This window comes from Schistocerca cancellata, chromosome 4 (genome assembly GCF_023864275.1).
Source record: "Schistocerca cancellata isolate TAMUIC-IGC-003103 chromosome 4, iqSchCanc2.1, whole genome shotgun sequence".
Classification (NCBI taxonomy): domain Eukaryota; kingdom Metazoa; phylum Arthropoda; class Insecta; order Orthoptera; family Acrididae; genus Schistocerca; species Schistocerca cancellata.
Window position 1 is genome coordinate 871,170,399 of NC_064629.1, and position 144,179 is coordinate 871,314,577.

At 40.1% G+C, this 144,179-nt stretch overlaps 1 protein-coding gene and 1 non-coding gene across 2 annotated transcripts; both read right to left on the minus strand.

The window, feature by feature from the left end:
* Positions 1-757: 757 nt before the first annotated feature.
* LOC126185017 (PI-PLC X domain-containing protein 1-like) lies at positions 758-103,324 on the minus strand. Its single transcript, XM_049927740.1, has 8 exons — positions 103,176-103,324; positions 78,686-78,853; positions 73,900-74,131; positions 48,642-48,881; positions 34,115-34,389; positions 30,620-30,657; positions 15,566-15,840; positions 758-1,181 (listed from the first exon to the last, which is right to left on the minus strand). Exons 1-6 carry the CDS (start codon positions 103,234-103,236, stop codon positions 30,635-30,637), a joined length of 999 nt encoding a protein of 332 aa, XP_049783697.1. The 5' UTR covers positions 103,237-103,324; the 3' UTR covers positions 758-1,181; positions 15,566-15,840; positions 30,620-30,634.
* LOC126186555 (U6 spliceosomal RNA) lies at positions 22,526-22,632 on the minus strand. The gene has a single exon (XR_007537627.1). It is a non-coding gene; the product is annotated as a U6 spliceosomal RNA (small nuclear RNA).
* Positions 103,325-144,179: the final 40,855 nt, after the last annotated feature.

The following is a 144,179-nucleotide window of genomic DNA, read 5'->3' on the forward strand; positions in this document are numbered from 1 at the left end:
GTGCGCAGTGAAAGAGTTATACTGCGAACTTCTGATAGGGCCCACCACTGGTGACTTCCTATTTAGCCATGCCCAGTTATGTGATTATTACTTACATACATCTGCCTTTTCTTATTGTGTTCAGTGAAGGTTACGGTATTGGCCTATATGCAACAGTTTAATAAAGGTGTACTAACATACTTGGTTGTGTTGTGTGTCCAGGTAACAACAATATGTAAACACTGTGTTTATATATTACATTAGATATTTGATCTCTTCATGTTTATGTGATGTCCATTTCTTTCATTCTGTCTTGCGTCTTGCTACTGAACCACTGTAGCTCAAAAATTACAACTGAAAAGATGAATAAATGAATATTAATGATTACAGTCTTTATTTGCTACAAGTAGATAGTCATATTTACTCAATATTTTTGTAAGTGATTAAGAATGTGGCTTTGGAGGAACTCTTTGAGGCTATGGAAGCAATGCATTAATATATATTCTTTTAATACTGCTTTAAATTTTTTGTCAGATCATTTATTACTTTAATTTTTTTGCGAATGTTATTGTAAATAATTTTATGATGTGTTATGTTCCTTTTTGGCTCAACAGGTCTTTATTTTGAGCATGTGAAATTCAGTTTTCTGTTTTGTGTTTTGGTGGTGCAGATCTTCATTTTTGAGGAAGATGATAGAATTTGTTATTGCATTGTACTTAATAAACATTGCACTTTCAAAGATGTAAATACATGGAAGAGGAAGAATTAAATAGTGATCTGCAGGGCTTGTTCCTTTTTATTCCAGCCGTTTATTCATTTATTTATTGTGACTTACATTGATCCCAACAGCAAGGAGTATTATCACAATATGTGCAATACGGTAGAGCACAATATGATATCTTCATGATAATAATCATAGCAACTAATGTAACATTGTAATACATCAACAGAAATCATAATTTTTATGCATACACTGTCAGCTATATATATTATGAATAGTCTACATTTATGCTTGCATTAAAAGGCTCACTCATCTATACAATAGAAGCTGTTTAAATATTTGCACATTTGCACTAAAAATTAGCAATTAAACAGAATGAATTTTGTATTAGGCACTCCTTCATTTTGCTCTTGAATTTTGGTGTTTCAAATGGAATGAGCCATGATTCTCTGAAGAGTTCTGGGCAGATTGGTGAGTTACCCTAGAAAGTGATCCCATACTTTAGAATGCAATGTATATTAGCATAATAAACAGTCATTAGACAGTCTTTATGACAACAGTTTTCAAGTACTCTCATTAAAAATAGCACATGGTACTTAGTCTGTTAAAAATGCTATCAATGTAAGTATTCCATCTAATGTTATCTTGAAACCAGATCCCCAAAAATTTTCTATTAGTTACACTTGCAATATCTGTGTCTGGTATCTGAATTTTTGTATCCTCTCCACAGTTTGTCTTGTCGTTATGAAAATTTAACAGTACTGTTTTACTTTTTTTTAATTATTAGTTAATTTTGGCTGAACCAGTTTACGACACTAGTTAATGTCTCAGATAGTGTTACCTGTAACATTTCTGCTGTCTTGCCACTGACAAAAATGCTTGTCATCTGCAAACTGGATAGTGCTATGACATTGTTTCATTAATGCTGGGTCAGTTACATATATCAAAAATAGGATGTGACCCAGTACTGAGCCATATGCTGACAAAAAATGCTTGTCATCTGTAAACTGGATAGTGCTATGACATTGTTTCATTAATGCTGGGTCAGTTACATATATCAAAAATAGGATGTGACCCAGTACTGAGCCATATGGTACATCATACTTTACTTCTCTGTAATCAGAATAGTGTCTGATTGATTTATTATCTTCTTGAAATAGTGTTTCCACTACTTGTTTGCAACCAGTAAGATACAATCTAAGCCAGTTGTTCGGTGTACCTCTGATAACAATGCTATAAAGTTTCTGCAACAATAGGGTAAATGTATGATGTCTAAGTTCTCAGATAGATCAAGGCATATTCCAATTACCTTTTCTGCACTATCAGGTTTTTGCAGCACTTCACTCAGAATTTCTAATATTGCTATTTCTTTTGGGAAAACATGTTGGGCTGTGGATAATATGTTGCACTTTTCTAGAAAATCTTACAACCTCTTATGAAAACTTTTTCTAGTATTTTCCAAAATACAGATAGCAAAGCTACACATCTTCTTTCTTACCCATTTTGTACAGTGGCGTGAGTTTCATTATCTTTAAGCGGGAAGGAAAGATTCCAGTTGTGGATGAACTGTTCAAAAGTGGGACTGATGGTACTTCAATGAGGTGACCTGCATTTTTAATGTGTAATCTGGAATCTCATCTATACATGCTGAAAATTCAGTTCTTAACTTATTAATTGCTAGTATAATTCCTTCAGTATTGGTTGGGAGAAGAAATCGGGAGTTGGTATATATGTCGTATTGAAGAACTCTCTTATAATTCTTGAAATACACCAGATATTCTTCAGAAACATTTTGTGTTTTTGAGATATCATAGTCTCCTTCTTTCATCACAAGATATTTCAATGCCTGTTGTGAGGTATTATAAGTTTCGCTTGATAAAATTTCTGCCTTATCTTGTTATTTCTGGTTCAGTGTTTCTACTGGTGTCAATTGAAAATTCAATAAATTGTTCATAATGATCACTGGAACTTGTATACATAGTTCCTGTTTTGTATCTGTATTTATTAGTACCTGAACTTTTCTACTGCTCGATGATTTCGTGTCTCTGGTAGAGGATTAAATGGTTGTGTGTATGTTGCAAGTGTTTAATAATGACTTTAATCCACCTACTGAGTTCTTGTTGAAGTCACCACACATGATAATTGTTTTTCTAAATGTTTTATACTGTTAGGTGCCTTCTCAAGATTTTCAACGAAAGTAGTTATGTTTCCATCCGAGCTTCACTACTCAAAGTTAACAAACTTCTCTTCTTCAGAAACGCTTTCTCTCCAATAACATGATGAAAGGGTAAAGCCCTCTATCCATGTAAATGATAACATATTTTCTCTTAACCATTGTTGATTGACTATTGTTGTTGACACTTCTTTTAATTCATCTGATAACAATATTTCCATCTCACCAACTTTATTTGATAGGCACTGCACATTTTGGCAAAGGAGCATACATTTTGATGATGGCTTCCTTACTTGCTTCACTGTTGCAGTTTTCTTTCCAGAGCAAGAGTTTACAAGATGAACTTACAATTTCTCTGGAATCAGTAGCCATAAAAAAGTTGTGGTTCTTTCCTGTTGTGTGCAGGGGAAGCTCATGTGTAGTGACATGGTGTTTCAGCTGTGATTTTTGAAGTTGTAACTTGAGACATTGCTACTAAACTTGATAGAGATCCTCTTCTTGCTGCCTTAGCTTTGTCTGTAATTACTAGACTATTTGGTTCTTCAATTTAAACTGATGATTCCATTGGTTTTAACAGGAAAAGAAATGTGCCTGCACAGTCATATATATCATTCCACGTTTCTTTTCCCAGTAAGGGCCTGAGGTATCCTAAGTTTTGCTTGATAAAATTTGTACCTTTTCTTGTTATTTCTGGTTCAGAATTGCCAGTGGTCTCTATTGGGAAATAAATAAATTGTGCATAATGATCACTGAAACCTGTATTCATATTTTCAGTTTTGTATAAATATTTACCTGTGTTTGTTAGTGCCTGATCTTTTGTACTGCTGGATGATTTGGGATCAACATTTAATCTCTCTTCTGAGTTCCTGTTGAAGGCCCCACACATGATAGTTGTTTTACTAAATACTTTTGTACTGTTAAGTGCCTTCTCAAGATTTGCAACGAAATTAGTTATGTTTCCATCTGAGCTTCTATATATATACAAATAACAATTATATTTAAATTAGTCACTTGTGTAGCAGAAATTTCACTGTGATGCTGTTTCCTTTGCTGATCAATGAATTTTAAGCAACAGAGATGTCATTTCCAACATATATGCATGTTCCTCGATGAGTAAGAGTTTATCTCCAAAAACATGATGAAAAGGTCTATATATACAAATAACAATTATACTTAAATTAGTCAGTTGTGTAGCAAAAATTTCACTGTCATGTTCTTTCCTTTGCTGATCAATGAATTTTAAGCAACAGTGATGTCATTTCCAACATATATGCATGTTCCTCGGTGAGTAAGGGTTGTTGTTGTTGTGGTCTGCAGTCCTGAGACTGGTTTGATGCAGCTCTCCATGCTACTCTATCACGTGCAAGCTTCTTCATCTCCCAGTACCTACTACAGCCTATATCCTTCTTAATCTGCTTAGTGTATTCATCTCTTGGTCTCCCTCTACGATTTTTACCCTCCACACTGCCCTCCAGTACTAAATTGGTGATACCTTGATGCCTCAGAGCATGTCCTACCAACCAATCCCTTCTTCTTGTCAAGTTGTGCCACAAACTCCTCTTCTCCCCAATCCTATTCAATACCTCCACATTAGTTATGTGATCTACCCATCTAATCTTCAGCATTCTTCTGTAGCACCACATTTCAAAAGCTTCTATTCTCTTCTTGTCTAAACTATTTATCATCCATGTTCCACTTCCATACATGGCTACACTCCATACAAATACTTTCAGAAACGACTTCCTGACACTTAAAATCAATACTCAATGTTAACAAATTTCTCTTCTTCAGAAACGCTTTCTTTCCAATAACATGATGAAAGGGTAAAGCCCTCTATCTGTGTAAGTGATAACATATTTTCTCTTAACCATTGTTGATTGACCATTGTTGTTGACACTTCTTTTAATTCATCTGATAACAATATTTCCATCTCATTAACTTTATTTGATAGGCACTGCACATTTTGACAATGGAGCGTAAAGTTTGATGATGGCTTCCTTACATGCTTCACTGTTGCAGTTTTCTTTCCAGAACAAAAGTTTACAAGATGATCTTACAATTTCTCTGGGATAACTTGCCGTAAAAAAAAAAAAAAAAAAAAAAAAAAAAAAAAAAAGGAGTAGTGACATGGTGTTTCAGCTGTGATTTTTGAAGTTGTAACTTGAGGCATTGCAACTAAACTTGATGGAATCCTCTTCTTGCTGCCTTAGCTTTGTCTGTAATTACTAGACTATTTGGTTCTTCTATTGAAACTGATGATTCCATTGGTTTTTAACAGGAGAAAAAATACTGAAATAATTTCAAATTTTTTGCATGTGCCCGCACAGTTTTTATGTATCATTCCACATTTCTTTTTCCAGTAAGGACCTGAGGTGTCCTAAGTTTTGCTTGATAAAATTTCTACCTTTTCTTGTTATTTCTGGTTCAGTATTGCCAGTGGTCTCTATTGGGGAATCAATAAATTGTGCATAATGATCACTGAAACCTGTATTCATATTTCCAGTTTTGTATAATTATTTACCTTTGCTTATTAGTACCTGATCTTTTGTACTGCTGGATGATTTGGGCTCAGCATTTAATCTCTCTTCTGAGTTCCTGTTGGAGGCCCCACACATGATAGCTGTTTTACTAAATACTTTTATACTGTTGGGTGCCTTCTCAAGATTTTCAACGAAAGTAGTTATCTTTCCATCTGAGCTTCTATATATACAGATAACAATTATATTAAAATTAGTCAGTTGTGTAGCAGAAATTTCACTGTGATGCTGTTTCCTTTGCTGATCAATGAACTTGGAGGCTGCACAGAGCCTGACATTTCTTAAGCAGATAATCATTTTAAGTTTCACCTATTTCTAAAACCATTGGATGGATATGAAAAACTGTAATCTGACCGGTGTTAGCATTGTTATTCTTCTAATGGAGCCTGAGTCAAATTATTTGCTTTATCGATACAAGCTTTTGCAGCAATATCAATCAGTGTTTCCAAGGAAAAAATCTGTGGTAACAATGCTAGTGTATTTCCACCAGTCATCCAGAAACCACCTTGTAAGGTTTCTGTTGATCACTGTAGCCACTTCGTGAAGACTACTTGCTCCGCCAAATATAATGTTTATTGTATTGGTTCTAGTGCTGATGTAGCTGACCAAGAATATACATTTGTTTGATATTTTTGTTTCATCAATGCACCATTGCAGGAATTCTTTTAAATCTTCAGGCAACTGCCTCTCTGCCAATGTGTGTGGAATGAGACCCCACAGCCACTCAAGTTCTTTAACAAGAAAGTACATTTACTATGGATAATCCTTAAATGGTTATACATCACAAAATACACTTACTGTAACACTTAGCATTATAAAAGCAGAATATAGAAAATCCATGACTACCAGAAAGAATCAAAGGCTCTAATACAAATGAAGATACATTCAATTGCTGAATCACAATATATAATAACCATGAATAGCTTATTTGAGAACTATCAAGTAAACAGCAGAAAAGAAGCAGTCTAGATATGGTGCAGATGAGTGTAAGTGTGAAATTTGAGTTTCTTATTGTGTCTAAAATGTTCAAACAAGTGCAGCCAAGTGATGTTTTCAGCAACTGCTGATATTGTGACAGGTGAACACCCATCATTTTTACTGTACAAATGTGACAAGTGTGTGCTGTATAAGAAATTTATAATTCCTTGCACAGTATTCCCTTGCCTTGTGCCTCAGAGCACACTGTCAACTTCAAGGCACCAATGGAAGAAAGCACTCTGTACAAGGAAATTAAATTCCTTATATAAAACTATCTTGTTTCTGTAGTGCCTTGAAAAAATGAGGTGTTCACCTGCCATAATGTTCATTGTTGACGAAAACGTCACCTGCATGCACTTCCTTAAGTTTTTTAAACGAGTGTAAGTGATATTCTACTAGGATTAGAAGGGACTCGTCATCAGAAACAGTCTACAAAGATTACTTATAGAAGAAAGGAGAGATAAGGAAGACAAACAGTGTAGTCTGGCTAACTAGTTGAAATTTAAGCAGTGAATAAAGAATTAAAGTAAAAGTACAGTTAATTTCAATAGTCACATGTGTATTACAATGCAAATAAAAAGAAAAACAGAGTTTAATAAAAACAGATAGATAAAGCATTAATTCCAAAGTAGACAACTGCACCAACAGGGAAAAAGAGACAGCAAGCTAAATTTTACATTCCCATTGTAACTTTTGTCATTAGAAATGGATTACTTGCTTAACTGGATAAAGTTTTGCAGTCGGAATTAGTTGTATGACTAATTAAGGAACAATTGCATTACTTTCATAAGTGGTTTAGGGAAACAAGAATTGAAACAGCTTTTTGTTTGTTTGTTTGTACCATTCCACAACTTCAATAATATGTGTGGAATGCATATTTGATACTATGTGTATATTGCCCAGGTTTTTTTTTGCTATTTTAATCTTCCATTACTGATTTAGAACATGGCTCATTTTCAAGTGGTACCACATACAGGTAGATATAAAATATAAATACACATACACTGACAAGCCAAAACATTATGACCATCTACTTAGTAGCATTTTGGTTCACCTTTTGAATGCAATACAACAGAAATTTTGCACGACATGTATTCTACAAGTTTTTGGTAGATTTTCATAGGTATCCAACACCAAAGATCTAGGCAGAGGCCACATAATTCCAGTAAATTATGCACCTGATAGTGTCCCAAATGTGTTCCATCAGGTTCAGATCAGGAAATTTGGTGGCCAAGACATAAACATCAGTTCATTGTCATGCTCTTCAAACCATTGTCCCATGATTCTGGCCTTGGGTTATGGACAGTCATCATAGCAAAAGCTGCCATCGCCATCAGGAAAGACATTGAGCATGAGGAGATGCAGATTGTCTATGATAATTTTTACATAGTCCACAACCATCGCAGTACCTTGAATTAGTATCCCACGTTCCATGGACATCCAGGTGAATGTTCCACATAACATAACACTGCCCTAACCAGCCTGGTTCTGTCACTCAGTGCACATTTGAGGCAGCACTTCATCTGCACAACAATGTAGTCAGACATTACTATTGACTTCAAAAAATATGATTCATCTGACCAGGCAAAACATTTGCATTAATCAAGAGTCCAATATTGATGATCTCATGCCCATGACGATGTCATCGGGTCAGTACAGAAACTGGTAGGTATCATCTGCCACGGAGCCCCACGTTCAATGAGATCATGACAAATTGTGTGCTCCAAAATGCTCGTACCTCACAGGCATTGTACTCTGTGATCAAAACTGCCACAGACTGTCACCTATCCAGCTTTACAGAGTGAGAGAGCTTTCGACCTCCAAGTTCTGCAACAAGGTACTGATGTCTGACACCTCATCAGCTACTCGATGTTTCACTATTCTTCAACCAGTTCATATCGATCATAACAACAGTAGTTCACAAGCAGCCAACCAGCTTCACTATTTGTGAGGTTATCATTTCCAGGCACTTAGCCATGACAGTCTGCCATTTCTCAGAGCTGCTTATGTCAGTGGATTTCCCCATTTGCAGTCCGTATCATCACTGGAACAATTCCCTGATTGTCTTGCTGCACTTATACACCTTCCTTACCATGTCACATGCCTGACATCTCACGGTGGGCAGTGGGAATAATGTTTCAGCTCATCAGTGCATATATAAACAGTGTCAAAGGAAAGCAACTGAGAAAACTAATAAATTACGGAAAGGACTTGTGGGCCAGTGCTCACCTTCAGGAGATAAAATGTGTAGTACTGCCAACAGACACACATAAAAATGAAAGTGATTACATTTACTAGCTTTCAGAGCTATTAATTCCTTCCTCAGGGAGGAGAGTGGGATAGAAAGCAGGTGACGCAGACTCCAGTATGAGAGTCATCCATCTACAGTGAGGATAAGGGGTTTGGTGCCTCTCAGCCAGGGCTCTGAGTGACCTGCTTTCTATCCCTGTTTCCTGCCTGAGGAATGAACTAGTTCTGAAATCTAGGAAAATATTGTCACTTATGTTTGTCTGTCAACAACACTACACATTTTGCATTCTGATGGTAAGAACTGGTCTACAATACTGTCTCACCATATATGTAAATATAAAATTATCAGTTCAGTGGATGCTGTTCATTTTCACAAATGAAATATTTAATGTTATTTATGGACTATGAAATTATTTTTCTGTGAAATGTTTATGATGTAACTGTGCAACTGTCACACTATTTATCTATTTTTGTGTCAGAGATAAAGCCTGTGATTAAATTTTATTATCTTTTATGAAAGTCAATTTTTATGTAAGACTTTGTTCTAAATTACCCGTGTACTGAAAAGAATTTCATTGATGTTATACATATATTTTTTTATTCTGAAGTTCGGTTTGTTAATTTAAAATTTACCTGGATTTTCTGTCTAATGTGTGCAAATATCTCTCCCAAACATAATGTCCATATAGGTCCCCTTTTCTCACTCTATGAAGAACTGAAAGATTATTCCTCAAGTCTATTGTTGAGCATAATTTTCTCTAAGATTATTATATTAAATTGCAGAGTGGTTGTTTGTATGTTGCTTGTATCTTGTGCTAAATATTTGTCCTACAGTCATTGCATTTAATTGTGTACATTCCTAACTAGTCATAGTTTTTGAGTTTTGTCTATTCTGTGTATTAGGTTTATTGTTTATTTGTAGTTTATTTTCTGTACAAAAATAGTAGTCTGTTAACAAATGTGTAACTTACTTTTTGAGAAATATTCCCTAGGTATGGGTATATCACTGTTTCTATGAGACTGATCAGTTCATATATTTCTAGTTACCTGACTGTGCCAAATTTTTATTAGTTTTTTTCCTTATGATGTTTCTGGTTTGTGTAATGTAAGCCTAGTCAGAGACTATATCTCTGACATAAAAATATATTGACAGTACGCAACTTCACACATTTGTCATAAATATGACAAAGCTAAACAATATCACCATTCATAAATAACATTAAAGACCCATAACTGTAAATAGGCAATGCCCACAAAACATATATCTCTTGACTTTATACAGGAACTACTGGAAAAATAACACAAAAAGAATATATTGCTACTCTCCTGGAAAATACACATAAAACATGCATTTCATAAAATGGAATAGCTAGGCAGAGATTTAATTTTTGCTGCTACAGTCACTTGATAATAATATTTGTTAGCATGGTGCATTTCAGTAGCATGCTGCCATCATCAGCTGCATTACAGTTACATGTGCAGTTGACAAAACAAAACTGTTTTCATGTTCTGGTAAGCTTGATACCTTTGGTTGTATACAGTTAACATCAGAGGTAATGCAGTATGCACTGGATGTGGCAACAGCATCACATGAAACACACTTTTAGAAGTGTATTTTTTCCCTTTTTATTGTAATGATTTTACTAATAGAACATTTTGATTTTCTGTGGTTGTGTGTAATTAGTGTGTGTGTGTGTGTGTGTGTGTGTGTGTGTGTGTGTGTGTGTGTGTGTGTGTGTGTGTATGTGTACACATATTAACACTTTCTTTTATTTATTCAAAATGCTCAGATGCTTCTGTCTTGGATAAACAAATAAGAACAAATCTGTGTAGTTACATGGTGATTGCAACACAGTGTTTGAGACTCTGAAATTTCAATGAAGTAATTATGCTTTGCATACACTCATTAGCATATTTTTTATCTTCTATTGTTTGTTGATGTGTTATAAGTGTAATAGGAATATAGTTGGGATATGTAAAACATGATAACACACTGCATCACAGATGGGTATATGACAGTCATTTACTACCAGGATGCCTCAGCATATGCAGGCCATGAGAGGTAGCATCCAAAAGCTGTTTTCCAACTTAACATTCTTCAGGAACCCAAGGATAGCATTCTGTGCACTGTGCCCATTTCCCTACATTAGTCTTCAGAAAAATGACCATTGCAGAATATGGATTCAGGGTTTTCTTTTTCAGACTGCACATCTGAATCACTCTACTGAACTAAATCTGTATCACACTGCAAGTGTTTCCTGTGTGTCTCTATGTTTCATTTTCAAAGAGAAAACTTTCGCTCCTGTATGTTTCGATTCTGCTGCAGCTTTCTTCTCCTTCAATTGTTTCAAATGTTGTCAGTGTAGAGGTAATGTTAGCTTCCTAACGGACTCAGAAGGTGCTGATTTTACTAGAGGTGGTGGCTCTTGTTGTGGCTTGCTGATTTTGAGAGTGCACCAGGTACCATTTGAACTCACATTTACTCTGTTGTTTACATTTTGTATGTCAGACTTCTGTTATATAACATGTCTGTTACATGGGAAGAGTCCTGTTTTCAAGAGGCTGTTTATAGCATTTTCTGTTGTTACTGGTCTCAAGTAGGTCTCTCCAAATAACCTCCCAATCAAAAATGAGGTTACTACTTGACCTGGGCTATCTGCCCACCAGGATTCTATTTCTTGGAGATAATGTGTTTCAAATGATCCCATGAACTCCACACAAGAGGCTGCATTTTGTGCATGGAATGAAGTGATAAGAAAATTATATGGACATGTATTTCTCTTGCTTTGTCTGTCACAAAAATGTGATATGAGTTAGCAGAATAGAATCATTGCCAAATGGCTTCACAAAGTTCAGAAAAATGTCGAATCACTTAATAAAAATTTGAGTCTGAATCCAGCAATTCGGTGTCAAGCTGGAGCTATCATGATATGGTATAGTGTGTCCTAAAATGCAATAATGCATCATATTAGGATACCGATAGATCACATGTTAAAAATAAGCCATCTTGCACTATAAACCTAGCTAGTGTCACGGTTATGCTGCTCAGTTTAAAATGAATGGAAGAGTACTTTGTGAAGAAGTATTCTGTATAGTTACTTGGAGGCTGCAACACAGTGTTTGAGACTCTGAAATTTCAATAAAGTAATAGTAATACTATTGCAACACATACTCAAATTCAGGTATTAAAGCCCTAGAAACACATACACACAAAAAAATTGAAGGTCAACACTTTTAAAATCAAGCATTCTTGACCACGCCCAACCCTATAGTGGTCTTATTGTCATTGCTCTACACTCTGATGTCATGAGAACTGATACTTCTCAACAGAGCTGTGCACTTACTTTGGGCAGACTCTAGCTGTCTCACTTTAGTGAATTCTCCCATATTAGGCACCTTACCTTTATTTTCAGAATCATTCTCAGTAATGATGATATCATTTCAGTAAATTAAAAAAAAAGTGAAATAAAAACATAAATAGCCCTTTTCTTAAAATAAATTCTAATTGCAGTAAGACAAAGCATAGCGCATTCCCTCATCTGTCATATATAGTTTCGCACCCACAGACCATAGAAAATATTGAATTCTGCATTCCTTAAATATCAGGGGGAAATAATCATAACCATAATTTATGTTGGAAAACCATATTCTGTATTTGTCCTATCAGTTGGAAGGTTGTGCAATTTTCTGTCTACGTATGTCTTTCAGGTCATTATGCACGTCAAACCTGATTTTAATAAATACTCTTTAATAGAATTTAAAGTTCTTATTCAGACTCATATGCTTAATAGTCAAGCCTACTTTTCTCAGCATGTTTGTGATCTTGCTTTGATTCCAAAAGTTATGTGATCATTGTTAAACATTTATTCTCTCTTAATTAATTACTTAATTTTTATTTGCTCCTGTGATGTCTTGAGTAGGAACAGTGCAAGTCAAAATATTATACAGATATAAAAATTACAAAATTTTCATATAAGGACAATATGGAAATTAACCATGATTTATCATTCAATCTGAGTAATATTTACTACATGTATGATTGATATCCCATAAGTGATTCATACAGACAATACATATATATGAACACACTTATACATAAAGAAAATGGATATTCACCATATTTCCCTTAGTAAGAAATAGTTCCTTAACCACTACAACCACCTTGTTATGCACTGACAAAGTACTAAATCGGAGGAAATAAAATATGAAGAAAGAATTATGAGGAGAGAGAATAAGATGGCAAGGAACAGGAAAAGAGAAAATGTAGAGTAAAAGAGGAATTACTTGGTTACATTTAGTTGGCATAAGATGAATAATATGAAGGAGTATAGTCATGTTTTATTGTTAGTACAGTGGTGTTCATCATAGACAAAGGTAATGTCACGACTGCTCCAAGGAAGTGTGGGAGAACTGCTTTTGTTCTCTCTTTACATAAATGATCTGAATGATAGGGTGAGCAGCAGTCTGCAGCTGTTTGCTGATGATGCTGTAGTGTACAGAAAAGTGTCGTCATTGAGTGACTGTAGGAGAATACAGGTTGACTTAGAATTTCAGTTTGGTTTAATGAATGGCAGCTTTCTCTAAGTGTGGAAAAATGTAAGTTAATGCAGGTGAGAAGGAAAATCAGCCCAGTAATGTTTGAATTCAATGTTAGTGGTGTGCTACTTAATATAGTCATGTTGATTAAATACCTAAGATCAATGTTGCAAAGTTACATGAAATGGAATGAGCACATAAGATTGGTATTAGAGAAGACACATGTTAGACTTCACTTTATTGGGAGTGTTCTAGGAAAGTGCAGCTCACTTATAAAGGAGACTGTGTATAGAACACTAGTGTGACACAATCTTACAAATTGTTTGAGTGTTTGGGATCCCCACCAGGTCAGATTAAAGAAAGACATCAAAGCAATTCAGAGGCATGCTGCTGAATTTGTTACTGGTATGTGTAATCAACATGTGAGTATTATGGAGACACCTCGTGAACTTAAATAGGATTCCCAAGGGAGATAATGACATTCTTTTTGTGGAACACTTCTGAGAAAAGTTAGAGAACCACCCTTTGCAGCTGACATTCGAATGATTTTACTGCCACCAGTGTATATTTTGTGTAAGGACCATGGAGACAAGATAAGATAACTAAGGGCTCATACAGAGGGGTATAGACAGCAGGTCTTCCCTTACTCCATATGCAAGTGCAACAGGAAATGGAGTGACTAGTAGTGGTACAAAGAATCCTTTGCCATGCACTGTGTGGTGTCCACCTGAGTGTGTGTCTAGATGTAGATGTATATTTATTAAGGTTTTATGATTTCCTTGTTTTCATTAATGTATAACCTGAACCACATTTCTCAAGGTTCTCCTTCCTGATGAGATCTACAGAATAGGATGAATGAATGAATGAATGAATGGGTATGGGGAGCAGGGACAGCAGGAAGTTTCATGAAAGATTAGTTGAAGTCTGTTGATAGAATCTATTATGTGCAGTGATGTTAATACAGAACAGTACGTGATGTGTATACATGGTATCGACAAATACCTTCATATCTCACTGAATATTCTCTGTGTGATACCAGGCAATACTTATGATTAGTCAAAACACATGAAGAATTTACAATCATTATGCAAATTTTCTGTCAGATTAGAAGAGAAAAAAAAACCCTCAGTGGTGAACAGTTCATGTTTATAGGGGACCTAGAAGTTCATCCATTTGGTAAGAGAGATTTTTTGTGATTAATATTTGCCCAGGTCCCTTGTTAATGAAGGTACTGAGAAGGGTAAACATCAGAAACACACTAGATACAGTCACTGTTCTGGTATTCTTCAGATTTTTTCTGGATGCTACTGACAGTATCTTATACAGAAAAGTTTTCAAGGTTTTACTGCTATCCTGAACCACTGGTAGGAAGGATGTGTGTGTGTTGAAGCTTAGAGTGCAGGAAACAGTATCAGTGTTGGGGGCAGTAAAAGATGGTTTTATGAAATGATGAGTCATGAGATATGGCATGATGCACTGAGATTATAATGTCTGCTTGTGTCTGTGTACATGCGGATGGATATGTGTGTGTGTGCGAGTGTATACCCGTCCTTTTTTCCCCCTAAGGTAAGTCTTTCTGCTCCCGGGATTGGAATGACTCCTTACCCTCTCCCTTAAAACCCACATCCTTTCGTCTTTCCCTCTCCTTCCTTCTTTCCTGATGAAGCAACCATTGGTTGCGATAGCTTGAATTTTGTGTTTATGTTTGTGTGTCTATCAACATGCCAGCACTTTCGTTTGGTAAGTTACATCATCTTTGTTTTTAGATATATTTTTCCCGTGTGTGTGTGTGTGTGTGTGTGTGTGTGTGTGTGTGTGTGTGTGTGTGTGTGTGTGTGTGTGGATACAGTAGATACTTGGAGAATGGTATTTACATGAGTGTTTTGAGGTAGCAGTGACATTTCACAGATGTGAAGTAATCCTTTTGGTTGCACTCAGACCATGAGTTCTGCTAAATAGCAAAATGAAGACAGATATTTATGATGCTGTGGTAGTGATTTGGAAACATGTTTTCTATATTGGCATAATAATGTTCCTGTACACAAGGCAAAGACCATTGCATAAAGTGTATTTTGTGGAGTATGGACACAATTTTTCCTTTACAGTATTACTTTCAAACAAAAAGGACACCCTGAAAATGAAATGCTTTAATAGCAGCCAAAGTGTGTTCTAAATATGGCGGCTGCCATCATGGGGATGAAGAACAATGGTTGCCCATAGGGTTGTGCTCAATTACTGTATTGAGTGTAGCATCCTCTTGCTGTAAATGAATCAAAGAACTTTTGTGTTCTTAGTCAGTAATATAATTTATGTAAATGTATCATGCTACACTGTTAGTCTAGAATTAAATTGAGGAAAATTCCATGCAGAAGTATTATTATGTTTGCTTACCCTTGACAATTTCAGAATTGTTGTATGTCAATCAGGTTCTATCCACTTTTCCAGACTTCAGCTAGAGTAGAGTTGTAGCTTATACTGTTGAGTGGCAATACAAATTCACCAAGTGCTGAATATATCAATGCAAGAAGCAGGAAGCGATTTATTTATTTATTTTGCCAGCATGTCCTTCAAAGTAATGTATATCAACATGCCTTCTTTAGATAAACTTTAATTTCTTCTAATATATGGTATCTATCTCAGCATCTATATTAACTAGCTTCCTATGCCTGAAAAACAATCAGAAAAAAAGATTTGTAAAATATCTATCATTAAAATAACATTTGTTAATTAGAACAATCATTTTCTATGAGCATTATTAAATATTTCTTCATGGTTTACATGATCTCCTCACCAGTAATGTAAACTCATTTTCTTTGGTAGTTAGGATACTGTAAAATGAAATATCTGATATCTCATTCTGTCTAACTTCATTATTTAATATAATTCCAATAGTTTTGTGGGGAAGAAACACTGTAGTGAACCTATATGCCCAACTGAAATGAAGAATGTAACAATATGCTTCTTGTAATACTAATGTTGATGAAAAGTGAAAGAATTTGGTATTCAACTGGAGGCAAATAATGTAGCCCTAAACTTGTTTTAATCTGCATTTTCACTTCATAATTTTGTTTAGAGTGCTGTCTCTTGAACGAAAAGTAGCTATAACTGTTTTACTTCTGCTTCATACATTTTTATTTGATTAAAATTGGTTTCAGAAGCTTTGGCAGCAAAATATTCCTTGTAGCTATCAATATAAGTTTTAATTAAGTAAACAGTTTGGCTTCTTAGTTAGTAAACATACATATACTTCTTTTAAATTAAACAATTACATTTAACTGTGAAGTCAACCTGTGAATGACACACTGATATCTAATAGCAAAATCACTACAAAATGACAAATCTATGTAAGGAAACACATATGTTGAATAGTTTGTGATTCATAGCGAGTTACAGTATAGTTGGCATGCCATGAAAGGTAACTTTCCTCCCTGCTGTGAGGGGGGGGGGGGGGAGGGGGGGAGGGGGGGGGGGAGAAGGAAAAATAATTGCACTTAGCCATCACTCTCATAACCCAGAAGATTTGAAGTACACGCGATTCAGGTACATGAACATAAACTCTGACACTGGCATTTAAAGAAGAGCTGTTGCATTCCAACAGTTGTGAAATAGTTTTTAGTAGTCACCAGTTTAGTTTAGACTCATGACCCTAGATTAAATACTCTGCTGATGATAGCACTTAAGCAGTCTGATTGGTCTCAAATTGTCTCCTTGACTGAAAGGAATATAGTGTTAACAGTTACCACTTTATGTTGAAACTGATTCCTTGCAATAAACTCAAAAGCTCAGGAAAACCTTTGATCATGAATCTGAAAGTGTGAGAGTGAAATAGACATGCAAAATCACACAATTCAGTTTCCAGATGATGTATCTTTATCTAGTTGCATACCATATTGTTGTGAGCAGCTTGTATCAACCATGAAAGGAATAGAAACTGAAGAAAAATCAGTTCTTTAGATGTTATGTTAACACAGAAAAACTTTATTTCTTTTTATTTGTTTATTTATATTCCTTTTATTTCTGCTCTTGATCTGATGAACATCTTGCAAGAAGCACTGTGAGGCTCACTTTGCTCTGAGCAAGCAACAAGGAACTGACTTGCAAGAATTAGTGGTCTCCATTCACAATGCCTCAACTGGTCTTGACTCTGCACCAATGGGGTGAGGGAGTGAGCTAGCCCCTGTCAGCCCCTCTCTGGTTGTATACCACTCCTTACCCAGGAAGCACCCCACTCATTGTGTTCTTGGCTCATTCACTGATTTAGCTTGTAGAACTCTTTGCTCATTCACTGAGTCAGTTTGCAGTTCAACCTAATTTCTTCTTGACACTATTCTTCATCTGAGGTTGGCTTGTTATGGATATTTTTCAGAACAATAAGAATGGTATGTGTTATTAAATTAATATATTAGTGCATCTGTAGATTACAGAAGACACTACATGTATATTTGTTCTCATTTTAATTTTTTACTATTTCAAACTGCATCTTAATAGTCAGTATTTGAGTTTTTCCACACAACATAGATTTCAGTGCTGCAGGATGTGAGCCAGTCACATTGTCTTCATTTAGGAGAACTTTGAGTTATATATGGTATCATTTTACTGAACTGGATAAATAAAGAAAAATGCCATTACTCCCAGCTTCTGGCTCCTCGTTAAACATGAAGAGACATTTAAAGTCCAAGCATCAAACAGTAATTCTGAAAGAGTATTGGTCAGGAAACTGATCAAAATCACAGTCAATTGATGATAATTTACAGATATCCAAGAAATTGTTTCTCACCAACCATTCTCACAGATATCTGCTTCCCCTTCACGTGAAGTTCTCCTTCCAAGAACTCAAAGTGAGTATTAATCTGTATCTGTGCCATTGTCATTTGGCTCACAACTAGATGTCAATTTATTTTCTTTTGTGACACCATCATCTACAATCAATTTTTGTTTCCAACAACTGGTAAGCAAATTTGTCAATGTTATAAAGCCAACCATGTTAAATTAAATTATGGCATTTGATATAGCTTAAAAATTTGAAAAATGTTATCAGATTCTCTTATTCCCAGTTATTTGATAAAATAGAAAATAATTCGACAGCCGTAGAGGTGGACAACTATAAATAATACTAGTTTTTATGCACTCCCAGCACATTTTGTAGATGAGAAGGTTCAAAGTTGTACTTTCTTGAGTGCTTCCAGCCTGGAGAAAGACACATTGCAGAAAATATTTCAAATTAGTTAAAGGCTGTTGTCACCTAATATAATATAAAATCTATCTTAACAGTGTACAATGTTTCAAACATGAAATCAGTTGTCATAGTTTTGAACCTTCCACGTATCCCACACTTTGTGTAACACCCAGTACAAAAGCCAATACAGAAAACAATTGATGAGGTCAGAAAAGCAGTTATATTTTTCAAGAAGAGTCTATTTGCATTAAGCAAATTGCTGAAATACAAGAAAATTAAAAAAAGAACAATCACCAACCAAATACTACTGTAACAGTTTGGAATTTTTCTGTTTGGATGGAATTTACTAGTACAACCAGTCATCTACCAGTAAGGACCTGCAGCAATTGTTGAACTACATATTCATCCAAAGTGTATTTTCCTACAAGTAGTGATCTCTTAGACTTGTGGGAATCCAGATACCTCCTGTAACCAATAACTCATCAATTGGTTTGAGTAAGGTTCTGTATACCAAATACTTTGGTGCCATGTGAGCACATATTTTCAAAAGGAGGAGAGATATCCGCTGACACAATAAAATAACTCACTTTGAGGAGAAACTGGTCAAATTTAAAATCATAACAATGAACAGATTGTTCATCTCAGATACATATATTGCAAAGATGATTGTAAACAACAACTGTAGATGTGGCATCTCAGGTTTTCTTGGTGTAATTCAGTAATGATGTTCTTCCAATGTTATGATGAGTTGTTGATTCCATTTTATGCATAAAATAGAAACAACCACTCTGCAGGACACATGCTTAAACAACTATATATAATTTCAGGAGGTAGAAAATTAATTTTTATTATATTGTAGTTTCATATTATATTTTGTTTTCAATTAAATTGTGAAAAAGTAACAAGAAAGAGATTTATTTTTATAAATTCCTCCTTGATAAAAATATTCAGAATATTGTTGTGATACTGTAGGTAAAATGTGGGACATTTTGCTAATTTTAAAACTAGAAGGAAAATGACGGAAAATTATTAATCCCCTTTCCATGTTCTTTCAAAACAGGATAAGATAGAAAAAATTCTGGAATGGTGACCATGAACAGAAAAGGCAAGATGCCTCCCTTTTATTTTAATAAGTGAAAGTTGAGTGGTGAGTCATGAAAATAAGCTCCTTCATTCCAATGAGTGAGAGGCTCTGATCTGGCCCCTGAAAAGAATGGTTTTATCCATATCTCTCTCTCTCTCTGCCCATTTGACTATTCCACAACACTGTCAAAATTTTTTTCTCACTAACCTAGAGCACATGGCAAGATCATAAGAGATGGAAAAGAGCCACCGTGGTACAACAACCCCGTTAGAAAACTGCTGCGGAAGCAAAAGGAACTTCACAGCAAACATAAACATAGCCAACGCCTTGCAGACAAACAAAAATTACGCAAAGCGAAATGTGATGTGAGGAGGGCCATGCAAGATGCATTCAATGAATTTGAAAGTAAAGTTCTATGTACTGACTTGGCAGAAAAATCCTAAGAAATTTTGGTCTTATGTCAAAGCAGTAGGTGGATCAAAACAAAATGACCAGACACTCTGTGACCAAAATGTTACTGAAAGAGAGGATGACAGACTAAAGCCCAAAATACTAAATGTCTTTTTCCAAAGCTGTTTCACAGAGGAAGACTGCACTGTAGTTCCTTCTCTAGATTGTCGCGCAGATGACAAAATGGTAGATATTGAAAGAGACGACAGAGGGATAGAGAAACAATTAAAATCGCTCAAAAGAGGAAAGGCACATGGAGCTGATGGGATACCAATTCGATTTTACACAGAGTACATGAAGGAACTTGCCCCCCTTCTTGCAGCGGTGTACTGTAGGTCTCTAAAAGAGCATAGCATTCCAAAGGATTGGAAAAGGGCACAGGTCATCCTCGTTTTCAAGAAGGGAAGTCAAACAGATGTGCAGAACTATAGACCTATATCTCAACGTTGATCAGTTGTAGAATTTTGGAACATGTATTATGTTTGAGTATAATGACTTTTCTGGAAACTAGAAATCTACTCTGTAGGAATCAGCATGGGTTTCGAAAAAGACGATCGTGTGAAACCCAGCTCTTGCTATTCATCTACGTGACTCAGACGGCCATAGACATGGGTTCCCAGGTAGATGCCGTGTTTCTTGACTTCCGCAAGGCATTTGATACATTTCCCACAGTCATTTAATGAACAAAGTAAGAGCATATGGACTATCAGACCAATTGTGTGATTGGATTGAAGAGTTCCTAGATAACAGAATGCAGCATGTCATTCTCAATGGAGAGAAGTCTTCCAAAGTAAGAGTGATTTCAGGTGTGCCACAGGAAAGTGTCATAGGACCATTGCTATGACCTTGTGGATGACATCAGAAGTTCACTGAGGCTTTTTGCGGATGATGCTGTGGTATATCAACAGGTTTTAACAATGGAAAATTGTACTCAAATGCAGGAGGATCTGCAGTGAATTGATGCATGGTGCAGGGAATGGCAATTGAATCTCAATGTAGACAAGTGTAATGTGCTGCGAATACATAGAAAAAAATCCCTTATCATTTAGCTACAATATAGCAGGTCAGCAACTGGAAGCAGTTAATTCCATAAATTATCTAGGAGTACGCATTAGAAGTGATTTAAAATGGAATGATCATATAAAGTTGATCGTCGGTAAAGCATATGCCAGACTGAGATTCATTAGAAGAATCCTAAGGAAATGCAATCCAAAAACAAAGGAAGTAGGTTACAGTACACATGTTCACCCACTGCTTGAATACTGCTCAGCAGTGTGGGATCCATGCCGGATAGTGTTGATAGAAGAGATAGAGAAGATCCAACGGAGAGCAGCGTGCTTTGTTACAGGATCATTTAGTAATCGCGAAAGAGTTACAGAGATGATAGATAAACTCCAGTGGAAGACTCTGCAGGAGAGCTGCTCAGTAGCTTGGTACGGGCTTTTGTTGAAATTTCGAGAACATACCTTCACCGAGGAGTCAAGCAGTATGTTGCTCCCTCCTACGTATATCTCGCGAAGAGACCATGAGGATAAAATCAGAAAGATTAGAGCCCACACAGAGGCATACTGACAATCCTTCTTTCCACAAACAATACGAGACTGGATTAGAAGGGAGAACCGATAGAGGTACTCAAGGTACCCTCCACCACACACTGTCAGGTGGCTTGCAGTGTATGGATGTAGATGTAGATGTAGATAGTACACTAGTACATATGGGCATTAGTGAAAAAATAAAGCAAACAGGACATGGAAATTTCTATAGGACACAATTACATACAAATTAACGTGGGAAATTAACACACTAAAATTATGTAACGATAAAAATGGACACAGTGGGAGGAATTCCCATAGCACATGGTAGCCTCACAAAACTGAAGGTTTAGTGAGTGGCAAGAAATGAATCATAAATATCAAAAATTATACACAGTTGTACCATACCTAGCAAATACAAAAAAACAAAACTTATGAATAAGCTCGTGATAGACTACTGTAATGAGGCAACATGTGGCACAGATGTCCATGAACATTATTCAGGTGAACTGTGCAGTACAGATTCACTGATATTGTCTTCTCTGCAGCCATACATGTCCAGGATACCATAACTGCACCTCATGGCAAGTCCTGTCTTCCCACCAACAGAATATAAAAGATATCCACTTTATAACACTAACTTGCACGAGTGATCGTCAGACATTCAGCATCAGCATGGGAAGCGGTCGTCAGAGAGCTCTTTTTGTCACATGGTTCTCTCCAGCAAAATCCCAAGGCTGATGCAAGGCAGTGCATGATGGAGAGAGACTCCACTACCTCAGTCCACTTTCTTGTGATTGATCCACATGGTCTGCTATTTTCATGGTGAGTGGCAAGCACACATGCTCTGTAGCATGTCAGCACAACACTATTACTGATATCTAATTTAAAAATTGTTGTATTGAACACACAGTGTTCCTCCATTGTTCAGTACAGCCAACAAAATGAGATTCTACAGGCATAAGATTAGATTAGATTAGATTAGATTAATACTTGTTCCATAGATCATGAATACGACACTTCATAATGATGTGGAATGTGTCAGGTTAATAAAATATGTCTGTACAAGATATTACATTACACAAAATATTGCATGACACTAATGTTAATAATATGTGGAACGCTTCACGATTTTGCGTGTCATCCTTGCGCAGGGGCCATGCTAATCTTCTCTGTATCGTTCCAATTTTAGTATATGTACCGCCGAAGTGAGTACAGTTTGTGTTGGCATTAGTAGGCCACCTATAATTTGCAGTCTAGAGCAATGAGCAGAAGCTCTGAAGAAAAAAAAAGAAACTAAATTGAAAGTGTTTTGGTTTGAAGTACCATTAATATTGATGAAATGTAAGTAAAAATTTGTCATAAGATATAAATATTTGTGAATTAGGAGTTTTATGTATTTGTACATTGTGTAAAAATTTAGTCACAGTACCGCACTTGAACCAAATCAGACTATGAATAGAATGTATTTGGAGGTTAACAATGTAAGAATGACCTTGATTTTACAGATATATGGTTCTTATTTGGAGTGAAACTCCAGTGTCATGTTCTTGAGTAAAGGAGGTAAGAGAGTTGCAAAATACATGCATGGAAAATGCATATTAAGTAAAAGTAAATACTCATAAAATTTGTTAGTATTATCAATGTTGAATTTAATTGTTGAGTGCTGTCAAAAGCACCCAGCATAACATCTGGACTTCAGTGATTGGTAAAAGGTAGACATGTGTAAAGAAATGTATTTAAATTTGGGGAACTAACTAGTTGGTGACATTTTATGTGATGTTCTCATTTCAAGAGAGATCAAGTGCAACAGGGTTGCAGAAAAATAGCTGTCATCAGTGTTATACTGAAATATAAAGACAAGTGTCATATATTTACTTTTTACAGAGAAAGTGAACTCTGGCATTTAACTTTTTAGGCACACTATTCATTTGCCAGAAGCAATGGGTGCATCTGAGACCTTATTAGCATCTTTATTTAATGTTTATTAATGATGGTATGATTAGAAGTGAAACACAAACTTGAACTATACAATAATGGAATTGGAAAACAGCTGTCACCTTTTCAAAATATTCCTCACAAGATTCAGTTAGGTTGTACATTCCAACACAGAGTCAGTTCAGCATTTTTTTGTTAGACATAAAGTATCATTGTAAGATTTATCTTTTCCTGTATATTGTGGATGAAGTGCATATCATAAAAAAAGTCAACACTTTCGTTATTATGTAACTATTTCAATCAATGTGATTCGATAGGCCAAAGAGAATTTAAAACACTAGGATTGATACATCTTCCTAACAATAACTTTGAAAATTACCACAAAAGACTGCACACCAGTGGCAGAAGAGGGGTTTTCGCTACTTGACCCATCAGTAGCTGCATGCCTGAGCTGCAAGTTGGGCTTGTAAATTGCAGACTGCACTCACATGCATTTGGAAGCAATGATTTAACAGTCTGAGAGTTTCTCACAAGCATGACACTCACATGTTGCAGAGGACAGAGAAGAAAACTTTAATGGAAGTTCATGACACCTCACCATATTAATGAGTTTCACAAACCTTGATTATGGAGCAGTTCTGCATTATTGTCACCCCCATGACCCTCTCCACAGAATCTGAATTCAAAGATGTCAGCACCCAACTGTAAACTGTCACTTAGAGTGACCAATAATTTAACCCTTAACTGCTTTAGTGGGGTCCTGGAGAACCCCAGGCAATGTGAACAGAACAACAGATGGTGCCTGTGTTCTTGGTAGTCCTCAGTGAAGTGATGCCATTTAATGTGGAATGTTGGATGTGGTGTTTCTGGTAATTTTTTGTGAGATAAAGAGAAAGAGGTTTCAGAATACCCCACCAGAGTCTTAATGTAAGTATTTTTTCATTATCTAAATTAGTGTTTTACATGACTGAAGTCTTAGAGTACTCCAAAATGAGGAAAATTTCAATGATAACATCAATTTTTAAGGTTATGTATGTGTGCATTATTTTTCAGAATGGCATCATCAAAGTCATTAACAGATGTCGAGTTGGAAAGAATAGTGACTGATCCTGCATTTTTGCAATCTGATGAGGGGGGCACAGCAGATGAGGATGAATTTATACTAAGTGATCATGATTCCACCTCTGAATTCACACCAGAAAGTAGTTGTGAAGAATCAGATGAAAAGTGTGTGTTAGGCCTTCTGCTGACAAATATTTTTTTGGAAAAAAGCAGCGCAACTAGTGGTCAAAAGAAGCTCCTCCTACATCTCGTACCCATTCTCACAATATAGTTAGTTGCCTTCCAGGCACTATACTTGAAGCAAAAATGCTTGATTCCACTGACATATTATCAGCTTCGGAATTGTTCATTACTGAAGATCAAGTGTAGTCGTAACTGCCGTCTGCTTCACGTCTGCTGTGCAGCAAGCTTCGTTAATTTAAGTATTAACTGTATTTTTCTTACTTGTCACTTCTTCTTCCGTGTGTTTTTGCTTTTAGGAAGCTTTAATTGTCGAGTGCTAGTAATAGTGTTCCATAGATTTCGTGTTTGTTTTGAATACAGTCAGAGAGAATCCCTTTAGTCAGCCATAGTCCCAGTAGTGCTAGTGTTTGTTTTCAATACAGTCCAGAGACAGGTAGTGCTATTTTCATTGTTTTCTACAAGAAGTGTCTAGCAACCACAGTTTAGTCAACAATTAGCCACCTTTAGAGAATTAGCAGTCTAGTTAAAAGTTGATTAACTCTCTACAGTAAATTGATTTTTTAGGATGGATAGTATGTGTGACTGCTGTGTATGGACGCAGGAAGAGCTGGCCACTGTTGGCGAACAGCTGAACGTGTTGGTGGCCGCGGTCAGCCGTCTTCAGGCTGCTGCCTCGGAGTGTGGCGGCAGCGGGGAGTCTGGTGCATCGCATGGTACACCCCAGGTGTTACACGCTTCACCCACTGCCCCTGCTGTCGAGACATCTTCGTGGGTACCAGGTGCGGTCGGGCCACCCTCTCCCCAAGGGGAGTGGCGGGTTCAGCGGCGGTCGCGGCGCATGAGGCAGAGGGTCAGTGTGGAGGCTGGCCATGTGGCATCGCCTGCTCTGCCTGTGAGTGGACATGTGGCCGCTCCTTCAGCAAGGTCCGAGCAGGCACACGGGGGGGAGGGGTTTATTAGTTATTGGGAGCTCCAACATTAGGCAGGTGATGGAGCCCCTTAGGGAAATAGCAGAAAGGTCGGGGAAGAAGGCCAGTGTTCACTCTGTCTGCTTGCAGGGGGGGGGGGGGGGGGAGCCTCATCCGAGATGTGGAGGAGGCCCTGCCAGAGGCGATAGAGAGCACTGGGTGCACCCGACTGCAAATTGTTGCTCATGTCAGCACCAATGACTCCTGCTGTCTGGGTTCAGAGGTCATCCTCAGTTCATACAGGCAGTTGGCAGAAGTGGTGAAGGCGGAAAGCCTCACTCACGGGGTGGAATCTGAGCTAACTATTTGTAGTATTGTTCCCAGAACCGATCGCGGTCCTCTGGTTTGGAGCCGAGTAGAAGGCTTAAACCAGAGGCTCAGACGATTCTGCGGAGATCTGGGGTGCAAATTTCTCGACCTCCGCTATTGGGTGGAGAAATGTAGGGTCCCCCTGAATAGGTCAGGTGTGCACTACATGCCGGAAGCAGCTACAAGGGTAGCGGAGTACGTGTGGAGTGCACATGTGGGTTTTTTAGGTTAGAGAATTCCCTCCCTAGGCCCGACAAGACGCCTCCTGAGCCGCAGCAAGGTAGGAGTAGGCAAAATGCAACAGGGAATAACATTATTAATGTGCTAATAGTAAACTGCAGGAGTGTCTATAGAAAGGTCCCAGAACTGCTCTCATTAATAAACGGTCACAATGCCCATATAGTACTAGAGACAGAAAGTTGGCTGAAACCAGACGTAAACAGTAATGAAATCCTAAACTCAGGTTGGAATGTATACCACAGAGACAGGCTGGACAGTGAAAGGGGAGGCGTGTTTATAGTGATAAGAAGTGCTATAGTATCGAAGGAAATTGACGGAGATCCGAAATGTGAAATAATTTGGGTGATGGTCACGGGTAAAGCAGGCTCAGACATGGTAATTGGATGTCTCTATAGGCCCCCTGGCTCAGCAGCTGTTGTGGCTGAGCAGCTGAAGGATAATTTGGAGAATATTTTGAGTAGATTTCGTGACCATGTTATAGTTCTGGGTGGAGATTTTAATTTGCCGGATATAGACTGGGATGGGACACTCAAACGTTCATAACAGGTGGCAGGGACAAAGAATCCAGTGAAATTTTTTATAAAGTGTTTTATCTGAAAACTACCTTGAGCAGTTAAACAGAGAACCGACTCGTGGTGATAACATATTAGACCTTCTGGTGACAAACAGACCCGAACTATTTGAAACAGTTAATGCAGAACAGGGAATCAGCGATCATAAAGTGGTTACTGCATCGATGATTTCAGCCATAAATAGAAATATTAAAAAAGGTAGGAAGATTTTTCTGTTTAGCAAAAGTGACGAAAAGCAGATTACAGTGTAGGTGATGGCTCAACACAAAAGTTTTGTCTCAAGTACAGATAGTGTTGAGGATCAGTGGACAAAGTTCAAAGCCATCATACAATATGTGTTAGATGAGTATGTGCCAAGAAAGATCATAAGAGATGGAAAAGTGCCACCGTGGTGCAACAACCGAGTTAGAAAATTGCTGCAGAAGCAAAGGGAACTTCACAGCAAACATAAACATAGCCAAAGCCTTGCAGACAAACAAAAATTACTCAAAGCAAAATGTAGTGTGAGGAGGGCTATGTGAGAGGCATTCAATGAATTCGAAAGTAAAGTTGTATGTACTGACTTTGCAGAAAATCCTAAGAAATTTTGGTCTTACGTCAAAGTGGTAGGTGGATCAAAACAAAATGTCCAGACACTCTGTGACCAAAATGTTACTGCAACAGAGGATGACAAACTAAAGCCCAAAATAGTAAATGTCTTTTCCAAAGCTCTTTCACAGAGGAAGGAAGACTGCATTGCAGTTCCTTCTCTAGATTGCCGCACAGATGGCAAAATGGTAGATATCGAAATAGATGACAGAGGGATAGAGAAACAATTAAAATCACTCAAAAGAGGAAAGGTCGCTGGACCTGATGGGATACCAGTTTGATTTTACACAGAGTACGCGAAGGAACTTGCCCCCCTTCTTGCAGCGGTGTACCGTAGGTCTCTAGAAGAGCGTTGCGTTCCAAAGGATTGGAAAAGAGCACAGATCATCCCCGTTTTCAAGAAGGGATGTCAAACAGATGTGCAGAACTATAGACTTATATCTTTAACGTTGATCAGTTGTAGAATTTAGGAACACATATTATGTTCGAGTATAATGACTTTTCTGGAGACTAGAAATCTACTCTGTAGGAATGAGCATGGGTTTCGAAAGAGAAGGTCGTGTGAAACCCAGCTCGTGTTATTCGTCCACAAGACTCAGCGGGCCATAGACACTGGTTCCCAGGTAGACACCGTGTTTCTTGACTTCCGCAAGGCATTTGATACAGTTTCCTACAGTCGCTTAATGAACAAAGTAAGAGCATATGGACTATCAGACCAATTGTGTGATTGGATTGAAGAGTTCCTAGGTAACAGAATGCAGCATGTCATTCTCAATGGAGAGAAGTCCTCCGAAGTAAGACTGATTTCAGGTGTGCCGCAGGGGAGTGTCATGCTTTTCACAATATACATAAATGACCTTGTGGATGACATCGGAAGTTCACTGAGGCTTTTTGCAGATGATGCTGTGGTGTATCGAGAGGTTCTAACAATGGAAAATTGTACTGAAATGCAGGAGGATCTGCAGTGAATTGACGCATGGTGCAGGGAATGGCAATTGAATGTCAATGTAGACAAGTGTAATGTGCTGCAAATACATAGAAAGAAAGATCCTTTATCATTTAGCTACAATATAGCAGGTCAGCGTCTGGAAGCAGTTAATTCCATATATTATCTGGGAGTAGGCATTAGGAGTGATTTAAAATGGAATGATCATATAAAGTTGATCGTGGTAAATCAGATGCCAGACTGAGATTCGTTGTAAGAATCCTAAGGAAATGCAATCTGAAAACAAAGGAAGTAGGTTACAGTACACTTGTTCGCCCACTGCTTGAATACTGCTCAGCAGTGTGGGATCTGTACCAGATAGGGTTGATAGAAGAGATAGAGAAGATCCAATGGAGAGCAGCGTGCTTCGTTACAGGATCATTTAGTAATCACGATAGCGTTACGGAGATGATAGATAAACTCCAGTGGAAGACTCTGCAGGAGAGACGCTCAGTAGCTCGGTACGGGCTTTTGTTAAAGTTTCGAGAACATACCTTCACCGAAGAGTCTAGCAGTATATTGCTCCCTCCTACGTATATCTCGCGAAGAGACCATGAGGATAAAATCAGAGAGATTAGAGCCCACACAGAAGCCTACTGACAATCCTTCTTTCCATGAACAATACGAAACTTGAATAGAAGAGAGAACCGATAGAGGTACTCAAGGTACCCTCCGCCACACACCGGCAGGTGGCTTGCGGAGTACAAATGTAGATGTAGATGTAGATTTATTATGGTACAACTTATACTAACCAATATATAACATAAGAAGTGGATATACAATTAATATGCCATAACTGTTACAAATATCTTTGGCCTGTCTACTTCAACAAATTACTGGAAAATGCCTACACAGTTCCAGTAAATAAATTTAAAACTAGTGTTTGAAGGTTGACGAAAAGTAAAGTAATTTACTCTGCTCAAGATTTCCTTGAGTATGTGACAGATAACTCACTTCCCTTATGAGAATGAACAATAAGTTAAATGCAAACTATACATATGCCACATTGTGCAACTATTTCATTACTGTTCCATGTACTTATTGTTAATTATCTGTTTGATTATTTATTTGTCATTCGGTGAACTATGTAATTCATTTATCTTGTAATTGATCTGTTAGGAAACTTTTTGTTGTTATTGACATTTGCATAAACATGTATTGTATCCATCTTGGATTGTTACATTGTAGTTAATGATATTTGTCCACGTTTATAGTATTACTATTGTTATTATTGTGTTAACACTGATGAAACCAATTGCATATAAATATGCCCAATGGTGGAATAAAACATTTGTAATTATTTGTATTTACCCTCACTTGTTTTGGTAGAGGTTTTTAATCAATTTCATATTAATTACTTTTTTCTGCTTTCCCACTCTGCCTGCTAGTTCTGTGGACATTATTATGCATACAGACAAAACTTTCCCTGCAGCATATTAATTTGGACCTAACTGTTTTTGAAATTGAGAGTGATTGTGCACTTAAATTTGAGTGCATAATTTGAAAAGAAATATATCTTTACGAGTATCTTTCATGCTAAAGAACTGAATAATTATTCAATCAGTTACTCTCTCTTGCATTTGAAATACAATTTTCATAAAACAAAAAATTTTGCTAAAAGTTTGATTGATTTAAAATCACTTACTCCTCAGAGTAATAAAATTCTTTTACTCCTATAAATAGCTTGGATGAATTTTGCTTGAAATTTTGTGAGTTTTGTGATACACTTCTTGTTAGCTAATACTACAATAGTTTTCTTAAGGACTAGAAATAATATTCTCCAATGTTATAGTCCTCAAAATAAAGAGAAGCTGCCACAGAAAGGCAATTGACACCTATCACAAAAGGGACATAAAAATATTGACCAGATGGAAGAAAAACTGAACTCTTTTTCAGCAAGTGATGACCAGGCATTTTGACTATGAACTACATGCAAAGTGATGCTAACACTTTCAGACTGAATGTAACACTTCTGGTCAAATCACTACATATTCTGCACTCACTGTTAAATTCTAAATTCTATTATTTAATTTCCAGTGCTATCTATAATACATATAACTTGTATGATGATACATTGCCACTATAACCTAACATGGGCATTAACAGGGAGAAAGTGCAGCCACAATTTGTGAGGAGGCTGTACATGCTGAGAATGCCTCATGTGGGACTTAGCAATTTTCCATGCAAACAGTTTTCTTTTTGTTGACTGTACAGTAATTTGAAGTGTGGTGAGTATTATTTGCTGGGTGTGCCACTGAGGATGTGTACCCAAATTTAACCCTGTACATAATGATGTTTTTTAGTGTATAACTTAAATGAGTGGTGCAATTCAGCCATTTCATGCATGTATTTACTTACATTTCTGCAGGCAATTTATATGGGTGGTACACGGAGCCCTGTAATAAAAACACAATCATCACTTAGAAATTTCTCATTCAGATGTTTACAATCAAAGACTCATAAATGGTAAGACAGACATTATTTAAACTGCTAAGGTACTACAACAATGATAATACAATATTTTTACATAAAAATATTTGTCTCATGGCACATACTGAATAATATGACTGTCTGATGCTTCATGGTCATCCAATAATATTAAGAGACTAAATTTTTTCACTTACTGGTAATTCTTTATATTAATAAAACAAACATTCAGAATGAGAAATGTCAAAGAAATTTTGTTATACTTTCCAGATTATCATTTAGCAGCCTGTTACTATGTACTATGCCATAAATGAAACTTTCTAGTACTGAATGCAAGTCCATTTCATATCCCTTGTCCATTTTAGATATAACATGAAGATCATTCACAAGATTGTGAAATGACTGCTCAGTGTCCTTAATGTGGGTAATTATTGCAAATTGTTTCTGTGCCAGTACTTTTGCGTTCATGGATTTTTTAAAGTGTTAACTAATTTGGGCTACATGGAGGCTTTGCACATATTACCCACTGTTTGTAAATGCCTACTTGTATGTATTTATCTGTCTATGAGGTTTTGTCTTAAATGTGTGTTGCAGTTTGTCATATGTTGCGAAAGTAATGGCAGTTTTTTTTTTGAAAATATTTGCTATTATGTAGGAGAGTTTGCTTGTAAATGGCATGCAAGCAATGTTTCTTTTTCATTTTCTTTATAGCTATTGGTTTATTAGTTTTTTTTTTCTGTGTGAGATTGCCAGTAAGTATGTCATCACAACCATTTACTGAAGCTGTTTGCTTGATTGTACTGAGTGCATTGTGATGTGCATATTTATACAGTAGTATATTACTGGTTGTGTTAACTAGATTGCTGTGTATGATGGTGTGTGTTGTTGCTATTTTTCTGTGGGCTCTTGTGTTCTTTGTTGATTTACAGGTGTCTGTTTTTTATTCAACAGTAGATTTTACAGTTCTGTTCTGTCTACTAAGTGTATTGAGTATATTGTTAGTAACTTAAATAATCTACCAAGAGTAATGTATCATCATAACATAATAATTATAATAGATAATCCTATCCAGAGAGGTAGATTTTATTGAAAAGGCGTTTTTTTGCTTCTGGTGGATAATATATACATGTATATTGGTAACTGTACATGTTAAGCTTCAGCACATTGCAGAGGATATTCACCACATTCCCAACAAATAAGATATTGTCCATTAACCACTGCAACCATCTTGTTATGCACTGAAAAAGTACTAAATCAGAGGAAATAAAATATGAAGAGCAAAGTATGAGGGAGACAGAGTAAGATGGCAAGGAACAGGAACAGAGAAATTGTAGAGTAAAAGAGGAGTTACTTGGTTACATTTAACTGGCATGAGATGAATAATATAAAGGAGTATAATCATGTTTTATTGTTAATATAGTGGTTTTCATCATAGACAAGGATATTGTCAGGAGTGCCCCAAGGAAGTGTGGGAGAACTGCTTTTGTTCTCTATTTACATAAATGATCTGAATGATAGGGTGGGCAGCAGTCTGCAGCTGTTTGCTGATGATGCTGAGTGTACAGAAAAGTGTCATCATTGAGTGACTGTAGGAGGATACAGAATGACTTAGAATTTCTATTTGGTGAAGAGAAAAAAAAATGGTTCAAATGGCTCTGAGCACTATGGGACTCAACTTCTGAGGTCATTAGTCCCCTAGAACTTAGAACTAGTTAAACCTAACTAACCTAAGGACATCACACACATCCATGCCCGAAGCAGGATTCGAACCTGCGACCGTAGCTGTCTCGCGGTTCCAGACTGCAGCGCCTAGAACCGCACGACCACTGCGGCCGGCTTTGGTGAAGAGAATGGCAGCTTTCTCTAAATGTGGAAAAATGTAAATTAATGCAGATGAGAAGGAAAAGCAAGCCAGTAATGTTCAAATACAATGTTAGTGATGTGCTACTTGATATAGTTGTGTTGATTAAATAGCTAAGCTGAATGTTGCAAAGCTACATGGAATGGAATGAGCGCGTAAGATTGGTATTAGAGAAGGCACATGTTAGACTTCACTTTATTGGGAGAGTTTTAGGAAAGTTCAGCTCACTTATAAAGGAGATTGTGTATAGAACACTAGTGTGACACAATCTTATGAGTTGTTTGAGTGTTTGGGATCCCCACAAGATCAGATTATAGAAAGACATCAAAGCAATTCAGAGGCATGCTGCCGAATTTGTTACTGGTATGTGTAATCAACATGTGAGTATTATGGAGACACCTTGTTAACTCAAATAGGAATCCCGGGGGAGATAATGACATTCTTTTTGTGAAACATTTCTGAGAAAAGTTAGAGAACCACCCTTTGCAGCTGACATCTGAATGATTCTACTACCATTGATGTACATTTTATGAAAGAACCATAAGGGCTCACAAAGAGGTGTATAGACAGCAGGTTTTCCCTTACTCCATATTCAAGTGTAACAGGAAATAGAATGACTAGTAGTGGTACAAAATACCCTTTTCCATGCACTGTGTGGTGTCCTCCTGAGTGTGTGTGTCTAAATGTAGATGTATATTTATTAAGTATTTATGATTTCCATGTTTTCATTGATGTATAACCTGACCCATTCCACATTTCTCAAGTTTCTCCTTCCTGATGAGATCTACGGAACAGGGTGAATGAATGAATGGGTGGATATGGGGAGCAGGGATGGCAGAAAGTTTAGTGAAAGATTATGTAAAGTCTGTTGATAGAATCTATTATGTGCAGTGATGTAAATAACAGAACAATACATGATGTCTATATGTGGTATCACCAAATACCTTCATACACTGGTGTGTGTGTGTGTGTGTGTGTGTGTGTGTGTGTGTGTGTGTGTGTGTGTGTGTTTGTGTGTGTGGAGAATGGTATTTACCTCAGTGTTTTAAGTTGGCAGTGATATTTTGTTGCACTCAGACCATGAATTCTGCTAAGCAGCAAAATGAAGACAGATATTTATGATGCTGTGGTATCAATTTAGAAATATGTTTTCTGTATTTGTATAATAATGTTCCTGTACACAAAAAACCATTGCATCAAATGTATTTTGTGGACTATGGACACAAATTTTCCTTTACAGTATTACTTACAAAGAAAAAGTACACTGTGAAAATTAAATGCTTTAATATTGGCCAAAGGATGTTCCATACAAAATTACTTATGTAGTTGATCATCCTGGAGATGAAGAAAAATGGATGCCCATAGGGCTTTACTCAATTACTGTATGTAAATCATTTGGTGAAGGTATTTATAGACAAAGATTTGAGTACAGTGTCCTGTTAGTGTAGATGAGTCAAAGAAGTTTTGTGTTCTTTTTCGGTAATATAATTTATGTCATTGTATCATGTTGTACAGTTAAATATTATGGAAAATTCCACCCAGAAGAAGTAATAATGTTTTCTTACCCTCGATAGTCTCAGGATTGTTGTATGTCACAATCACGTTCACTCCAGTTTTCCAAACTTCAGCTAGAGTTGAATTGTAGCTTACGCTGTTGAATGGTGACATAAAGTGGCCAAGTACTGAATATACCATCGAAAGAAGCACACAGCGATTGCCAGCAGGCCCTTCAAAGTCATGTATATCAAGGACAATTAACTCAGAATGTGCCTTCTTCAGATAAGCTTTAATATCTTCTAATATATCTCTCACAGCATCAACATTAACTATTTGCCTATATCTGAAAAACAAATATAGGTGTTTCATTGAAGACAAGATTTGTAAAATATCTATCTTTACAGAAAAATTTATTGGCTAGTACAACTATTCTCTAAGTACAGTATTTCTTCATGGTTTTTGTGACCTCCACACCAAATAATGTAAACTTATTTTCAGTGGTAGTTCGAACATAGGGAAATGAAATATCTGCTATCCCATTCTGTCTAACTTCATTATTTAATAGAATTCCAGTATGTTTGTGGGGAAGAAACACAGCAATGAGCCTATACTCCCAACTGAAATGAAGAGTGTGACAATCTGCTTGTTATAATACTAATGTTGATGAAAAGTGAAAGAATTTATTGGTATTTGACTGGAGGCAAATAATGTAGCCCTAAACTTGTTTTACTCTGCACTTCCACTTTATAACTTTGGTTAGAGTGATGTCTATTGAATGAAAAGTAGTTATAATTGTTTTACTTCTGCTTCATATATTTGTATTTGCTTATAATTGGTTTCAGAAATTTGGGCAGCAAAACATTCCTTGCAGTAATCAATATAAGATTTAATTAAATAAGCAGTTCGGCTTCTCAGTTAGTAAACATACATATATTTCTTTTAAATCAAACAATTATATTTAACTGTGAAGTGAACCTGTGAATGATACACTGATAGCTAATAGCAAAATCACTACAAAACAACAAATGCAGAATAATAAATCAATGTAAGAAAACACAGATGTTCAACAGTTTGCCATTCACTGTGAGTTACAGAATCGTTGGCATGCCATGAAAGGTCCCTTTCCTCCATGCTGTAAAAAAAAATGTACTTAGCCATCGCTCACATGATCCAGATGATTTGAAATACCAATGATTCAGGTACATGACATAACTCTGGCACTAGCATTTAAAGAAAAATTGGCCATGATAAAACTATTGCACTCCAGCAATCATGAAATAGGTTTTAGTTGTCACCAGTCTAGTTTAGACTCATGAGCAAATGTTAAACAACTTGCTGATGATAACACTTACACAATACGATTGGTCTCAGATTATCTCATGGACTGGAAGGAATACAGTCTTTACAGTTACTACTTTATGATGAAACTGTTCCCTGCAATAGACTCAAAAGCACAGGAAAACCTTTGATCATGAATTCAAAAGTGTGAGAGTAAAATAGACATGCAAAATCAAACACTTCAGTTTCCAGTGTCATAGTGTGATTTATTTTAACAAACATTGCCAAGTGTGTTTCTTCAAACAGCATCAGACTATCAGCTTCACTATCTAGTGCAAGTCTGCAACTGAAAATCCATAGTTTTATACATTAGATTAAAATAATTATGTATGAAAATCTGAAAAGCTAATAAAGCTCTGTGCTTGTAAAAGAAGACATAATTGCATTTTCATAGTAATATTCTGCAGATAATAAATAATTCTGCTGATCACTATGGATAACAATACTTGTTGAACTCTACCACTGGTAAACACCAAAAATATCACCACCATTCTGTATTTCTGAGGTTGTTAGAAAATCCTGCCTGTTTCAGAAGAGGGTCTACAACTGGCCCTCTACCACTAATAGAACTTTTCTAAAATTGCAGCACTTTTGCAAGACATTTTGTGTTATGTTTCTGATCTAATCTTCAAAGAAAATGGAAAACATTCTGTCATTTATCCCAGTCAGTTTCAGGAACAGAATGCAGTGTGCTTTGTGAAGGTTAGGGTAGGTAAAATCTAGAAGGCTGAGCATCCCACCATTCACAGGGACTGATCACACCCAGTACAAAAGTTCACATTTTGCATATCCTTATGCCAATGACATCTAAGAACATGTCTCAAGGTGCAATGATATCTCACACAAAACTTAATGTACATTAGACAACACCTGAAATTAAATTTCAGTTAGGGCAATTTACTGCTGTCAAAACCTGAAACAGTAGGATCACAGACCAATAGCAGCAAATTTAAAACTTGTCAGGGAAAACATTGGTGTTCTTTGCTCAATCATTCATGAAGACTGCTGTAATATGGTTATTCAGTTTGAGATGAGAGATTTGCTTATGAACTGATTGAAAGAGTTAGATTCTTCTATGGAGTGAGTGATCAGTGAATCAAAAAAAGCAGCAGTAGCTCTTCAGACCCAAAATGTCTCTCCAACAGCAACAGTGAGCTGAACAAAGATTGCAGGGCAGGCCACTGCAACTGTTTCTCAAGCAATATGCTGAATTAATCACTGTGGTGTAGACATAGATCATTATAGTAAGAAAGTCTCTCAAACTGCAGAAAAATACACTTTACATGATGTGTATTTTTTTCGTTTGCATACCTTATTGTTGTGAACAGCTTTCACCAACCACAAAAACAATAGAAAGTGAAGAACCCTCAGTTCTTCAGAATGTTATGTTAACACAGCAAAAACATTTTTATTTCTTTTTATTTATTTATTTATATTCCTTTTATTTCTGCTCTTGATCTGATAAACATCTTACAAGAAGCACTGTGCAGCTCACCTGGGTGTGAGAAAGCAACAAGCAACTGAGTCACAAGAACTAATGATCTCCATTCGCCATGCCTCAGTTGCTCTTGACTCCACACCAATGGGGTGAGGGAGTGAGCTAGCCCCCTGTCAGCCCCTCTCTGCTTGTCTGTCACTCCTGACTCCACACAGAGCAGATTCCAAGGTGACTCGGGAAGAACCCCACTCATTGTGCTCTTAGCTCTTTCACTGATTCAGTTTGCAGTCCAACCTAATTTCTTCTTTACACTATTCTTCACCTGAGTTTGGCTTGTTACGGATATTTTTTATTACAGTAAGAATGATAAGTATTATTAAATTAATTTATTAGTGCATCTATAGATTACTGAATACACTACATGTATATTTGTTCTCATTTTAATTTTTCACTGTTTCAAACTGCATCTTAATAGTCACTATTTTAGTTTTTCGATACGACATAAATTTCAATGCTGCAGGATGTAAGCCAATCACACTGCATTTGCCTAGGAGAACTTTGAGTGACATACAGTATAATTTTACCGAACTGGATAAATAAAGAAAAATGCCATTACTGGCAGCAGATAATATAATGTACTTCTAACTCTTTGTTACACATGAAGTGACATTTAAAGTCTAAGCAGACAACAGTACTTCTCAAAGGGTATGGATCAGGAAGCTGATCAAAATTACAGTCATCTGATGATAATTTATAGGTATTCAAGAAATTGTTTTTCATCAGTCATTCTCACAGAAACCTGCTTCCCCTTCACATGAAGTTCTCCTTCCAGGAAGTCAAAGTGAGTATTTCTGTTTCCAAGAACTGAAAAGTAAATTTGTCAATGTTGTGAAGCTACTAATTTAAATTAAATTGTGGCATTTGATACATAATATTTTAACCAATTCATAAATATGCTTTGATTAATTATAGTTTAAAAATTTGAAAAATGTTATCAAACTCTCTTATTCCCAGTTATTTGGTAAAATAGAAAGTAATTTGATTGCTGTAAAGGCAATGAAAGATGGATAATACTAGTTTCTATGTACTCCCAGCACATTTTGTAGATGATAAGACTCAAAGTTGTACTTTCTTGAGCGCTACCAGCCTGGAGAAAGACACATTGCAAAAAATATTTCAAATGGGTTAAAGGCTGTTATTATCAAATATAATATCAATTCTGCCTTAATAGTGTACAATGTTTCAGACGTGAAATAAGCTGTCATACTTTTGAACCTTCCAAATGTCCCATGCATTGTGTAACACCCAATACAAAATTAAATACAGAAAACAATTGATGAAATCAAAGAAGCAGTTATATTTTTCAAGAGTTGATTTGCCTTAAGCATAGTTGCTGAAATACAAGAAAATTAAAAAAAGAACAATCACCAACTAATTACCACTGTAATATTTTGGATTTTTTGTGTTTGGATGGAATTTATTGATAGAATCAGGCAGCTCCCAGGAAGGACCTGCAGCAATTGTTGAACTAGACAAATATTTATCTGAAGCATATTTGCCTACAAGTAGTGACCTTTTAAACTTTTGGGGATCCAGTTAACTGTTGTACCCAACACTTCACCAATTGGTTAGGGAAAGATTATGTATACCAGCTATTTTGATGCCATGTGAGCATAGATTTTCAAAAGGAGGACAGATCTGCACTTTTGGTAAAACTGGTCTAATTTCGTTTAAAATTATAAAAATGATTAGATCCTTCATCTTAGGCACATACATTGCAAAGCTGATTGTAAACAACAATTGTAGATGTGTTTTTCCAAGTTCACTAGGCACAATTCATTAATGATGTTCTTCCAGATGTTATGATGAGTTGTTGCTTCCATTTTATGCGTAAAAAAGAAACAACTGCTCATCAGGACACTCAGAAACATATGCTTAAGCAACTGTATACATTTTCAGGGAGTGTAAAACTAGTTTTAATTGTATTGCAGTTTTATACTGTATTTTGTTTTCAATAAAATTGTCAAAAAGTAACAAGAAAGATATTTATTTTTATAATTTTCCTCTTTGATAAAAATATTCAGAATCCTGTTGTACTACTGAAGGCAAAATGTGGGAAACTTTGCTAAGTTTAAAACTAGAAGGAACATAATGAAAAATTATTGATGCACTTTCAATGTTCTTTCAAAAGAGGATAAAAGAGAAAAAAATTCTGGTATGGTTACCATGAACAGAAAAGGCAAGATGCCTTCCTTTCACATATTTTAATAAGTGAAAGGTGAGCGGTGAGTCATAAAAATGAGCTACTTCATTCCAGTGAGTGAGTGGCTCTGATGTGGCCCCTGAAAAAGAATGGTTTTTGAATCTCTCTCCCCCTCTCTCTGTCCACTTCTCCATTCCACAACTTTTTGAGAAATTTCTTTCTATCACCTTGGACACATGGCCCTATAGTATGTATGGGCATTAATGAAAAATAAAGCAAACAGTACACAAAAAGGATGATGTGTCTTCAAATTTAATGCCAATTACATAACAGTGGCACTAGTAGTGCCACTATGAGGGTGGAAATCAGGTTTGTTTTTCATAGATGCTGTAGCAGCTGTGAACATTAGTTACTTTTAAGAGTGGACATAGTGGATTGATGTAAGTTAAGGTGCTTAATATGACAAAGATTCCATTATCAGTAGCTCACTGAGATTGAACAAGGTTATGTAATGGGGCTACAAGAAACTGGATGTTCCTTCTTCAATATTGCAGAAAAACTCGATAGGAATGTAGGCACTGTACATGATTGCTGGCAACAGTAGTTACAGGAAGGTGTGGTCACAAGAAGACCAGTTGCTGGACCACCATGTGGCATTACCAACAGGGAACACCACTGTGTTTAGTGTATGGCACTGGTAAATCATACCGCATCTGCAGTTGGCACCACAGTGACACAATGAACTATTACAAATCAGTTACTTCAAGCTGCTTTGTGGTAAGGGATCCTTACCAGAAAGGATTGATGGAGGACATCCAAAATGTCCATGGGAGGGCATCTCATTTTGTATTATCATGAAATAGTGTGGAAAGTGTCATGATGTGATACCCAAGTCAGGGTGGAAATTGCAAAAACAAAGGCCTTTTTTTGTTGTGGCCAGAAATTTTCATACAATTTCTGTCACTAACTTTCTTCTATGAATGCAAAAGTATTTTGATTCCACCATACACAGAAAAAATTATCACCATAATAAAATAACAGAAATCAGAGCTCATATGGAATGATTTAAATGTTCATATTTCTCATTTGCTGCTCGAAAGGCAAATGGTAATCAAATAATCTGAAAGTGGTTAAATAAACCCTCTGCCAGATGCTTAAGTGTGAATTGCAGAGTATGCATGTAAATGTAGATGTAAATGTAGATGAAATAGCCAAAACATACAGTTGTGAAGTCACAAAAAGTAAAACCAAAGTTACAGCCAGGAACTATCACTAAAATGATACTTGGAACGTTTTTAAAAGTTTATCCTAGTAGGTGTTCATTTGTTGCTAGATTTCCTCAGTGTTGGTAAATTAAAGAAATTTGTAATATACTCCTGCATTGGCTGACCAAGTGCAACAAGTGTGGAACTCCACCCCACAAACTGGCATCCTGCACCTGTACAATACAATGAATGCACATTTTCATGCTTACATTTAGCATTCTGGCAGTTACACTGATTATTAGCATACCAACATTTCGCTTCTGCTATGGCTTTCCTCACACTTACATCAACCTGTAATTTTGCAATGTTAATCACTTAAATCACTTACATATGTTTCCTAGATAAATGTATTCCTGAAATTCAATTACTCTACATTAATTATTTATTGGTATTGTGATTTTCCCCCCATCAACATACAATGGTGAGAAAAGCCATTGCAAATATTAAATGCTGATACACTGATAACTGACATAACCACCAGAATGTGCACGCATTTTAGTGCACAGGTGTCGAAAGTCAGATTGTGCAATGGAGTTATATGTCTGTGGCACTTAGTTGGCCAACATGGGGATAGTTAGTGTTAGTTATGAATGGTACTAAAGTTTTCATCCGATGGTTTCCTATACGTGCTCAATTGGAGACAGGTCATGTGATTGAGCCAGCCAAGACAACATGTTGATACACTGTAGAGCATGTTACACTACAATAGTGTTATGTGAGTGAGCATTATGGTATTGGAAAATTGGACTGTAAAGAGTAAGTTAAGATATCAAGACATTACACTAATATTTGCTACTGTGGATTAACTTCCCACAACTATAAGTACCACATTTAGCATATAAAATCGTGCCACATATATATTATGGAGTGACTCACAGTCACAGAAGGTTGGTCTACTCTGACAGATATGGGTATATGCCTTAAAATGAGCTGGACAGTTTTTACAAAGAATGAGAAAGGGAAAAAAATCAGTCTTCAAGAAAAGAGATAATCAATTGCAGACTACTACAGAGGCACGGGCTTGTTGAATGCTAGGTACAAAATTCTTTCAAAGATCACAATTACAATTACTTAGAAAATACTATATACATATATTTGTGGCATCTGTTGTGTTGGACATGTGTGACATAACAGACACCACACTATTGGTTGATACAGTGGTTGTAAATATCAAATTTTGAAGGAAAGACCAACACCAGCTGCAATCAGGAATCAAAATAATTCAATGGTGAAAGTGGAAAATTCAGACTGGGAGTTAAACCAAAATGTCCCATTTCTTGCTACAAGCAAATAGGTGACTGGACGTTAGATGCTACTAGCATGTGACAAGCTGAGAATTTGAGTTAGACAGAAAGCATGTCCCGATGGCTGAAATGGCAACTGTTTGCATTAAGTGGGAGATCTAAGTTCAAGACCCAGTCCAGTACAAATTTTCAACTTTCACCACTGAATTATTTCAATGTTGATTGCGGCTGGTGTCAGTCTTTCTTATGAAATTTAGGCAGTAACACTATATCTTTGAAAAGGAGAAAATGGTTTATGTAAAAGTTTTATGTATGAATGCATTCATTACAGTACAAAATCTGAAAAAGAAAAACATAAATTAAATCTTAATTAAATAAGTTGTGGACAAATGACAGTTTTATAGATTACCTCATGCAAAATTAAGCTTGAAGGAAACAAATAACAGAGTTCTTGAATGAATTCATTAAAAATGTAACAAAATATGAGGTCAATGAAGCAAGCAATCAGAACAAAGTAAATGACTTCACCCTTGATTAGAGTTCTGAGCACGTTATGAAATTTCCAGAAGTTCAGAGAAGGATGAGAAAATTCAGTTTTACCATTAAGAACAAAATCTCTGTAGATAGGCATGTAAAACTCACTAATGTTATTAAAGTAGCATACGACATAACTGCACGCCTACTAGCTCATTTACATAAACAATATTCTGAAGAGAGCTGTTGACCAGAGGTATTGAAATATGGCAAAGTTAAACCACCTTTCAACAAGGGGTCAAGAAAGGTAATGTGAAATTATCATTCTATGCATTCATATGAAAACAGACTGTTTCCCAGCCACAAAAATAACCTCAGAATGGGGGAACATAATACCTGGAGCCCCACAGATCAGTACTCAGTCAACTGTCATTTATAGTCTACATAAACAGTCTTTGCATGAGTTTAAAGGACAGTTTTAGAACTGTAAAGTTTGCTGGTTGCAAACTTCTGCAGGCACAGATCAGGTGGTAGTTGAGAAGTGCTACTAGTGGTTCACCGCTAACAGCTTAATCTTACAAAGACTCATATTATCCAATTTCATATAAGCAATAAAGAGCTTTCATCACCAGAAGTAATAATGGTCATACACTGAATGAAGCACAGTGTATAAAATTCCTTGGGGTTCAGCTGGATAACAAATTAAAACAGCATCAACACATGGAAAAACTAATCAACAAGCTCAGTTCAGTGTGTTATGTCCATAGAAATATTTTCCATTGTGCTGACCTAGAGTCAAGAGTGTTGGCTTATTTTGGATATTTTCAATCCCTGTCTCATGGAATTATGTTCTATGGCAGTACATTTAGTATAAATGAAGTGTTTGTTCGGCAGAAGTAAACTGCAAGAATATTGTGTACAGTAGATAAACATACATCTTGTAGAAGCCTTTTTAAGGATCTTGGAATTCTTACACTTAGTTCCCAATACATTTTCTCCTTAATGGTTTTTGCTGCTGATAATGGAAAACCATTTTCAACTGAACTGTGATGTACACAGCCACAATACAAGACACAAAAACTATTTACATGTAGACTGTCCGCCCCAGTAGCTGAGTGGTCAGCGTGACGGATTGCCGTCCTCCGGGCCCGGGTTCGATTCCCGGCTGGGTCGGAGATTTTCTCCGCTCGGGGACTGGGTGTTGTGTTGTGTTCATCATCATTTCATCCCCATCCGGCGTGCAGGTCGCCCAATGTGGCGCCGAATGTAATAAGACCTGCGCCAAGGCGGCCGGACCTGCCCCGCGAGGGGCCTCCCGGCCAATGACGCCAAACGCTCATCATCATCATCATGTAGACTTATCTACTTCTACAGGATTCATAATGGAATTGTGTACTCTGGTGGTAGGATGTTCAACAACTCCTGCTTAACTGTTAACTATGTGGGATGTAGCTCTGTTTGTTATTAAGATGTATGACAAGTAATAGTGCAATACGCAGAAGTGCCGGAGAAACTGATATAGACAAGCATATTCAAATACACAGATATGTAAACAGGCAGAACATGGCGCTATGGCCGGCAACACCTGTATAAGACAACAAATGTCTGAGGCTATTGTTAGATCAGTTACTGCTTCTATGATGGCAGGTTATAAAGATTTAAGTGAGTTTGAACATGGTTTTATAGTTGGAGCATGAGAGACGGGACACAGCATCTCCGAAGTAGCAATGAAGTGGGAATTTTCCTGTACAACAATTTCACAAGTGTACTGTAACTATCAGGAATCTGATAAAACATCAAATCTCTGACACTGCTGTGTTTGGAAAAATATCCTGCAAGAATGGGACCAACGACAACTGAAGAGAATCATTCAATGTGACAGAAGTGCAACCCTTCCGCAAATTGCTGCAGATTTCAATGCTGCACCATCAACAAGTGTCAGTGTGGAAACCATTCAACAAAACATCATTGATATGGGCTTTTGGAGCTGAAGGCCCACTCGTGTACTCTTGATGACTGCATGGCACAAGGCTTTACATCTAGCCTGGGTCTGTCAACACTGACTTTGGACTGCCGATGACTAGAAACATGTTGCCTGGTTGGATGAGTCTTGTTTCAAATTGTATTGAGCAGATGGATGTGTACGAGTATGGAGACAACCTCATGAATTCATGGACCCTGCATGTTATCGGGGGACTGTTCAAGCTGTTGGAAGTTCTGTAATGGTGTGGGGTGCGTGCAGTTGGAGTGATAAGGGACCCTGATATGTCTAGATATGACTCTGACAGGTGACACGTACATAAGCATCCTGTCTGATCACCTGCATCCATTCATGTCCATTGTGCATTCCAATGGACTTGGGCAATTCCAGCAGGACAATGCGACACTCCAAACATCCAGAGTTGATAGACAGTAGCTTGAGGAACACTCTTCTGAGCTCAAACATTTCCACTGGCCACCAAACTCTTCAGACATGAACATTATTGAGCAAATCTGGGATGCCTTGCAGCGTGTTGTTCAGAAGAGATCTCCAATCCCTCGTACTCTTATGGATTTATGGACAGCCCTGTAGATTTCATGGTGTCAGTTTCATCCAGCACTACTTCAGTCATTACTCAGGTCCATGCCGTATCGTGTTGCGGCATCTCTGCATGCTCGCAGGGGGCCTACACGATATTAGGCAGGTATACCAGTTTCCTTGGCTCTTCGGTGTATAAAGGACTCAGTATTTATTGACATAAAAATCTGTTCCCTGATAAAAACCTTTGTCATCATGTGAATATTATGATACTAATAGTGCATAAACAGCAGCTATATAATAAAACTGAGGAGGGAACAGCTGTTTTCAGAGTAGCAGCTTTCTTACTAATTTACTTGATTATATTTAGATGACAGAGGCATGAATTGCATTAAGCAATGTAACAAGAGCTTATTGTTAATACAGTGTGAAGATTAAGTATCTACAATGTGTTTGTCTCAAATTTGTGTATCTTGACTCATTCTGCATCACTATAGGATCTCTTTCTTCATGGGATCTACAGAATATGATGAATGAATAGATGAATGAGGAAGCAGCTCTTACCAAGATCATAAATTATATTGTAAAATATGTTTTTATCCTAAGCAATCAGTTTGATTTTGAACAGGACAAAAGCGTCACAGATGCAGTATGTAGTTTTGCTGAGAAAATAAACTGATTATTAGAATGCACAATGAGGTTGGAGGACTCTTCTGTGACCTCACAAACACTTCTGATCCTTTCAACTGAGGCTTTCTTGTTTATGGACTTCGCAAACATGGCATAAGGATTTAAACCCTACTTATCAAACAGAAAATGAAGGGTAATTATTTTCGATGGGATAAGTTCAAGATTTACTGGTAACTGTTATTTCCCAGTCAGTTTTGTTTGTGAACATTACTTCTGTGTTATTTGAAAATCTGGATGCAGAAAAAATTCCTATCCAGTGATCGGTATTCTCAGTAGATTTGAAACTTGATTTAGCTAAATGGGTTGAATCTGAACATATCTAAATCCCCAGTGATGTATGTCAGAACTGAACAGTCAAAGTTCGACCAGAGTAAGATATTTACAGCAACCAAGGTAGAGAATTGATTGACTCAGTCATATTCTTAGGATTCAATTTACTTAAACATTTAAGTTTACATACAGCTCTGATTACCTAGAAAACAAACTAAGCAGCTTTGTATTTGCAGTGTGAATATTTTCAACTGCAACTGACATGAACACAAGGAAATCTCTTATTGAATCTGTAATTAGATACTGTAATGCTTTTTGAGAAAGATAGGTCAATACTGAAGTTGCAGAAAAAAATTGAGTACAGCAGAGTCCCGGTAATCTGAACCCCAGTAATCGGAACTTTTGGTTAATACGAACATGAAAAATGTTAGTCTAAGTATGGAAAACTGTATGGTAAACTGCTGTACATACACATTATTTTAATTTACACAGTATAGTAAACTTGCATTAGAAAAATTGGCAAGAAAACATTAGGTTTAAACAATGCATAACTATTAAAGAAAAGCTGTCAAACTTACTAAAATACAGTGGACATTTTATCCCTACTTTTTAGATGGCAAAAGCTCAGTCATTGTTTTATGGCATAATGAATATGTTATATGAGGCGTAGTTGTGCAATCGTCTCATAAACATCAAATCAGCAGGTGTAGCAGTGGGCTGTTGGTTCAAATAACATAGCGCGAGGTCAAGGGCTTCTACTGCCTCACTGTGTGGCACCAGCTCTCCTTTGTCACTTTCAGGCTCATTGTCACATCCGTCACAGCAGTCCACTTCTTCCTGGTCTTGAGTCACAGCAGCATCTAAATCAGTGACAGTACGGTTCTCCACACATACCCCATCTGCTGCCATCCACTCATCTACGTCTCCTTCACTAACTTCTTCACATCCAGGGATTGCCTGTATCATTTGTAGTAGATATTCCTCTTCATTTTCAACTAGGTTGTTTTGAAATTCAAGAGATGTCCACAGTTTTCTCCACGATTTTCTGAAATATTCTGCCATGCATCAGTGGCATAATAAACAACATACTTCACATTGGTCTTTTTTATTTTGTCCACAAAAGGACTGCTATCACCTTGGATCACCATTCTAAAAATTGTTTTCTGTAAATAAGTTTTAACGTTTGCAGTGGTCCATTGGCTGTAGAAGTGGTGTAACATTCGCCACAATTTCTCCATCACATAATTCCTTGGTCTTATGTCAAAGCACTAGGTGGATCAAAACAAAATGTCCAGACACTCTGTGACCAAAATGGTACTGAAACAGAGGATGACAGACTAAAGGCCGAAATACTAAATGTCTTTTTCCAAAGCTGTTTCACAAAGGAAGATTGCACTGTAGTTCCCTCTCTAGATTGTCGCACAGATGACAAAATGGTAGATATTGCAATAGATGACAGAGGGATAGAGAAACAATTAAAATCGCTCAAAAGAGGAAAGGCAGCTGGACCTGACTGGATACCAGTTCGATTTTACACAGAGTACGCAAAGGAACTTGCCCCCCTTCTTACAGCGGTATACTGTATGTCTCTAGAAGAGCGTAGCATTCCAAAGGATTGGAAAAGGGCACAGGTCATCCTTGTTTTCAAGAAGGGATGTCAAACAGATGAGCAGAACTATAGACCTATATCTTTAACGTCGATCAATTGTAGAATTTTGGAACACGTATTATGTTCAAGTATAATGACTTCTCTGGAGACTAGAAATCTACTCTGTAGGAATCAACATGGGTTTCGAAAAAGACGGTCGTGTGAAACCCAGCTCGCGCTATTCGTCCACGAGACTCAGAGGGCCATAGACACAGGTTCCCAGGTAGATGTCGTGTTTCTTGACTTCTGCAAGGCATTTGATACAGTTCCCCACAGTCGTTTAATGAACAAAGTAAGAGCATATGGACTATCAGACCAATTGTGTGATTGGATTGAAGAGTTCCTAGATAAAAGAACGCAGCATGTCATTCTTAATGGAGAGAAGTCTTCCGAAGTAAGAGTGATTTCAGGTGTGCCGCAGCGGAGTGTCGTAGGACCGTTGCTATTCAAAATATACATAAATGACGTTGCGGATAACATCGGAAGTTCACTGAGGCTCTTCGCCGATGATGCTGTAGTATATTGAGAGTTTGTAAGAATGGAAAATTGTACTGAAATGCAGGAGGATCTGCAACGAATTGACACATGGTGCAGAGAATGGCAACTGAATCTCAACGTAGACAAGTGTATTGTGCTGCAAATACATAGAAAGAAAGATCCTTTATCACTTAGACACAATGTAGCTGGTCAGCAACTGGAAGCAGTTAATTCCATAAATTATCTGGGAGGAGGCATTAGGAGTGATTTAAAATGGAATGATCATATAAAGTTGATTGTCGGTAAAGCAGATGCCAGACAGATTAATTGGAAGAATTCTAAGGAAATGCAATCCGAAAACAAAGGAAGTAGGTTACTGCTTGAATATTGCTCACCAGTGTGGGATCCGTGCCAGATAGGGTTGATAGAAGGAATAGAGAAGATCCAATGGAGAGCAGCACGCTTCGTTACAGGATCATTTAGTAATTGCGAAAGCATTACGGAGATGATAGATAAACTCCAGTGGAAGACTTTGCAGGAGAGATGCTCAGTTCCACAGTGTATGAGAAGGATGATTAATAATTAATTAGAAGAGAATGTTTTAATGCACAGGAAGTTACGCCCACTAAAAATAAAGTTACACGAGGCACCGAAGCAGGAATTTTAATACTCAGTGAATGAACTCACATAAGATGAACTGACAATGTAAACTAGATAAATCTTGTTAATTATCTAAGGATATATAGGTCTACATGTTTATTCACAGAAATCTCATTTTTGTGTCATATTATTATTTATTACTACAAATATAACATAAATTTGTGATATGGTTCATTTACATGAACCAAATGGTTTTCAAGTGTACATCATGAAATGAATAAATCCTAATCCACAAAAGAATGTAAAATTTATTACTCAAACAAGTCTTATTTCATGACATATACTTTTTCAAAGTCCTTTACTACAGGCATCTGAAATGCAGATAATTAATCAAGCTAATTAATTAGTTTGTTTATATTACTGTACATACCCATCATCATCTTGTGTTGCAGGAGCATAGGTAGTTGTCTTGTTGCCAGGGTGGTCACGAACATCAATGTCTATGTATCGAATTCCATGCACTAACTGTCCCCAAACATCGGCATCTTGTGTGAGAACATAGCAGCCATGTCTTTCACTTGTATTTTCCATAACTGATCCATTGTAAGTGTCTGAACCGTTTGTCCCAGGGATGAACAAATCGGCAACGGTCAAGTTTTCCAGCTCTTCTCTGTTTAAAACAAAATATGCAGAATCTAGAATTTCAGTATTTATCCAGGTAAGAGGATATAAATTATGAAGCAGATAGTATGCTTCTTTTATTTGGTGAAACTGTCAATTTTTTACATTTATATAACAACACTTGCACATTGAACTACTGTAACTAGTGGCAACATCATCCTTCCACAGAATTTGAAGTTTGTTGAAATACATTGTACTGATAAGACAGCCTTGTGATACTGATAAGACAGCTCACTGACAGATCATTTAAGACCTGAAGAACATAGCACATTATGTAAAACAATATACACTCCTGGAAATGGAAAAAAGAACACATTGACACCGGTGTGTCAGACCCACCATACTTGCTCCGGACACTGCGAGAGGGCTGTACAAGCAATGATCACACGCACGGCCAGCGGACACACCAGGAACCGCGGTGTTGGCCGTCGAATGGCGCTAGCTGCGCAGCATTTGTGCACCGCCGCCGTCAGTGTCAGCCAGTTTGCCGTGGCATACGGAGCTCCATCGCAGTCTTTAACACTGGTAGCATGCCGCGACAGCGTGGACGTGATCCGTATGTGCAGTTGACGGACTTTGAGCGAGGGCGTATAGTGGGCATGCGGGAGGCCGGGTGGACGTACCGCCGAATTGCTCAACACGTGGGGCGTGAGGTCTCCACAGTACATCGATGTTGTCGCCAGTGGTCGGCGGAAGGTGCACGTGCCCGTTGACCTGGGACCGGACCGCAGCGACGCACGGATGCACGCCAAGACCATAGGATCCTACGCAGTGCCGTAGGGGACCGCACCGCCACTTCCCAGCAAATTAGGGACACTGTTGCTCCTGGGGTATCGGCGAGGACGATTCGCAACCGTCTCCATGAAGCTGGGCTACGGTCCCACACACCGTTAGGCCGTCTTCCGCTCACGCCCCAACATCGTGCAGCCCGCCTCCAGTGGTGTCGCAACAGGCGTGAATGGAGGGACGAATGGAGACGTGTCGTCTTCAGCGATGAGAGTCGCTTCTGCCTTGGTACCAATGATTGTCGTATGCGTGTTTGGCGCCGTGCAGGTGAGCGCCACAATCAGGACTGCATACGACCGAGGCACACAGGGCCAACACCTGGCATCATGGTGTGGGAAGCGATCTCCTACACTGGCCGTACACCACTGGTGATCGTCGAGGGGACACTGAATAGTGCACGGTACATCCAAACCGTCATCGAACCCATCGTTCTACCATTCCTAGACCGGCAAGGGAACTTGCTGTTCCAACAGGACAATGCACGTCCGCATGTATCCCGTGCCACCCAACGTGCTCTAGAAGGTGTAAGTCAACTACCCTGGCCAGCAAGATCTCCGGATCTGTCCCCCATTGAGCATGTTTGGGACTGGATGAAGCGTCGTCTCACGCGGTCTGCACGTCCAGCACGAACGCTGGTCCAACTGAGGCGCCAGGTGGAAATGGCATGGCAAGCCGTTCCACAGGACTACATCCAGCATCTCTACGATCGTCTCCATGGGAGAATAGCAGCCTGCATTGCTGCGAAAGGTGGATATACACTGTACTAGTGCCGACATTGTGCATGGTCTGTTGCCTGTGTCTATGTGCCTGTGGTTCTGTCAGTGTGATCATGTGATGTATCTGACCCCAGGAATGTGTCAATAAAGTTTCCCCTTCCTGGGACAATGAATTCACGGTGTTCTTATTTCAATTTCCAGGAGTGTACAATATATTCCCTTTTGGGTAGAGTAGTTTTGTTGGTACAAAGCAGTTCAGTTACCTGTGGAAATACAATACCATTCACTGCATCCATGATTAAATGGTATGTGTGAAAATGTCAACTGGGAATAGGTAGCATTAGTTTGAAGTAAGCATGTAAGAAATGAATCATATGTAAAGAATAGCTATGCTGCAGATAAATGCACAGAAAAGCAATTAGGTGCTACAAGGATAGAAACCCAATCAAAATACTTTTGTATCATTTCTTGTAGGTAAAACAGGAAAAAGAATGAAAATGAGACAGAGACGCCGAAGTGGCGTCACCTTAAAAGACTTGCACCAAGATATCGGGTCTACCTGCCAGCAGGTCCTCGCCACACATTTTATTGTCATCGTCGCTGATGATCACTTTGTTGCGACGGCGGTGTTAGTTTATTTTTGTCTCTTGGAGGCTTTCGGATTATTAACTGCCAGCGATATTCCAAGCTATCCTGGCGTTCTAATTTGAAGTCCCGCGTGACAAAGTGCATAAATCATGTCACGTAGTGTAGCAGAGCTATGGCAGCTTAGACTTTAGCTACTGACGGGAGTAACTTTTTCATTTATATCGGTAGTGTCGTCTCGAGAGGAAGGACTTACGGTCGCGTGATCTCCGAGAATCTTGATGAAAGCAATTTGTAACTTGGTAACGACGAAGTTGGAGGACACTGCGCCTCAACAATATATTAATATTTTACCAGCTTTGTCTGCTATTCATTTACGGGAGTACTAATCTCTCCCAAAATGTTGTTATCTTAGAAGCATACAATATCAGAGTCCAAATAGGGGTGCGTAGCGTACTGGCAGCTCTGCTGCAGGTAAGATCAGTTAAGGTTAAGAAGTCGAGGATGTGCGGCTGGACATCGAACACTCGGAACCAGCAGGTATGTCTGCAGTTCAATAGTCACGCACCACTGGTAGGGTAACAGTTCATTTGTGGTACGTTGCTGATCAGGGTTTGGAAATCAGTTTTTTTTTTCTCTCCTTATCAACCGATGTGTTTTCTTTGAATCGACCGTGAAAAGTCCCAATGGACATTAACGTAAAATAAGAGAGGAAATAGCGAGGAATGCTACAAAATTCTATTGCAGAGCTGAGTGAAGAAGAAACGTTCCCAAGTTACAACACTCTCCACTAATAATAACAAAGTATTTAAATCAGTGAATAGTTCATTTTTTATCATACTGATAACATTAAAAAATAGCGTTTCAAAATCTTACCGGTACATTAGAAAATATGAGGGACACATGTATCGCATAATTCATTCAAGAAGTTAATAGAAAGAAACATCTACAACTTCATCATTCACTCAATATAAAATCGAACTATGCATATACTACTATCAGTACTTCACGAAGCACTAAGATTGTAAACGCTGGTCTGCAAGCCATAGTAGTAAAGTGTCTTCCATTTTGTCTGCCCGTCGACCCCTACTCAGCTTCCTGTGGTTTGCTGAGTCTAACTGTGAACTGACGAACTGCCAGATTTATTGAAAAAATGGTTCAAATGACTCTGAGCTAACTTCTGAGGTCATCAGTCGCCTAGAACTTAGAACTAATTAAACCTAACTAACCTAAGGACATCACACACATCCATGCCCGAGGCAGGATTCGAACCTGCGACCGTAGCGTTCGCTCGGCTCCAGACTGCAGCATCTAGAACCGCACGGCCACTCCATTTATTGCAAACGTTGGGTACGTCAACCGGTGCAAATCAGCTTTACCTGGCTGGAAAGTTACCGATGAGGCCGCAAACCTATCCGCGTGAGCAGGCCTTCAAACTGAAAGAATCCTGGGTTGAATGTAAATTCTAGAATTGCTTGCCATTCTCGAGACTCTTAATTTTAATGCTACTTTGTTCTCCAGAAGTTAGTTACGAAATTTCTAATATGCACCGTATGCAAGAATACACAGCCCAGTCACATTAATGTGACCACTACCTATGTTCGACATCAGCTTTCAATAACCACTCACAGACGGCAGGTGACACCAGCAGTAGTAGAGTTCACAGAAAGTGTGTCGCGGGGGCACGTAAAACGGTGCAGTCGTAATTTGGATACAGAGTGATTTATTTGACGTCGAAAGGGGCATGATCATTGGCTTGCGGAACAATGGTGGAAGCAATTCCGAAACGGCTAAGTTTTTAAACCGGTCGCATGCCGCCGTGGCTGAAGTATTCCGTGCATGGCAAAACGGCGCCATCCAAAACTGGCGCCGATGTGTATGAGCGAATAGACGTGCAGCTGTTAAGCAACAGACCGTCCAGATGAACTAATGGGATACCAACAGCGTCTCCTCAACGACAGTTAAGCGAACGTTGCTGCATATCGGCCTCTGCAGCAGGTGTCTGATTCATGCATCCACGGTGAGTGCTGTTCGTCATCGATGGAGGCTGGAATAAAGCCGCCTATACCGAAACTGGAGGTCCACTGAGTGACGACAGGCGGTCTTTCCAGATGAGTCACGTTTTATGCTCCATCAGCCAGATGGTTGTTAGCATATACGGTGTGAAACATCCGAAAGCAAACATCCTGCAACAATCACCGCATCCAGGCTGGAGGGCATTCCCTAGGTGCTCTCGTCATTCTGCAAGACACAATAGATGAACACAAGTGTATACACATCCCTGGGGGCCATGTCCACCGCTACAATCTGCTTGTTTTCCCTCAGCAACATGGTATCTACTAGCAGGACAGTTCAACTTGTTACGCTGTTCGCATTGTATGTGCATGGTTCAGAGAGAACCAGCCTGAGTTTAGTATTTTATCCGACTTCTTAAGTAATAGAACCCAGTACGTTGTCCTCGATGGTGAGTGTTCATCGGAGGTGAGGGTATCATCTGGAGTGCCCCAGGGAAGTGTGGTAGGTCCGCTGTTGTTTTCTATCTACATAAATGATCTTTTGGATAGGGTGGATAGCAATGTGCGGCTGTTTGCTGATGATACTGTGGTGTACGGGAAGGTGTCGTCGTTGAGTGACTGTAGGAGGATACAAGATGACTTGGGCAGGATTTGTGATTGGTGTAAAGAATGGCAGCTAACTCTAAATATAGATAAATGTAAATTAATGCAGATGAATAGGAAAAAGAATCCCGTAATGTTTGAGTACTCCATTAGTAGTGTAGTGCTTGACACAGTCACGTCAATGAAATATTTGGGAGTAACATTGCAGAGCGATATGAAGTGGGACAAGCATGTCATGGCAGTTGTGGGGAAGGCGGATAGTCGTCTTCGGTTCATTGGTAGAATTTTGGGAAGATGTGGTTCATCTGTAAAGGAGACCGCTTATAAAACACTAATACGACTTATTCTTGAGTACTGCTCGAGCGTTCGGGATCCCTATCAGGTCGGATTGGGGGAGGACATAGAAGCAATTCAGAGGCGGGCTGCTAGATTTCTTACTGGTACGTTTGATCATGACGCGAGTGTTACGGAAATGCTTCAGGAACTCGGGTGGGAGTCTCTAGAGGAAAGGAGGCGTTCTTTTCGTGAATAGCTACTGAGTAAATTTAGAGAACCAGCATTTGAGGCTGACTGCAGTACAATTTTACTGCCGCCAACTTATATTTCGCGGAAAGACCACAAAGATAAGATAAGAGAGATTAAGGCTCGTACAGAGGCACATAGGCAGTCATTTTTCCCTCGTTCTGTTTGGGAGTGGAACAGGGAGAGAAGATGCCAGTTGTGGTACGAGGTACCCTCCGCCACGCACCGTATGGTGGATTGCGCAGTATGTATGTAGATGTAGATGTCCTCAGCAAATGTAGTCTTATATAACGAAATAATGTAAGCATCTAAGAGTTCTTAAAGTATTAATGGATTCAGTATTATATTACTCACTGCTCCTGTATATTTTTTAGGACCATGGCAATTTGCTGTATGCATCTTATTGTTGACACTCCCAAAGAACGTGGTACGTATAACCTTCTGAACAAGGACATTATGTGCCCGAAACCAGTAAAGAAATTAAATTTCTTTTACGCAACTGGTTGCTTATTATTTCGTTTTATTCCAGGATTACTTTACTGTGCTCCGCTAGACACCATACTCCCCCGATTTAAACCTAATGGAGAATCTGTGGGACCACTTCGATCGGGCTATTCGCGCCACGGATCATCAACCGAGAAACGCAGCGCAGCTGGCCACGGCGGAATGGCGCTACATCCCTGTCAGTACCTTCCAGAACCTCAGTGACACTCTTCCTGCATGTCGGTCCGTGCTGCAAAAGGTGGGTTTTCAGGCTTTTGACGAGTGGTCACATTAATATGACTGGACAAAGTACAAACGCTTCTAGTAACGTTTTTTTTGTGGGGGAGGGGGTCAATAACTCCATGATCGACCACATGGATCCGCACGTGACTCCACTGCTCCTGAACTGTGCAAGAATAGACTGATTTGAGGAGCACCCCATGGGGAAACCATGAAAAGTATAAATCATGATAGCTTCAAGGGTATCTGAATCCTTTACTCCAGAGTGTGGGTCCACTGTCTTGACCAGTGCACCATTCTCATGGTGCTGGTTTGGAAGATATGATCGTGCTGTGATGCAATTGTGCTTAAACCACTGATGAATTCTTCTCGGGTTATCAGCCGAGTGGTGGCGTCGTCTTGTTGCAACGTTTTCAATGAGTTTCGTGCCCATCATCTTCTGGCGAAGTGAATACGCCGAGAAAGACTGCAATCGCATATGTGCTTAAACCAATTATGTGATTTTTCAAATTCATTATAGGTTACAGTATCGAATTTAATAATTTCTGACTCTTTTCACTTCAGTGTGTAGAGATGCAAGATGCAGTGAAATGAATAGGAAACAGATGGAAAAAGTTAGAGAACTATTTATTACTTCAAAAATAATCGCCGTAACTATTAACACAAGACGGCCAGTGCCTTCATGGAAAAATGTTTACGGTTGCCTACGGAACCAGGCATGTACCTCTGTGTCCGAAGCAAACTGACAGCCACGAATATCTTTTTTCAGGGCTCCAAAAATATGGAAATCACGTGGGAAGTGATCGGATCTGCATGAAGTATGTATTAGGGCTTCCCAGCAAAACTTATGTAGTAGAAACACCCTTGGCAACATGTGGGTGGCATTATGGTGCAACAGAATGATGCCGTCCGTCAAAATTCCTGGACGTTTGGACTTGATGATGTGCTTCAATTTTTGCAAAGTGTGCCTGTTGTCCTCCCACATGTTACCAAAGCTGTTTCGACTACGCTCTAGAAGTTCCGCTGGGAAGCCTTTATACATCCCCCATACGGCCCTGATCTCTTTCCATGTAACTTCCATATTTTTGGAGCCCTGAAGAAACACATTCGTGGTCTTCGATTTTCTTCGGACGAAGAGGTGTACTCCTGGATACAATTGTGGTTTCGTAGGCCACCGAAATTTTTTTTTCCATGAAAGCTTTGGCCGTCCTGTTTCACAGTGGGATAAATGTATTAACAGCTATGGCGATTACTTTTGAAATAATAAACAGGTTACTTACTTTTTCCCATCTGTCTCGTTTTCATTTGACTACCCCTTATACAATGGCGGCTTACCTTGTTTCAGTTCTTAGGTTCATCTTTACTTACAGATACCCCATTACCGTTCCACTGTTTGAACGTCGCCAACAATCACAAATGAAAGATACTGAAATACGAGGTATGTCACAAAATTCCAGAATACTCACAATAATTTCGCGCCAGTGGTGTGTTGGAGAGAGATGCGGTTGGCATCCCTGCACACGGCTGTGTTTAGTGTGTATTTGCCGAAAGTTTCATTGTTGTGTGTCTGTTAGTTATTGTTCAGTCTTGTATTGAGTAGAACAGTTTGAGAATTTCGAGATGGAATAGTTAGAGGAGCAACGCGTCTGCATTAAATTTTGCGTGAAACTCAAGAATACCTTTACAGAGACACACCAAATGATGCGGGAAGCCTACGGTGATGAGTGCTTAAGCTGTACTCGGTGTTACGAATGGTTCACACGGTTTAAAAGAGGCCGGACGGAAGTTGACGATAACCCTCGTTCAGAACGCCCTTCGACGTCTACCGGCGACGCTCATGTCAGGAGCCAGTGGAAGACTGACTCCTCTAGAAATTGCAGAAGACTGTAACATCTCAGTTGGATCACGTCATGGAATCCTGACACAGCATCTTGTAATGCATCGTGTTTCCACCAAGTTCGTCCCACGGCTCATGAGTCAAAACCACAAATACCTTCGCCTCGCAGTCTGTGAAGAGTATTTGGATGGCACAAATGAGAACGAGATGTTGCGCACTCGCCAGACTTGGTCCCTGCGGACTTTTTTTTTTATTTCCAAAGTTGAAAACCCCATCGAAAGGACGAAGATTTACAACGATAGACGAGATAAAAGAAAATTCACATAAATTGCATCCAGCGACAGGCGTATCAAGACTGCTTCCGGAAGCGGAAGCGGAGTTGGGAGCGGTGTGTCAATTGTGGAAGAGAGTATTTTGAAGGGTAACATGCACAATAAGACAAAGGTAAGCGTCGAAAAAAATTTTGTGGACAAAGTTCTGGAATTCGATAATCTTTCACGCAGCGAATAGTCCGTGTGACGGAAAGAGCGTAGGTCACATTGCAGAATGAGATTTTCACTCTGCAGCGGAGTGTGCGCTAATACGAAACTTCCTGGCAGATTAAAACTGTGTGCCGGACCGAGACTCGAACTCGGGACCTTTGCCTTTCGCGGGCAAGTGCTCTACCAACTGAGCTACCCAAACACGACTCACGCCCCGTCCTCACAGCTTTACTTCTGCCAGTACCTCATCTCCTACCTTCCAAACTCTACAGAAGCTCGCCTGCAAAAGCTGTGACGATGGGGTGTGAGTCGTGCTTGGGTAGCTCAGATGGTAGAGCACTTGCCCGCGAAAGGCAAAGGTCCCGAGTTCGAGTCTCGGTCGGGCACACAGTTTTAATCTGCCAGGAAGTTTCATATCAGCGCACACTCCGCTGCAGAGTGAAAATCTCATTCTGGAAACATCCCCCAGGCTGTGGCTAAGCCATGTCTCCGCAATATCCTTTCTTTCAGGAGTGCTAGTTCTGCAAGGTTCGCAGGAGAGCTTCTGTAAAGTTTGGAAGGCAGGAGACGAGGTACTGGCAGAAGTAAAGCTGTGAGGACGGGGCGTGAGTCGTGCCTGGGTAGCTCAGTTGGACCTATGCAGTTGGTGCAAATGATAGCGTTTTATGAATTGCCGGCACGGTGGCTCAGCGTGTTCGGTCAGAGGGTAACGTGCCCTCTGTAATAAAAAAACTGAGCTAATTGATCAACAACGAACTTAAATGGATGTCTTACGACGTCCGCCCCGAGCAGATGCAACGAACTAAAGCGTACAAAAAAAAAAAAAAAAAAAAAAAATGTTGGTAGAGCACTTGCCCGCGAAAGGTAAAAGTCCCGAGTTCGAGTCTCGGTCTGGCACACAGTTTTAATCTGCCAGGAAGTTTCATAGGTCACACTTTTTTATAAGAATGAAAAGACGCATGCACTTAATTGCAGACTAATATTCGTGAGGCCGGTCTGTAGGATTCTTAAGGATATTCCAAGTTCTAAATACTGAAATTACTTAAGGAAAAAAAATTCTCTTAAACAACTAGGACTTTAGGAAACATGATTTATTTGGAACCTAGCGTGCTTTCTTCAGACAAAGTGCCTTGTAAATGTTGAACGCAAGTAAAATGCTAGTTTTTGTCTCCCTACAGTTCGGAAAATCGATGGAAACTGTTTCACATTGTCAATTAATAACGAAGATACTGCTTATATGGCGTATCTCCTCAGATAATTCACTTTTATGTTCTGTAGATAACAGTGCTCTAAACAAACTTGTAACTTGTAGTCTTCACACAGCGTAAAAAGAAATGCAATAGAATGTGTCAGTTACACGTGGCTTGACGAGCGTTTCATTTCGGTGTGCACTGTGGATCTAGTTTTGAATTTTTTGCTAGCTGACTGCTGGTGTTATGCCGGCCACATGGCTCGTGCTCACATGGAGTGTGAAACAGCGGGCAGACTTACGCCACCACATATATTTGGTTTCAGACAACTAGGATCTATGTTAAAGCATCACAAAACTTACACTAAGGCTGTGGACCCTGTCCTCTTCAAAATTGATGCATTTTTGACTAGCAGATCTCAGTACATCATACTGGACAGAGAACGTTCAACACAGATATAAGTAACATTGTGTGTGCAGCGTGCCGCTCGCATTTTTAGTGTCCATAAACGATTCATAGTATTTATAACACTCTCAGAGTATTTGCTGACGAAGCTGTCACATACAAAAAGGCATTGTCGTTGGTCGCTCGCGAGATAACGCTGAACTACTACGGGCGTCGCTTCGGGTGATGTGGAAGTGGCGCAGTATTTCAACGAGACAGCTGCTCAGCATCTTCACGTGCTTACTGACGTGTTGCTGCAGTGGCTTGCCGGTATGTATAATTTGGAAGTTGTTATCAAACATTTAGAGACCTACTTGACCGATTTACTTCAAAGTTCTTGGCCGATTGACTTCAAATTTCTGCATTCACATGAAACAATGAAGAAAATTATTGAAAACTTGAATGTCTGACAAACGAAATACATCGTGGTAAACTAATTTCTATCGCGAGAATAAATTACAGAGGCTGTACCCGTCTTGAAAATAGTACTATCAGACGTCACTACATCCTGGGACGAGTGAAAGCTCGAGAATTTGTCAGTAACATGATTCCAAATCTTCTTTATTGATTAGTTGCCGTTGTTACATGTGTAACGGAACAAGGCTCGCCGTGCAGTGTTGGCGCCCATTTTAAGTGTGCGGACTCTGATTCGTTCGTCTGCAGGCGACGATGCTTACAAGGGAACCTCCCCATCGCACTCCCCCTCAGATTTAGTTATAAGTTGGCACAGTGGATAGACCTTGAAAAACTGAACACAGATTGTAACAACACTAACGTTATACTATTGTATATGTAATAAATTTTTTTCTTCTGAATTTCGATAAATTAGTATAATCGATGTTCTGATTTCATTTCTTTTTTGTTTCATGTCATTATGTTGAAGAAGCTATAAACAATTTTCGATGTAAATTTTAATATTTATGTCAAATTTCAAGCAATGTTGTAATCGAAGGGAAGTGTACCTAATGTTCAAACTATTGTAAGATGTGAAAGTTGTATTTGTACGCCTGGTCCATACGTAGGCAATGTATTAGAATATGTGGAATGTAAAACCTTTGGTGAATACCCTGTCTGTAGGGGAGCAGGAAAAGGTGGAGGTAGGCGAGCGCGGGAAAATGCACACGGGCACGGTACGGCATAACGGGCTCAGCAGTAGTAGTCGGAGTTGGGCATCGATCTGAGAAACACGTGCTAGATCGAGGAGGCTCTCCTGGAAAAAGTGGTTTCGTTGAGCCTCGGATGTGCTGTTTCCGACGTCTATACAGCACGACAATATTCCATAGGCACTAAATGGAAAAGCATTGCGACGCCATGAAGAAGTAAAGTGCCGATATTTCATGAGCCATTGCTGTAATTGCACGTGTGCTTTGTGCCTCGCTGTCTCGCCGCCTGCCGACCGCCTCATCGATACGAACAGGTTGAAACTTTCAGTACTGTATTCGTGTGGACCAGTGTCACTTTTGCTACATACTGTTCAATAATAACTTAAATTTTACCAGAACTGTCCTATCAATTAATTATCCTCACAACTAACCTAGACAGGGTCCTTTCCACATGTTGTGCAATCCGAGTATCCCAAGATGAAGATTAAAGTTTATGTTAATAATAATTACCTGCAGACCTATCTATGTTAGAATGATGTTTAAAGAACTTTGTTGTTAATGAAATACTGGACGAATAATATAGGTCTGACCAAGTTGGAAGATAATATTGAAATTGGTTTAGTAATGAAGTTTATTTAAATTGAGACAAAAATAACGGTAGTTAAATGAGCAGGAAATAAGACAAAAAGAGTGGTAAATCATATATTGGAAATCTAGAATGCTTAAGGCTCTCAATGATCAAACTTTCACTACAGTGATCATAACAGTTTCAGAGTCCCCCCCCCCCCCCCCCCCTTCTCCTTTCTTTCTTTTCTATTCATTTTAATCCTGAAGTGTACTGAACTGCTTTGACCAGCAAAGTTAAAGTCAATATAAAACCTAAATTTATCAGTGTTTTACCCTTCTTAAAATTGACATAGTAAGTGTGTTTCAAAAGTGCTATTTCTAGGGTAACCTATGCCCGATTTCAGTCGGATCAATAGACCAAACGCAGTTTGTAGTAATCATTATAGTGTAATGTTGTGTATTTATAGCTTGTCCAAATTAGTACAGAAAGTGAAAATATTAGTTCAGTAGATTTTTCTGGTTCTAAAATTTACCATTTAATGCAGTATTACTACGTGTTGTTATGCTTGTACGTACATCCACTTGTACAAGGAAAAAACTCACTTAATGCCTAATTAGGCTGGCGACCGTATTATTAATAATTGGTAGCATCTGCTGTGTATGTTTCTTGTCCGTCCAAACGTGTAGTTGAACTTTAGACTTGCTTGGCGTATCATTGTTGTTACTGAGTGGGTGTAAGTCTGATTTTGCCTCCATTCAGGTACACGCGGTCAACATATTTACTAAAATCCTTTCTTACAAGGTGAAGCCCGTCAACTTACCATAGTGCAGGCTTTAAAGAGTTAACGTACGCCCGAGCGTAGATGTTACAAGATCAATCGAGAAAACAGGAAGAAGTTGTGTGGAACTATGAAAAAATAAGCAAAATATACAAACTGATTAGTCCATGCGCAAGATAGGCAACATCAAGGATAGACAGAACTCAGGACCGCCGTGGTCCCGTGGTTAGCATGAGCAGCTGCGGAACGAGAGGTCCTTGGTTCAAGTCTTCCTTCGCGAGAACAGTTCAATTTTTTATTTTCAGACAATTATCAAAGTTCAGGCACTCACACATAATCAACTTCGCTCTCCAAAATTCCAGGACATGTTCAGATTTGCTTGGACATATGCAGGATTTGACGGTCTACGTCTGAAAACGTTAAAAACATGTTTTGACAGAGCACAGGGAAAAGTGTGCGACTATGAGACTTTTGGATTCATTTGTTGCAGTTTATGCGACAAAGTCTTATGTTTTCATCACTTTTTGGCAGTAATTATCACATCCACAAGAAAACCTAAATCGGGCAACGTAGAAGAATCATTTTACCCATTCGCCAAGTGCACAAGTTAGGTGGGTCGACAACATATTCCTGTCATGTGACGCACATGCCATCACCAGTGTCGTGTAGAATATATCAGACGTGTTTTCCTGTGGAGGAATCGGTTGACCTATGACCTTGCGATCAAATGTTTTCGGTTCCCATTGGAGAGGCACGTCCTTTCGCCTACTAATCGCACGGTTTTGCGGTGCGGTCGCACAACACAGACACTAAACTTATTACAGTGAACAGAGACGTCAATGAATGAATGGACAGATCATAACTTTGCGAAAACAAAAAAAATTTTTTTCGCTTGATGGGAGACTTAAACCAAGGACCGCTCGTTTCGCACCTGCTCACGCTAACCACGGGACCACGGCGCTCCCGACTTAAACTATCCTTGATGTTTCCTATGTTCGCGTGGACTAATCCGTTTGTATATTTTGTTTATTTTTTTATAGTTCCACACAACTTCTTTCTGTTTTCTCGATTGATCTATGTTCAGTTTTTCAAGGCCTATCCACTGTGCCAACTTATAACTAAATCTGAGGGGGGTGCGATGGGGAGGTTCCCTTGTTAGTACAGCCAATGCTGGTTCCCATGCCTTGGTGAGTTGAAATTCCGTGTCTCTATTAATCACGTTATTACTTATACGTATTTCGACTGCTTGTTTAATGATGAAGTCACAGTACGTGGAAGCGGACGAAAGAATCTTTGTCTCTCCGTAGTTCATTCTATGTGCCGTGTCAAGACAGTGACCAGTAACAGGAGGCTTTTCTGGTTAACCCAATCTGGTGCGAAGTGTATGTTCAGAGTACGTATCCTTAACAATGGGACTCGTCTGGCCAGTGTATGATTTCCCACACTGGCACGGTATTTTATATATCTCTGGTCTCCTTAGACCTAGGTTCTCATTAACAGAACGCAGCATCGTTAGCACTCGCGCTGGAGGGCGGAAGACACGTTATATTTTACGTGTCTTGAACAGCCTGCCGATCTTAAAGGATGCGTCAGCAACATAGGGTACAAAAACCATCCTCGTGGAGTTCTCCGTTTCTCCTGGCTAGTCTTGCGGGACAGTGCGTCCAGGTTGAAATGCATTACGAATCTGTTTATCAGCGTATCCGTTTTGTACAAACCAGAGCGAAGATAGCTAAGCTCTGCTGATAAGCTCCGTACATCTGAGATAACTCTAGCCCTCTGAACGAGAGTCCTCAATACGCCACTGCGTTGAGATGGGTGATGGCAGCTCGTAGCTCGTAGATATAGCTCAGTGTGAGTTGGTTTACGAAACACACTGTGACCCAAGGAACCGTCTTCTTTTCTGCGGACCAAGACATCTGAGAACTGGAGGTCTGCATTTTTCTCCACTTCCATGGTGAAGCAAACGCTCGGATGGAGGGACTTTAAGTGTTCCAGAAAGGCAGGAAGCGTTACTACTCCATGTGGCCATACTACAAATGTGTCGTCCACATATCTCCAGAAACATTTAGGTTTCAACACCGCCGACTGAAGTGTTTTTTCCTCGAATTCTTCCATAAAAAAGTCTACTATAGGAGACAAAGGGCTACCCATAGCAACACCGTCAGTTTGCTCAAAATTTGTTCTCTAAGTAAAAAGTAAGTTGAGGTAAGCGCGTGTCTGAATAGATGTAAAATGTCCTCCTGCAACTTAGCTTCTGTAAGTTGTAATGAATCCACCAGAGGTACTTGTGTGAACCAAAAGGTCACATCAAATCTCACTAATACATCAGCTGGATCGAGACCCAAAATCTTCAGTCGTTGTATAATATCTTATGAGTTTCTAATGTGATGTTCACATTTTCCTACCAAAGAACTCAGAAGAGAAGCCAGATGTTTTGCTAGGTAACTTGTTGGGACTCCCATATTGCTCACAATGGGGCGAAGTGGAACCCCTTCCTTATGGATCTTAGGCAGCCCATAATGTCGTGGTGAAATTGGTGTTTGTACACTTAAGCACTTTTTAAGCTATTCAGGAAACTGGCTGTGTTTAAGAAGGGCGAGTGACTTCCGTTGTACGTTGTACCACGTCAGTTAGACAGTACTTGCACTTGGTGTAGTGTAAAACAGCACCCTTACTATACTGGCAGAGAAATGAAAATACTGAGAGTACTCTACTAAAACACTTAACTTCTGGGTCATATCATGTCGCATAAATAATTCCAAATTATTCTATGCAACTATATTTAATGAACCGAAGTCATGAAATAGCTAAGTCGAATTCAAACCAGATTTTTTGGCAGAGTTCTGCTTAAGTACGGTATACCTGTAAAACAGACTCTTGTATAAGGCACAAGTGCAATCTGTTAGAGAAGACAGACCCAGTACTTTGCGTGATCGTATGGAGTTGTCAGAAGTTGTCGCACGAATCTACAGACGAGCTACTAGGACTGTAAAGGGCGGTATATCTCAAACGAAAGTGTAAGAGATATGGTGAGAAAACTTCATGAAAACCACGCTGGAAAAATGTAGAGAACTAGTTCTTCAGTTTTCTGCTTTCACCCTACACCTGGAGCAGGACTCATGAGTATTAGATAAGAGAATGGGACAGGACAGGGAATAGCTAGAAAGTCGTATCCCGTACAGTGGCTTGATAAATGGTATCGCAACGCTCCCATGCAATGCGAAATTGACCATTAGATGCCACGAGATGAGGACACGCCAGTATAAAGGAGGAAAGAAGTATTGTGTTGTCAGTTGTTGTTTGTTGTTGTGGTCTTCAGTCCAGAGACTGGTTTGATGCAGCTCTCCATGCTACTCTATCCTGTGCAAGATTCTTCATCTCCCAGTACCTATTGCAACTTACATCATTCTGAATCTGCTTAGTGTATTCATCTCTTGGTATCCCTCTACGATTTTTACCCTCCACGCTGTCCTCCAATACTAAATTGGTGATCCATTGATGCCTCAAAATATGTCATACCAACCGATCCCTTCTTCTAGTCAAGTTGTGCCACAAATTTCTCTTCTTCCCAATTATATTCAATACCTCCTCATTAGTTATGTGATCTACCCATCTAATCTTCAGCATTCTTCTGTAGCGCCACATTTAGAAAGCTTCCATTCTCTTCATGTCTAAACTATTTATCGTCCACGTTTCACTTCCATACATGGCTACACTCCATACAAATACTTTCAGAAACGACTTCCTGGCGCTTAAATCTATACTCGATGTTAACAAATTTCTCTTCTTCAGAAACGCTTTCCTTGCCATTGCCAGTCTACATTTTATATCCTCTCTACTTCGACCATCATCAGTTATTTTGCTCCCCAAATAGCAAAACTCATTTACTACTTTGTTGTTGTTGTTGTTGTGGTCGTCAGTCCCGAGACTGGTTTGATGCAGCTCTCCATGCTACTCTATCCTGTGCAAGCTTCTTCATCTCCCAGTACCTACTGCAACCTACATCCTTCTGAATCTGCTTAGTATATTCATCTCTTGGTCTCCCCCTACGATTTTTACCCTCCACGCTGCCCTCCAATACTAAATTGGTGATCCCTTGATGCCTCAGAACATGTCCTACCAACCGATCCCTTCTTCTGGTCAAGTTGTGCCACAAACTTCTCTTCTCCCCAATCCTATTCAATACTTCCTCATTAGTTATGTGATCTACCCATCTAATCTTCATTTACTACTTTAAGCGTCCCATTTCCTAATCTTATTCCCTCAGCATCACCCGATTTAATTCGACTACATTCCATTATCCTCGTTTTGCTTTTGTTGATGTTAATCTTATAGCCTTTCAAGATACTGTCCACTCCGTTCAGCTGCTCTTCCAGGTCCTTTGCTGTCTCTGAGAGAATTACAATGTCATCGGCGAACCTCAAAGTTTTTATTTCTTCTCCATGGATTTTAATTCCTACTCCAAATTTTTCTTTTGTTTCCTTTACTGATTACTCAACATACAGATTGAATAACATCGGGGAGAGGCTACAACCCTGTCTCACTCCCTTCCCAATCACTGCTTCCCTTTCATGCCCCTCGACTCATAACTTCCATCTGGTTTCTGTACAAGTTGTAAATAGCCTTTCGCTCCCTGTATTTGACCCCTGCCACCTTCAGTAATCGAAAGAGAGTATTCCAGTCAACGTTGTCAAAAGCTTTCTCTAAGTCTACAAATGCTAGAAACGTTGGTTTGCCTATCTTCTAAGCTAAGTCGTAAGGTCAGTATTGCCTCGCGTGTTCCAACATTTCTGCGGAATCCAAACTGATCTTCCCCGAGGTCCGCTTCTACCAGTTTTTCCATTCGTCTGTAAAGAAATAGTATTAGTATTTTCAGCCATGATTTATTAAACTGATAGTTCGGTAATTTTCACATCTGTCAGCACCTGCTTTCTTTGGGATTGGAATTATAATATTCTTCTTGAAGTCTGAGGGTATTTCCTCTGTCTCATATGTCTTGCTCACCAGATGGCAGAGTTTTGTCAGGGCTGAACTACCGAGATACATTTCCCAAGGCTATGAGTAGTTCTAATGGAATGTTGTGTACTCCAGGGGCCTTGTTCCAACTTAGGTCTTTCAGTGATCTGTCAAACTCTTTACACAGTGTCATATCTCCCATTTCATCTTCATCTACATCCTCTTCCATGTCCATAATATTTTCCTTAAGAACATTGCCCTTGTATAGACCTTCTATATACTCATTCCACCTTTCAGCTTTCCCTTCTTTGCTTAGAACTGGGTTTCCATCTGAGCGCTTGATATTCATGCAAGTGGTTCTCTTTTCTCCAAAGGTCTCTTTAATTTTCCTGTAGGCAGTATCTATCTTATCCCTAGTGATATACGCTTCTACATCCTTACATTTGTCCTCTAACCATCCCTGCTTAGCCATTTTGCACTCCCTGTCGATCTCATTTTTGAGACGTTTGTATTCCTTTCTGCCTGCTTCATTTACTGCATTTTTGTATTTTCTCCTTTTATCAATTAAATTAAATATCTCTTCTGTTACCCAAGGATTTCTATTAGCCCTCGTCTGTTTACCTACTTGATCCTCTGTTGCTTTCACTATTTCATTTCTCAAAGCTACCCATTCTCCTTCTACTGTACTTCTTTCCCCCATTCTTGTCAATCGTTCCATAATGCTCTCCCTGAAACTCACTACAACCTCTGGTTCTGTCAGTTTATTCAGGTCCCATCTCCTTAAATTCCCACCTTTTTGCAGTTTCTTCAGTTTTAATCTACAGTTCATAACCACTAGGTTGTGGTCAAAGCCCACATCTGCTCCTGGCAATGTCTTACAATTTAAAACCTTGTTCCTACATCTCTGTCTTACCATTATATAATCAGTCTGAAACCTTCCAGTATCTCTAGGCTTCTTCCTTGCATACAACCTTCTTTCATGATTCTTGAATCAAGTTCTTTGTATAAAACAATGCATATCATCTACGGCTTCATTGTTCCGCAGCCACCCAACCATACGTAATCTCTTCTGTGGCACGCCGTCATATTCAGATACCCAGACCAACATTCCTGTACCAGCAGGTACTTTGTCATGCGTAATTATCATTAATGTATGTGTACACAGTTCAGTTGCTGACACCTTAGCAATGAGTGAAAAGTGCATTGCGTCATACTTAAGGAGGCAGAAAGCAGAGTTTTGATGTGTTTTTGCGAGGAATTCCTGGGGAGTTTTCGCGAAGAATGCGAATGGAATATCCAGAGTATTTGGCTACAGCACTACATGTTGCCACACATTTGCAAGGAATAGATATTTCTACACGAGTATACAATGATAAACGAATTTATACTTCTAAAAAGAATTGTTATCGTTGGGGGAAGAAAGGGCATTTGAAGCGCAATGGTACAGCTATCGGTGTTTTGATCACAAGGCAAACGAGTGTAGGACTAGGAAGCAGGGTAACGGAAACAAGCAATGGAAAACGTTAAACATAAACGGGGGTGTTAAGATCATCGGAAAACGTTCCCTCAGACCACTGCAGACACTAACGCAGAGAGGGACTGTTGTTTGATGGGCTTTGTAAATGTTAAGGAATGTAAATTTTTAGCCAATACCCGTGTACATGTATATGTGATTAGTCTAGACCTCGTGGGTAGGAGAAGACAAGGGAATCCAAGGGATAGATTACGTGGAGAGGGAAGTAATGATTTGGTGTCTTGTGGACAACACAGTTCGTTTTTAGGATTGGAGCTACAGAATTGCGTGAGCGTATGGAAGTGTTGCCAACTGTGAGACAAGGGTATTCCGCCATTCTTGGACTTGGCTTCCTGGACAGGCATCATGCAGAAATTAATCTTGCACAGTGTACAGCTAAGCTTAGTGGGAACTTGTTTTCAACGAGTCCAACAGCCATGAACGTTTCAGTGCTGCACGGTACACTGATTGCTAGGGTGTCAGCAACTGAACTGTGTACACATACATTAATGATAATTACGCATGACAAAGTGCTTGCTGGTACAGGGATGTTGGTTTTGGTATCTGTATATGACGGCGTGCCACAGAAGAGATTACGTATTGTTGAGTGAGTGCAGGACAATGAAGCCGTAGATGAAATGCATTGTTTTATACGAAGAAGAGTTAGGAATGTAACGAACGTTAATGCGGAACTAATGATTCCGGTAAGCTTTGGGACAGATGAAGTGAATCTCCCAAAAGGATTACTTATAACGAGTTTAGAGATACTCGAGGATCAGGGTATCTATCGATGGACCACGAGGTGATCGAAGCATCAAACACACCATCAATGCGTCTGTACCGTGAGTCAACGTCTGTTACTTAAAAGATAGCGAAACAGAAGCCATGGAAACTTTGTTGTTAGGATATTCAGATTTATTCGTCTCAGATGGTCCACTACCAGCAACTCCTACCACACAATACCACATATCAACAGGCGATAATCCACCAGGCAAGAAGAAACCATACAGAGTAGCAAAACAAGTACAGCCACTAGTAAACGAATTTATAAATCAACAATTATTTGAGGATATTATGGAGCATAGTGACTGTCCGTGGTCAGCAAATATTGTTATTGTGCCCAAACAGTTGAAGGTACTCGAAAATACCGATTTTTCTGTGACAACCGTTAATTGAACGCATGAACCACAACGGATGCGTATCTGATCCCCCATATTACGGATATATTAGACAACCTAGGGCGAGGTAAATATTTTTCTACCACTGATCTTAGAAAGGATTATCACCAATTGGAATGTTTGGTGACGATAGACCTAAAATAGATTTGAGAACGCCTTCACTTTATTATCAATATCGAAGAATGCCGTTTAGACTGACAAATATTGTGGGTACGTTGCAACTCCTACTAGACGGGCCACTTGGTAGTTTAAAATCGAAAATCTGTATGTTATATCTTGATGATATAACTAGAGAAGATCATATTAAGCGTCTGGATGAAGTATTTTGTTGGTTGCGGCAGCACACTTTACTCTTAGTGTGGAGAAATGCCATTTGTTCACACACAAGTAAGTTACCTCGGTCATATTATCAGCCAAGACGGAGTGAGAAAGCATCCTTGACTTAATCCGTCATAACTGATTTTTCAACACCACAAACTATTAAACAATTACAGTCCTTTATTGGATTATGCAATAATTATCGTAAATTCGCAAAGGGATTCTCTGAAACTGCACAGCCATTAACTAAGTTGCTACAAAAATGTGTTAGTTTTCAGTGGACAGAACAGCGTCAAGATGCATTCGAGAAGCTAAAGGAGATATTAATATCAGATCCTGTGTTAATCTTCCCTGATTCTGTACAGGAATTCATACTTACGTGCGATACCTCCAGCAATGATTTCGATTGTATGTTAAGGAGGGTAGGACGTCAAATGGGCCGACTTGGAGCAGGAGAGGCACCACATGACATTTTATTTTCTACTGTCTATACTTTTACAAATAAATTCATAAAACTTTGTCAGCATGACCAGGAAGGATTCAGGATTCACACTCATAGCAGTGGAAGTGCAAAAACATAACAAAATAAATTTGTTTTAGATACGAAATTTCATCATTTTTTCACTTACTGTTGGCTGCATTTGTTGTTATAGGTACATTTTTCTTCACAAGTAAGAGAGATTCTTTGATGAATTTTGCACAGCATACAAACGGGTGTATGAAACTCTAGAATTTTCCAAATCTATTAAAAACTGTGGTAAAAATTGAGATAATTAATTACAAAATTTGATTTTTTTCTAAAGATAAAGTTTAAAACGTAACAGCTCATTCATTTTTTCATAAATTAAATAGATTCTAGAGTTTCAGACACCTGTGAGTATGGTTTGTATGCTGTGCAAAATTCATCGAACAGTTTCTCTTACATATGTAGAAAAGTGTACCTATAGCAACAAATGCAGCCAATAGTAAGTGAAAAAATGATGAAATTTCACATGTAAAAAAAAAAAGATTTTGTTATGTTTTTGAACTTCCACTACTACGAGGATGACTCCTGAATCCTTCCTGGTCATGCTGACAAAGTTTTATGAATTTACTTGTAAAAGTATAGACAGTGGAAATTAAAATGTCCTGTGGTGCCTCTCCTGCTCCAAGTCGGCCCGTTCGACGTCCTACCCCCTTAAGTCAGAATGTTGAAGGGGAAGAACATACAGTGGCATACGCCTCCAGACAGTTGAATAAGGCTGACACTAATTACTCGACAATGGCAAAAGAAATGTTAGCAGTTGTTTACGGAATCTCTTATTTTTTTTGCTATTTGTATGGTCGGAAATTCAGAGTAATTACAGACCACACATCTTTAAAATGGTTATTAGGGGTCGATTAACGAGATGGGTGTTAAAATTGAGTGAGTTCGACTATGAAGTAATTCATAAGGCAGGAGGCAAACATACTTATGCAGATATCCTAAGCAGGAGCATACCAGTTTTATCAAGTAGTTGGTGAAAGCTAGAAAGATTGAATGAAGGTACAATCAACCGACAGTGAGTGTCAGTTATTTCAAATGGAATCTCAGTTTGAAACGCAAGACTGCCTGCTGTGCGCAGCTACAGAGTGCATTGTAGTTCCTGCGGTACTGAGAACGGAAGTGTTCGTCAAACACACGACCACTTTTACCAGGTTATGGAGGAAGAAGATCAACTGGTAGATATTTAGCTGAAAAATTTTGGTGGAAAAGTCGTAGCAGTGATGTAGAACAATATATAAGAAACTGCGTCCAGAGTATACAAGAGTAGACTGGAGTCGTCATAAAATTCGGTTACAAACACTACCAGAAGCTGACAAATCACCTTATATGCTAGGATGGGACGTGTTAGGACCTTTTAATAGAACATAAGCTGGTAATAAATATGTGCTTACGATGTTAGATTATTTTTTGCGATATTTATTTATGGTTGCCATTCCAAATCAGAAGGCGAGTACGGTAGCACAAGCCATGGTAAACAACTGATTACTGAAATTTGGCGTACCAGGAGCGATTATTACAGGTCAGCCTACTGAATTTGTATTCGAGCTACTGAAACAGTTATGTCGCTTAATGAAAATTAAGAAGTTACGTACCAGTGAGTTCACGGTACTTAATCTAAGTTGTTAAGCCATTATGTAAATTCACTGCATTCATACTGGGACGTATATTTTAAGTTTTGCCAACAGCATATACACTCCTGGAAATGGAAAAAAGAACACATTGACACCGGTGTGTCAGACCCACCATACTTGCTCCGGACACTGCGAGAGGGCTGTACAAGCAATGATCACACGCTCGGCACAGCGGACACACCAGGAACCGCGGTGTTGGCCGTCGAATGGCGCTAGCTGCGCAGCATTTGTGCACCGCCGCCGTCAGTGTCAGCCAGTTTGCCGTGGCATACGGAGCTCCATCGCAGTCTTTAACACTGGTAGCATGCCGCGACAGCGTGGACGTGAACCGTATGTGCAGTTGACGGACTTTGAGCGAGGGCGTATAGTGGGCATGCGGGAGGCCGGGTGGACGTACCGCCGAATTGCTCAACACGTGGGGCGTGAGGTTTCCACAGTACATCGATGTTGTCGCCAGTGGTCGGCGGAAGGTGCACGTGCCCGTCGACCTGGGACCGGACCGCAGCGACGCACGGATGCACGCCAAGACCGTAGGATCCTACGCAGTGCCGTAGGGGACCGCACCGCCACTTCCCAGCAAATTAGGGACACTCAACCGTCTCCATGAAGCTGGGCTACGGTCCCGCACACCGTTAGGCCGTCTTCCGCTCACGCCCCAACATCGTGCAGCCCGCCTCCAGTGGTGTCGCGACAGGCGTGAATGGAGGGACGAATGGAGACGTGTCGTCTTCAGCGACGAGAGTCGCTTCTGCCTTGGTGCCAATGATGGTCGTATGCGTGTTTGGCGCCGTGCAGGTGAGCGCCACAATCAGGACTGCATACGACCGACGCACACAGGGCCAACACCCGGCATCATGGTGTGGGGAGCGATCTCCTACACTGGCCGTACACCACTGGTGATCGTCGAGGGGCACTGAATAGTGCACGGTACATCCAAACCGTCATCGAACCCATCGTTCTACCATTCCTAGACCGGCAAGGGAACTTGCTGTTACAACAGGATAATGCACGTCCGCATGTATCCCATGCCACCCAACGTGCTCTAGAAGGTGCAAGTCAACTACCCTGGCCAGCAAGATCTCCGGATCTGTCCCCCATTGAGCATGTTTGGGACTGGATGAAGCGTCGTCTCACGCGGTCTGCACGTCCAGCACGAACGCTGGTCCAACTGAGGCGCCAGGTGGAAATGGCATGGCAAGCCGTTCCACAGGACTACATCCAGCATCTCTACGATCGTCTCCATGGGAGAATAGCAGCCTGCATTGCTGCGAAAGGTGGATATACACTGTACTAGTGCCGACATTGTGCATGCTCTGTTGCCTGTGTCTATGTGCCTGTGGTTCTGTCTGTGTGATCATGTGATGTATCTGACCCCAGGAATGTGTCAATAAAGTTTCCCCTTCCTGGGACAATGAATTCACGGTGTTCTTATTTCAATTTCCAGAAGTGTATTACTCATAAATTCGTACTGGAACTGGCCTCTCGCCGTGCTAGGTGGTATATGGGTGGAAAATGCCATCACCTTTTGATGTAGTTTAACCTAAGCTGGGTCCACAGGGCGAACCAGTGAAAAATTTTGTGAAGAAATTGAGAGTAATTTGGCAAAGAGTAAAGCGTGCCAACACAAAAGCTTTCGAGAAACAAGAACGTCTTGAGCATTGGCGGAGTAAACTGCCACAGTACAGGATTGGACTGTAGGTATTACTAGCTAAATTTCATGTAGATGCATGTATAGTATTTTTTAAATGCTTAGGTTAGTCTTATTTTTCATTACTTATCATGTTCTGTGTTTATATACTTGTATAAAGGAGGGAGTGCATTATCATAGGCATTTGGTACGCAAGAATAGGTTCTGAAGATAGCAGTAACCAAGAAATCTGTGAAGAAAACAGACTGTGTGAAAATTAAGTTGGTTACCCAATCGCACAAACTGATAAGGACATAGGCAAGCTGCACTTGGTCAAACAACCGAATGTTACTGGATTTGTCCGCAGTACAACATGGCAACACGGGCTGGGAGCGGGTAACACTACACCTCAAAGGACAACGCAAGATCACCCACGCACATGGGTCGCACAGTCCGTTACTGACTTTAAGTGCTCGCCGCTACCTATGAATAACAAGCGAATTCTGATACACCTATTCTTTGTTAGAGGAAGGTCAGAGAGAATGTACTTCCAAAACGTCGCTACCACTCCACGGTTAGTGTACAGCGAGGGTTTTACTGTGTCAAATGAGAAACATGTTACACTTCGATAATTTTCAACTTCCGTGAACCTTGCAGTTTAGCTATCACAATGGAACGACTAATTGTTCAACATTAAACAAAATAATTTCTCCCTAACAGTAAACATTTTCATCCAACTGTATCCAGCGATTAATTACTTAATTATAACTATTTGTCGTTGACACAAGGATAGAATTTACATAAATCCTCCGTACAGTGTCACCCAAAGTAAATGTGGCATGGAAACATTGCTACTGGGAAAGACAGTTACTCATGCATACTCGGAGAAATTATGTACATTACCTGTGATCAGCCATCCAGGTAGGACGAATTTTAATGCAGTCAGAGTGTAGTAATTCATCATTTTTGTCGTAGATGGCAAGCCAGAAGGGCATGCAAGCGTCTCCCTCAACAGGCTCCTCTTCGGATCCCTTGTTCCAGCCGTTAGGGTACTCCTGACGAGGGAAACTGACTTTGGTGCGGAAGCAGCCGCCTGGGTGTTCCGAAGCGGACCAGCGGACAAGCGGTGCTGCGTCTGAAATTGCATCGTTAACAAAAGTGGAAGTTAGTCCCTTTCTGTTTCATATTTCTCGTGTTATGAGACTTGAAACAAAAATTCATTGTGTATGTTTGTTTTCTTCTAGACTCCCTCCACTCCTATGCTGATAGCGAAAATATAACATTTGTAAACAGCTTACTTGTAATGCGAATATGAAACAGATTATTCCACGATACCTGTTAGAATTGTTACTAAGAAGAGTAAAAACATGATACTGCGCTTAATTTGTGGTTTTTGCTGACAGTGATAGTCAATCAGGGAAAATGGTGAGAGTTCTCAACACGTAAATAGCAGTAATATTCGCACAATTAAAATCTAAAACAAAATGAACGCACCCGTTTCTGCGACGCTATGTTTTTACTTCTTCACCTGAATATTTATCCAATGTGTAACAGCCACAGAACAAAATAAAATACTCAACCTTCTGGGGTTTATCTATTCGTTGCTTTCTGAAAGCAAGCCATCTTATGTGTCTAAAGTAAGTCGTAGTTACAATACATTCAATATTTTAAGTGTGCTATATGCGATTTGTTCTTTTTATTTTGCCATCGAACTTAAATTTCTATCTACGTAAATTTAAGGGTTCGTTATGGATGTTCACTTAAATATAATAGAGCTATTATTGCATAAAATACTTTCAGGCACCAGAATACAGGTTTCAAATGTCGTTATTTAGATAGGTGGGTGTGGTATATAGTTGCCTGTCCAAATATGCCATGTGCGATGGACAAACTTCTTCACTCAATTCGTCTACGATTAAGAATTTAACGAATGAACTGGTACTCAAAAGTGTACGTCTGAACTTCGAAGGAAAAGTAAATGGCGTAACAACTACAAATGACATTTGAATCGTTAAATGTTTCGACTGCTAGACCAATAAGCAATTTTCCGCTTCCCTTATTTATCATTTATCTGACACAGTTGTTGCAGTGATGGAAGATTTTCACTTGTTTGCTTGCTCCGTGTAGTGTGTTCCGCAGGCTCACTGCAGGGTCTCATCTGCGGAACTGATTTTAATTGTGAGTACTTAGCATTACTTATACATACAGATTAATTTCCAGCCTATCCTAATGAAATTTAAAACATTTTTACTGGATAACTTTGACTGTCGAGACGAAATACTATTATTTTAATTCTACAATATTTTTTATCAACACCTGTCAGTTGAAAGACGTCTTCTGTGACTACACTGCATTGTACTAGCAGCCGTAATGCCATCGATAAAATGTGGACTACTTCTTTAACGTAGAAATCGTAAAACATACGTTCCACTGTGATTTCTTACGCTGACTACTACTCATCTGGCGTAGCATATGACACCCGGAAGGTACAGGACATTTAAGAAACCCTTTTATAATCTCTGGGGCCACATTTTTTGCACGAAAGCCAGAAAAAAGTGAATAGAGATGTATATTTGAAAATTCTTCGTTTTAGATTTATTAATGAAAGAAAACTACACAAGCATGAATGCACGGTTTCGCGGCGATATGAATTAATAAAATTCTCAAACCAGAAATTCACAACAATGTGTAATGTCCTCCAATTACCCACACAGTATTTATGTTTAGATGAAAATCTTCATGGGACGGTTTAGGCTAAACGTCAGCAGCAATTTTATGATTAATGTGTGCACTGGAATTGCAGGTGATTGCCTGACAGACCTCCCAGCAAGTCTTGTAAGTACAATCTACAAGGAATTTTTTCAAAATATTCTTCCAGTGCGCTCCTGCAAATATGAGGAAGCATGTAGTTTATGCAAGTTGGGGCTCCAGTAAATTTCAGTCGCATTGTTCCAAATAGTCTGGACGATATCTACCTTGACGGATAGATAATAATAGTTTCATGACATTCACGTTCGTCCAACTTCAGTCCTTTGCGTTATTATCTATCAAGCCACATAAAACTGGTCTATGCAGCAGATGTACCTAATGTTCAAATGTTTCGTCAGTTTATCGTACGAGCCTGCGAAACCATTCAGTACCGTCTGGGGTCGTTTGAAAGGATGAGACAGTCCATGATGTGATGAGTGCTTGAGTACGCGGAAGCAAATTGATATTTTGAGCATTTGTTGTGAGTTTCCCATCTGAGAATTTTGGAAAATATTCTTTCGCTAACAACTCAGAAAGAAAGTCGTTCCAGACATATGTTTATATTGACTTTCTTCTAGTTTGATGTAAATATCCGCGCCCATTGTTTATTAGCATATTTCTGTTACGATGTGCTTGCTTCACTCTGTTGTGTAGTGTGCGATGTAACGGACCTTCATGACTGATGAAAACTGCGTAGTCGAGCGGATGAGGATACGAATTTTCGTCAATTGCTGTCTACGGTCTACCTTTATAGGCATCCAAATACTCCCAATGGATCTACGCCGACCTTCAGAATGTCAGCACATCCTTCCTTCCATTCTCCTAGATGCGCTAATGTTCTCTCTGCGGACATTCGAAAACTAGCAGAGAAATACAGTCACCGAGCGAGGTGGCGCAGTGGTTAGCACACTGGACTCGCATTCGGGAGGACGACGGTTCAATCCCGTCTCCGGCCATCCTGATTTAGGTTTTCCGTGATTTCCCTAAATCGCTTCAGGCAAATGCCGGGATGGTTCCTGTGAAAGGGCACGGCCGATTTCCTTGCCCATCCTTTCCTGACCCGAGCTTGCGCTCCGTCTCTAATGACCTCGTTGTCGACGGGACGTTAAACACTAATCTCCTCCTCCCTCCTCCTCCAGAGAAATACAGTCACATTCAAGCTTCGGGTCGCTCCGTTACAAATGCTCTAATGATTCGGACGGAAGGATTCTGACAGGAATAGCTTGCGTATTCGTACACACCTCTAATAGCTCAAGATAGTTCAACAGATTTTGATTTTCCAAAATTTGCATTAGTGCGGAAAAATTTAGTTTATCACCATTTCCAAGATTAAATGGTTTACGCGTTAACATTGTCATCACCGCCATGTTTCTAGAGACGTTAGAGATTCATCCAGGAAACTTTCGTTTTTTACGTACGCCTTCGTTCAAAGAAAGACTAGTCACAATGGAGATAACACAGTGTAGACGTTGTACACGGAAGTTTCATTAAAAAATGAAGCGGATAAATATAGTAGAAAGACTTTTCTTATTTTTTGAGAAACAACTGCTGGTAACACTGGCATGTGACTTATAGCTTTAAATTATCCCTGAAGTATTCTTTTTAACTCCGAACTCTTTGAACAATAATGGCCGGACGGGGTGGCCGAGCGGTTCTAAGCGCTTCAGTCTGGAAGCGCGCGACCGCTACGGTCGCAGGTTCGAATCATGCCTCTGGCATGGATGTCTGTGGTGTCCTTAGGTTAGTTAGGTTTAAGTAGTTCTAAGTTCTAGGGGACTGATGACCTCAGATGTTAAGTCCCATAGTACTCAGAGCCATTTGAACAATAATGGGCAAATTAAGTTTACAGTAATCGTCACAAAGCCAGTTTGTGTGGTTACTCATAGGTACAGTGGCACTTTCAACGCAAGACTCATTGCAGGGGATCTGGAGAAAGGTTATGTCCATGAAATAATAATTTTTTAAACAACAGAACAGTACCACGTTGAGAGACAGTCGTCAACCAGGACTCAAACATATCATTTCCCGTCAAGCACACAGTTTCGTTGTGGTACTGTAATGTTAAGAGAATGAATTTAGGCGATTTATGATACAAAAGCAATATCATTTTCTCATTCCATTCTTCTACAAGAGAATGAATAATGTTAACGAGCTGGTACTCAGTAGCATTCATTACGCTACTGCCACTTGAAGTTGCTGACACTGTACCACGTATCTGTGTGTCACTACGTTTGCACGCGACACATCTTCCAAAAGACGAAAACCGAATTTCGCAGACAGTTTTTCGCTGTCGTGTTTACATATTAAGGCCTGAAGCGGATTTGCTTGCCCAGTTAAGTATGAGGCTTGAAAAACAGCTATTTTAGTTTCTGGTTTAGTCACCACAGTTTCAGTATCTCTAAACTTAAAAATTAGGATAGACAGCTTTATGCACAGACTAATATTTCTGCTTCTCCCTCATTGCACAAGTCACTCCGCTCACGTTAGCTACGGTCGCAGGTTCGAATCCTGCCTCGGGCATGGATGTGTGTGATGTCTTTAGGTTAGTTAGGTTTAAGTAGTTCTAAGTTCTAGGGGACTGATGACCACAGATGTTAAGTCCCATAGTGCTCAGAGCCATTTGAACCATTTTTTCGTTCACGTTAGACGAATATTTTGAAAATAAGACGTAACCTGACAGCCCAAGCCCGTTTCAGAAACGGTTGTGCGTTTACACGGGAATAAAATCGATTGTGGAAGGGGAAAACAGGCAGTTAGAAACGGATTTCTAGATTCGATTTTGGAGTGTTTACATGACCACCAAGAAGCGGTACAGGGAAATTGCTTTACGAAATCCGGTTTCGAGAGCCCTATGTAAACGGTGTGTGTGTATGTGTGTGTGTGTGTGTGTGTGTGTGTGTGTGTGTGTGTGTGTCAGCTAGTAGTAGTAGTAGCGTGGTACCTTGGGCCTTCTGCGGGGGAGAGACGTTGAAGAGTCCCAACCACTCAGCGTCCGGCACTGGCTGCCAGGCCATCTCCACCTGGCGCTGTATGGCGTCCGGGCCCTCCCCATCCAGCGCTCTCTTCAGTGATGATACGGGCATCGTCACATTAGGGAACGCGTAGCCAGCTGAAAAGATGATAAAACATTTAAACTTTCTTTCGAATTATCAAGTCAGTATAAAATGCTGCGAGAGAGAAACCCCGGACTACAAGTCCATTAAAAATAAAAAATAAAAAAGCTGGGCGCAGAGGAAAGGCCACATCTATAGACCGGTGATGCTGTATTGTAACATATCACCCCGGACTACAAGTCCATTAAAAATAAAAATAAAAAAGCTGGGCGCAGAGGAAAGGCCAGATCTATATTATTAAAGCTTGCTAGGATAGATGAAGTATACGTCTGCAGTCACTGCCCTGTGGAAATTTACTGCCTCACCAACACAGTTAGACCGCAATAGACCGGTGATGCTGAACGAAGGTGTTAAAATTTGTTCAAGGGTTCCAAGAAAGTGTACTTCACTACTGGCCATTAAAATGGCTACACCACGAAGATGACGTGCTACAGACGCGAAATTTAATTGAGAGGAAGAAGATGCTGTGATATGCAAATGATTAGCTTTTCAGAGCATTCACACAAGGTTGGCGCCGGTGGCGACCCCTACAACATGCTGACATGAGGAAAGTTTCCAACAGATTTCTCATACACAAACAGCAGTAGACCGGCGTTGCCTGGTGAAACATGTTGTGATGCCTCGTGTAAGGAGGAGAAATGCGTACCATCACGTATCCGACTTTGATAAAGGTCAGATTGTAGCCTGTCGCGAGTGCGATTTATCGTATCACGACATTGTTGCTCGCGTTGGTCGAGATCCAATGACTGTTAGCAGAATACGGAGTCGGTCGGTTCAGGAGGGTAATACGGAACGTCGTGCTGGATCCCAACGGCCTCGTATCACTAGCAGTCGAGATGACGGTCATCTTATCCGCATGGCTGTAGCGGATCGTGCAGCCACCTCTCGATCCCTGAGTCAACAGATAGGGACGTTTGCAAGACAACAACCATCTGCACAGTTCGACGACGTTTGTAGCAGCATGGACTATCAGCTCGGAGACTATGGCTGCGGTTACCCTTGATGCTGCATCACAGACAGGAGCGCCTGCGATGGTGTACTCAACGACGAACCTGGGTGCACGAATGGAAAAACGTCATTTTTTCGGATGAATCCAGGTACTGTTTACAGCATCATGATGGTCACATCCGTGTTTGGCAGCATCGCGGTGAACGCACATTGGAAGCGTGTATTCGTCATCGCCATACTGACGTATCACCCGGCGTGATGGTGTTGGGTGCCATTGGTTACACGTCTCGGTCACCTCTTGTTCGCATTGACGGCACTTTTAAACCCTGCATTTGAGCAGGATAATGCACGACTGCATGTTGCAGGACCTGTACGGGCCTTTCTGTATACAGAAAATGTTCGACTGCTGCCCTTGCCAGCACATTCTCCAGATCTCTCACCAATTGAAAACGTCTGGTCAATGGTGGCCGATCAACTGTCTCGTCACAATACGCCAGTCATTACTCTTGATGAACTGTGGTATCGTGTTGAAGCTGCATGGGCAGCTGTACCTGTACACGTCATCCAAGCTCTGACTCAATGCCCAGGTGTATCAAGGCAGTTATTACGGCCAGAGGTGGTTGTCTGTGTACTGATTTCTCAGGATCTATGCACCCAAATTGCGTGAAAATATAATCACACGTCAGTTATAGAATAATGTATTTGTCCAATGAATACCCGTTTATCATCTGCATTTCTTCTTGGTATAGCAATTTTAATGGCCAGTAGTGTATATAAAATTATGAATGGGGTTTATAGCTTGACGGCTCAAGATCATTAGCGTAGGAGCACAATATTGTTTGGGCAAGGATATAGCACAAACTTGGTAACTACTACGTTTCCTGTACTAAAAATAGTGGACAAAGAAGGGGTTGTTTGATAGGGCTCATTTTGATGCAGGGAGGAATAGCTAATTAGCTGATGGAGAGATGTTTGGGGGGGGGGGGGTAAAATTGGAGATGAAGAGTCTTGCACAGAACACTCTACCGTGGAGATCCGCATCAAAGCAGTCTTTGGACTGAAGGCCACTACAGCAACGAAAATAATTGGGTATTAATGGCGAAATAAAGACGTTTCCTTACTGACTGCAGATATTTAGGTCAATATCCTCAGCTCATAATCTCCTCGAAGGGGAAGGAGGGCCTTGGAGCGATAGTGATAAGGATGTTTTCACACTGAAAGATCTCGGCCAGAACCAAAATCTAGTCGTCTATGTAGCTAGCAGAGTTACTTTATTCATAAATCGTCGTATGATAAGAAGATACGGTCTTCAACTGAAGTATGCCAACGTGGATGTTCAAACCAACCTTTCAGCAAATGCTGCTGTATTTAAATTTGAAAAGATGGGTGAATATCAGAAATCGTTCGTGTTTGGTAAGGGTAAGATGACGATCGTTACTTGGAATCAGAATAGTAATGGTTTTTGGGGTTGCAAGGACGGTAACAATATTTTGCGTAACATAGTACCGAGACTGGTGATTAACATGCCTGATACAGGATGCCAAGAGTCTGTTTAGCAGCTAATAAGACGAGAGTGCGGATCAACAAATACAGGTTGTTTCCAAATCTCTGAATCAAATGTCAAGGAGTGACATATCACGTTATGAGAAATATTTGCTGAGGCTTTCCGGCGACATTAGGCGTGTTTTTATTGAATTCACAGGGCCTAGGACTACAAGATCGCACCGAACTAACAGTGTCAACATACCATTTGTCTGCATCTGCATACTACCTACTCCTGTAATTTGATAGAGTAGGTTTGAACGCGGAAACGTTAACAGTGAGCGTCTTTAAGCGGAGAAAGATATTTTAGAAGCGAATCAGTAATTATAATTTCGCTCGGTCTACGCCCTTGCACGTGGAGCAGCTGACTGGTTATAGGCAACATGCATTGCATACACACGGCGCCTAACAGGGAAGCGTCAGCAAACATTTTGTCTTTAACAAAAATTGTTCCCTATGACGTGATCTGACACCCTTAGACGTTTGACGCAAAGACTTTCAAATTTACGCAAACTACCGTAAAGTGCAAGGCGGACAGTATCTCGTAAAAACGCGGTCTTCTGCCCAAGTGTATTCCCGTACTGAGCGAAGGAAAAATGACTGTCTAAATGTCTCTGTGCGTGCTCTAATCTCCCTTATGTTATCCCCATAATACTTGCGTTAAAATTACGACGGTGACAGTAGAATTGTCGAAGAGCCTTCGTCTAATACAGTTTCTCTAAATTTACCCAATCAAATTTCACTAGAGCAACGTCTCATTTATTACTGAGATTCCCATTGAATTACCTTCATACGTGCTGTACCGACCTGCTACGATACTGGTAGCATGTATCTGAATTCGTTCGATGACTTGTGCCACACTAATAGATACGCGTTCCAAATGCTGCAAGATTTCTCTAGCATTAGTCATACTTACGACTCGTATGCGAGTTCCTTTACAGATGTACACCACATTCCTACCTACATATCGTTATTGTTGTTGTGGGCCTCAGTCCTGAGACTGGTTTGATGCAGCTCTCCATGCAACTCTATCCTGTGCAAGCTTCTTTATCTCCCAGTACTTACTGCAACCTACATCCTTATGACTCTGCTTAGTGTATTCATCTCTTGGTCTCCCTCTACAATTTTTACCTTCCACGCTGCCCTCCAATGCTAAATTTGTGATCCCATGATGCCTCAGAACATGCCCTACCTACCGGTCCCTTCTTCTTGTCAAGTTGTGCCACAAACTCCTCTTCTCCCCAATTCTATTCAATACCTCCTCATTAGTTATGTGATCTACCCATCTAATCTTCAGCATTCTTCTGTAGCACCACATTTCGAAAGCTTCTATTCTTTTCTTGTCTAAACTATTTATCGTCCACGCTTCACTTCCATACATGGCTACACTCCATACAAATACTTTCAGAAACGACTTCCTGACACTTAAATCTATACTCGATGTTAACAAATTTCTCTTCTTCAGAAACGCTTTCCTTGCCATTGCCAGTCTACATTTTATATCCTCTCTACTTCGACCATCATCAGTTATTTTGCTCCCCAAATAGCAAAACTCCTTTACTACTTTAAGTGTCTCATTTCCTAACCTAATTCCCTCAGCATCACCCGACTTAATTCGACTAGATTCCATTATCCTCGTTTTGCTTTTGTTGATGTTCATCTTAGATCCTCCTTTCAAGACACTGTCCATTCCGTTCAACTGCTCTTCCAAGTCATTTGCTGTCTCTGACAGAATTACAATTTCGTCGGCGAACCTCAAAGTTTTTATTTCTTCTCCATGGATTTTAATACCTACTCCGAATTTTTCTTTTGTTTTCTTTACTGCTTGCTCAATATACAGATTGAATAACATCGGTCAGAGCCTACAACCCTGTCTCACTCCCTTCCCAACCACTGCTTCCCTTTCATGCCCCTCGACTCTTATAACTGCCATCTGGTTTCTGTACAAATTGTAAATAGCCTTTCGCTGCCTGTATTTTACCCCTGCCACCTTTAGAATTTGAAAGAGAGTTTTCCAGTCAACATTGTCAAAAGCTTTCTCTAAGTCTACAAACGCTAGAAACGCAAGTTTGCCTTTCCTTAATCTTTCTTCTAAGATAAGTCGTAAGGTCAGTATTGCCTCACGAGTTCCAACATTTCTATGGAATCCAAACTGATCTTCCCCGAGGTCGGCTTCTACCAGTTTTTTCCATTCGTCTGTAAAGAATTCGAGTTAGTATTTTGCAGCTATGACTTATTAAACTGATAGTTCTGTAAATTTCTCATCTGTCAACACCTGCTTTCTTTGGGATTGTAATTATTATATTCTTCTTGAAGTCTGAGGGTATTTCGCCTGTCTCATACATTTTGCTCACCAGATGGTAGAGTTTTGTCAGGACTGGCTCTCCCAAGGCCGTCAGTAGTTCCAATGGAATGTTGTCTACTCCCGGGGCCTTGTTTCGACTCAGGTCTTTCAGTGCTCTGTCAAACTCTTCACGCAGTATCGTATCTCCCATTTCATCTTCATCTACATCCTCTTCCATTTCCATAATATTGTCCTCAAGAAAATTGCCCTTGTATAGACCCTCTATATACTCCTTCCACCTTTCTGCTTTCCCTTCTTTGCTTAGAACTGGGTTTCCATCTGAGCTCTTGATATTAATGCAAGTGGTCCTCTTTTCTCCAAAGGTCTCTTTAATTTTCCTGTAGGCGTATCTATCTTACCCCTGGTGAGACGAGCCTCTACATCCTTACATTTGTCCTCTAGCCATCCCTGCTTAGCCATTTTGTACTTCCTGTCGGTCTCATTTTTGAGACATTTGTATTCATTTTTGCCTGCTTCATTTTCTGCATTTTTATATTTTCTCCTTTCATCAATTAAATTCAATATTTCTTCTGTTACCCAATGATTTCTACTAGCCCTCGTCTTTTTACCTACTTGATCTTCTGCTGCCTTCACTACTTTATCTCTCAGAACTACCCATTCTTCTACTGTATTTCTTTCCCCCGTTCCTGTCAGTTGTTCCCTTATGCTCTCCCTGAAACTCTGTACAACCTCTGGTTTAGTCAGTTTATCCAGGTCCCATCTCGTTAAATTCCCACCTTTTTGCAGTTTCTTCAGTTTTAATCTACAGTTCATAACCAATAGATTGTGGTCAGATTCCACATCTGCCCCTGGAAATGTCTTACAAGTTAAAACCTGGTTCCTAAATCTCTGTCTTACCATTATATAATCTATCTGATACCTTCTAGTATCTCCAGGATTCTTCCACGTATACAGCCTTCTTTTATGATTCTTGAACCAAGTGTTAGCTATGATTAAGTTATGCTCTGTGCAAAATTCTACCAGACGGCTTCCTCTTTCATTTCTTACCCCCAATCCATATTCACCTACTATGTTTCCTTCTCTCCCTATTCCTACATCATACATTTCATCAATTTCTTCATCAACTACTGAGCTAGTTGGCATATAAACTTATACTACTGTAGTAGGCAGGGCTTCGTGTCTATCTTGGCCACAATAATGCGTTCACTATGTTGTTTGTAGCAGCTTACCCGCACTCCCTTTTTTTTTATTCATTATTAAACCTACTCGTGCATTACCCCTATTTGATTTTTTTTTTCATAACCCTGTCTTTTATTCACCTTCCACACAAAATATTTTACATGATCGTCCCATTTCACTTCGTTTCATAGTATTATCCCTTCCTATTTAAGCGGGTTATTTACGTTTATTATGGGTGTACTCTTACATTTATCTACCAGACCCGATAGTCGTGCTTCAAAAAGCACCGTATCCGGGGTGGGGAGGTGTGTCGGCCCCGGATCGAATCCGCCCTCTGGATCAACGACGATGGGCGGTGTGCCGACCAGCTCGGATGTAGGTTTTAGTCGGTTCCCCACAACTCACTGGGTAAATACCGGGCTGGTACTCAAGTCAAGCCTCAGATACACCATTCACTAACAATTAAGAAGTTTTCATTGACTATCCCACGAATAACACTGCTCGCAGGCAGTTGGGATAGTATTCCGTGCAGGGGTTAACGTGGGGGCGACATGTAGGTCATCCGGCCACCCCTTACACGAAAGCTAGCCAAATCCGTTAATAACTATGCCGTCCCTTCGACGATGTGAGACAAAGACACAAAAGAAGAAGAAGCAGAAGCAGATACTCTTTCCAAGTCTGCCCACGACACCGAAAGAGATGGCGCAGTGGTTAGGCCGTTGGACTCGTGTTCAGGGGGACGACGGTTCAAGTCCGTTTCCGACCATCGAGGCTTAGGTTTCCCTTGATTTACCTAAATCGCTCCAGGTAAATGCCAGTATGGTTTCTTGGAAAGGGCACGTTTATATACATTGAGACCATTAGCGGCCCTATTACTCTTCCTGGGACACATGCGATGTTTCTTTCGTTTCTGTTGAACATCCGCAGGCCAGTGTAACGTACTGGGCTGTATTAGTCGAAACTTCATCGAGCGAAACACATACCTGTGAAGAGACTCTATATAATCTAATCTTACTTCTTACTTGACGTTGTGGTACATGTGGAACGTCTTTAGAAAACATAGGAAAAAAAGGAATACACTGTTGCAAATGCCTCTACAGTTTGAAAGACGTCGTGCGTGACTGAATCAACATAGGTGATTTGTCTAGGGAGGTCACAGGTCATACAACTCTAAATAAGGAGAAGAGAAATGAATATTTGCGAAGATGTAATTGGAAACAGAGTAGAAACTCCAGTTGGCCGAGAATATGGCAGGTAATTCCTACTTTCATGAGACTTCAGATACTGCTAATAGATTCCATATTTCCCAAATCCTTGTAAATATTTAAAGGCAAGTCGTACAGAGGAATTTTGAAGATCATTAATAACTAATTATAGAGAAACGCTTCTGTGTGTGCGTGATTAACAACATCATCGCTGGTTGACTGTGCTAGACAAAGACGTGTTAAGGCAGGCTTACGCTTCACTGTACATCTAAAAGGCGGTGCTAGCGTGTGATTAATGGTTGAAGTGGCACGATACTCCTAAATGAAAGTTAATTTACATGTTGACGGCATCAGAGATATTAACAGGGAGACTGTAATCGATTAAAAACAACTTGCATTGTTTATCATAAAATTCACGATTGGAATTCACGAGTTTTATCACGCATTTTACGTGCAGGACTTTTCCTTATTACTTTTGGTTCGTTAAAAGTAACTGCAGCCCACTAATTTGAGGAAGGTATGATTATGAAGTGGAGGAGCATTGTTTGTTTGCACTGAAAGCACGGATTCCGGTGTCATACGACCACTAGTGTCTGGCAGCAACGTGGTATTAACATTAACAAGTTAAGGAATCATTACACGTCCTTATCCATCAGGCAAATTTGTTGCAAGTAGGAACGAACAGGAGACTATATTTGAAAGGGTGAACACGTTTTCGTTTCGACCGTTACGATAGGACGGCACAGAGGTAGTAAGGGAGAAATTCTGGAATGCGTGGATGACGTGGGAGGACCTAGTGCGGCAGCGACAATGGGTGGCGAGTGGTACCTCGCATCCCCAGTCAGATTACTTTTTACAGGTGAAGTTTTATAGCAGTTACGAGGTGCATTCAAGTTCTAAGGCCTCCGATTTTTTTCTCCGGACTGGAAAGAAATAGAAACATGCGCATTGTTTTAAAATGACGCCGCGTTCATTGTCAATATGTCCCACAGATGGCAGCACCGTACGGCAGATGGAATTTTACCGCCAGCGGCGAGAATGAGAACTGTTTTAAATACTTATAATGGCGACGTTTTCCTTACTTGAACAGCATGCAATCATTCGTTTTCTGAATTTGTGTGGTGTGAAACCAATTGAAATTCATCGACAGTTGAAGGAGACATGTGGTGATGCAGTTATGGGTGTGCGTTCGTGGGTGCGACAATTTAATGAAGGCAGAACATCGTGTGACAACAAACCTCGGGCTCGCACAAGCTGGTCTGACGATATGATCGAGAAAGTGGAGAGAATTGTTTTGGGGGATCGCCGAATGACTGTTGAACAGATTGCCTCCAGAGTTGGCATTTCTGTGGGTTCTGTGCACACAATCCTGCATGACGACCTAAAAATGCGAAAAGTGTCATCCAGGTGGGTGCCACGAATGCTGACGGACGACCACATGGCTGCCCGTGTGGCATGTTGCCAAGCAATGTTGACGCGCAACTACAGCGTGAATAGGAGTTTCTTTTCGTCGGTTGTGACAATGGATGAGACATGGATGCCATTTTTCAATCCAGAAACAAAGCGCCAGTCAGCTCAATGGAAGCACACAGATTCACCGCTACCAAAAAAATTTCGGGTAACCGCCAGTGCTGAAAAAATGATGGTGTCCATGTTCTGGGACAGCGAGGGCGTAATCCTTACCCATTGCGTTCCAAAGGGCACTACGGTAACAGGTGCATCCTACGAAAACGTTTTGAAGAACAAATTCCTTCCTGCACTGCAACAAAAACGTCTGGGAAGGGCTGTGCGTTTGCTGTTTCACCAAGACAACGCACCCGCACATCGAGCTAACGTTACGCAACAGTTTCTTGGTGATAACAACTTTGAAGTGATTCCTCATGCTCCCTACTCATCTGACCTGGCTCCTAGTGACTTTTGGCTTTTTCCAACAATGAAAGACACTCTCCGTGACCGCACATTCACCAGCTGTGCTGCTATTGCCTCAGCGATTTTCCAGTGGTCAAAACAGACTCCTAAGGAAGCCTTCGCCGCTGCCATGGAATCATGGCGTCAGCGTTGTGAAAAATGTGTACGTCTGCAGGGCGATTACGTAGAGAAGTAACGCCAGTTTCATCGATTTCGGGTGAGTAGTTAGTTAGAAAAAAATCGGAGGCCTTAGAACTTGAATGCACCTCGTACATAAAGGGGGGGGGGGGCTGCTAGTCCCGACTGCAAGTGCATCTGGGGAGACTGTTGTCTCCCCGCCAGCCGACTGCAGTTCCGAGCCGCCGATAGGAATGTAGCCGATGGTGAATAGATGTGCAGGGGCTAGGGTCGAGCCACCGTCACGGTCTGCGGCTGCGAGTCTGCAAGAAATAAAGTGACTGACCGATGAGTCATTTTCATAACGGCGGCAGTGGTCTGATACGTGAATGTGCGAATTTGTCGTGGAAACATGGACGAGTTAATAGTGTGTTGTTTTGAATGTAGTATTGCTGTGTTTATTTAACAGATAATTAACTGTCTTAAGAATAAGTAGGATAGTCGTGATTACGTAGGCTTTCCCGGCGTAATAAGTCATGAAAGTCTCTTCGGGTTTGCTGCCGGATCTGGCCGCATGGACGTGATGCTCTTAACAGATTTTTGGACCACTTCAGCTGTCTTCATCCCCGTATCAAATTTACTATGGAGGTTGAAAATGATGGGATGCTTCCATTTTTAGACGTAATGGTTTATAAAAAACCAGATGGAACTTTGGGACACAGTGTTCACCGAAAGCCAACACACACAGATTGGTATCTGCATCTTGAGAGTTGTCATCCACCATACCAACGTAGTGGCGTCCTTAGGAATTTGGTACGGAGAGCATGTGCCATTTCCGACGCAGACAGCTTAACCCAAGAACTTGAGCATTTGATGACTGTTTTTAAGGAAAATGGATACACCGAGAACCAGATTCGTCGGGCTATGGAGTTTGGACCATCTCCGGTGGTGTACGATGAGGAACATAGATCTGTGGCCTTTCTTCCTTATGCTGGAGGCTTATCGTTTAAGATTGGACGAATTTTAAGGAATTTTAACATTAAGAGTTTGTTCCGACCACCTTCTAAGATTAGGGCTCTGCTCGGCTCTGTGAAGGATGATTTGGGGCTTAGGAAACCCGGGGTTTACAAAATTCCGTGTCAATGTGGGAAAGCTTACGTTGGCCGTTCTATTCGCACAGTGCATGACAGGTGTGTGGAACATCGCCGTCATACGAGGCTACAACAGCCGGAAAAATCGGCGGTAGCAGAACACTGACTAAATGAGGGACACAAAATAAAATTTGAGGAAACTGTTGTGGTTGCCAACATTTCCGGGTTTTGGAACAGTGTTTACAAAGAGGCGATTGAAATTAGTTTGGCTGATAATTTAATCAACAGAGACAATGGGTTTCCTCTTAGCAAAACGTGGAATCCTGTATTATCTCGCATCAAAACTGAACGTTCTTCGGTGCGGCCTTGATTGCGATATATCGTTGCCAGCAGTGTTTCACTAAGGGCGGCGCCACCTCCCTGTTTTGGAAGGCAGAAACCGTGATGGGCGGCGCATGCGCCGTGTACTGAACAGTGGCCTATATAGGACGTCGATTTGCAGCCTGGCGTCATTTCTCAGCGGGACTCATCAGCAGAAGCAGCATTTTCCTGAAGATGGCGACCAGTTGGATCGCCGAAATGTCGAGTCAAGTTGATTTTAGGATCCGGCAGCAAACCCGAAGAGACTTTCAAGTAGGATAGTCATTTAAAATGAGATATAATCCGGACGTTTAAAGAACTGAGGGAGCAATTAGCAGCAGATCTCAAGGAACAATTAGATAAGACAAGTGGAGTGTTAAGGAAAGATAATAGAGATGTAGAGAGAGAGGTAATAGCTAAAAAGGGATGTAACTAATATTAAAAATGAAAATCAGTAAATTACGGAGCTGATAACTCTTTTGGGGGAGCAACTCGAGACTCGTATCCGAGAAACAAGAGCGGAAAAAGAAGGAATCCATCAGGATATTTAAACTCTGACGGATGATGCAACTAACCTTAAGGCTACATTGTTTACATATCTAGACAGTAAGACTAGGAATATTCAGACCAAGGTACACGAAAATGCTGATATTACAAAAAAAGAATTCATAGAGTCAATCAAGTAGGTGAAATTAGAACCGAAATATAAACAGGATGAAAGCTTAACTAGCCTAAAAAGTGAAGTACGGGATGAACGTAAGGAAATCGAAAAATTATGGCAGCAAGTCGAATGAGACGCACAATAGATCGCGGAACTACAGCTTAACGTAGTCTGTGGTTGATTGCGAGGCACTTGCAGTTCAAGTGCATTAGCACAAGCTGTCCCATAAAGAAGGGACAATAACGACCATCAACTGATCGAGGTAGGAGGCACTGGAGAAAATTCTAATGGTCCGGTAGCACATCAAATACATACCGAGGTATCATCTCAGTGCCGTCCGCCCCAGTAGCTGAGTGGTCAGCGTGACGGATTGCCGTCCTCCGGGCCCGGGTTCGATTCCCGGCTGGGTCGGAGATTTTCTCCGCTCAGGGACTGGGTGTTGTGTTGTGTTCATCATCATTTCATCCCCATCCGGCGTGCAGGTCGCCCAATGTGGCGCCGAATGTAATAAGACCTGCGCCAAGGCGGCCGGACCTGCCCCGCGAGGAGCCTCCCGGCCAATGACGCCAAACGCTCATTTCCATTTCCATCTCAGTGCCCTACTTTGCTTCTAAATGGTAAGGTTAATAGTAGTGACAAGACGTTAAATAACGGATCGAATACCAGGGAAAAGGCTGAAGGGAATTATTGTGTAGATAACACAGAGGAACAATTTACAAGAGATTGGTGGAAAGAATTCCGTATAGAAAGTGGACGACATCTCGCAAATAGATTTCCGGTATTTAAGCCGGAGTGAGACATGCATCTTATAATTTCTTAGAGAGATTTTGAAAATGCATTGTGCACCTCATGGGATTATAACAAGATAATCAAATTTGCGGTTGGTCACTTACAGAAAGAGGCATCAGAGTGGGGTATGCTCCATGCTAATCAGTTTTATAGTTGGGAAGATTTTTGTAGACAATTGAAAGACAAGTACTAGTCGGAAGGACAACAACAAAAGTTAACTTTAGAATTATTAGATCCTGGCCATGATAATCGCAGTTGGGGCAGATTTCACAAATATTTTCAGTGGTATCTCAACAGACTGAAATTCATGGATAAGTCTATAAGTGAAAGTTATGCAGCCAAGCTGTTAACTAGCCGCAAGCCGTCATACGTAAGAGAGAAGATAATCGGTAGAGAGTGGGGTACGGTAAATGCAATTTTAAGTTTCCTGGAACAGTTGGGTATTTTGAACAAGACTCACGAAGAAGAGCTTTTCAGATCTAACAGGGATGATTTCAGAAAGAATATGGGAGATTCTTGTACGGAAGGGAAAGTACGTAGTAACCAGTATTGCCAGGTAAAGCACTCTGTTAATAACTGTTATCAAAAGGAACGACGAAACTATTGGGAACTACGTAGGGTACAAGGGGGAAGGAAATCTGAAGAAAGAGGTTTTCATATAGGAACTGTAACTATTGAACAGGAGGAAAATGGAGGAGGTCTCCCGGGAAGGGCCTTACCAGGGACCAGTAATCAATAATCAAAGATACAAAGTCATAGTGCTATTGATATAGAGGGAGAACGAACGTTACGAGATTAATTACTAGTTGAACTTAAGTACCATATGGCACTTGGTAAGACGTATTATTCGAGGAATGGTGAAAGGAGAGAAGGTTAATATCTTTATAAACTCTAGGAGTGAAATCTCAGTAACAGCTCAGTCTTATTTTGATAGTGTTCAGGATAGAGGATGATTTTCTGTACTATCAGTATCGGGAGCACAGATTGTTGGTATTACAGGCAATAGAGGGAAGAAGGTCAAGCAGGAAGTATTGTTAACCTTTAAGTTAAGTAAACTTATCTTTAGTCACTGTTTCCGGTGGTAGTGCGAAATATGAATACTCCCCTACTAGTAGGTCTGGATTGGTGTACTAAATGTGAAGTGGTAATAAATTTTAAAACAAAGGAACTATCATGTAATATCCAGAGGGAATATTTAAACATATCTGTTATCTATACAGAATCTATAGCTAATGATGACTTAGTGCTGTGGAGAACCGCGCAGAAAGATCCGAAGGAAACTTGTAGAAATTCAAATGACAGCTAGGTTCAGAAGACAAGCGTTGCACAAATCGAGGGTGAAGCTTATAAGAGCGGTTACCTTGCCTTGGAGGAAAGTAACGATTTAATGAAGTTGTTAAGTAATTATAGAGATGTATTCTCTGATCGGTCTGGTCTTATTGGGGGTTATGAGTGCAAACTGAAAATTGAAATAGTTAAAACATTTTTTCTAAAGGGCTTACACAATACCTTTTCCTTCAAAACCTACAGTCAACATAGTGATACAGAAAACTGAGCAAGGAGTCACTGAAGGATCACAGAGCGTTTAAAACAGTCTCTTGTTAGTGGTGAAGAAACCCCAGGGTGGGGTACGTTTAGTGTTAGACGTGCAAAATTTAAATCAGATTATAGAGATGGAGAGATATCGTCCAAACTTTAAATCAGATTATAGAGGTGGAGAGATATCGTCCACTACGCATGGAAGAAGTGTTATTTAAGTTCGATGAAGCGATATATATTAGCGATATGGTTTGATCTCCAGACATTGGCAGGTCAGTCTCCATTCTGCATTATTGCTCGAAGGTAGATCATTTCAGTTTTGCGTGCTACCATTCGGGCTTAATGTGTCTGTGTCTATATTTATGAGAGCCTTAGATGTGGCCTTAAGTGAAGAACTGTTAAAAAAGATGTCACATTATGTATATGACATGTTTGTTATATACAAGCATTCGACAGATCATCTGTAGCTACTGAAGGAAATATTTGTTAAGATTAGACAGAAAAGCATTGAGATAGAGTTATTAAAGTTGGAAATTTGGTGAGAAGGTAGTTAAGGTTTTGAGTCATTGTCGATCCCACATGAGTACGATACCACCAGTGAGTGAACGCAACAGCCGGATGTCCTTATGCAATAAATGAGAGGCAGCTTAAGTCATTTTAGGTATGGTCAATTTCTTATGAAATATCGAGGGGAAATTCAAATGTAGATGATCCTGGTATTACGTAGTTATTAAAACAAAAGTCAACCTGGAGATGTGGCGACAGAGAATGAGCAGCATTTGATAGAATAAAAAAAGATTTAATAAAGGTCAAATTATTATACCATCAATACATTAAGGTAGTGTTTAAGTTATCCACGAAATATGGAATTATCTGTGAAGTGTTACAGGGAGATTTACCTGGCGAAATGAGTAATCACCACAGTTTAGCTGCCGGCCGCAGTGGCCGAGCGATTCTAAGCGCTACAGTCTGGAACCGCGCGACCCCTACGGTCGCGGGTTCGAATCCTGCCTCGGGCATGGATGTGTGTGATGTCCTTAGGTTAGTTAGGTTTAAGTAGTTCTAAGTTCTAGGGGACTGATGATCTCAGAAGTTAAGTCCCATAGTGCTCAGAGCCATTTGAACAGTTTAGCTTTTGCTCGTAGGGTATTGAATAAATATGAAAGTACGGTAGTGGAGAAGAAGCATCAGTGGTTATGTGGAGCTTCAAGAGATTTAGATACATACTAGCTGGTAATAAAACTATAGTATACACGGATCATCAAGTATCGACATTTCTTATACATGGCAAACTGTTACACCATAGACATACGAGATGGGACTTATTCCTACAGGAGTTCGACATAAATGTCAAGAATATCCAAAGAATTAGGAATCTTGTTCCCTATGCATTATCCGGTTTACCTTTAGGCTATGATAATTTACAGTCAGCCCTAAATTCGAGAACTAGATTTATGATTTATTTCTGGAAAATAAGAGAACATAGTCCACGCAACTGCGATAAGCACTTTGTCTGGATGGCGCAATGGTTAACGCCACGGCCTAGAAAGCAGGAGATCCCAGGTCTGAATCCCTGTTCGGCACACATTTTCACTCATCGCCGTTGATTCCGCATAAAGTCCCACCACTCAATAGTTCCTTCCCTTTCCTTTCCTTTCCTTTCTTCCCCCTCCACCTTGAATTTAAATTACATTTTGTAAATGTTGGTATACTTAAGACAATGTTAAGAACTAATGGAAGTCAGTTCATTAGTAAAGATTTTAAAGAATTAATGGCTAAATACAACATTAAGCAGATACTAGCATCAAGATAGTATCCACAAAGTAGCCTTACAGAATGGGTTATGCGGGGAACGGAGAAGCTTTGTAGCTCATACTGTGCTGAACGAGGCGCCAGATGGGTAGATTTGGTACCCGAATTTGAGTATTGTTAAACGAAATGTCTCATGCGAGTACTGGTGTGGTGTCTATGGAGGTGATTGGGAAAGATTCGGAGAACGATTTTTAAATTTACTGAAAAGGCCTGTACAGCATCCGTTTAAATGAGGTGTATCGTCAGACTTCATAGAAGCTAGACAGACTCAGAGTGCAAACGACAGACTCCAGAAATATGAGATGGCTGTGAGGCCATGTTTTCAATTAAACGATGTGGATTCATTTCTTAAGTTCTAAAGGTCGACAGGAAGTGAGAATGTTTTTCCAATTATTTCAAAGGCCATGGGAAGTGGTAGTCACTCCACATTCTAAAGCAGCTCAGGAACCGACATCCAAGGTTATTAAAGCTCTGTACAGTGTATCAAAGATAAGAAAGTATCTTGCGCAGTAGAGGTACCTAAGCAATACTGAGTAGATGTCGAGAGTAAGCAATTCTTTTTTCATTAGTTAAGTAAGTGAACTAAGGAGCCAAGCAATATCATATTTCTTAGTAAATTAAATACAGTGTAATAACTGATATGCATAAGTTGTAAGGAGAAGAAACATAATTCCATAAAGTATAAGTGTGAATTAGGCAGATGTTTCTTTTTGGAGTATATGTGTGAATATACGTGAGATGAACTATGAGGGAAGGTCAGTTGTAAATGAATACGATATTTGTTGCATCCTTTGGGTGGATTAGTATTGCTTGTTGAAGGGGATGTTTCTCTAATGTGGGTACTTAGTACCTGAGGCTATTTGGAGACATAAACCTTGTACTGACCCATGCACAAAGTTGAGAGGCCAATCGAGCAGTCTGCTCCTTTGGGGCTGGTAGTAATACGTTTTGGCACAGACAGCATGATATGAGAAGGGTTTAGATTGGAGAATTTTCTAGTAGGTAAAACTGAACAAGTATTAGGAGGTAAAACCAGCGGCAAAAAGCTATACAAGAAAACGTCTTGTAAAAGACCGAATCAGAAAATGTTATACGAGAAATAAGATTTAAGGTTAATACAATTTTCAGTTACACATATATCGAGAAAGTAATTTATGCCAAAGATCTTAAAGAAATGATGAAGGGACATATACAGAAGGATTAAGTCGCAAAAAAAATCCGTTCATTCACAACAACGAACTGGTAGACGATGTTTGCATATTTGCTAAGGAAAAGATATTAAGTATTCTCTCCTGTACTGGGAAATAATTTGATAGGCTTTATTTCGCCTTCCTTGAATTTATTGTTTAATGTACAGGTTACGAACCAAACCGGGAGAAGTATATAATATTATTATCGTATGTATATTGGTAACAAGAAGAAGAGGACCAGGAACTGTTTGTCAGAGTGCAGCAGCCTGATGGAGCATCATAGTCTCTGGAAATGCCTGTCATGCGGTATCCACGATAATCTACTCCCGACGCAGCCATTGTAATTCTCGTTAAAAGAAACTGTGTAGCTTAAGTCCAGATAATTAAGTACTGACTGTATAATTTCTATGTATGTCGAAATATGATAATGGATGATGAGGCAAGTAGTTCAAAAAATGGCTCTGAGCACTATGGGACTTAACATCTCAGGTCATCAGTCCCCTAGAACTTAGAACTACTTAAACCTAACTAACCTAAGGACATCACAAACATCCATGCCCGAGATAGGATTCGAAACTGCGACCGTAGCAGTCACGCAGGCAAGTAGTTAACGACATCTTGAATTTATTCTCGACCAAGTCAGGAACCAGAAGTAATGTATAGCGAATATAAGGGAAAGTGTGCCCGAATACGTGTACTATATTATATCCAAAAATGTATCATAAGAACGATTTCCAAGGGGCCTTAGGACTTTTAGTATGAAATTTTGAAAGTCAAATAGGTTTTTATTGTCTACATAACTTGTAACACGATACACGATATAAATCGTAAAATAGGCACATCCAAATCAAAATGATTATGAATGGTAGCAAAGAGCCATTTTCTTGAAATCGTGTAAAAATGTAAATATGTATGTATATTAAATTCGTTAAGTTGACAATGAGAATGTAAAACTATAATGAGTACCATTAATAGAATAAACATCGTATGGGTCATTCCAGTTGTACGAAAGAGAGTCCGGAAAGTTCATAGTGCTACCAGACAGATAGCTTTGCTGACTGGTCACAAAAGGTTATTCCTTCAATTATCATAAGAGTCTAGTAAGTAACTGAAATCAGTTCCAGACTCACTCAGGTTGCCGTAGGTTAATGTAATGTTTACAAATGAAACATTTATGAGACATTAAGTACAACATTTCCGCTGAGCGACGCCAGCTACGTATTGTTATATGTTTGTGTAATTACACTGTTAATGTTATTGCAATTTTTGTATTGATATTGTGTATGTGCTTTATCTGTTTCATATCCATCGTGAGAGACGAAAAGGTGTTCCAGCCGGCTATGGCTGAGTCAGAGGTAGTTGGGCGATACTGTAGTCTGATTAAAAAAAACAAATCCTCGTACTGACTGAAGATGGACGTTAGAAGCATTGAGCAGACATAACGAAAAATTGTTGTTTCGTTTCGAGAGACTTCGAGTGTTAATTTTCACAAGGCGAATGGACAGTCTGAAGTTTTAAAAGAAGATTCTCATACTGACATCTCACAGAAAATACGAACATTCTCAGAGGCGAGTTATTACGAGCGCGAAATGTAAAACAGTACCTCTGACTTTACAGAATTTTGCTACCGTGGAACGTATGTAGCTCGTTACGTGGTTTTGATTTGTCCGGTCAGTAAAGGTTTCGGAGACGTGCTAGGGGAATAATGATTCTACGCCAGTGACCATATGAGAGAATTTCATGTGTGTTGTGAAGCAATAACATACATAACTACGAAATCGCTGCTCGAAGCTCTAGTGTTGCTGCTTTGAAGAGACTTCGGAGAAAAATACTGCCAACAGACATCGATTTCCTAGATCCTAGTAAACGCGTGTTCGTGACTCTTACCGTCATCGCTGGTTGATTGTGTTGTACAAATACATTTTTAAAGTGACTTTGAGGAATGTTAAGGCACGCGTATGCTTCACTTTACGTCTAAAAGCCAGAGTTAGTGCGTGATTAATGATTGATCTCTCCGCGGCTCGTGGTCTTGCGGTAGCATTCTCGCTTCCCGCGCACGGGGTCCCGGGCTCGATTCCCGGCGGGGTCCGGGATTTTCTCTGCCTCGAGATGACTGGGTGTTGTGTGTCTTTCATCATAGTTTCATCCTCATTCACTCGCAAGCCGCCGAAGTGACGTTGAAGGAGTTGTGGAGCGGCGGCCGAACCGCCCCGCGAGCGGTCTCCCGGCCACCAATGCCATACGCTCATTATTGTTATTGATGATTGAACTGGCACGATGCCCTTGTGAAAGTTAATTTACACGTTGACGGAACCACAGATATTAACAGAGACTTTACAATGAAAATCGACGAGTTTCAACACATTTTACGTCCAGGAGTTATTCTTCTTGATTATGGTTCGCAGAAAGGAACTTTGCCCACTAATTTGGGGAAGATATGTTTATAAGGTGCGAGAGGATAGAATGGTTGCACTGTAAGCACGGATTCCGGTGTCATGCGACAAATTGCAGCTGGTGACGTACAGGTACTAACATTATCGAATTAAGGAATCATTACAGGTCCTTATCCATTAGGCAAATTGGTCGCATGTAGGAACGAACCGAACACTATATCTAGAAGGGTGAACACGGCACACTTCCAAGGAAAAAAGGCAATACAACAGGATCTTCCAGAAATAGGAAGTATTTTATAAGAGCCAATTATTAGTAACAAGGCTCTAATCGTTCCATTGTTCACACTGTAGCTTGAATTGAATAGTTTCAGATTAACTTTTGTAGTGATTCAGTTAATCTGATTGTGCCCAGTAGATCTTTATCATCATGGCGATTGCCTCATTTCCTTTTGTTGAACATCCAGTAGACAAGTAATTGATTTCTTAGTTGCCTAAACAAAGAATTCTGGTGCCTAATCTCTCCTAGGCTTAGGCGGGCCGGGGTGGCCGAGCGGTTCTAGGCGCTACAGACTCGAACCACGAGACCGCTACGGTCGCAGGTCCGAATCCTGCCTCGGGCATGGATGTGTGTGATGTCCTTAGGTTAGTTAGGTTTAAGTAGTTCTAAGTTCTAGGGGACTGATGACCTCAGAAGTTAAGTCCCATAGTGCTCAGAGCCATTTGAAGCCATTTCTCCTAGGCTTATGCAGTTTTCAAGTCAACACTATGTACTGTTCTTCATATTTACCTATTATTCGTCAAGTACCCAAGCCAACTCTAGCATTCCTGTTGGCAAAAGTTATATAGGAATATTATTTGTATTATGTGATGATCGATCCTTTCCATTATAGACAACTCTCCTAAGCGAAGAAAGACATCTGAGCTGGCCGATACCATTCTCCGTCGGCTCATGATCTGCTAAAAGCCTTTCTAGTTGAAGGCATTTATGCCAGTTGTCTTTAAGTGTAGCTTTTTTTGGAAGGGGTGCTGTGTTAGCTGACCCTGGACTAAAGTGTCGCATTTCATTTGCTGCTGTTGTTGATGACGATGATAATGATGAGAAATGGTGTTAGCATATAGCCCGCTAACTTAACACTTTCGCTGCGGCATCGGTGCAGGCGCGCAACTCTCCAGTGCGGCCCGGCAACGTGCAGTAACATTCTGAAACGGCAGGTACCGCTCGGAGCCGACGCTCCTAAGCACACCTGAGCTACAGACTGACGTCAAGACCTTGTAAGATCTGTAGGATCATGTTCTCTACTGACTTAATGACGACACCTTAGATGCATTACCTCAAATAAGCCTCGACTGTATTGTGGTCATGTTTTAAAGTCTATTTGCTGTCTGACACCTATAAGGGTCACAAGCGTCATTGAAATGTTCGTGATTTGTTGATAATGTAACAAAAAATACAATTCAAACAAGCAACAAATCCACTGCATTCAGGAAAAATTTCGATTCCAAAACGCAAATTCTTAACAAGGAAAAAAAAGGAAACTGGATTCATTTGAAATTATATTTACTTCAAATGTGCATTTTTAAGATTGACGCTTATAAGCGTCAGCCGCAGCGAAAATGTTAAGGAATCATTACAGGTCCTTATCCAGTAGGCAAATTTGTCGCATCTAGGAACGAACCAGACACTATATCTGGAAGGGTGAACACGGCACACTTCCAAGGAAAAAAGGCAATACAACAGGCTCTTCCAAAAATAGGAAGTATTTTATAAGAGCCGTTATTAGCAACAACGCTCTAATCGTTCCATGGTTCACACTGTAGCTTGAATTGAGTAGGTTCAGATTAATTTTTCTGATTCAGTTAATCTGATTGTGCCCAGTAGATCTTTATCGTCGTGGCGATTCCCTCATTTCCTTTTGTTGAACATCAAATAGACAAGTAATTGATTTCTTAGTTGCCTAAACAAAGGATTCTGGTGCCTAATCTCTCCTAGGCTTATGCAGTTTGCAAGTCAACACTTTATGTACTACAAAAGTACTGTTCTTCATATTTACCTATTATTCTTCAAGTACCCAAGGATTTTCTACAGAACGCAGCCAACTCTAGCATTCCTGTTGGCAAAAGTTATATAGGAATATTATTTGTATTATATGATGATCGATCCTTTCCATTACAGACAACTCTCCTAAGCGAGCAGAGACATCTGAGCTGGCCGATACCATTCTCCGTCGGCTCATGATCTGCTAAAAGCCTTTCTAGTTGAAGGCATTTATGCCAGTTGTCTTTAAATGTAGCTGTTTTTGGAAGGGGTACTGTGTTAGCTGACCCTGGACTAAAGTGTCGTATTTAATCTGCTGTTGTTGACGTCGATGATGAGAAAGGATGCTAGCATATAACCCGCTATCTTAAAGTATCACCTTTGCGGTTTCTGACCTCAACGTTACATCAGAATACCATCAACAGTATAGTGTCTCTGTGAAACACTGTGCAGAAGTTTGTAAATTTACCCTTGTGAGCAGGAACTGTACCCAATGTCTTCCTCCAACAGTTTCTCAAATGTCTGCCTCAGAGTCGAGAGGCAGCGCACAAGCTTCTGCTTGATAATGCATGAAAATATGTTAATATAAACACCGTACGGCGCTACTACTACTATCCAGACACTTCCGACCATCGAAGTGTATTCCTTATTCTGCTGTGGAGCAGTAGCTAACTCGTTTTGGCAGCCAATATTTGAATACGAAAGAGGAAATTACGTTCTGCCACTGCTAAACTTAACTTACAGAAATAATGTTAACAGAGTATAGAATTATAGCCGGTATTAGTTCTAGAACTTACTGTAGAGACTTCTTCATTAAACTTGTTATTCTGACAACTGTTTCACAATAAGTGTAATTATTAATATTCTTCGTCGTTGTCAATATTTCTCCTTTCTTAAAAACATAGTTAAAATTGTGAATATAATACTAGGACAAAAATTATTTTTCGAAAGTCTTCAAAGGTTGACATATAGAACGGAGTCAGATATGTGGGTACACCCAGACAGAGTGCATGAAAAGTCTTTCGAGAAATGTTATCGAGTTTAACACTGAAGTAGTGGATTTCCTGTTGGGCAGCGTCTTCCAGTACATTGAAGAGTATCTTCACATAACCTTTTAAAAGCTAGTGTTTCAGTTTATAATACAATTAACAGTAGCACTATAATACTATAATCATTCATAAAGTTATTTACTGCATTACACTTGAATTAAATGTACACCTTTGACTTCTTTCTGCATGTCAGAGACCTCTCTCAGCGGGACACATAGACGACATACGTAAAATAAACGTCTATTTTCATATGTTATAGGATGGTTCGGCCTCTTGCTTCAGTTCTCCATGTAACATGTATCGAAACAGAGATAACTATATTCTAACCGGAAATATTTGTGATTTATAAATGAAAACACAAGACATGAATGTTCTAAAGATTTTATTGTTATTTTTACGCAGATTTCGATCAATAACGTCGTTTTGTATCCTGAAATTTTCCTGGAAGTTACGTTTCGGTAGTGTAGTCGTTATTCGTTTACTGATACGCACGATATTTTATCTGGGAACCTGTCACACAGCTTCAGATGAGCCGTCCAAGACTGACATGACACTTACCTGAAGATATTTGGCTGCATACCCAAAACATCATTGAGTGAAGAACGCTGTTATCAGATAACTGGCTGTCATAGTTAAAGACGACAACATGTTTATGAACAAGTTTTCCAAAGATATTATAACTGTAATACGTGGTAGAAATTCGCATAGAGTAAGTTAGTTCTTATAGCTTAGCCGCACCTAAAGGAAAAAAAAAAAACATCAAATCTGACCAATGAATTATTGTGGTAGTTGTATAAGTGGGAAAAAATTGCATTTTACTTAGAAATCATGCCACAATTAAATTAAGACTGAGTAGAGTTGTAAAACTACCGTAGACTGCCGTAAACTGTCACAATTAAGCGCGAACTACAGTAGTTTTCCTAGTAGCTTTGGTCACTTAAGGTGGTACCCGTGTTATATGTACGTTAGGTGTGTTGCATTCCTGTCTTGTGTTACCTAATTTCGAGCACTTTGTTTGCGTGTACGATCACTGTCTTACTAGATTCCCCTACAAACCGGAAGAGGTAGACCGCCTAGAAACTGAGTGAGGATATATAAAAGGCTGAATAACCTACGGAATGTTTGTGTTCCACATAGTTATCCTGCTGTCTGTTACTTAAAAATAAACAGTATTCATAGCAAAATTGAAACTGTTAATACTTAATTTAGGTTTTAATCGAATATTGTTGATTTGTAACGTGCAACAGAGGGATGTAGTAGTAAAAATAAAAAAAATACATTTATTATATAGCGCTAGAGAACGCAGTCTCTCAAAAGCGGTAATTCTTTTTTAAAAAAATCCGCAAAGGAGCTTATGTTAAACATGATTCTGTTTTTCATAAACAACATAACAGGAAACTCTTGCTTTTGATCATGATGAAGAAACTTCTTTAAAATATAAAAAAAAACAACGATAACAATACAGATACTTTTTTAAACAAGTTTTGATGTTGCTGAGAAACAGACATCAATAATTTTTAAATGAACACACCGCCATTCGTCAAATGGCGATGTGTTTATTTAAGAAAAAAAGATATTTTTTGTTTGTGCATGAAAACTGTATTTGCATCAAAAGTAATTGCTTAGGTTGCATAAAAGCGCAGAAGGTACACTATAAAATAATTTTTACTATTTATAAAAAAGAATTTATATTTCAAATGACAGAATACGCAACTGACTAACACTGAACAATAAGCGGTTCTCATTATGTGCATTCTTTCTCTACCAATTCTACCATTACTACAGGTAATTCTAACGTCATTTATGCACTGTATCAAAACGTAGTTTTGGTAGAGCATAACTATAAAACTGAAATTTAGGAGATATCTACTCACCTTCTTATATTGCACAGTTTTACTTAGAATTAGTTACAGATATTAGTACTTTTGACGATGTGTAGTGGTAATGTGTTTGCCTGTCAATAGCGTCCAACTTCAGGAAAGATAAATGGAACGAATAACTGTTACAAATCATGTAGAAGTGACCTAGATAGAGTAAAATCGTAGGCACAAGATTTAGCATTTTTAAGTTGGTAGTTCATGTTTATGTAACTCGCAGCGGGCAAATTCCTAATGCCATACCGCTTAACGTGAAAACATATGTCAGACAGATATATCATCCTAAAAAGTAAGATGAGAGTAGAGCGCGACACTTACTGTGCACGAGGACCGCGCAGAGCTGGAGGAGCAGGAGCATCGTGGCTGCAACTCGGCCCATGGTCAACAGCGAAGTGCCGGCGGAGCCTCCCGCGCTGCAGATATACTGTCTCGGGCCCGTGGATCTTCAATTGAATAACGACGCAGACTGCACTTCCTGTCTGCACCCTCCAGCTGGCGATAGGATAATGCCTCTAGTCACGCGCTCTCGACTCTAGCTGGTAGAATTATCACACCGCACCTCCAGCCTCCCTCGCCATTTTCTTTTTGTCGGCGGCCGACGTCCACTCGACACTGAGGTCATTTTCATCGTCCTCGAGAAGGGTTGGCCGAGAATTAGGATGCCCTCTTGCGCAAGGGGCCCTGCTGGGAGTCCAGTGTCGTATCACGCTACCTCTCTCGGTAGGGAAATTTATAACAGCGCCATCCTAGTTTCTTTACGGCATTATCGTAAGAGTCTCGTCACCTGTCGTAATAACCAGCTGGTGACTGTTTCTGTCAGAATTTTCGTGGTCGTGCAAACAAAAATTCCGTCATTCTGAACTGTCTGTTCTCTCTAATTTTCGTGTTAGCCCTTCCTTCGAAATCAATAACTATTGAGGGTCGCCCGCAAGACTCTTAACTCTGAACGATCTTAAGATCTGAAACGAATACAAGCAACTGATTCCGATGTTTCTGAGTCCTCTAAACTTAGTAGAATTTATGAGTAATATTTGCTCGTGTCGTCTTTCGCGCTTCAGAAACGAATCACTGCGAGAATCTCACATATATCAGTTTCTTAATTTATTTTCTAATATTTTTTATTCTTTGAATATGTCTAATAAAAAGTCGGAATCCCAGTTACATCACCTTTTATTTTGCATGTTACACCGTTTCCATGCTTTAATAAGCTTCTTTCAACCCCTAAACACTCTTGGCTGTAATTTATGTCGACGTTCTTCAGACGAATACATACGTAGAGCATTGTTGACTGCGTGATCTGATGCATATGTTGGCTCGCAAGTGCTAGAAATGGAGTGCTATACTCTGTTCGTCGTAGGAATAAACCTGATGTAAACATTACGCCATGTATTCTTCCGCGTTTGCTTGAATCTCATTGGATTTCGTTTCACGTGGATCGGAAGCCAAGTTGTGACCAGTACAATCAAGTTCGGCAGTGACATGTGAAAAAGCTGCGTGCGTTAGTTCCTGTACGTCTGGCAGCTGAACTGTCTTGTTACTTCTGGGGCCAAATCCCGGAACTTGGCTCCAGATCAATTCTGTTGGGTTCATACTGTAATGGTACAGTAGCAAATGTAAAAATGCAGCTTTACCGGCGCATTAAACTTGGATAGCACTGGCATGCCAGCGGCCCAGCTGCCTTGCAATGATGTGCACAGTTGCAGTTCTGACGTAAAAATAGACGAGCAAAGAAGCAATATAGCTTCGAATCTCATTTAATTTTTAAAGAGAATGAAATAATATGCGGAAAAACTACAGCGGTACCGCGCACATCTTAGATGGCCAGACGGAAAGCATAAAATGCACTCGTTCTCACATGACATAGTACTCTAATTACAAACAAGAGTGATGAAAATTTCTATCTTAAACATAGAGTAATTTTTCTGAGAGAGCTGTGTGTAATGCGAAAGCATACTGCAGGGATTTCACCGTACTGTTGAATACTGAAGCCACTGAAGGTATTAATTACAGTCAGTCGCCTGGTAATCTCTTAGCTCCTTCCTTACCCGATTCCGAGAAATACATTTCAATTATGGGAGTGTCACCTGCTACGTTCATAACGAGTCTATCAACTACAGAATCCACGAAGCCATCCAGGCACCGCATTTTCTCTTCTTTTATGATGAGCCGTTCTATATCCCACCAGCGTTCGGCAGTGACGTGTGAAAAACCTGTGTGCGTTAGTTCCAGTACGTCTGGCAGCTGAATAGTCTTGTTCCTTCTGGGGCCAAATCCCGCAACTTGGCTCCAGATCAGTTCTGTTGGGTTCATATTGTAATAGTTTTTCATTTCTGCCTTAAAAATTCAATAGTCATGTTTTCTTAATTTAAGCAACTTTTATGAACAGTCTTTCATAAAACAACGATAATTAAGAATTTGTGTTTGAAATTAAAACAGGAATTTCGCGTCCAGTACGTAATTAGAAACAAGAAAACGTGCATTATTCGTAAAAAATGATGAGTTTTATAATTACGAGAAGTAGGTATTTCAAATTGAACGAAAAAAATGACGCTGGGATATTCGAACAAGTGAACCATAATTCGTACTTGGATATCATTCCATGCGCTACGCTTTCAACGAAAATTGATGTATCAACTGCCGGCCGGAGTGGCCAAGCGGTTCTAGGCGCTACAGTCCGGAACCGCGCGACCGCTGCGGTCGCAGGTTCGAATCCTGCCTCGGGCATGGATGTGTGTGATGTCCTTAGGTTAGTCAGGTTTAAGTAGTTCTAAGTTCTCAGAAGTTAAGTCCCATAGTGCTCAGAGCCATTTGAAAATTTTTTTTGATGTATCAACTGTTTTACATACAGTGGTTCGAAAGCCTCTGAGCACTATGGGACTTAACATCTGAGGTCATCAGTGCCCTAGAACTTTGAACTACTTAAACCTTACTAACCGAAGGACATCACACACATCCATGCCCGAGGCAGGATTCGAACCTGCGACCGTAGCGGTCGCGCGGTTCCAGACTGAAGCGCCTAGAACCGCTCTTACATACAGTGGGTGGGAAAACTTCAAATCTCCGTAAATTTTTGAAAAACGTTAAGAACAGCCTATTTCTCGGCACATTTTAGCCGTATTTGACACGCGTGTTTCACTACGGAACAGAAAGCAACATCAGCCACTTTCATACTGCGCATTAACAGCGCGGCAATCAGAGCACAACGCTGCAGAGGCTGTGACTGTACACGATTTTTGAAATAAAAACTGCGTTGCTAGAGCGTGATTAAGAAAAACGTTGATGGCTGTTAATACATTTGAATATCTTAAAGTTTCATTTGACATAGCTTAGTAATAATATATGTAATACATAAGTAGGACATACTTCCAAAAGTACGTGTGCTACGGCTTCCGACCAATCATAGCGTTTGTGTTTGTTTACATCAGGTTTATTCTTATGATGAATTGATTATAGTATTAATTCTCCTGCAGACAGGATTCTTAAATCCAGAAACCATACAGTAAAAAATACACGCATTTCAAATATTCTTTCGTCCATCTTCCTTTTCCGTTTATTTTCCGGTATTGTTCCTACGAATACGACTTGGCATATTTCCTTCCAGATCCTTGACCACTCAGAGCTTGTTCTTCGTCTCTAATGACCTCGTCATGGACGGGATGTTAAACTCTATCCTTCCTTTCCTTTCCCACATTATTTTTACAAAATCTTATTACTTGCAGAGGCAGCCAACAACAGCGGGAATGGGAGATTACGTCCCAGCAACGTATCATCTCCGTGTTACAGGACTAGACGTGTGAAATAATGTGTTCCACTCTCCAATGCCTACTGGTTGATAGAACAATTTTAGTGACTCTGCTAAATTTTGCTTTTGTGTCCCAGTAGCTTCTATGGTAACAGTGACCAATAATAACTGCTGTTGCGGCTGTATAACGGGATCAGGTCCATCACTGGACGAAAAGACACTCGATATGTCACGCCTCCAAAGAATGTAAATCTCTTGTGTACTTTTGCACTACGCATTGTAATCGCATTAGCAACTTGCTTACAAATATTATAGTTATCAGAATCACAGTGAATTCTGTTTTACGCAGTAGACTGGGGAAGTGATAACCTTAATGTAGATTTTCCCAGCGTATACTGCTGACGAAATCTTCTCGGGCTTCCATCCAGGTGGCTGCCGTTGAAATTCCTCAAACGTTTCGATGAGTGTCTCTCGTCATCTTCCATCACTCCTTTTCTCGTTTTGTTTAGTGACGTCCGAATGACATGTCGTAGCCATTGCAATTTTTTGACTATAAAGATCGCTACTACAGAGGGTACACCTACATGGATATTTTGTAAATCACATTAAGTGCCTGGCAGAGGGTTCATCGAACCACCTTCACAATTCTCTATTATTCCAATCTCGTATAGCGCGCGGTAAGAATGAACACCTATATCTTCCCGTACGAACTCTGATTTCCCTTATTTTATCTTGGTGATCGTTCCTCCCTATGTAAGTCGATGTCAACAAAATATTTTCGCATTCGGAGGAGAAAGTCGGTGATTGGAATTTCGTGAGAAGATTCCGGCGCAACGAAAAACGCCTTTCTTTTAATGATGTCCATCCCAAATTCTGCATCATTTCTGTGACACTCTCTAACATATTTCGCGATAATACAAAACGTGCTGCCATTCTTTGAACTTTTTCGATGTACTCCGTCTGTCCTATCTGGTAAGGATCCCACACCGCGCAGCAGTATTCCAAAAGAGGACGGACAAGCGTAGTGTAGGCAGTCTCCTTAGTAGGTCTGTTACATTATCTAAGTGTCCTGCCAATAAAACGCAGTCTTTGGTTAGCCTTCGCCACAACATTTTTTGTGTGTTCCTTCCAATTTAAGTTGTTCGTAATTGTAATACCTAGGTATTTAGTTGAATTTACGGCTTTTAGATTAGACTGATTTATCGTGTAACCGAAGTTTAACGAGTTCCTTTTAACACTCATGTGGATGACCTCACACTTTTCGTTATTTAAGATCAACTGCCACTTTTCGCACCATTCAGATATTTCTTGTAAATCGTTTTGCAGTTTGTTTTGATCTTCTGATGTCTTTATTAGTCGATAAACGACAGCGTCATCTGCAGACAACCGAAGACGGCTGCTCAGATTGTCTCCCAAATCGTTTATATACATAAGGAACAGCAAAGGCCCTACAACACTACCTTGGGGAACGCCAGAAATCACTTCTGTTTTACTCGATGACTTTCCGTCAATTACTACGAACTGTGACCTCTCTCACAGGAAATAACAGATCCAGTCACATAACTGAGACGATATTCCATAAGCACGCAATTTCGCTACGAGCCGTTTGTGTGGTGCAGTGTTAAAAGCCTTCCGGAAATCCAGAAATACGGAATCGATCTGAAATACCTTCTCAATAGCACTCAGCACTTCATGTGAATAAAGAGCTGATTGGGTTTCACAAGAACGATGTTTTCTAAACCCATGTTGACTGTGCGTCAAATGGTTCAAATGGCTCTGAGTACTATGGGACTTAACATCTGAGGTGATCAGTCCCCTAGAACTTAGAGCTGCTTAAACCTAAATAACCTAAGGACATCACACACATCCATGCCCGAGGCAGGATTCGAACCCGCGACCGCAGCAGCCACGCGGTTCCGGACTGAAGAGCCTAGAACCGCTCGGCCACCGCGGCCGGCGGGCGTAGGATTAGAAAAAGGATTCTCACCAATTACCTTCCTTACAAAATCGAACACAAAGCAACTGCAGAGTGATTAAATGAAATCCGGTGGTTAATAGTGCTGAATGGCACCGTTAGTGGAGCTAAATAACATGACAAGGAGCTAAATAACATGACAGGGACAATGTGTACTATATAGCTCTTTGCTGAAGAGTTAAAGTCAGTTTTCCAAACAGAGGAAATAAAACTCCTTCGTAAAGCTCCTCAGTCGTCTTCACGAGCAAAGTGCAACCCATTCTGGTCATCCCAAAAAGGAAAATTCCTTGTTAATACTGATAACGAACCCATGTCTTTAGCGGCGCAGTACAACATGCAGACTGCGCAACAACAGCCGAGTATCGCATTTTAACGTAATATAGCGCTTTTCTCCAGACGTGTAACGTAAGAACAGGAAAAGCGTAGGCTGCTATTTTTGTAAGTTCCGGAGGTGGAATCCTCGAAGTCAGTTTGCTATTTTGTTGTGCATAATACTGCGACTGCAAATATTTATCTTACAACTGTTTTGCGTCACCATTTAAACTGGCATTTTTTAAAAATCTAATTTAACTGTCAAGAAAAACTGTCGTACTTGTCCATGACAATATTTTCTTTGATCGATTTTCAGTTCATACTCCGAAATCAGTCACAGCCGTAGCTGTACTCTTTCATGTTTCGTTATTCCATCCTCTTTCGCGCGTCTTTTCAGGGTATTACTGATTATTATTCGGATATTTCGGCTGACTATCCTACAGTGATTCTCACGGTCAGTCGATAGCGAAATTGTTAAATCACTTTATACAATATTGTGGAGTAAACGCGGGTGCATGAGAGATAACTGGAACGCCACAGGTAACGTCACCTGGGTGAAATTATGAGGAACTCTAGTCAAGGAACAAAACTGCAAACAAACAGAAAATCTCGTAATGTAGAAATAAGAATGCGTTGGTGCTGGAAGTCTGATCTAGCAACTGTGAGAACATCCCTACCAAATACGGCAGAGCGCTGCAGGCAGCGGCCACCTCGCTCAGAAAGTCAATATTGGCTGCAACGTACAAAAGTGACACACACTCCTAGACGAAGACACGGCGCTGTACTGAAGTGTGTCATGGACAAACTGTCAATTCGCCCGACGAGCTGGACTCGTTACAGCAGAGGAAAGACGAAATATTCTACTCGAAGCAAGCTATTCACCAAGCTAAGAAGTACATGGATCGAATAAATAGTGTGAACATTAGCTGTTCAAATAATATCACTCTGCAATTTAAAGAGAGGCTAAAATGTGGGAGATACCGAAAAGACGCCTCAACTGCGTACTTTAATAAATATACGACACTAAATTTCCTTCATAAATATATGTGTAGGAGACAGTAACAGTATACGTTAGCAACCCACAGAACTTGGTTGTGTCATCGTAAGCCTGGGTTGTCGTTTGTTTCCTTGAGCACGTCTACTATGCGTATTGTTTATGCGATTTCTCTGATCTTGCCCTGTAAATTATTCTCACGGAGCATTACAGTTTTGGATATCACATCATCAGTGAGTGAGCGAGTATGTGTGTGTGTGTGCGCGTGTGTGTATGAGTGAGAGAGCACCCGGGGCGCCTACCTTCGGTCATAGTAATTCTGCGCTGTTGATTATAAGGGTGGTTCCGATGGCGATCATATCCGGAACCCGAACCGCCTGCCTCTGACAAGGGGCAGCCGCCCACCCGACCGCACACACACACACACACACACACACACACACACACACACACACACTCTGTAATATTATTGGATTTCAGATACTTTGCATATGACATATTTGTCATAAAAGAAAAGGACAGCCAACGAGCTGTAGTTCGTAAATATGCTAAGCATCGCAGCGCGAGAGTAAAGAGACGAAATATTTTTTTAAAATTTGCGCCTATACCAAGACGCGCGTCCAGCGTTTAAATACTCTAAATAAATACTATGACCCGCTGGGCGTAGATATTTAAAATCGTTGCGCAGCACTTGATCGCAAGAAGCTGCGAAACAGAAGAAAGAACAATCTATCATTTATTAAGAAATGTTCTAGAGACTTCATTAGCCCTTGTACTTTTGGTCGCCGACATGTTAAGACGTACTACATAGCATTGCTACAAGATGTATTTTTATTTTGTGTAAAACTATGTGAAACGACGAACAATCGTTTCGGTAACTCGGGTGAAGATACAATGTACTTTCGCACACGCAAGGACATTTAATTTTAGGAAGGAACGGACTGACAAAGCAGCGATTATTGGACTGCGCCATGTACAAAGAAATATCAGATGTAAGTCATGTATTCATTGTATATTTGTCAATGTCTAGAAGTTTAAAGCTAATTTGTGGAAAATATATTAATATTTTACGATGCAGTAATTTCTTTCTTATTCTTTTCTCTCACTAACCAAAAATGATGTTCAAATTGTATATGAGCTTTGTTACAGGTTCGCTTTTTATCGCGGTGTCTCGATTGTATTTGGGAGACCACTAATGTGTTAAACTAACGATCTGTTAATCTTTCTCTTACGAAATTCCACTATTTTGCTTTCATTTCCATTTTTATATTTAAATAGGTCCCTTAGGTATTTTCACCGAAGATTCTGATTGCGTGAAGGCAGTCAGGGTCAAAAGGTCAATTAAGGAAACCCGTTCGCGTAATCAGTCCATACGTCTCCTGAATACAATCGAGAACCGACGCATCGGTGATCAATTAATAATCTCTCTCTCTTTTCAAGTCATACTGAAAAACGGCCACACAGGATAGCCGTAAGTACGCAATCTAGTGTTAGGTTGCACTTTGCCAGTAAATATTATCAACCAACAGTGACAGCATCACTATTATTATTTACTACAATTTCTTATACAGAATATGCAAATCCTAAGGTCAGATTTGGCACCTGAACAGGGACCCGACTAAAAACTAATCTATTCTTTTTATTTTTCATGCTACGATCTGGAGGAAATTTGGAAGCACACAGCAGAAAACCCAGTAAAACAGGACGTATGTGCAGAAAACCGCAGTACGAATCCACGACAGCAGTAAATAGCAACGCGCAAGACAGCTAAAGTGAGTACTTTTCATTACGCTTGAGGATTTGCGTACCGAGCATTCAATCGGCTAGTCAACGTTCACTCTCTATGCTTCTTTCCTTTTCCTCATGCTATTTAATTTACAAAAAAAAAAAAAAAAATGGCTCTGAGCACTATGGGACTCAACTTCTGAGGTCATTAGTCCCCTAGAACTTAGAACTAGTTAAACCTAACTAACCTAAGGACATCACAAACATCCATGCCCGAGGCAGGATTCGAACCTGCCACCGTAGCGGTATTTAATTTACAAATTTATGCTACATTTAGCTGTTAGATCCGCCTCTTTCACATAATTTCGCTTAATTTTAAGCGAAATAGTTAGTCAAAATTTTCATTGTTGTACATTTTGGTGGGTAAAAAGGCCGCCATTTACACCACTTTCAGTGCTGTATAAGTGTTTTTCATTTATTTTATCTCTCCAGTTGCCATATTGGCATCTTCGTGTGCTAGAATTTCAATTGTTCATAACGCGCAAGCAATATCTGAGAAATCCGGACGCGAAATCATTGGCGCGGCTGACAAGTGAAAACCATAATTATAAATGAACTTTTCTGTCTCATGTGGTGTAACTACGCTAAATTTAAGATGACAGATAAGCAACCCAGACAACTTAGAAAGGTGTAAGTAAACTTTTATCTCGTAGTGAAGGAACAACAGACGATGAAGCGACACGCGAAGTGTAGGCGGCGCAGTCCGCATCGCAACAGCGTGAATGCTCGTTGTCCGATGCACTAAAATTGTTTGCTGATATGAAAACCAGTTTTGAAACAAACATGGGACAGTTAACAAAAGAAAGTGACAACATTGAAGTTCACATGGGTAATCTTAGAAGCCAAACAGCGGATGTTAATGCCAGATTACAGGAACGGAACAGAGCTGTAGACGGCAGGTTCAACAGTTTAGAATTGAGCATAGAGGACACTCAAGTGCCAATGACCAATATAAATTCTGTTATTACCGACATCTAAACACAATTCAGAAGTTCGAATGACACCATGGAGGAAAAAATTAAAGCCGTTACCACGGCTTACGCAAGCGAGCTAAACGCAAGCGTACATGCAAAAAATAGACAGTATTCTTTCCATGGTGGAAACTGCCGATACCAACATTGGTAGAAAGTTTACAGATATGCAGACCCAAGTCGATGTGTGTAAATCAACGGCGAGTGACTCTTTGAAACATTACAATGATGTCTCAGGGAGAGTAGGCCAATTGACAGAAGGTGTCAGCCACATTGGAGAGTAGAAAACCTTGCTCAGCGAATATCCGATGTCAATATTGACAAAAGGATCGAAGATCTCACCACAGGAATAAGCACTACACTTAATAGGGAATTTGAAGAGTGGATACAATCCAAGGAACAGTACATTGAAACTAAGGCACACTCTGATCTAAAAGGTGCAGTTAAATCCGCCACGGTGGAAATCCTAACCGCTCCCGGTACTTCTGGTGACACATTAACCATTGAATTAGGCGAAATCAGACGAGCATTCAGCCACGATCTTCCGAAGTGGATGCAACGGCAGACCAATGTCACAGAACTGTTGAAAAGATAAGTTATAGAATTGCAATGTGACAAAGCGATTATTCGCTACAGCCAGAACAAGATACAAGTCAATCTCCCGAGTATCAATTCTAACAATTGAAAGAAAACAGCCCTCGGTCGCTATTTTTAACGAATTAACCGGGTTTCAACAATGCTCGGAGTGTCTTCCTTAGAATTTAAGTCAAAGAATGGTCTATAACATGGTCACAGGATTATGACTAAAAACGTGTATGAATCATCGTGAACGACTGGCAGTACTTATATGTCATTTATAAAATAATAAATATGCCAAAAGATATTTAAGATAAAGAAAACTGTGATGGCGAGCCACTAAGGGCTGCTCGTTACTCGCGTGGTGCAGGTTGCAAAACGGACTGAGGTGCCCGCGTTAACAAATGCGGCCAGGTGAACATGGCACTGCAACGAGCGCGCCATCTAGTAGCCGTAGATACAATTAGGCTACTTTACATTGAAATATAGGCAGAAATTATTATAAATAAACAGTATTTGGTAGATAATGGAAAGCAATGTTTGTTTGAAAGTAGCATACAACTTAACATTTTGTCTACATCAAAGCTTATAACAGTAAGATAAAACACGAAAACATCATTATGAAAAATGTAAATATTTGATAAGTGAAAAACATAGAACTGCCTTAGAAGGAAAAGAACATTTCGGCAACCTGTACAAGGAGACCCAAAGTCAGATATCGAGTAACGGCTTTATACCGTTGAAAAATGTTTTGTTACGTAGCTGTAGATGTTCGTTAAGGATGAGGCTATCCTTTAGAGCAAAATGCTTGAAAATCTCTAATTCTTCTAGAATATCTAGTCTACGCCCTTTCGTTTCGGTGTGCAAAATATTGCTATCGCATCAATGTGAAGTAGGCATAATACAGAAGCATGAAAAGAAACTGTGCAAGCTTTCCTGTCTGTTTCCTAGTGAAAAGTGTCCTCAGAGTACGTTTAAAAAAAGCAGTCACACTTTTTACAAAAGAATTCTGAACTAAACTAACATTACTTTTACACAAAATGAAACTGTCCTACTGGAAAAAGGGCAGAAGTATAATGTCTCGCCCAACTTGTCAGATAGAAATGTAATTGAAAAAGTGCTTGTAGATCTTAAAGTTGGTCTCAATAGTAAAAAAAAAAAAAAAAAAAAGATAATGCTTGTCAAACTAGTATTGCTTATGACTTAGCTAACATTTTCATGAAAAACACAGCCCCTATTTATAATGTTACGCATAATGATAGAAAATTGGTCGTTTCTATTTATAATAAACTTAAAGAAGCAGAAGCCCTAATTACTAAGCCAGACAAAGGGTGCTCTTTAGTTATTGCTTATAACTGGATATATTTCCAAAACCTTAGATTTCTTTAACGAAAATAATATTTCGAAACTGTACGAAGATCCGACTCCAGTTTTACAAAAAGAGGTCAGGACAGCCATCAACAGCGCAAATTTCCTACTCGAACCGTTTCAGAAGAAAATGCTCATTAACATGAACCCTCAGCCCCCAAATTTCGGTCTCAGTTTAAAATCCACAAACCTAATCATCCGATACGGCCGATATCTAATACTATGAATAGTGCATACCATGATCTGGCCAAATTTCTACATGAAACTCTGAGAAAATCATTCGTTTTTGTCAACAATTTTTCCGTCCCAAGTAATCACACCTTAGTCCAAAACATAAAAGATTTAGAATGCAGTTCAGACACCCAGTTAGTTTCTTTCGTATCAAAAATCTTTATACTAACGTCCCCGTACAGGAAACGCTTACAATTGTAGAAAATAATTTACGTCGGTTCAAAAAAGATATTTCAGATGAACAAATCACAGACTTCATGAATCTCACCTCAGTCGTAGTCAAGTACAACTATTACGAATTTAATGGACATTTGTTCCAGCAATCCGACGGTCTCGCCATGGGAAATCCGTTAGCTGGTATCCTTGCTGATATTTTCATCAACTCCCTAGAAAAAAATTTTTTAATTGTTTTCCAGCTGCGTCACTAGGCATTCTTTCTTATTCTAGATACGTTGATGATATTCTAATCATCTACAAAGGACCCGCTGACGGTGTTGATTGTATCTTTAACCTACTCAATGATCTTCATGAGAAAATTTCTTTCGCTATCGAATTTGAAAATGAGGCCCGTCATTTAAACTTCCTTGACTTGACGATTACTATAGAAACAATTATAATTTCTTTCAATATTTTTCGTAAAGTAACATATACCGACCAGATCGTTCCTACATCATCTACTCATCCACAATCGCATAAAAAAGCCTTCTTTCATTCTGCTGTTCACCGAGCCGTTTCCATCCCACTTTCTAAAGAAAAGTTCAACGACGAAATCAATTTACTTAAAACAATAGCAGTCAACAACGAATATAAACCTAACATAGTAGATGACGTCCTTAAAAAGAAAACTGCTAAAAGAATTACTACGCTAGGCTCTTGTGTTATCGAGTCTAACTAAAAAGAATATTTCTCTATTCCTTTCGTGGGGCCTATCTCTTATCAGATCCAACGCATTCTTCGAAAGAAATACGATTGCAGCGCTGCTTTTCCTACTAATAACAATTTGAAAAAAAAACCTCATTCATAATTTACATTCTATTCGTTCCCCTTTAGAAAATTCCCGGTGTCTACAAAATTGTCTGCGATACTTGCTCCTCTTACCATATAGGACAAACTGGACGTGCCTTCACTACCAGATATAAAGAACACTTGCTAAGAAAAATTGTCACTAGCCCCCAAAATTCGTCTTTTGCGAACCATCTTCTAATTACAGGTCATTCACCTAAAGCCATCTGCGATAGCAATATTTTGCACACCGAAAAGAAAGGGCGTAGACTAGATATTCTAGAAGAATTAAAGATTTTCTAGCATTTTGCTCGAAAGGATAGCCTCATCCTTAACGAACAGCTACAGCTACGTAACAAAAAATTTTTCAACGGTATAAAGCCGTTACTCGTATCTGACTTCGGGTCTCCTTGTGCAGGTTGCCGAAATGTTCTTTTCCTTCTAAGGTAGTCCTATGTTTTTCAGTTATTAAATGTTTCTTGGCTGTATTACACGTCAATATTGCTTTCTACAAGTTGTCATTCAGTCCTGTCTACATTCTCATAATGGTGTTTTCATGTTTTCTCTTACTGTTATAAGCCTTGATGTAGACAAAATGTTACGTTGTATGCTACTATCAAACAAACATTGCTTTCCATTATGTACCAAATACTGTTTATTTATAATAATTTCTGCCTATATTTCAATGTAAAGTAGCCTAATTGTATCTACGGCTACTAGATGGCGCGCTCATTGCAGTGCCATGTTCACCTGGCCGCATTTGTTAACCGTGGGCACCTCAGTCCGTTTTGCAAGCTGCACCACACAGCTAACGAGCAGCCCTTAGTGGCTCGCCATCACAGTTTTCTTTATTTTAAATGTCTTTGTGACTAATGCCCTTTTGGCATATTTGTTATTTTATAAATGACATATAATTACTGCCAGTCTTTCACGATGATTCCGTACTTATACTCTGTATCACACGTTTTTAGTTATAATTCTGTGACCATGTTATAGACCATTGTTTGACTTAAATGCTAAGGAAGACACGCGTAGCAGTGTTGAAACCCGGTTAATTCGTTAAAAATAGTGCCCGAGGGCTGTTTTCTTTCAATTGTAACTATTCACGATCTCTGAACGTGCAGCCGTGTACAAAATTTCCCGAGTATCAGGTACAATTCTCACCAACTGTAAATAATACGCGTGACAAAGCTTCAACGTCACGTAGTCACAGTCCGCCGGAGTGGCCGAGCGGTTCTAGGCGCTACAGCCTGGAACCGCGCGACCGCTACGGTCGCAAGTTGGAATCCTGCCTCAGGCATGGATGTGTGTGATGTCCTTAGGTTAGTTAGGTTTAAGTAGTTCTAAGTTCTAGGTCACTGATGACCTCAGAAGTTAAGTCCCATAGTGCTCAGAGCCATTTGAATTTTAACGTAGTCATACTGATCAGCTGACACTCGTTGAACTAATGCGAGATGAATATGTGCTGAAACACAGCGTTTTCCAGCCTTTTATACCTGAAAAACAAAATCTACATCCAATGGTATTTCTAAAGTCATTCACAGGTGCTTTTCCAGAATCTTGGAACGACAGACAGCGAATGCAGTTCATATTAGGAGATGTACACGGCGAAGGATCAATTTGGGGTACTGAGATACTAGACATATGTCACACCTATGCAGATTTAGAAAGGCATTTTTTGAATAAATTTTGGAGTTCTGGTATGCAACAAAGACTCCGAAAGAGGTCTATCACGTCGAACCTTTCAGCACCAAGGTAGGAGGTTTGAGGCGTTATTTCGAAAAAATATCTACGTAAAATTCAGTCTTGGGATACGTTCATCTCAAACCAAGATGTCTTCATGATATTAAAGTCAAAACTTCCTGTGTCAATAAGGGAAAAATTAGTTAATGTGAGTGAAGAGGACTAAGAAGCCTTTCTTTCCGTTCTTGATAATTTGGATGTGATCTATGAGGACGTGTGTGCGAGTGCGAGGAATAATTGCAATAATGGACCACCCGCTTCGCAACAGCATGTAGCCAACTGTGTCAACGGAATGTCGTACCAACATAACACGGAACAACCAAACGCTCAGCCTTACAGCAATCATAATAATTTCAACCGCCGCAATGGAAAACCATATAGTAAATATCCAAACTGGAATAGATATAACCCGATTTATCAAAACACGCAGCGACAGTACGGTAATTCATCAATAAATCACAACGGTAATTACCAGCATCCGAACAACAGGAAATATAATGGAAATCGTCACAAGGGAAAGAAATGGAACAAATATAACGGGCCACAACAGTACAGTCAGGTAAGTCGTTTCACTCCCTCTCACCAAATGAATTCTTTACAGCCTCAAAATGCGACTCAACCAATGAAATTAGGATTACATATTAATACCTTAAGCTGCTGACGTGCGTTGATATATATCGACGGGGATAGGTGAAAATGCGTGCACCGACCGGCAGTCGAACGCGGGATCTCCTGCTTACATGGCACACGTTCCATCCATCTGAGCCACCGAAGGCACAGAGGATACAGCGACTGCAAGGACTACCTTGCGCACGCCTCCCGCAAGACCCACATTCTTACCTTATACGCCCACACACTACATTCGTAGTGTCCCTACTTAACACACTCATTACTCGCGGAAGACATTCCTACCAAGGGCCGTAAGAGTTCGGGTAATATGTGTGCATCCGCACAGAAGAAGAAGGTCATGGCCGGTATTGCCAGAACTATATACTTATATGGATATGGTGTCTGTTCTTTTGGCATATTTCACGCAGCACTGTATTTGTCCGCATTCAAGCCAGTCAATACGATCCGTCAAAAAGCCTTTCAAAAATTCTAAAGTTAAAAAACACAATAAAATCAAATGTTTTTTTTATTTATTTCGCCACACTGGCGACCGCTGACAGGGACAGTGCTGGTGGAACAAAGAGTAAGTACTTCATTGTTGTGCTCCAAATGTACTTGTACTAATTACTGTTTCTCTGTTACATGACGCACATGGAAAATGACGAATAAAGTGAAACAATATTAACTGTATAAACGGATGGCACAATAACCAGAAGGAACAAGGACAAGGATTTACAAAACTAACGTAATCGTGAGTGACGCAGCTCAGCCGGAATTAAGGTAGGAAAGCGCAAACGCATGCAGTGGCTGCACCTTGGCTTAGCTCCACTTAAAGCAGAACCTTTTCCTTCCCATATTAAAATCCTGGTAGTGTTTGTGGTGACACACAATTACACTTTGATAATTACTTTTTTATGTTCAACAATCGCAGAATTAGAAGACGTAGTGCGCCATCTTGTAAATTTCCGACGCGCAACAAATAACAATCGCGAGATATTTCTATTAATTCAACTGCGAGAGAATTTAAAGATTTAGATGAACAGTAAAGTACAGATAAAAATAATATCTCCACAATGGAATCGGAGAACTTTAATTTGACAAATGTTCATGGACACGTCACCGATTCTGACAATAGTGACGTAAATGATGACGCAATTAGTTTTTCAGCACAACATAATGTAGAAGTAAATACAATTCAATTGCACTCCACAGGGATTAACAATAACGAACCACTTGCAAATGAAACCTTGTGCACAGTCGATGAAGCATCGATTACCAGATCAGATGAAAATATTTCGCGTGAAATCAGTGAACCTAGCCCGGTTTCGATTCAATCAGACCGTGGCAGAGAAACAATGGCAACAAATAATGGCATAAATACAAACACACAAGCTTCGTCAGTTACGCTTGAGGCATTATATAGTCTGATGTCAAACGTGAGCGAGAAACTGGCGAATCTAGAAATCAGCCACAACATGACAAACACAAAATTGTCAAACATGGAAATTGGGTTCCAACAGCAGTTTTCAAGTGTAAACACGCAATTTGAAAACATACACAGACATTTCGATCAACGCTTAAATAAACTCACCAATGAAATCGATCAAAAGATCGAAGACAAAGTCATCAAAACCGTCAATAGTGTATACAATGTATTGGCAAATGACTTAGAAAAGAAATTGTCAGATCTTACAAACAAACGGGAACAGGAACTGTCAGAAATAGTAGAAACTCACAATCAAACACAAACCGTACAAAAAGAAATACATGAAAACGTACAGGCTATTCAAGTAAATTTAACAAGAGTACAGTCCGCATGTGACGAAATACCTGACCAAGTTAATAAAGTTAACGAAGAAGTCGGTTTTCTGAAACAGGAGACTCGACGTATCAACGCGGACATTATCAAAATAAATGAAACTTTAGAAAACGGTAATGTAAATGAATCAATAACTGACCGGGAAACAAAACTTTTTGAAAAATTAGGTAATGAAATCAAAGTAGCCGAGGACAGAATACGCAAGGAAATTGCTGGTAGACTGAATGTTTCAAATGACTTGCCTACGCCAAGCAACAAGCAGCGCGACACTTATTCGCACGTGCCAGATTTCGATGTCAATAACGCAGAACATCACGCGCCCTGTCCGGCGTATGTGCACGCACCGGCACAGGCAAACAATGGCTATTCGCCAAACGCGGTGCTGCAACAGGCAGTAGGCGTGTCGCCTTGCATCTCGACGATTCTAGTCGATGAGAGCCTGTTGAAACATAGACAGTTTCCAGTTTTCTCCACAGAATCCAGAAAAATTCATCCAGTCGTATTTGTAAGAGCATTTAAAAATGTCTTACCAAGAAACTGGACTGAGGCACAGAAGATTAGATATGTAGTAGGCTTCACACAAGGCGACGCACTTTTGTGGGCCACAGACATGGCTGAACAGTGCGTCACCTACGAACAATTTGAACGGGCTTTCTTGGAGAAATATTGGTCTGCTGGGGTCCAAGAAAGACTGCGACGTGAGGTATTCAACCCACAACCGTTCAACCTCAAAAACGGCGGGTTGAGAAAGTATTTCGAAAAGTACTTGAATAAGACGCGCTATTGGAATAATCCAATACCGCACGTAGATGTTCTCAAAATTCTGAAAAACAAACTACCCGCGAACTTACGCGAAAAATTGGTAACCATACCGGAGAACGACCTTGAATACTTTCTTTCCGTGCTTGACTCAATTGATCTAATATACGAAGAAGAGCCGAGCACAAGTAATCGGAATGAACACTCCGTATTCAAAACAACGGTAACGGGAATCATTTTAATGGCAATGGACAAAACCAACACAGTTGGCATCCGTATGCGACAAGGCCAAATAATGGAACCTGGAATTACGGAAATCGGAGGAATTCGGCGCCACAGAGACGTGAAGACCGAAGGTATAGTACAGATTACGGTCCACACCGGTATGGAAATGATAGAAATCACGTGAATGATTGGTCAGGTCCGCGTGATGAAAGGCGGCACACAAATGAAAATTACAATAGTTACAGTAATAGGAATGATAGACCAAGGAGGAATAGCGACGGCCGGTCGCAAGAAAATGTTGCACGCAGCGGTCCGGAAAGTAATTGGCGACAGAATAACCACTCAGTACACTTTGTAGAGGTAACAGACAGTACTGAAGCAACGCCGTTGTCTCCCCCGGTAAACAACAATCGGTCGTAATGAGCCCCCACCGGCCGACCGATTTGACAACAGGGGGCACAAACAAGCACACATTACATCTTAGACAATTATTTTTAAGATATGATCAGGATGCGACCGTAGAAGATGATCTATGTGAAGAAGAGATGAAAGTACCGGACAAGGTAAGTGACCTCGTGCAGGCTGTAATAACAGCAAAGATAGGAACTATAATTACCAACGTAATTTTAGATACAGGCGCATCTACTAATATTATTTCTAACAGTTTATTTAAAGATGTTTCGAAAGCATTAAATGTACCAGTGTTGCCAACGGAAAATTGTAAAATCTTGACAGCTGTAGGTAACAAGTCAAAAAGTATTAAGTGGCAGACGCAAATACCTGTTACCATTAGCGATGTCACGATAAACTGTACATTCTTAATCGTTGACAAGTTAATCGTCAATTGTATTTTAGGTATGGAAGTTTTCCGGCAGCATAAAGTAAACATCGAAACTAGTAACCAACTGGGGGCATATGCCAGCTAAAAACGCATAGTCAACTACACCTAATGAAACATGTGTTACTGTGAGTCTTAACACTATAAAATAAACCATACGGTACTTTTGTAGTCTAACTCAGTTATTTAAGAGAGAGGAACGAAGACAAATTAGCGCGAAGGCCAGAGTTTGTTCGCTTGAGACGAGCAACAAACCACGCGTCGAAGTTGTAATCCAACGCTCAGCTGATGAGCACGCGATAGCTTCACGGCAAGACGAGGTCATTGGCCGCGCTGTAGGCAGCGAGCCGGGGAGAAATCTTCCCCCTTCCCTGTCCGATCAGCTGAGTGTATACAAAGCGCGAAGGCGCATGCGCGGTCGAGTCCAGACGACACGTGACTCATATTACACGATGGCGGCTATCACGAATAATGTTCACCAATAATGCAGAGTTTTCTCCGCGCCTGCAGTCCAGTCATGGTACACAAGCGCGCATGCGCGGAACGTTTAAAAGTTTTGAGACCACGCTTAATATGAGACACAGTGACGAGAGCCATTCAAAAACAAGAAAGAAAAGGGTACACAAGTCTTGTAAATAGCAGCTTAGAAAATTTAAGTATAAGCTGGTATTACGTAATAAATGTGAACATACAAGTACATACCGGTCATGGACGGTATTGTAATATTATATTATACTGAGTAAAAAGTCTTAGCTTGTACGGAAGGAGAAAGAAAATTTAAAAAAATAAATAAATAATGCAGATAGATAACCGGAAGAAAGGCTATGTACACGAGAACAACACACCATTACATATAGGGAAAAAGCAGCAAAGAGGAAAGCAAAGAGACAACGCATACATTTACATTACACAGTAGCTAGCGATTTTCAGAATGAACAACAAGGTAAACGCGGGAATTTTTGTGACTAAGGAAGAGAATGACACAAGCTTTAAAATAGGATAATAATAAACAGATCTATGCAGCGTGAGTAATGAACTGAATCGCTCTCAAAACAATTACCTAGGGTTTATAGAGAGAGAGACACACATTAACGTTAGGAAACACCTGAAGCACTCAGCAAACAACTTTATAGAATATATAAGCTATACACGAGGTTACATGTACGAAAGCTAAAGTGTAAAGGAGGAAAATTATTTTGGAATATTGAGGGAATGGTGCAGGGTACCGAAAAAGGGCCCCACCAGCAATGTGTATATTAAGTGGTAGATATTTTTTGTGTGTATAAACGTATGTATGAATGTGTGAAAGGCGAAAGAAGCTCTGTACATATACGGAACTTAAACAACGTAGAAGTGTATAAGGAAAATTAAACTCTAAGACAACCTCGTATAAACAGGTATACCTAACGTCAAGAAACAAACCGTAAGACTCTACGAGTTTACGAGAAAATACAAAAAACCTGATACAAAGTGCAACATTAGCGATGCTTCACTCATGTATGCAGAAGGAAGGTATGGATTACTTTACACACTTGAAACATGAAATGATAAATCATGTTAAAATTATATCTTTCATACATATCACGATTTACAGTCACAAAGAATGAAAATGACATCGCCGCTATACGAGAAACAGGTAAGTAGTGTGATCGACGACCTGTAAGCAAAGGAATCGTCTATAAAATGAATTATGAACAAAACCATCATACAGAATTTCATGCTGTACTGAAGCTATGAAAGTCGGATTATTCGTGTACATAGATTTTCATGACAACCGATGCATTAAAATGTCTGTATTTTTTCTCCCATGATAACACAAGACGCCTATAAGCGCACTTTAATTGAAGATGATACACGCACACAAGGGCGTGCCGCTATTATGAAACACTGCACATATTAATAGTAGTTACACCCTGAACTTCAAAATTTTATGTTTATATGTCCATGTTAAGGTAGGAAGTTTTATTAGAGGTAATGATTTACAAGCACACCAGAACATGCTTAAGCACAAAACACTGTACATATTAGGGTTACGCTGCATATAAATGATTATTTGTGCATTTTCAGATTTTATACGTAAAAAACCGTAGCATACACGTGGTCGTTGCCACTACCCTAAGTAGAAGGTAGAAAATTCTCTTCCCGAGCTGTAGTGGGGCGGCTACAGGTGTATTCTCTGCATGCTAATGCATGTCGTTGCGTATGAAGAATACGTAACGAAGGTAAACCTTAACTTACACTCGAGTTCAAGAAGGAAAACAAAGGACTTGTTCCTTCTAACAGATTAATGGAAAAAGGCGAGTGTGTGTGTCAGTAAAATCCAAGACGAAGAAGCCACTATGAGTGGTCAAAACTTTTTTCAATTTTCATCGATAGTTTTTTCCTGTAATTAATGTAACCAATGTATTGTATGTTATTCCATTGTATGTGTTGTATTTTTTATTTCATGCCAAGTCCCGTGACTTACTAATTTGTGAATATTTATGTACATTGACCAGAAGTATTGAGGGGAATGAATCTCGGTACAATAGGTAAAAGGGGTTAATGCGGAAAAAAAAAGTGTAGTGAAAAGGAAGTTTCGATCGCAATACTCGCGGTTAAAGTGGCGTGTGTAGAAATTAAAATTGTGCAAAGTAGTGCTACGTTGCAAGTGTCAGCGAGCCTAAACAAGTGACATCGAAAATTGAAGCTTGTATCGTCAAACGACCCATGGCGTCACAATAGGAAAGGACAATGCCAAACAAGTTTGATATGGTACGCTTCTTACCAGGAGCTGCATCGACGGGATCGTCCTCCGCCTCGCACATAGTGTGGTGTGTTCTTCGGGGCACATAACCCAATGTACCTCGTCGTATCCAGTCTAAGTACTGGAAGGAACTACAAAAAGCACACGAATACTGAGGTTCGGAAGTCTCGACGGTACCCGCACGTCGGTGTATATTCAGTGCACTGGCGCGCGCATTCAACCAACGTCGCCCGCTAACGGACGACCAAACAATCAGGCGCGAGTATCACCCGCCCATATTCAACACGGGCTAGCGAACAAAGCTCGCCGCCCCAGAATAAATACAGAAAGCAATACAAGGACTTAATTTTCACCTCTGATGAGGAAGGAAACATTTGTAAATAACGTTGTATTCATTGTATATTTTATTGTACAAACTTTACCACATGATGTTGATTTCTCAGTGTTAACCAAAACTTTGTATATTAGGATTAAGGTTTGTAAATATTAGCATAAGTATACCAAAAAACTGACACACACTCAGTAGTACCAAAGAATTCACAGTGCCATGAAAATGAGACAATAAAAATAAAGTTTGTAAATAAAAGACCCCCAAACCTATCAATTGCAAGGTCGACTACTGAATCCTGTCAACCAAATAAAATTTTCTAGTGACAGTATACAGTAGGGGGGCAGTTGTAATGACACATTCCTATGCAGAGACATACAATATCTTAAAAGCGGCGCCAAAGATAAATTGAGAGGCATGTATATTATAATCTTTGTAAAGTTCACATTGGATTCTTTTTTGTTTCATACTCCAAGAAGGAGCTAAGGGACACTCTCGATTGTTGCCTCGTGGAGGATGGACGTGATTTTTGGACTGTGCGGAAAGGCAGCCATGTAGTTAGTAATTATGGTTTGTGCGACGAGCAGAGCAAGTCTTCTTATTGTCATGTGAATAAAAATAGTGAGAAGTATCGAAGTGTTACGAAAATTATTTAAAGCAACGTAGCATTGTATTCCTTGGTTTCCACCGTCTTCGTGAAGTGAACCGATGCCGACTTAGGAAGATACACACGGTCAACAAGGAGAAGAACTTCGATGGCGACTGATGAATTAATATTGTGGCAGAAGGACTAATTCTACGTCTAAGGTGAGAACTCTGATTAAATCAACAATGACGTAGAATTCAAAATGTAATTAATCGAAATGGTAAATTATATTACAGTCATATTCCACGCAGCACTGTATTTGTCCGCATTCAAGCCAGTCAATACGATCCGTCAAAAAGCCTTTCAAAAATTCTAAAGTTAAAAAACACAATAAAATCAAATGTTTTTTTATTTATTTCGCCACAGTACACTACGAATTTAGTGTGTGGACATATAAGGTGAGAATGTGGGTCTCGCGGGAGGCGTGCGCGATATACTCCCTGCAGTCGTGCTATCCTCCATGCACTCGGTGGCTCAGATGGGAAGAGTGTCTGCCATGTAGGCAGGAGAGCGCGGGTTCGAGTCCCGGTCGGGGCACACATTTTCACCTGTCCCCGTTGATATATATAAACGCCCGTCAGCAGCTGAAGTTATTGATATATAATTATAATTTCGTTCTATACAACTCCAGGTCATCAATGGTGTCTGTTCTTTCGGACATGTGTATAAGTATAACTCAACCAACAGTTCCGGAACAATAATTAAGACTATCCGTCGCATGTTTTTCGTACACCGCCAGTTATAATATCCAAGGAAACCCGACCATTTTTTACACGCAGGAGAAGCAAGCATCAAACGCGATGTCAAATGACACGCAATTAAGTGATGCACAGTTCGTATAGGATACGAACGCAAGTTTTCAGCCTGGTAAGACACGAAATACTAATCAAGTAAAAATAACTGACATTTCAACTCCACCCAAGTAGGAAAACTATTAGCAGCTTCTTTATGCCTCCACGGGGAAGCTGCGGAACAAAATTACAATATCCTGAAGTAACATTAGACGACAAGTTAAGACAAGCTCTCATATCTTTAACTACACATGCCAACCTAAGAATAAAGGCGCATGACAAGCACATTAGCAAAGTATTATCGTATCGTATAAATCAACGAGTGCTATTAAAGACCCACTTCAAACCATCTTTGATTCATCATAAGAATCGCAAGTGGCAGCACTTGTATGAAGGACCATTTATTATACTGAGAAAGCCGCACATTGGTTGCTATCTATTAGCTGACCCTTTATCTGGACGAATAAAAGGATTGTTTCATCACGTCGACTTAAAGAAATACCTAGCTAACCATTGAAGATATCTGCGCTAATATATATTCCACACACACAAATAAAGAAAAGATGTTATGTGGACATGTGTCCGGAAACGCTTAATTTCCATGTTAGAGCTCATTTTAGTTTCGTCAGTATGTACTGTACTTCCTCGATTCACCGCCAGTTGGCCCAATTGAAGGAAGGTAATGTTGACTTCGGTGCTTGTGTTGACATGCGACTCATTGCTCTACAGTACTAGCATCAAGCATTGTTGGTGATGTCTTGATTGGGCCCCATGTTCTTCCACCTACGCTCAATGGAGCACGTTATCATCATTTCATACGGGATACTCTACCTGTGCTGCTAGAACATGTGCCTTTACAAGTACGACACAACATGTGGTTCATGCACAATGGAGCTCCTGCACATTTCAGTCGAAGTGTTCGTACGCTTCTCAGATTCGGTTACCGATGGATTGGTAGAGGCGGACCAATTCCATGGCCTCCACGCTCTCCTGATCTCAACCCTCTTGACTTTCATTTATGAGGGCATTTGAAAGCTCTTGTCTACGCAACCCCGGTACCAAATGTAGAGACTCTTCGTGCTCGTATTGTGGACGGCTGTGATACAATAAACCATTCTCCAGGGCTGCATCAGCGCATCAGGGATTCCATGCGACGGAGGGTGGATGCATGTATCCTCGCTAACGGAGGACATTTTGAACATTTCCTGTAACAAAATGAAGTCACGCTGGTACGTTCTGTTGCTTTGTGTTTCCGTTCCATGATTAATGTGATTTGAAGAGAAGTAATAAAATGAGCTCTAACATGGAAAGTAAGCGTTTCCGGACACATGTCCACATAACATATTTTCTTTCTTTGTGTGTGAGGAATGTTTCCTGAAAGTTTGGCCGTACCTTTTTGTAACACCATATATATATATATATAAGATATATATATAAGATATATATATAAGATATATATATATAAGTTGTCATACTATGTGTGAAGTATAAGCGTACATAAGAATAATGCACAATACTAACACCCTGTCGACCTGCCTCCACAAGAGAAGTAATTTATGTGAGCACCTGAAATAAAATACATTTATTGTAGGAGATCAAGAATTGCCTTAGATGTAAGTTAGTTTTAAGTTAATTGAGCCATTAACGGCCACAGCCAAAGAGCTGACAAATAAATAACATAGTATGGACGTGCTAAGTGACACCTGCTACCGCTAGTTTTAAGTATAGCAAAGCTCTCTCCTCTTGAATGAAATAAATTAAAATTATCATTCGGACCAGAACGATTGCTCGTAAATAAAAGTTGATTAAGATTGCTTACTCTTATGAGGTAAATGTTATGTCATGTATAAGGAGTGTTTGACAACAATTTTTATGAGACCACCTGTGAAAAGCAGCAGACAAAGGCAGCAGCTTAGCATATAAGAATCAAGTAAATCAGTAACGATCCAGGAAGCAGGAAAGAATCGCGCAACTCAATTATTTTTATTACAGTACGGAGAAAATCGTAAGCGCTCATAAAAAATTTTGCAGCACAGTGCAGCTGAAATACTTTCAAAGATCATTTATAAGTAAACTTATTTACTACCAGAAGTATCTATTTCAGGTCTTCGAGATACGACGACTGTTTTTTTTTCTGGGAAAACCAATTTTACGATACCCAGAACAGAAGATAGCTAACAGACTCTCTTCACTGCTAATGCATGGTAAAAGTAATTTTAGATATGCATAGAGAAATGCTTGGAGAGCTGGATCAGACGATTCTGAGACTACTGTATCGATTTAATTACGCTAACTACTTGTCATATAAAAACTAGGGTGATAATGCACAATTTATGTTAGGCTCATCATTTCATACGGCATAAACATTGTATCTTCAAATCTCTTCACTCCATAAAAGTCTGTTGTGTTTTCCTCTAATCAGTATCCTTACGTTCCTACCCTACCCAGTAGAGAAGTGAATTTTATGGTCTGATTGCATGCTTGATACGTACATACTGTACGTATGAATGGTCATGACACATTGGTTGTCGACAGGCTATGCCTATTCTCCGCGAACCGCGAATTCAATTAAGGTTTGTTATGTACTACTGCATGACAGAGACCACCAAGTTTCCCAGTTTCCTTAATGGAAACTTGAACATGAACTGTTCATCACGTAAACGAAGCCACATTGACTATGTCTTCAAACGTAATTAACAGAGAGAAAATAAAAGAGCTAAACTTGAGAAAAGAGTAATTATTGTAAAAAGAAAAGCATAAGATTTCGAACTAGGTGTAAACCTAAAGTGCCTTGGAAGCACAAACTATGAAGAAGAGACACGTTTTTTCGTCAGGCCTTGTAGTCACAGAGACTAATTTTTCTTCGTAAATGATTTTTAGACATAATACGCATACCGAAAGTTAACTGTAATTAGTAGTAATAATGCAGTCATCAATTAATGGACACGTATATGCTGCTGCGTTTGAACCGACTACAGACAAGAAAGAAACGGACACGAATAAAAGTGGTGCGTGTGAACTTTAACATGACGACCAAATACATGTGGACACCAAATAATAATAACGTGAGAACTGAAAAGGTGATAACTCTATGGACACGTGTGAAATCACGCGTGTGAAGTAATGTTATAAGTATTTGTACCACGAAACCACGATGTAGAAAGCCGAACGGTGCAAGTGAATAAGTGTTGTACTTACCGCAACCGGTACTTTACGTCTTTCCATGGACACATTCTTCGACACAGCAGCGGGACTCCCCGAGTCTGGCTGCTTTCGTAATTCCGAGGCGATGAAAAACCGTAAAAACTCACAACACGGCTAGTGGACACCAAACGTTCTGCCTCTCGCAGAGCACTGCTGCTAGCTAGACTTGGCCACTGTTTCTATGTTACAGTGTATCGATACATGCAACTGTTTCAGTGTTGCGGAACGGCTGTGGTTCACTGTTTCGAAACAGTGGTGTTTCATTCCGCCCCTGTCTCGGATTCGATCTCGAGCGAGACACAGAAACTGTATCGTTGTTTCAAAATAAGGCTGTTTCAGTCCACCTGTGCTTGGAACGGACTAATTGTGTCGAAACAGTGATGTTTCATTCCGCTCTGTGTCGGACGAGATTCGGGCTCGGCACAGGTACTGAAACACAACGTACCACTTCATGAAACACTTTCAAAGAGTGTCGAAATCTTTTTTACAGGCAATAGCATGAAGCTTAAGATATCCGAAAATAAATCTTCGTTTCTAGCTGACTGTCCTATTCCGAAATGGCGTAACATCTGCTTTATAAACACTAACCAAACAATAAAACAACGCATACTATTCACATTCAAAATAATAAGTATGTGAAAATCGATCAGATAAATTACACTTTTCTTATAACACACGCTTCTCTGTTCATGTACAGTAATCATATTAAGAAACGCAAGTAAGCTACTACATTTTGAATAAAAAAAAAAGACGTAGAGTGACAGTTATTAGACATATGCATAAATTTGATGTAGGTATAATTGCAATAAATCTGTCTGACATATCACTTATAGCGTAATGGTGAACGGGAAGTGCTGGGGAGCATAGTGAATTTATAGTAACGGTTCGAAACACCTTGAAAGACAAAATTTTTTTCTGTTGTATACCTATTATCCACAATGATTCCCTTTGTGTGCATGGAAATTATCAGGATGGGTATATTACCCATACTAACGGAATGTGGGAATCCCAGTAGAATATCAGTAGTTTCTGCAGTTTGCTCCCACCTCCAGTTCCGTTCGTGGTGGTTCTTCTGTCTTCAGCTATGGCTGTCCTCAGCCAATTGAAAAGTATGAAAGTCACACGACACGAAAGCAGTGCATTTGCTGCAGGAAATACGAAACTGCCAATACGCCCAAGCGATAGTTTCATACTTTCTGCGATATGATTAGCGCTCTCGCACCTCATTTGTGTTTATATGGACATACTTATACAGTAGACGTTCAAGATGATGAAATGTGTAGGTTTATTAGATTACAAAACACAAACTGTTTCACTGTTTCGAAACAGCGTATCGAAACATTACATTGTACTGTTTCATTTGTTTCGAAACGGTTAAGTGTTTCAGTTTGCCCATCTTTACTGCTAGCGTTGTGAAGCCGTCAAGTTAGTATCACGTGACTATAATAAACGGACCTAACACTGCGTACACTGTGCGCTCAACAATCCACATTCCTTTGCACAACGAGCGCGGGTGCCAAATGTGTTGTTATCTTATGCAATTATAAAGCACTAATCAGAAAAATCTTAAGCTCGACTTTGACAATTGTTACCAAATTCATAGACCAGGCAAAGTAATGACGAAACGTGTTAACAAAAAATAAAAGTTGAATCAACACGAAAGCCAAGCACTCATAAAAAATGAGACTTTATGTACATAAAAAATTGTTATCCTTACCTACTCCAATTTCCTTTTAGACTAAGTTATTGGTAAGTAAGCACATCCTAATACAGATTTTCTCTGTATTTTTCATGTACTGGAACATGAATGGAAGCTCGAACATGTGTCAAGTGTAATTGAGACCGCCACCGAACGGCTCAACACGTTGCAGAACCAATCTTCCAGTTCCTGATCCACGACGCATATCCAGCGCACCATCACAACCTCCACAGTGAAAGTGATGCTCTACTTTTCTTCCACTGTGAAAGTGCAATCAATTTCCTTCACTCAAGTGCAGTGTTACCATTTTTACACGAAATTCTACTAGTCCCAGTGCAAGTTATACATACCCAAGTGCAGTGAATTTTTTTTTGAATAGGTCATGAGAGCCATAAGTCAGTAAAGTGCTGCGTGTTTACAGCAAGAAATCATCGTCAAGACCACGACAAAAATATTTCTGTAAATGTCACTGTAGAACAAGAATGTCAAATCTTTGTTATATATTTTTTCAAGAGTGCACAATACACCAAGACTTAATGTGAAGTCATATAACTTATTTCTTTATAATTTTTATTATTTGTTATGCCATGTATAATGTATGCATGTATGTGTATCTTTATCCTAATTTCATTGTGTCTTACCGAGAAATGAATATTTATTATCTTTGCATAATACATTAGAAAGAGTACGGCTCAATTGTTATGTAATTACCCTATGAACAAGTTACCATCAATTTCAGTCGTACGAATATATTTACCTGTTATTCTTTATGACAACCACTTTGTGTAATGTCATATATGAAACCTATTGTAAAGAATTTTAGCAAGTAATACTAACTTGATTCACGAAAGCAATAATATTACGACTACGCGTGAGTCGCGATAATCCTCGCGGATTCATCGCTCCTTACGCGGGAAGTAATGTAATATTATGGGATTTTAGATACTTTGCATATGAGATATTTCTAATAAAAGAAAAGGACAGCCAACGAGCTATAGTTCGTAAATATGCTAAGCATCACAGCGCGAGAATAAAGAGATGAAATATTGTTTTTAATTTGCGCCTACACCAAGACGTGCATCCAGCGTTTAAATACTCTAAATAAACACTATGACCCGCTGGGCGTAGATATTTAAAATCATTGCCGCAGCGCTTGATAGCAAGAAGATGCGAAACAGAAGAAAGAACAATCTATCATTTGTTAAGAAATGTTATAGAGACTTTATTAACCCTTGTACTTTTGGTCGCCGACATGTTAAGACGTATTACATAGCATTGCTACAAGTTGTATTTTTATTTTGTGTAAAACTATGTGAAACGACGAACAAACGTTTCGGTAACTCGGGTGAAGATACAATGTACTTCCGCACACGCAAGGACATTTAAGTTTAGGAAGGAACGGGCTTACAAAGCAGCGATTATTCGACTGCGCCATGTACAAAAGAAATGTATTCATTGTATATTTGTCAATGTCTAGAAGTTTAAAGCCAATTTGTTCAAAATATATTAATACTTTATGATGCAGTAATTTTCTTCTTATTCTTTTCTTTCACTAACCAGAAATGATGTTGAAATTGTATATGAGCTATGTTAGAGGTTCGCTCTTTATCGCGGCGTCTCGATTGTATTTGGGAGACCACTAATGTGTTAAACTTCCGATCTGTTAATCTTTCTCTTACGAAATTCCACTAATTTGCTTTCATTTCCATTTTTATATTCAAATAGGTCCCTTAGGTATTTTCATCGAAGATTCTGATTGCGTGAAGGCAATCCGGATCGAAAGGTCAATTAAGAAAACCCCTTCGCGTAATCAGTCCGTACGTCTCCTGAACACAATCGAGAACCGACAGTCCGCAGCTCGTGGTCGTGCGGTAGCGTTCTCGCTTCCCACGCCCGGGTTCCCGGGTTCGATTCCCGGCGGGGTCAGGGATTTTCTCTGCCTCGTGATGACTGGGTGTTGTGTGCTGTCCTTAGGTTAGTTAGGTTTAAGTAGTTCTAACTTCTAGGGGACCGATGACCATAGATGTTAAGTCCCATAGTGCTCAGAGGCATTTGAACCATTTGAGAACCGACGTATCGGTGATCAGTTAATAATCTCTCTCTCTTTTCAAGTCGTACTGAAAAGCGGCCACACAGGAAGCCGTAAGTATGCAATCTAGTGTTAGGTTGCACTTTGCCAGTAAATATTACCAACCAACAGTGACAGCATCATTAATAGTAGCCGGCCGCGGTGGTCTAGCGGTTCTGGCGCTGCAGTCCGGTACCGCGGGATTGCTACGGTCGCAGGTTCGAATCCTGCCTCGGGCATGGGTGTGTGTGATGTCCTTAGGTTAGTTAGGTTTAAGTAGTTCTAAGTTCTAGGGGACTTATGACCTAAGATGTTGAGTCCCATAGTGCTCAGAGACATTTGAACCATTAATATTATTTACTACTATTTCTTATACAGAATATGCAAATCCTAACACCATAACTCCGACTCACTTACGATGAACTAATCAACACTGTAATGCTCTGTGAGAATAATTTACAAAGCAAGAATAGAAAAAAAACGCATAACAAATACAGATAGAAGAGCTGATGCAAGTGAACTAACCAACAACCCAAACTTAGATGCCAGTGGGATTAGGAGTATCGTGTTTTCGATTAGGAAGGAGGAAAGCGGGAGAGGGGAAGGAGAGAAGTGTGTAAAAAAATGTTCAACTGCTAAGGTCATCAGTCCCTAAGCTTAAACACTAATTAACCTAAATTATCCTAAGGGCAAACACAATCACTCATGCCCAAGGGAGGACTCGAACCTCCGCCGGGACCAGCTGCACAGTCCATGACTGCAGCGCCTAAGGCCGCTGGGCTAATCCCGCGCGGCAGAAGTGTGTAACCTTGACCCTGATTCTCATGACACAAACGTAGATCGAAACCTGTTGTCCGATCTGCAGTTCCCGTTCCTCCACTACTTGGTGTGTTATTGGGTATATTACACCGCACAGCGATTAAGTGGGACAGGAGTTGTTACGCTCCTGACATCTTACGGCACTTGGATGCGCTGGATCTTCGTGGTACCTGTGACGTTATCTTTCAACAAGATAACGCAAGACCGCATATTGCCCATGCTTTCCTGACCTACCTCGATACAGATGGTGGAGTATTGTTCTAGTCTGACTGCTCTCAAGACCTCTGAACCAGTGAAAATATTTATCCATAGGCTGTTGGAGATGGATGGCCGTACTTGTATACTCTACGGAAAATAACAATAATAAGAAAACGACGCACCACTTATGAATTATCCGAATGGCACAGAAATTGACAGATTTGATGTACATGTACAGACAAACAAATGATTACAATTTCAAGAAAACTGAATGATTTATTCAGGTGAAAGAACTTCGATAACTGAGCAAGTGAATAACGCGGTGTCCCACCTCTGGCGCTTACGCAAGCAGTTATTCTGCTTGGCATTGATTGACAGAGTTGTTGAATGCCATCCTGAGGGATGTCGTGCCAAAATCTGTCCAACTGGCGCGTCAGATCGTCAAAATATCTAATTAGTAAGAGGGGCCTGTCCATAATGATCCAAACTTTCTCAGTTTGGCAGAGATCCGGCGACCCTGCTGGCCATGGGAGAGCTTAGCAAGCAAGAAGACAAGCCGAACAAACTCCCGTCGTGTGCAGGTTGGAATTATCTTGCTGAAAAATAAGGCCAGGATGGCTTTCCATGAAGGTCAACAAAACAGGGCGTAGAAATCGGCGTCGTACCGCTTTGATGTAAGGACGACGAGGATGAAAACCAAAGGGATCCTGCTATAAAAATAAATGGCACCCCAGATAACCACTTCAGGCTGTTAGGCTGTATCGTGGGCGACAGTTAGTTTGGCGTCCCATCGCTGTCCTGGACATCTCCAGAGACATCTTTGCTCTTCCTCAGGGCTCAGTTCGAAGTGGGAGTCTTCACTAAAAACAGTTTTACTCTAGTCAATGTGATTGCAGGCCGAAGAAGTATTTTGAGACGTCCTGGACAGTGGTGGGAAACCATCTCGACTGTCGCCTGCATACGGCTCGACAACCCTGTGTGATGGTCTGTGGTGCCATTTCTTTTCATAGCTGAACCCTTTTGGTTGTCATCCTTGGGACCTTACAGCACAGCGGTACATTGACGATTTTCTATGCCATGTTTTGTTGCCCTTGATGGTAAGCTTCCTGGGCTTACTTTTCAGCAAGATAATGCCCGCCGACACACGGCGTGAGTTTCTACCGGTTGTGTTCGTACTTGCCAAACCCTTCATTGGCCAGCAATGTCTTCAGATCTCTCCTCAGTTGAGAATGTTTCACGAATTATAAGCAGGGGCCTCCAACCAGCTCGGGATTCTAACGATTTAACAGGCCAGCTGGACAGAATTCCGCACGATATCCTTCAGGAGGAGATCCAACAACTCCGTCAATCAATTGCAAACCGAATAACTGCTTGCATAAGGGCGAATGGTGGACCACTGCCTAAGTGACTTGCTCACTTTATGAAGCTCTTTCTGTTGAATGTATCATTCAATTTTTCTGAAAATGTGATGTAATGTACAGACATACAAATTATTACATCTACCAATTCTCATCTCATTCGGATAACTCATTCGTGATGCGTCGTGTTTTTGTCTTAGTGTGTACCTGTTTACACTATTCATCTCATATTTCAAAACAGGGAATTTCAGTGATTATTCTGAAAAATGATAAACAATTAACGGAGGTTCTTAGTCGTTATGGGAAAGTTAATTGGCTTTCAATACATAATTTGTAATTTAATTTATAAAAACTGTTTATATTACTTTAATCATAAAGGACTAAGTATAGATTAACGTCCTCGGACTAGACAAAGTCTGGAAAATTACAGACCCCAGAATCCACAAAAACAGAGGTTGTATTTACCAATTTTGTATTTTTTGTATCGTCAGTGGCCATTTCAACGTCTATTAGTTTGTCGAGTAGTTCCATCTATCACATCTTTTCTTTTGTTCAGCTTTCTGGCTCCCCAATTCTTGTGCTATTAAGTCACCACAGCTTGAATATTCGTCTAGTTTTCATATACACTTTACATAAACTTGTAGATTCCTTCTTCCCTTTTTTCCGCTTCAAGACTTATCTTATTCTTCACAGTAATATGAACTCAGATTTTTTATCTAATACTTGACGCTCAGGGAATCACATCTCAAATTTTTGCTCAAATAATCTCAAGGAATGGCGTTTCATATGACTTTCCTCTGTCTGTAATCATCTATAAGTTTCAGCACGCTTTCTTTGGAGTCAACAGACATCAATGCACATAAATTACCTTAAGCATAACCTCAACATACTACACAACAAAATACACACTAGCCCCAGTAGCCTGTCGTCTGCTGAACAGCACAAGAGATTCTCACCCAACCCGGGAAGCAATGTGCAAGTACGCAGGGCCTCCATTTCGATATAATTACGTAATTACACATACACAAATGCGCATGCGGAGTTGCTCTATTGGAAATACACTCCTGGAAATTGAAATAAGAACACCGTGAATTCATTGTCCCAGGAAGGGGAAACTTTATTGACACATTCCTGGGGTAAGATACATCACATGATCACACTGACAGAACCACAGGCACATAGACACAGGCAACAGAGCATGCACAATGTCGGCACTAGTACAGTGTATATCCACCTTTCGCAGCAATGCAGGCTGCTATTCTCCCATGGAGACGATCGTAGAGATGCTGGATGTAGTCCTGTGGAACGGCTTGCCATGCTATTTCCACCTGGCGCCTCAGTTGGACCAGCGTTCGTGCTGGACGTGCAGACCGCGTGAGACGACGCTTCATCCAGTCCCAAACATGCTCAATGGGGGACAGATCCGGAGATCTTGCTGGCCAGGGTAGTTGACTTACACCTTCTAGAGCACGTTGGGTGGCACGGGATACATGCGGACGTGCATTGTCCTGTTGGAACAGCAAGTTCCCTTGCCGGTCTAGGAATGGTAGAACGATGGGTTCGATGACGGTTTGGATGTACCGTGCACTATTCAGTGTCCCCTCGACGATCACCAGTGGTGTAGAGATGGGAAAAACTGTTCTTTTCAGAGATTGGATCAGAACTGTTCACTCCCTGAAATGAATTAGCTCTTTTTCATGACTCACCACTCATTTACAATAGAAAATAAATGGAAGGCACATTGCCCTTTAAACTTGGTTTATTCCAGTACTATACCTGTATTTTGATCTTATTTGATCCTATTTTGAAGTAACACAGATAATGAGTAAGAATTTTGTATTGTTTATTGAAATTTCCACGATATGACAAAGTTTTTCATTATTGATTTATTTTGCACTATCGTGGTTTTTTGGGTGATCGGAAAATGTTGTAACTTGAGATTTACATTAACAATATATTTAGCTATAATGTATTAAAATTTCATTAATCTCATACAAATACATCGCAAGCCATATATTTTTAAAGTGAACGTTTCCTTTCGAAGACGCCTAAAATCGCAAAATCCGTACCAGAATAAGAAAAAAAATATAAATTTGACTGTAAAACGAAAGTGCTGCATATAGCCTTACGCAGAATAACACAAGGAAAATATTGGTGTATCACATTTTGCGATACGTTTATCGGTTCGCTCGTAATTAAAGCGTAAATTCGAGTGTCCATAATAAAAATCTTATAGTAAGAGGAGTCATCAGGAACCTAATCTAATCAGTTTAAACAAATAAAAATAAAATAAAAACAATTGATGTATACATAACATAATAATGTAATATACATAGCGGTATTACTACGAAGAACAATACCCAGTGGGGACGAACTCTGATGCAGAGGCGCTGAGTCGAGCAGGTCGAGCCGCGAGCTGTATTACTGCGTGAGCTGAGACCGCAGAGACCAGAGTGACACCTGAGTCGCTTTGCTCGACGCTCTGGCTAGAGTCGAGACAGCGGGGTGAGCGTTGAGCGGGCGAGTTCCGAGGGTGGGGGGGGAGCGGTGAACTCACCCGCTCCGAGACAAATCGTCCTTTCCCTTGCGAGTAGGTTTTTGCAAGTAGTTCCTATGTTATCCGCTAGGTGGCTCTCTGTCCTGTTGCTCGCATCAACTGCCCAGAGGGCAGGACGTGCGACTGAAACGATCGCCGACAGAGTGCGATGCGAAGTTAAGCTGCGCCAGATACTGCACAGTGCACACGGCAGACGACGCACAGAGACGGCACGGCATATGTGAAACACAAAATCCAATGTGGCACTGCACAATGCAGGCAGCCAAGGTAGAAGCAGGGCAGAGGCCGGCGCTGGCTGTGTTGTGTGGCGTACACTGTGCTCTGACCAGCAGAGGCGCTGCTGATATGCTCCGTCTCTCTCTCTCTCTCTCTCTCTCTCTCTCTCTGCCGTGGGAAACGTTTGGAGCTACCGTTCTTTTTTTCTGAATCACTGATTGTTCACTCCTTTGAAAGATTGAACTCTGAATTAGTTCAAGAGCGGATCCCCCATCTCTACAGTGGTGTACGGCCAGTGTAGGAGATCGCTCCCCACACCATGACGCCGGGTGTTGGCCCTGTGTGCCTCGGTCGTATGCAGTCCTGATTGTGGCGCTCACCTGCACGGCGCCAAACACGCATACGACCATCATTGGCACCAAGGCAGAAACGACTCTCATCGCTGAAGACGACACGTCTCCATTCGTCCCTCCATTCACGCCTGTCGCGACACCACTGGAGGCGGGCTGCACGATGTTGGGGCGTGAGCGGAAGACGGCCTAACGGTGTGCGGGACCGTAGCCCAGCTTCATGGAGACGGTTGCGAATGGTCCTCGCCGATACCCCAGGAGCAACAGTGTCCCTAATTTGCCGGGAAGTGGCGGTGAGGTCCCCTACGGCACTGCGTAGGATCCTACGGTCTTGGCGTGCATCCGTGCGGTGCTGCGGTCCGGTCCCAGGTCGACGGGCACGTGCACCTTCCGCCGACCACTGGCGACAACATCGATGTACTGTGGAGACCTCACGCCCCACGTGTTGAGCAATTCGGCGGTACGTCCACCCGGCCTCCCGCATGCCCACTATACGCCCTCGCTCAAAGTCCGTCAACTGCACATACGGTTCACGTCCACGCTGTCGCGGCATGCTACCAGTGTTAAAGACTGCGATGCTCCGTGTGCCACGGCAAACTGGCTGACACTGACGGCGGCGGTGCACAAATGCTGCGCAGCTAGCGCCATTCGACGGCCAACACCGCGGTTCCTGGTGTGTCCGCTGTGCCGTGTGTGTGATCATTGCTTGTACAGCCCTCTCGCAGTGTCCGGAGCAAGTATGGTGGGTCTGACACACCGGTGTCAATGTGTTCTTTTTTCCATTTCCAGGAGTGTATATGCACATGTCCAAAGTTCAACGAAACAGAATTAGCATATCAAATACCACGATGCCTGGCAGTGGTATGTAAAATACACATAATTTAGCCAATGTCATAAATTACACCTACAGATTGCGTGATCTGGAACCGCGCGACCGCTACGGTCCCAGGTTCGAATCCTGCCTCGGGCATGAATGTGTGTGATGTCCTTAGGTTAGTTAGGTTTAAGTATTTCTAAATTCTAGGGGACGGATGACCTCAGATGTTAAGTCCCATAGTGCTCAGAGCCACAGATTGCGTCAGGTCTATGACAGTTAATAGATGAATGTCATGAAAGGTATATGTAACATAAGATCACCAAAGAGTCTAATATCAAAGAGTAAAACACACGTAGGTCTGCAAAGGTGCATCCGCACGCTGCCTTTTTCTGCTGAACTTTGGGCATTCACTTACGTTTCCAATAGCGCAACTACGCATGCACATTTGTGCATGTGTATTTACTTCGAAATGGAGACCGTAAGTAACTGCGCACTTCTTCCCAGTTTAGGTGGGAGTCTCTTGTGATGTTTAGTAGCGATAGGCGACTGGAGCCCATGTATGATTTGTTTTTTGGTATGTTGAATTTGTGCTTTAAGGTGATTTATGTGCAGTGATGTCTGTTGACTCCAAAGAAAGCGAGCTGAAACTTATATATGACTAGCTCCAGTGCCCGGTGTTTCCTGGGACGTTTAATACCTGCCACATAACGTGATTGGCCATGTGCCTTGTTGATACCCATAGCCAATGCAAGGTGCATGGAAACTGCAATGGGTTTACATGAATGAGCGTATTTAAATAACTGGGTGTCAACGGAATGCGGGGAATGAATACGTCTTTACCTGAGGCATATCAAGTGATGATGGTGACCTCTGTTACGTTCGGCGATAGGTTCTTCACTGCGAGCCTTGTTCCGTTACACATGTAACAACGGCAACTAATCAAGAAATAAGATTTGGAATCATGTTTCTGACAAATTCTCGAGCTTCCACTCGTCCCAGGACGTAGTGACGTCTGATAGTATTATTTTCAAGACGGGTACAGCCTCTGTAATTTATTCTCGTGATAGAAATTAGTTTACCACGATGTATTTCGTTTTTTCAGGCATTCAATTTTTCAATAATTTTCTTCATTATTTCATGTGAATGCGGAAATTTGAAGTAAATCGGCCAAGAACTTTGAAGAAAATCGGTCAGGTAGGTCTCTAAATATTTGATAACAACGTTCCTCCTTACATATTTTATATATATTTATATATTGTATATATTAAAAGAATATGTAGCCTAAGATCGCTCACATGTTCATTAGGGTATTGCGCAGAAAGCTGAAGTACATCGGCCCACAGCCTTCATAGATTTTTGTTAACAACCTTCCCCCTTGTGTATTACATCCATACTCTAATTATGCAGACAGCGATCTTCCCATTGTCTTGAATCTAAACAGTGCAAAATTTCAACTAGATCGGAATAAAACTTTAGATTTGTATCAATTACAACCAAACAAATAAACCCTCTTCTTTGTATACAGCGTGTTACAAAAAGGTACGGCCAAACTTTAAGGAAACATTCCTCACACGCAAATAAAGAAAAGATGTTATGTGGACATGTGTCCGGGAACGCTTAATTTCCATGTTAGAGCTCATTTTAGTTTCTTCCACCTACGCTCAATGGAGCACGTTATCATGATTTTATACGGGATACTCTACCTGTGCTGCTAGAACATGTGCCTTTACAAGTATGACACAACATGTGGTTCATGCACGATGGAGCTCCTGCACGTTTCAGTCGAAGTGTTCGTACGCTTCTCAACAATAGATTCGGTGACCGATGGATTGGTAGAGGCGGACCAATTCCATGGCCTCCACGCTCCCCTGACCTCAACCCTCTTGACTTTCATTTATGGGGGCATTTGAAAGCTTTCTTCTACGCAACCCCGGTACCAAATGTAGAGACCCTTCGTGCTCGTATTGTGGACGGCTGTGATACAATACGCCATTCTCCAAGGCTGCATCAGCGCATCAGGGATTCCATGCGACGGAGGGTGGGTGCATGTATCTGCGCTAACGGAGGACATTTTGAACATTTCCTGTAACAAAGTGAAGTCACGCTGGTACGTTCTGTTGCTGTGTGTTTCCATTCCATGATTAATGTGATTTGAAGAGAATTAATAAAATGAGCTCTAACATGGAAAGTAAGCGTTTCCGGACACGTGTCCACATAACATATTTTATTTCTTTGTGTGTGAGGAATGTTTCCTGAAAGTTTGGCCGTACCTTTTTGTAACACCCTGTATACAGTATGTGATCAAAAGTATCCGGACACCTGGCTGAAAATGACTTAATAGTTGTTGGCGCCCTCCGTCGGTAATGCTGGAATTCAATATGGTGTTGGCCCACCTTTAGCCTTGATGACAGCTTCCACTCTCGTAGGCATACGTTCAATCACGTGCTGGAAGGTTTCTCGGAGAATGGCAGACCATTCTTCACGGACTGCTGCACTTAGGAGAGGTATCGATGTAGCTCGGTGAGGCCTGGCACGAAGTCGGCGTTCCAAAACCATCCCAGAGGTGTTCTATAGGATTTAGGTCAGGACTCTGTGCAGGCCAGTCCATTACAGGGATGCTAATGTCGTGTAATCACTCCACCACAGGTCGTGCATTTTGAACAGTGGGAAGCAAGAAGGTGTTTAAAACGTCAATGTAGGCCTGTGCTGTGATAGTGTCACGCAAAACAACAAGGGGTGCATACCCCCTCCATGAAAAACACGACCACACCATAACACCACCGCCTCCAAATTTTACTGTTGGCACTACACACGCTGGCAGATGACGTTCACCGGGCATTCGCCATACCCACACCCTGCCATCGGATCGCCACATTGTGTACCGTGATTCGTCACTCCACACAACGTTTTTCCAGTGTTCAATCGTCCAGTGATTACCTTCCTTACACCAAGCGAGGCGTCGTTTGGCATTTACCCGTGTGATGTGTGGCTTATGAGCAGCTGCTCGACCATGGCATCCAAGTTTTCTCACATCCTGCCTAACTGTCATAGTACTTGCAGAGGATCCTGATGCAGTTTGGAATCCCCGTGCGATGGTCTGGATAGATGTCTGCCTATTACGCATTATGACCCTCTTCAACTGTCGGCTATCTCTTGTCAGTCAACAGTTGAGGTCGGCCTGTACACTTTTGTGCTGTACAAGTCCCTTCACGTTTCCACTTCAATATCACATCGGAAACAATGGACCTAGGGATGTTTAGGAGTGTGGACATCTCGTGTACAGACATGTGACACAAGCGACACCGAATAAAATGAAATGGCTCTAAGCGCTATGAGACTTAACATCTGAGGTCATCAGTCCCCTAGACTTAGAACTACTTAAACCTAACTAACCTAAGGACATCACACACATCCATGTCCGAGGCAGGATTCGAGCCTGCGACCGTAACAGCAGCGCGGTTCCGGACTGAAGCGCCTAGAACCGCTCGGCCACCGTTGCTGGCTAATTGGACAGAATTTTGCACTATATTGCTCAGGAGAACTTCCAATAACTCTATCAATCAATAGCAAGTTGAATAACTGCTTACAGAAGGGCCAGAGGTGAACCAACGCATTATTGACTTGCTCAAATTGTGAAGCTCTTTCTCTTTACTGTTCTTGATATACATTAATGACTTACCATTCCACATTGATGAAGATGCAAAGTTAGTTCTTTTTGCTGATGATACAAGTATAGTAATAACATCCAAAAACCAAGAACTAAGTGCTGTAATTGTAAATGATGTTTTTCAGAAAATTAATGAGTGGTTCTCAGCAAACGGACTCTCTTTAAATTTTGATAAAACACAATATATACAGTTCCGTACAATAAATGGCAGAACTCCAGTAATAAATACAGACTTTGAACAGAAGTCTGTAGCTAAGGTAGAATTTTCAAAATTTTTAGGTGTGTCCATTGATGAGAGGTTAAACTGGAAGCAACACATTGATGGTCTGATGAAACGTCTGAGTTCAGCTACGTATGCTATTAGGGTTATTGCAAATTTTGGTGATACGAATCTCAGTAAATTAGCTTACCATGCCTACTTTCATTCACTGCTTTCGTATGGAATCATATTCTGGGGTAATACATCGTTGAGTAGAAAAGTATTCGTTGCTCAAAAACGTGCAATCAGAATAATTGCTGGAGCCCACCCACGGTCATCCTGCAGACATCTATTTAAGGATCTAGGGATCCTCACAGTAACCTCATAGTATATATATTCACTTAAGAAATTTTTTGCTGATAATCCAACCCAGTTCAAAAGTAATAGCAGTGTGCATAGCTATAACACCAGGAGAAAGGATGATCTTCACTATGCAGGGTTAAATCTGACTTTGGCACAGAAAGGGGTAAATTATGCTGCCACAAAAGTCTTTGGTCACCTACCAAACATCATCAAAAGCGTGAGAGATAGCCAACCAACATTTAAAAATAAATTAAAAGAATTTCTAGATGGCAACTCCTTCTACTCATTGGCTGAATTTTTAGATATAAATTAAGGGAGGGGTAAAAAAAAAACTTAAACATTAGTGT

Bases quoted from the DNA above. Each gene is read 5' to 3' on its own strand.
- LOC126185017 (XM_049927740.1), bottom strand. From the start codon at position 103,236: ATGGGCCGAGTTGCAGCCACGATGCTCCTGCTCCTCCAGCTCTGCGCG. The intron at 78,854-103,175 runs GTAAGTGTCGCG...TCATCTTTTCAG, and splicing joins CTGCGCGGTCCTCGTGCACA to CTGGCTACGCGTTCCCTAAT. The intron at 34,390-48,641 runs GTATGTACAGTA...TTTGTTTTTCAG, and splicing joins GCAACACAAGATGATGATGG to ATATAGGCAAATAGTTAATG.